Source organism: Sorex fumeus, unplaced genomic scaffold (genome assembly GCF_029834395.1).
Source record: "Sorex fumeus unplaced genomic scaffold, SorFum_2.1 ptg000157l, whole genome shotgun sequence".
Classification (NCBI taxonomy): Eukaryota; Metazoa; Chordata; class Mammalia; order Eulipotyphla; family Soricidae; genus Sorex; species Sorex fumeus.
Window position 1 is genome coordinate 2,249,273 of NW_026606214.1, and position 142,659 is coordinate 2,391,931.

Consider the following 142,659-nt stretch of genomic DNA (forward strand, 5'->3'; position numbering starts at 1 on the left):
GAAACTCCAAACCCATAATCTTGGCTATTGACTTAGTTTCAGAGTCACCTGACTTTTGCACTGGATCTTAATCTCCAGAAAAAAAGAGGCCGAGGTTATCTATCCACTCACTAAGTACTTAATAAACATCAGTTGGTTTGTGAATAAATGATTCAGTGAGTGAATGAATAGGCAACGATTAATCTCTCTAGATTAATCTCTCATCTCCCAATAATGTATTTGTAGGTCACGGTTTCTTATCTAAATTTCAGGCACGATAAAATAATGTCATAAAAATGTGAGTGACTTGTGCATGCAGGAATGTAGAAGACTGTGTTCAGGGCCTCTGCCAAGCACCACAGAGTACTGTTGAGTGATTTGGCCTTTGGGCCACTTCCTCCACGCCTCTATGCCCCATTCCTGCTCTGGACCATGCCTAGGTTTTCTAGCATCACCCACAGCGATGCTTGACCATGCCTGGCATCCTCCTTTGATCTTGTCCCTAGAACTAGCCTTAGATGCAGAACAGATTTCACAGTGCCTGAGGAGGCAGGCGGGTGGAGCTACATCCCCCCAGCCCAATTGTGAGTCCTGAAGCATCCGAGGCCCAAATGAATCTTTTCTCTCTGTAACCCTGATTTCTTCATTGATTTCATAGCCAGAAGTTAATTGTCACCACCCCCTCAAGATGAGGAAGGACCTCTGGGTTGGGTGTGTGAGCCTACAAGTCCAGCTTTCCAGCACTATATGCTCTGGTGGGATCGGAACAGGGGGCACAGAGCACGGGAATGATAAGCATCACCACAATCAACACTTGCCTTCCAGGACTCACCATTCATTTCCTCATTAGTCAACACATTTTGTTCCAGCTTAATGCTGACCTATTGTATCTAATGTCTCATGCCAGCAGAAAGTTACTGCTGTGTTTCCTGGGGGAAGCCAGCCAGCTCCTGTCTTTGCTGCTGCAGCAAAGGTTTAAAGGACTTCTTGGTATCAGGGAATTTGTATTCAGGGGCTTTGGGTTTGATTGTTTTTGTTTGTGGCATACCTGGCGGTGCTCAAGACTGACTCCTGGCTCTGGGCTCAGCCAGCGTTCCTGGTGGTGCACCAGGAACCATATGAAGATTTCAGGGACGGAGCCAGGATAAGCTGCATGCAAGGCAAGCATCCCACCCCTGCAACACTATCTCACGCTCATGCACTTCATTCATTCACAGATCGCCCCCTGCCCCCACCGCCGCTTCCCTCTTTCCATCTATGTCCAAAACAACCTGAATTACTTTAAGTAGTTCTATAACTCCATATCTAGGCTATGCTCCTGTCTGACTCTCCCCATTTCAGTTGCCCACCCAGTACACACACACACACACACACACACACACACACACACCAACATGAAGTACTGCGTGACCTTAGCCAAGTCTATCCTTTATCATATGCTGGGGAAATTGAAGCAGAACTTTCTTTTCTGACGTTACACAATTCTAAGGATCTCACATCTCAAATTAAAGTTACAATTTTCTGAGACAGAAGATGTGTCTAGAACAAGTGTGCGAGTAAGCCCTGTATTTCTATCACTTTCTCGTCATTTGTCACAAATGGAATCCTGAAGGAAAATTCAAACAGCCTAATATAATTCCTTCTGGGTGTCCTTGTCTGTCCAATGACCCTAACCTTCTGCTTAACAAGTACTAAAAGTTGCTTCAGTCATGTTCACACCGAAGAAGACTTCTTTCTCGCCCTACCCAGCACGGAATAGAAATCCAATTCTCTCACAAGAGGCACTGATACCAGTTCACACAAAAGTTGAACATCAACCATCATTAACTTCCAAGAACTTCCTTTGAGTAAAATGTCTTCATTGCAGTTCTATTTTCACTCTAGTCATGAGTCCGTCTCATGCTCCAGAGTACCCCATTTCCTGTATCTTCATTTTGGCCTTCGCCAAAGGAAGCTGGAATGAGAGAGAAGAACCCACACTCTGACTCCCACGCATCAGCACAAAATGCTCCACCAAAAGTGTTTGCAAACCCACAGAATTTTTCCTGACGCTTCCCCACATCACAGTCCTAGGAATCTCTGGTCTTGCTCTGTGGGAATGCTGTCATCTTTTCTAGAGGTATGAGTGCCCTGTGGGAAAAAAACCAGCATCTCCTGAATATTTGGGGTGCTTTTAAGCTGGTATCATTAGGATTCGCACACCTGTGAGGAGGAGGTATAAACAGGAGGCTTGGAGGGAGGACAAGAAAGATAACCGCAGGGTAAGCACTGTCTTCCACGACCTAGGTTGGTGGAGGAGAAAAAGATTTCCACTTCTTTGAACACAGTCTGGCTTCCAATTCCGGTTCTTTCACGCTGCAGTAACATGAACTAGGACAAGAGACTTTGCCTCTGAAGTTTCATCTTGTCCAACAGCAATAATGACACATCCCTCCATGTTTCTAAAGGTGCCTTAAGTGGCAGGAGCTGCAGGGCCAGCCAGACCTGTAGATAAACACTCACCGACACTCTCCCATCTTTAGCTTTTAACTTGGCAGCATTCACGACCATGTACAAATCTGCCCTGTTTTATTTGCTTGTTTGAGTGTTTGTTTTGCCTTCCAAATCCTGAGGTTCATCTGCTATGTTAAATGAGACACCAGGAGAACTGTGAATTTTCATCATTTAGGGCTCTATTTTTCTGTGAAGTCTTTTTTATGTAAAGTCATGCATGGAGCTGAAAGGAAGGACCCAAAAAAAGGGGGTACAGAGAGAAAAGCTATTACACCTGTAAATTACCTGCTCCTTCTGGAGTCATCATTAACAGTCAGCTGAAAGTTCCAGGTCCTCCAGAATATTTGAGGGGATGAGAGAAAGCAATGACATGACTCTAGAAAATGTGGTACATTTTGCGAGCAGATTTGAATTCAAGAACTGTTTGTTGGTTTTGCTTAGGAAGTTGAAGAGGAGAGCACAGAGAAAAACAGAGAAATACTGTCCTCTACTGTCTGACTGGTAAATGGCAGCACAGATGTGGAAAATTTCCACAAGTCAGTGAAAATACTCACAACCCTAAATGTTTTGGGGCTTTGTTTTGTTGTTTTGTTTTGCTTAGCTTTTTATTGCCATACTTTTTTTAATTGAATCACCATAAGCTACAATTACAAAACTTTCATGTTTGAGTTTCAGTCATACAATGATCGAACATCCATCTCTCCACCACCAATTTTCCACCATTTTCCACCACCAATGTCCCCAATATCCCTTCCTGACCCCGTCACACTCCTCTCCCTGCCTCTATGGCAGACAATTTTTCCCATACTCTCTCTCTGCTTGTGGGTATTATGGTTTGCAATGCAGATTGCAGGTACTGAGAGGCTATCACGTTTGGTCCTTTATCTACGTTCAGCACACATCTCCCATCCCAAGCAATTCCTCCAACCATCATTGACTTAGTGATCACTTCTCTATCCCAGCTGCCTTCTCCCCAAGCTCAAGAGGCAGACTTCCAACTGTCACACCCTAAATATTTGCAAAGATTTCCGCTATGTGCATGCATGTCACTGCTTTAAATTTGTTGATATTCATTTTCTTCTCTGAAACTATCTTCCCAGGTGGCAAAACTAATCCTTAGGTGAGGCTTTGCTCTCCATTGGGAGTTTCGTTTTTATTTCATTGGAATTAAAACTATATGAACATGATTTTAAAGTGAAAATGATATAAAAGTCACCATGGAAAAAATTCCACTCCTTGTTTATTTCCTCCATGCCCCAAGCAATACTTTTATTTGGTTTTTATGAAAATATAAGCACACATGACTACATGATCTTTATTATCTTTTTTTCTGATGCAATAGTTAGCCGTCCTCCATGAGGTGATCCACATTACTTTTTCACTTAATATTATATAGCTAAGCATTTGTCGTCTCACTTCACTAAGCATTTTAAATGTGAAAGAACATGGCACCAGTTGGGAAAGTAAATTGGTAAAAGCATTGCAAAATGAGAATGCTACAAAAATTTTAATATATAAACGGTCTTTATTTTCCCCGGTCACCCATGGACAAGCTCTCCCTGACCTTTTGTAATGCCCTGGTCTCCCACTGGCATTTTTGCCGCAGGGCTCTGACGGATACACGTTGATCCCCTCCACATTCCGAGGCAGAACAGAGCTTTGTCATCACTGAACTTTGGAAGCTGGTGTTCAGAATTAAAAGGGCTTGATGCGACCAGATTTCTATTTAAAAACTCAGGGTTGAAGGAAAAAGCCTTTGGCCTCCACAGAAAATGTTCTTGTAAAGGGCACACAGAAACTACAAACACAGCTGCCTTTCTGCTAGTTGGACACCATGGCCACACTCAGTTTCAGGCCCATGCGGAGACCACCCTGCTCACTGGAAGTCAGAGGAGGCTGTTTGAAGAAGAGATTTGATTCTTTGGTTGGGGTTTTTTGAGGTCGTTGTTTGTTTGTTTGTTTTTCCTTTTTTTGGTTGAATGGTTTTGTTTTGGGTTTTATTTTGGGGGGTTTCGGACCCACCCAGCAATACTCAGGGATGACTCCTGTCCATTCTTGGGAGACCATAAGGGATGCGTCAGAGATCGAACCCAGGTCAGCCACATGCAATGCAAATGTCCTACCCGCTGTAACTACTGCTCTGCCCAAGAAAGAGGTTTGTGTTTTGTTTTGTTAATTTTAAATTGCGTCTTCCAGGGCAAATAAGTCAGTAAGATTCTCAAGGTCAAAGAAAAATCCAATTACCCATGGCTAACCCTCACCATACAATTACCTTATACCAATCAGGGAAACATTTGATCCTCAGCAATTGTTTCTTCTAGAAAATTTGCCCTCAAATCAGTCTGGGCCTTTCAGCGACACCGAGCTGGCCAATTTCCTTCTGTTGCACAGCACCACACTGCATGTCCATAGCAGAAACTTCTGTGGCCCTGGCCCCTGCCTCCCACCTTGGCCCTCTCTAGAGCAGCTCTTGCCTTGGGAATTTCGATGCACACAAATATGGCATCTCCATGTCCCTATTTCTCCCTCCACAAGCCTTTACTGCAAATTAAGAATGACCGGGACCGTCCTGGCAGGCAGGGGAAGCCAGAGGAGCTGACAATTACCAGTGCCCAAAGCATCCCTCGATCTGTGACTGTGGGAGTAGGTAAATGCCCAGAGCCCTTCCCTGTTGCTAACACACTATACCTCAGACCCCACCGCCAGAACCTTAGAGGGACCCCAGTATGTTGACAATAGCATCTCACATGTCCCTTCTTCCACTTGCCCACTCTCTCACCTACTTCCTGGGATGGCCTCCTGTGCTCCCCTGGGTCCAGTCAGGAGACAGATCCCACACAGGGGTGTAAACAGAGGAGGTGTACAGGGCTAGAGATATAACACAGTGGGCAGGAATTTGCCTTGCATACAGCCTACCTGGGTTCGATCCCTGGAACAACATATGGTTCCTCAGCTAGCCAGGTGGGATCAGAGCCAGGAGTAAGCCCTGAGTACCACCAGCTGTGGCCCCCAAAAACAACAGCAAAAGACAGAGGATTCTTGTAATACCAAGAATCAAGAGCTACAGTAAAGGATAACTGTAAGATACAGAGCTTAGAGAAGTACCCAAGAGAAGCAAATCTGGAGGGATCCAGTCATCTTTGGAGAACTGATGTCTAGCTGACGAGTGAGCAGAGGAGTCTCGTATTTGGGCATGGCTGAAGTGGTTCTAGGGTTCTCCAAATAAGGGGGAGGGTATCTCCCGGTGGCAGTCAACACCTAATTGAGGAATGTGGAGTCTGGGACCAGATGAGGGTGGGCATTCTTTAAAGCACATGGGCAATGCTTGGGCTCTGGTGTCCAGACTGAGAAGGTTTCACCACTCAGAATTACAGAGGTTTTTAACCCCTCAGAGGCAGTTAAGTTTAGAAAAAGCTCATTTAGGATGGTGGCTAGAGCAGGAGGCACAGAATGTCCTCGTCCCCTATTAAGCTGCATTGGGCACAGGAATAGCAAAACTCCCCCGTGACCTCTTTTAAGAAAGCTTAGCATCCTCCTCAGCTTAACAGTGAAAATCCCTGAGCTGTCACATGCTCAGGAGGCACCCAAGCCAGGCTTGATCCCTAGAACCACATGTCTGCTGAGAATACGGCCAGGAATAGCCTTGCCTGCCCCCAACCCACACCCCACTCAATACTGCTTGGGAGGAGCAAAATTAGTACTTAAAAAATAAAGGAGAAAATGCCTTTGATAGGCCAACTATGGAGCTGAGAGACAATAAATTGATAGCAAACACATCTCCCCGCAAAACTATTTTGTTCTGCTTCTGAAAGAGTCCAGATGGTGAGAAATCAGACCTGATTCCAATCTTGGCTCTGTGTGACCTCAAAGATCTGGAAAATGGAGGTAAACGTACCCCACTCAAAGGGAATTGAGAGAACGGGTGAAAATGCCCCTCGCCATGCATTGTTTAGGGACAAAGTAAAAGCTTTTAAGAAATGTCTTTGTTTCTCATCCTCCGTTTCAAAGCAAATTGCAGCCTCCCTGATCCCCTCACAGAGACAGCGTGCTAGAGATGCTCAACTCCAGCAGTCCTGTCCTTGAAAATGGTCCAGGACAGCTTTGATGAGGAGGGGTTAGGTGGACAGTCTGCCCTGGAAAGGGAGCTTTTGAAGCTCTGGAAACAAAGGATAAAAATGAATTGCTTCTTTGCAGAGAAAAGCTCAAAGGGAGAATTTCTCCTGGAACAAGATACATCCATCTCTATTACCACATAAACAATAAGCTTGAAAGGCCTGAAATAATAGCTACTGTTTATTGAGATAGCACAGTGTGCCAGGAATTTATAGGCCTGATATCAAATAATCCCCATGACAATTCCTTCAAGCAAATGCTGATTTTATCTCAGTTTTGCAAGTGACAAAACAGGCTCAAAAAGGTCTGGCTTTGAACCCAAGTCAGGATTCGGTTCCCAGCTCCCACTATGATGGTTGAGAAATTCCCACTTTGAGGTGGAGAAGTCAGGAAAAGAGGTGTCTCTGCCTTAGCTCTAAATTCTTATGCAGTCTTGGTGGAAGTGCTTCTTTTTAACCAAAGGAATGACTTCGTCAACGTAAAACAAGGGAATTGAGTCAGAATCACAGTTTGCATAAGGGATAGCATGAAGGATATATGAAAATGTATGGGGACAATTAGCACTGTCAGAGGAAACTCACTGACATTTCATAGCAAAGGACCAAGAGAACTAGATCCCCAACATAATGCTTCAGTGATTCTGGCCAATGAAGAATATTCTTTAAGCCACAGATGACCCACAAACACTCATAGTTCAAAGACTTATCTGAACCTACATCAACAATCTCACAATCCTGCTTTACCAAATAAAATTTCTTAAATACTTTTAACAGAATTTTTTTTATCTTTTTGGGTCACACCCAGAGATGCTCAGGGGTTACTCCTGGCTCTGCACTCAGGAATTACTCCTGGCAGTGCTTGGGGGACCATGTGAGATGTCGGGAATTGAACCCGGATCGGCCACATGCAAGGGAAACGCCCTACCCACTGTACTATTGCTCCAACTCCAACATAGAATTAATTTTTAGTCAACTGAGGGAAGATTTTCTTTTGTGATAAATTTTCTTCTGAGTTGCTCACCATTTGGGAAAACCGATCATCAGCAATGGCACAATTCACAATGAGTGGTGGTCTGTCACTCCTGGGCTCCTACTGTATTGACCCAAAGTACATTTGTAAGTGTCTGTGCATTTCATGGTGCCTTCAGATGCAGTGGTCCCTAGATATTTGTATATTAAAAGCACCCATCGTCTTACTACAAATTATTTTCTTCTTATTTTTTCTTCATGTAGTACAACACCATACTGATATTTTTTAAATATATGTGTATGTAATACTGGAGCCATAGCATAGCAGATAGGGTGTTTGGCCTTGCATACATAAACCTGGGTTCAATTCCCAAGACCCCATATGATACCCCGTGTTCCCCAGGAGTGATCCCTGAGAACAGAACCAAGAGTAACTCAAGAGCATTGGGTGTGGTCCCAAAACCGAACATATATGAGCATGTGTGTGTGTGTGTGTGTGTGTGGTGTGTATATGTGTGTGTGTAGACAGGGTGAGTCATATGTGACTCTTTTACCAAGATATTTAAGTCATATTATAAAATGTTTCATAAGGGGGCTTGGGGCAGAGGGAGAGAGGTCTGACTTCTCATTCATTGACACACACTACATATTCATTCACCCAAAAATAAATCAAATTCTTACCTAAACTATTTCTCAGTGATTCCACTACTAATTTAAAGGGTTATTACAGGAACACCAGCTGATAAAAATTAGTAATTGAAAGAACAAATAAATATATATTATTGGAATAATAAATATATACTCAAAGAAATTAATATATAAAGTATCCATAGATATTATAAGTCTATGTAATTTATGTAACAAATATTGCAGTAGTTATATTGATAGTAATAAAAAACTGCAAACCAAATATTCTCCAAGAGGAGAATGAACAAACAAATCACATTATATTCACATAATGGAGTACTATACAATGGTATCACGGTATCACAGTCCTCCCGTTGTTCATCAATTTGCTCAAGAGGGCCCAGTAACGTCTCCATCATGAGACTTGTTGTTACTGTGTTTGGCATATCGAATACGTCACGGGGAGCTTGCCAGGCTCTGCCGTGAGGGCGGGATACTCTCAGTAGCTTGCCGGGCTCTCCGAGAGGGGCGGAGGAATCGAACTGGGGTCGGCCATGTTGGCTGCGTGCAAGGCAAACGCCCTACCGCTTGAGATGTTTTTATACGGAATCTTTAATCATACTATTTATAAGACTAATGAATAAATACAACAGTATTTATTTACTATATAACTATACAACAGTAAAAACTAAATTAAATTAAAAGATAATAAAATAGTAACATAGATAAAACTTTGTGTTGAACAAAGAAGCCATACACAAAAGTGAAATTATTATATAATACCAGTGATGTGTAGTCATCAAAATTAACCAGTGGTAGTATGTTGGAGTTCTTCCTGGTGCAATTCCCTGACTGTCTTGGCTGCTGGGCTCTTGCTGGGAAACCGCCTCCCCCCCTCCCCCCCACCAGTCCCCACCTAGAGGATTGTGAGCTGTTGCCAAGGGAACCCGCCTGCATTACCGGGAGGTTAGCATGACTCAGCGGCCTTGCAGCTGCCTGTGTCTGGGGTTTGAGATTAGGGAGAACTAACACCTGTAGTCTCTGTAAAGCTTTTTGTTCCACCTCTGCCCTATCTCATGGATATCCCGTGACACTTCTCGACACTCTGTCCCATCTAGCCTATGAATTATAGAATTCACCTTCCTCTTCCTCATGATCCACGCATAATGCATCCCTTTCTGCCCAGATATGTAATCGTGATCCTCCCCAATGAACTTTGTCCTATGACCACGCGTCTATGGTCCATGTGGGTGACTTTCTCTGGATAATGTTACATGAGCGACCTCTGAGCACTCATGGCCCTAGGTACCCGGAAACCATCTCACCATCCCGGGTTCAGTAGCCCTCGGCTGGCTACAGTATTACATAGCAAAATAGTGGTTATCTCTTGGGGAAGAAGTTATTGACTGGTAAAGCATACAAGAGAACCTTCTAGAAAGAGGAGAACTTTTTGTGGCTGGGTTTAACTGAGAGTATACAAGTGAGTTTAAGTTTCCCAAATGCACTTAAAAGTTCATCAAACTGAAAACTTTTACTTTGAAAAATCTCCACATACAAAATTTACCTTAAAAAACAAAACAAAAACATATACAAAATTTACCTTAAAAAAACAAAACAAGGGGGCTGGAGCAATAGCACAGCGGGTAGGGCATTTACCTTGCACGCAGATGACCCGGGTTCGATTCCCAGCATCCCATATGGTTCCCTGAGCACCTCCAGGGGTGATCCCTGAATGCAGAGCCAGGAGTAGCCCCTGTGCATCGCCAGTGTGACCCAAAAAAACAAACAAAAAACATAAAATGGGAATGTTCAGGGAACCAAGCCATGCCAGGGATCAAACTTGGGACTCCCATAGGCAAAGCATGTGTTCCAGTCCTCTGGGCCAACTCCCTGGCCCCATCTTATTTTTTATTTTATTTTAAAGGGCTATTACAGTAATACCAGCTAATAAAAGTCATTGAAAAAAAAAATCCGGAATCAAAAAGATTCAAGTTCAAGTCCCAGTTCCACTATTTCCTACTTTGTCAATCTGTATAAAATTTCCTTATCCTGGGGCTGGAGCAATAGTACAGTAGATAGGGTGTTTGCTTTTCATTCAGCTGACCTGGGAACCATTCCCAGCATCCCATATGTTCCCCGGAGCACTGCCAGAGGTCATACCTGAGTGAAGAGCCAGGAGTAAACCCTGAACATCAACAGGTGTGACTCAAAAAGCAAATAATTAAATAATTTTCTTAAGTTTTCCATGGCCTCAGGAGCTGGAGCAATAACACAGCGGGTAGGGCATTTGCCTTGCATGAGGCTGACCTAGGTTCTATTCCTAGCATCCCATATGCCACCCCCACCCCCACCCCAAGCACCGTCAGTAGTAATTCCTGAGTGCATGAGCCAGGAGTAACCCCTGTGCATCCCCGGGTGTCACCCAAAAAGCAAAAAAAAAAAGAAGTTTTCCTAGCCTCTCTGAGTCTGCATCTCCATTTCATCACTGATACTGTAGCACTGTAGCACTGTCCTGCCATTGTTCATCAATTTGCTCTAGGGCCCAGTAACAACTCAATTGTGAGACTTGTTACTGTCTGTGGCATATCCGACACATCACAGGTACAATGAGAATAATAATTCCATTGGCTGAGAGACTTGAGTCCCACCTGACATAAATGGACTCACTGGTGTCCACAGGCCCAGTGATCACTGACTTCCTCTTTAGACATTTTATTCACCACTAATTTCAATTTCCCCAAAGCAGGACTTGCGTCAGTGTAGTAGGTGTGGGGTGTCCACGTCCGCTCCTGAGCCTGGGGACCTGGTTACTCCACTAGGACACAGATCCTGAGGGCGTCTCACAATCCAGTTCCATACAGTTGTCCCTAACGCTGCACTCACTGAGAGATGGCATTGGCAACCCTGACCTGTATCATATTCATCTTCACCTTGTCTGTGTCATCTTGTACAGAGATTGGTCAAGCGTGTAAAAATAATAACAAAGAACCACAATGTACTGACCACTTAAAACTCAATGTTCTTCGGCCTGACCACTTAAAACTCAATGTTCTTCGGCCAGGCATTTTTTTGATGAGAAACATATTTCTCACTGAGTAATCAAAGGAGTGAAATGCAAGGCTGTTTACTTCAGGAAAGCCAGTGGCTATGCCAGGTGCAAATCCAGGTCTATCTTTTCCAATGCTTTAGGTCTGATGTAGATAGGGAAAGGCCCTGGACAATGACATTCCAAGGCTGATCCACTTTGTGGATATGGATAAGATCTTGAGCAGCAGACCCTGAGGAGATTGGACCACTCCCCATGAAGGAGATTTCTCGAATCCCCTCAGACCTCTCCCTCAATCTGATTAACTTTAGTGATTCAGCCTAAAGAAGACCATCACCACTCCCAATCTCCCTGGTAACCTCCTTAGCAATGGACTTTTACCTTGGAAGAAGCCCCACATGGGGGCTGGTTGGAGAAACCTTATAAAGGCCACCTTGAACAAAGGAAGGGCGCGCATATGCTGCCCGAGCCCATGTGCTGCTTGTGCCCACGTGGTCAAGCACATGTGGTGCCCGAGCACATGTATTGCCCGCATCTCCCCTCTTGAGATGTGTACTTTCATGCTTTCGCCTCTAATGCTAGGATGTGTGTAAGGGCTCTCTCTGCACTTGGAGTAGCCTGCGTTCTCTCTTGAGCATGTAACTCTCACTCCTTCACTCTCTCTCCCTCCACACCTTAAACCCTCCAAATAAAATCTGTTTGCTTCACTGCTTGTCTACCCCCTGAAATTCCTTTCTGTGAGGCGAGACAAGACCCCAGTAACCCTGGGTCCCGGGTGGCAGAGGCAGTTGGGGAGAAAGTGACTGTCTTTTTCCTCCCCGCTTCACATTAGTCATTCATGGGGCCAATCAACATCAGGTCTGCCCATATGTGCTAGACTTCACCATCAACGAACATCCCGTGTATTAGAAGATAACCCAGTGTGAACAAATCATCCAGAACAACAAAGCTAAACATGCATTATCCCATTAGGAGTGAGTTAAAAAGAGAAGCTAGATGATTTCATGCCAAGACATAAATAAAAAATAAGTGGGGTCAGATGGTTTAAAAGGAGGAGGAATCAAACATCTGCAAGATGAACAGTTTGTTGGCTCTAATTCTGCCTATGTTTGTTCCAGTGTAAACTCAAAGGTATTCAGCTAATGGAGCAGAGAGCACTTTGGTTAATTCCAAGCGAGGCTCGTCTGGGTTCTTTCGGCAGATCCCAGTTTTCTTGCTCTTATTCTCTCTGCATCCCTACTGGTTGCATCTACCTCGCAAGAGACTAGAGGTGGGAAACAGCTGTTTTGAACCAAACAGAGTGCTCTGTTTGGGATGGGGTTAGGGGCCTGCTAGTTCGGAGGACACAGGGAGCAGAGACCCCATGAATCTTTGATTGAAATTCGAAATTCTGCATTGTCATAGCCTCTCTTGAGGGAGAAACAGGAAAGAGGATGGAGAGGAATTAGAATCCCAGAGCCTTTAGAGAAACACATACACATTTCTGAGAGCGTCAGTGGTCACAAAATTCCCAAGCCTTTCTACAGGAAAATCATAGGTTTGGGAGAGCTGATGACAAGCCATGAGCTTTCCAGTTGCTTTTATGTTTTGTTTTTTGTTCTGTTTTGTTTTGTTTTAAGACCACACCAAGCTGTGCTTGGGGGTTACTCCTGGCTCTGTACTCAGAAATTATTCCTGCAGTGCTCAGGAGACCATATGCAATCAAACCTGGGTCTGTTGCGTGCCAGGTAAATATCCTACCTGCTATACTATCACTCACCCTGCCTTCCAGATTCTTATGGAATAGACGGCAGCTCCAAGTAATCCAATGATATTATTTCTAAAGAGCCAGGCCAGACCCAGTCCTTCCCCCCAATCTGGCTCAAGCCAGATTTTACTTCAATTTTCTTAGTCCACTGAGGACCTTTGGGTATATCTCTGGAACAACTCAAAGATACCCTGACCAAATATTGCTCTCTGAAGTATTGTGATACTTGCAGCTATAAGAGACAACAAATCACATTGGGCTTACTACCCTGCATTTCAGCAGAGACCAACTCTCTAGAGTTCCTGTGACTTGTGGGTGACAGGAAAGAACTTGAGATCATTGGGTTATATTGCTTAGGGGTCATGGTCAGTACAGGAGCTCCTGACAGGAGCACAGGAAGAGAAGCAAAGAGATGGGGAGGTGGCCTGGGGTATGCAGAGCCTGGAGACAACTCGGATTTGATGTTAACTTGCATGACTAGCGCAGTGAGGAAAAGGAGACACTGATATTGAAGTTGCTATTAAGTCGCAACTATGATTTTCAACGACTTTATGATGTTGCTATTCATATCAATTCCATATGCACGAAATAGGCTGTCCAGAGGACTGGGAACCATAAAAGTGGGCAAAACTAAGAAAACGTCCATCTTGAGTGTTTTTTGTAGTTTTCCTGCAGCTGGTGAGGATTTACCTTTAGGGAAATTTGCCCTGTTGTCTTAGTGCAGCAAAGCGTCCTTAAGCAAAAAGGTAGCCTGAGGGAAGAGCCCTCCTGCGCTTTGAGGAACCACTCAAAATGGGAGCAGGCATTTCTCTTGACCAAGAAGATGAACCAGCTTCAGCAGAGGAAACCTGCAATAAATTTTCTCTTCTGCAGAAAAATGAAGGTTCTGGGGCATCTTCCAGAAGGTTTTGAAGACAAGGAGAGGGTCACAGCTTGCTAATCAGAGCACTCGAGGACTTCCGTGCTCTGATTAGTACAAAGGATATTTGTTTGGGTATTTGGTGAGCTGTTGGATTCCCAAGCTTTTCAGTAATGGGCTTTGTGGACCAATTGGGCACAGAACAGCTTCATGAGAGAAATCCAGCATTTCTTAACTCTCATTGCAAAGAGAATTACCCTCAGGAGGTTCTAAAACAGACTGATGCTTGGGGTAAAATCCAGTGCAACCAACAGCCTTTTGAAATGGAACCAAGGAACTATTTTTTAAAAAACATACCTACATGAATCTGATGTGTGAAAAGAAATAAAAAAGAAAGGAAGAAAGAAAGGAAGGAAGAAAACAGTCAATCGAATGGTAAACAGATGCTCCCAATCTGTGGTTTAGGAAACTGAGAGTTACAAATTCAAATGAGCAGCCCAAAGTTATTCAGCCTAAGTAGCAGAATCATATCTAATATATGTCAGAATGCTGATGCTGTATTGATTTTACTCTATCAGGAGTCTTGAGGACTCTGGGGAACGAAAAAGAAAGCGAGACAGATTTTTTTTTTAGAAGAAAAGAAGAGAAAACCAAAAGACTTCGGTTTCCTACCTGGAGAACCCTCCCATGTAGCAAATAAAAGGAGCATTTTACGGAGACACAAAACAGTCCATCTGCATGTCAATGACAAAGCATCCAAATCGAAGTGTTTCGACAGGTTTTGAAAGCTCACTTCCGCCCTTCACCCCTAGGCTTTCTTTCTGGGTGCACTTGGAGCGACCCGGGGTGGTCCGCCATTGAATGAGAGGGCAGAAATGCGCAGCCAAGGGGGTCTCAGAGCATCTGGGAATCCCACCCCCCTGCACAGCCACGTGGAGCACAGCAGAGGGAGAGTGCCACCTACTGGGCGAAACGGGGTGAGACAGGCTAGTTCCCGGTTTCTCGCTCCCAAAGCGAGGAGGCCCCTAGAACAAGAGAGCTCTGAGTCTGTGAACCCCCGGCTAACAACACTGTAGTCCATCAGCGATAATTCATCGAAAGTTCACAACGCACCCAATTCTAAACAAAGCCTTTCGTGGGCGCCCCCACCGCCTCCTCTCGAGACGCACACACGCAAACACACGGAGACTCCGGGTTTCATCGTATTTTCATTCCTAGGATGAGCCCCAGAGATACGTGTAACCGACCCGCTGCAGAGGGAGTAATGAAAAGAAGCAGAGTGTCTGCCCTGGGGGTAGGAAAGACAGAGAAGCAAATTTGCTTCCTGGAAGGTGTGGTCTGTTTGAGCACCCGCTCTTAGCAGGTAAGGGGTTGCTGGCAGATCACTGAGTGCTGGAGAGAAACCGATTGGGGAAGCTCTGTCACGCTCTGCAGCCTGGTTCTGGCACTAGGCCGAAAAAACAGTGAACGCCTGAGCAAGGGAGGGGAGACTGCAGTGATACACGGGGTTGAGAATGGTTGAGGGCTGGGGCATTGCTGAGGGCAGTTGGCAGCTTCTGTGACACTAATGTTCCCACTACAGTCAATGGCACCTACCAGCCTGGCATCAACAAGAGAACTGATGCTAGCACGCTTATGTGGGAGCCAGAGTCAGCACCCCCGTGGACCCAAGTGGATGGACTCTGAGGAAAGAAGGCAGTTGTTCACATCCCCACCCACCACCATCAACACAAATGCATGCACGTTTGCAGGCCCACAAGTATGCACACACGTGCGACTGATGTAGGCAGGTAGATAGGGAAAGGCTCTCTGCAATGAAACAAAGTCTCATAGAAGAATTCTAGGACCAACCCACCCTGTGGAAACAGAGAATAAGGACTTGATAAGACCATCCCCAGACCTGAAGATATGGGCCTCCTCCCCATGAAATTCCTCCTTTCTGAGAACCCCCCTTTCAATCCGGTTGACTCCAGCGACCCAGCCCCAAGGAGATTCCAGGACATTCCAAGTCAGATGATTCTCGAACCCCTTTTCAATCCGGTTAACTCCAGCAACCCAGCCCCAAGGATATTCCAGGACATTCCAAGTCAGATGATTCTCGAACCCCCTCTCAATCCGGTTGACTCCAGCGACCAAGCCCCAAGGAGATTCCAGAACCTTCTGAGTCAGAAGGATCTATAAGAACCAGCTCGAGAGCCCACTTGGCGCTCTCTCCACCCTCGGAGAAGCCCGCGTTCCCTCTGGACGCGTTACTCTCTCTCTTTTACTCTCCATTCCCCCGCTTATCTGCTCATCCCTTCCTCTCCCTCTCCAAAAGCCTCCAAATAAAACCTGTTACTTCACTGCTCGTCTACTCCTGAAATTCTTTTCTGCGAGCGAGACAAGAACCCCAGAAACCTCGGGTAAGGCTTGGGACTGGTCTCTCCTTTCCTGCAAAGAGCAAATTCTCGCCCCAGCTTGAGTCCGTGGCTCCCCGAGCAATCGGGTGGCGGGGATTAACTCCCGTGCTGAGAAGATCAAGCGGACTTCAGGTGTGGCTTGACGGCCACCTCGTGGGGCTGGCGGGGCTCAGGCCCGTGCCGAGCAGGTGCTCACTGCAGACTTTACCGGTCCTAGCCTACCCAGGGTTCCGGGTGGCAGAGGCGGGTGAGGAGAAAGTGGCTGTCTTTTTCCTCCCCACTTCACATAAGTCACCCGTGGGGCCCACCGACATCACGACCAAAAGCAGAACCCTTTCAATTGGATAGACGCAATCTGACTGGGGGGGTTGGCATGTCACACACATGAGTTGAAGCTCTGGGCTTGGGGGACTGAAGACAGTGACATCCTTGACAGAAAAATTGAGTTCATGGAACCCAGGGGTCTGGAGAAAAGGCTCATCCCACTGCAATGGAGTTCAATTAGTGAAAGAACAGAACATCAGAAGCAGGGTAACTTGGATATGAGGACACCAGTAAATGCATGGGGAGAAAAGAGGGTCACAGATACTCAAAAAACCTCAGTCTTTAAAACCATTATTAAGTAAGATAGAGAAAAGACCACTATGACAATAAGAGCTGGGAATGATCACGCTGGACAAGATCTGAGGGTTAAAAGTAGATAAGGGATATTCTTGATAACCTTTCAGTACCAATATTGCAAACCACAATGCCCAAAGGGACAGGGAGAGAGAGAGAGAGAGAGAGAGAGAGAGAGAGAGAGAGAGAGAGAGAGAGAAGAAATCACCTGCCAAAGAGGCAGGCAACAGGTGGAGGGAGGGGGGTGATTGGAGGGAATCTGGGGACACTGGTGCTTGGAAACGTACACTGGTAGAGGAATAGGTGTTGGAATACTGTATGACTGAAATCCAATTGATGTCGGTGGGCCCCACGGGTGACTTATGTGAAGCGGGGAGGAGAAAGACAGTCACTTTCTCCCCACCTGCCTCTGCCACTCGGGACCCAGGGTTGCTGGGTTCTTGTCTCACCTCGCAGAAAGGAATTTCAGGAGTAGACAAGCAGTGAAGTAAATAGATTTTATTTGGAGGATTTTTAGGTATGGAGGGAGGGAGAGAGAGTGAGAGAGTAAAGTTAGACACGAAAGCATGAAAGTACACATCTCAAGAGGGGAGATGCAGGCGACACATGTGCTCGGGCACCACATGTGCTCAGCCATGTGGGCGCAAGCAGCACATGGGCTCAGGCAGCATATGCGCGCCCTTCCTTTGTTCCAGGTGGCCTTTATAGGGTTTCTCCAACCTGCCCCCACGTGGGGCTTCTTTCCAGGTAAAAGTTCGTTGCTAAGGAGGTTACCAGGGAGGTCCAAAAAGAGGAATTTCATGGGGAGGCCTATATCCTGAGGGTCTGCGGATGGTCTTATCAGGCCATTTTCTGTATCCACAAGTTGGGTCATTCCTAGAATTCTTCTTCCATTGCAAAGGGTCTTTCCCTATCTACCTGCCTACATCACAATCATGAGCAGATTTGTCGTGCTTTAAAAAAATAAATAAAATTTTAAAATAAATAAGTAAAACCATCATTAAGTAAGGTGAATCAGAGCAAAATCCAGTCAAAGAGACACGAGTGGTAACTGGTGACCCTCCCTACCCTGTAGGATAACACTGTTCTGTCCTTCCTGCATAACCTCAGGAATAGTTGATAGTTTATTGGACTGAGGAAAAGAGAAAAACACCTTAAGAGGTATCTTGCCCTTGAGCAGTCAGGAAGGGCTTTCTTATATTGATTTGGCTACCTGACTGGATGGAGTGGGACTCAGACTAGAAGAGAGCTAGAGAATGAAAGAGCAGGGCTGAAAGATGGACTACGGAGAGACTAGCAAGGAGAACTTGTGCTTGAGAGAACCTAGGCCCTCCATAACATAAATTTCTTCTATGGGATAGAAGAAATTTCTTCTATGGGATAAACTTCCTTGTAATAAACTGCTACAAAGATCAACCGGTCTGGCCCTCATCTCTTCCTTCATTTGCCCTTGGCCAACAGCCGTCCCGATGCAGGCCACACACAGCGGCTCTAGGGCACCGAACACGGGTGGTGAGATAGAGCCATCCAGAGAGCCCGCGAACACACAACTTTCAGCGTGCATAGTTTCCTACAGCTGGCGTCCCTTGGGCGGGCTCGAGCTACCAACTAAAGGTAAGAATTGCGTTCGGTGCACCCCCACTGTAGAAAGTGAATGGGAGAATAGGATTTTTTAGTTAGCTGGGAGTTAGAATCCTAACAGCAATCCCCCACTAAGATGGGACAGATTCTGGGCCTTCCCAAGATCTTTCATAGTGTCTCGAGCCAGACTGAACAGGCCAAGACATTTATGGATTTGATTCAGCTTCTCTCCCGCAAGATAGGGAACCCAGAATTCTACATTTCCAGAGACCAGCTCCGGTCCTGCTTTAAGGTAGTTTATGAAGTTAACCCATGGTTCCCAGATGAAGGGACTCTAGAAACCAAGATTTGGGAAAAAGTTAAGAAAAATGTCTATAAGGCATCTAAGGAAAGGACTAAGATTCCCCTAGAATTCTGGAATACCTGGGAGATTGTTGATTCTATTCTCTTGTTTTGGAAAAGCACAGTTGAGGAGGAGGAGAATATTAGCAATAATACGGCCTCAGCTCCTCCCCTACCTAAGTCTCGAAAGGATTTTCATAGTGAAAATATTTCTCAGGCTGATGAATATAGCTCCACTTCCAATGCATCAGATGAAAGTGATGTGGATTATGAGTTGGCTAGCACTTACTCGGATAATGAGTCCGAGAGTAGCTCAGCAAAGCAGCCTCCTAACCGCTCAGGACATGCTCCCAATAGCCCAGTCCAGGCTGAGAAGAAGCAGCCTTCATCTTATCGCAGGGTAAGAATGGATTCTCTTGGTCGTTTCAAAAAGGCCTGTGCTTCGTACGGGCCTACATCTCCGTACTGTAGGGAGCAATTTACAGACTGGAGTAAGGCGTACTGGGTACCTCAAGATTTTCACATGGCTGCTAAAACATGCTTAAGCCCTTCTCAGTACTTTTGATGTCCGTGGGCCCCACGGGTGACTTATGTGAAGCGGGGAGGAGAAAGACTGTCACTTTCTCCCCACTCGCCTCTGCCACTCGGGACCCAGGGTTGCTGGGTTCTTGTCTCGCCTCGCAGAAAGGAATTTCAGGAGTAGACAAGCAGTGAAGTAAATAGATTTTATTTGGAGGATTTTTAGGTATGGAGGGAGGGAGAGAGAGTGAGAGAGTAAAGTTAGACACGAAAGCATGAAAGTACACATCTCAAGAGGGGCGATGTGGGCGACACATGTGCTCGGGCACCACATGTGCTCAGCCACGTGGGCGCAAGCAGCACATGGGCTCAGGCAGCATATGCGCGCCCTTCCTTTGTTCCAGGTGGCCTTTATAGGGTTCCTCCAACCTGCCCCCACGTGGGGCTTCTTCCCAGGTAAATGTCCCGTTGCTAAGGAGGTTGCCAGGGAGGATGGGTGTGGTGATGGTCTTCTTTGAAATTCCTTTCCTGGCCTTTTGTTCCTAGAGGAGCTTCTTTGGGTCTGTTGCTGGAGCCAGGTGAGGGTCATCAAGCCTTAGTTCCTGTTTTCCTATTTTCTGCAGGGCTGGCTTTTGTCGTTGCCTCGGGAGGGGGCCCTCCCTGTCTACCTGCCTACATCACTTTCAGTGGAGGATGTGGTTCAGTGATGAGGCAAAGGCAAAGCTTCAGAGCCTAGGCCATGCTGGATGAAGATTTTCAGGGATTAAATTGATTTATGAGATGTTAATAGGTGAAGGGAAATGGCGCGACCGAAAAAGGAAAGTCACCTTGCCTCGTGCTGTTTTTGCTCATATCCGTGACATAGCCCTGCGTGCATGGGAGAAGATTGATGCAGATGCAGAATTTAAGGGAAGTTTTACTAAGATTGTCCAGAGGGCCTCAGAACCCTATGCAGATTTCATAGGGAGTCAGGAAGGGCTTTTTTATGTTGATTTGGCTACCTGACTGGATGGAGTGGGAGCCCAGACTAGAAGAGAGCTAGAGAATGAAAGAGCAGGGCTGAAAGATGGACTACACGTAAGGGACAGGACCAAAATGGACTACCACCAGAATTAATTTAGCTTAGCTTAATAGGAACCTGCATTGCAAAATCACTTGTTTTTCAAGGAACAGGTCTAGATAAGGTTTTTCAGATCCGCTTTATAGGAGCCTGCACTGCAAAATAACTGGTTTTTCTGCCCCTGAGCAACGAATTCAGATACAGGTACTCGAAGGGTGGGGATCAGACCAGATAACCAGATGTCTCTCACAAGACCCATGTTGCAAGACCCAGGACTGCCTTAAAAACCTGTTAGTTCCTAAGCACCGTCGCAAAATGCCGATCTTTAAACTATAGGCTAAGAAGTGGTGTACCCTTAATTGGATTGGTTAAGAAAGCATATGTTGTTACAAATCTATTGGCTATGAAATGTGCGGGCTTTGCTGTAACGGCCAGTGAAGGTCTATATAAGATCCCCTTTGAAGAAGTTCGGGGTCTTGCCTCACCTAACTGACCTGCGTGTCTGTGTAGGCGGCTTGACCCTGGCTAGCCAGTCTTACAACAAACCTTGCTTGCTGTTTGCAGTCTCTGGAGTCTCTTTGTCGTTAAAGGGAGATCACGATCCGCGCCCCAGCGAGATCTCCCGACGACAAACGGGCCCAGAGAGCGGGTTTTGAAAAGGCCTTAAAAAAAAATTTCTGGGGAATATTCCATCTGTTCTGTGGGGGGACATTGTCCCCTTCTGGACCGCGGCAGGGAAGTAGCTAACCCTGACTGGGAGGACTTGGGGGGACATAGGGTTTCCTTGGGTCCTCGTCTGTTCTGGAGGCCTCGTCTGTTCTGGACCATGGCAGGGAAGTGGCCAACCCTGACTGGGAGGACTTGGGGGGACATAGGGTTTCCTCTAGCCCTCATCTGTTCTGGAGGCCTCATCTGTTCTGGAAAATCCGGCGCCGGGAGAAGACCTGGAAGAACTAAACCCTCCGGAGGTGAAAATCACATGCACGCCCTTTGGGCATATTCAGGAGTCCCAGGGTGACTGGTGAGTGTGGTGCGCACCCGTGTGAGAGAGTGGACCGGTCCGAGCGAGTGCAGGAGTGTGATCTGTGCGTGTGTCCTTAGTGTGTGTATTTGTCTTATTATCCTTCTCTTAGTTCTGTTTATTAAGATTGTTTAATATGGGTCAGAATCAATCGACCCCCAAAACTTTAATTCTTGATCACTTCTCTGAGATCCACAGGAAAGCTCAGAATCTGGGCTTGATGATCAAGAAAGGTAAGTTTGACAATTATTGTTCATCAGAATGGCCTTCCTTTGGTGTGGATTGGCCCCCAGGAGGTTCCTTCTCTCCAAACCTTGTGGCTCGGATAAAGGAGGCAATCTGTGGAAGATCTGCTGTGAAGGTATGCTCCCTTGGAAATCTCTAGGCAGTCTGGGGGAGGAATGTGATAACCTCTGTGTGAATGTGCATGTGTATGAGCACCCTGATAGGTCCTCCTGTCGGGCGTGATTTTGTAGCTCCACGACCTGGCACTCTTAAAGTCCCTCTAAAGTCACGGAGCTCGAGTGGGCTGCCTGAGACTCCACGGAGAACATACGGTCAATGGTGGCACTGGTATAGCTGCCGGTCGCAAGTCACAACGCTGAACCACTAAGGCTAAGTTCTCCACCAGCCAGGCAAGCATCTGAATGGTCTCTGCAAAGAGGCACCCCTCCTTTGTCTGTCTCACGTCACCATCCACTATGGGAGGAATGGGAAGAGAGCCCACTAGTGAGAAGATCCTGGGAAACTAAGGCAGATCAATTTCTAGGTAGAAATTCCTTTCCCCAAGCATTCTAACCAGCAGAATCAGCTAGAGGTCAATTCAAATGCTAATGGAGGCAGTCAGCAGGTTTAGCCCTAGGCAAAGTGAAGCAAAAAAAAAAAAAAGAGGTAAAAAGACAGACAAGAAGTTTGTGGAAGAAAGCATCAGCAGGGAGCATTGGAATATGTGGCAAGCTAAGAAAGGCAGAACTTTTCTCTTCTCCCCTTAATAGGCTTCTTGGAAACCCATGGCACTCTAGGTATGGCTCCACATGTGCAAGCCATGGTTGTGTGGACGCTCAGGAGGCAGGACCCAGGGGCGCCTGGGGTGACTCAGAAATCTCTAAAGGAGAGGTCCTTTAAAGAGAGATTTGTCTGATGGGCCGGCATGCAGTTGTGGTCATGTCCGTGCTCTCTCTAGAACCACAATACCATGGGCCGGGATGCAGTTGTGGCCGTGTCCGCGCTCTATCTAGAACCACAACACCACGGTCCGGCATGCAGTTGTGGTCATGTCCGTGCTCTCTCTAGAACCACAACACTAGAAACTATTAGGAGGAGAGCTTGCTAAGGAATTATCCTACCCTAGATTTTTCTTTTCCCTCCCTTTCATAGGTGATTGCTGACACTTAGGAGGTATGGGAAATTCTACATCAGTACCTAAATATTCTCCTTTGGGTTGCTCGTTAAAACACCGGAAGAGCTTCCAAGTAGGTGGTTTAGATAAGGAATATCTTGTTGACCTCTGTAATACCACGTGGCCTGAGTATAAGTTAGAATATTGGGAAGGATATACAGTGAATGGCAGTTTGCATTACCAGATCATTCTGCAGTCAGATCTTTGCAGGTAACAAAAGAAATAGGATTATCAAAGCAGAGGAGAAAGGAAAATGCAAGATCATGATTCTAGCTCCCTGCCTCAGAACTAGCCTTGACTAAAATATGGTAACATCTTTGTTGTAGTTTATTTTGCCGGCTGAAATCAACAAAAGCGCTTTCTTGGCCCATTTTTAACAAGCGGGAGACTGGCTGGTCAGGCTGGGAAATGGAGAGTAGAGTTCCCAATCAGCGATAAGGTTTCTTCGCCCTGGGGACAGTCCCTTCCTTTCTCAGTCCATCAGTTTCTCCCTGCCATTTTTTGAAGGGTCAGATTGATCGATCAACTACAGATATGTGCACATGTATGTGTGGTGCTTTAGTCAGTTCATTGTCTTGTTTGTCTGTCTGTCTGTGTCTGTCTATCTGTCTCTCTATGTGAAACACTAGAGTGTTGGGACCAGGCTGAAATCAGAAGTAGAAATTCTAGAGAAGTCAGTGATATGCAACTCAGTGATTTAAGGAAGCAGTTGTTTTTGGAACTTGCTAGACAAGGTTTAAAGGAAGATTTCTTATCAGAAGGTTGAGCCTACAGAGAAAGCAGAATTCTCAATCTAGATTTCTTATTAGAAGAACGTTAATGATTAGTAACAGGTGAAATCCTTTTGAACTTAAGAATCTTGTACTATCTAAGCCTGAAACTAAAATGAAATAAGACTTCAGAGAAAGCAAGACCTTATCTTACAAGCCTCAGCTAACTTTAATGAAAAATTAGGCCGCTTTTACAAACTACAGAGGTACAGAAGCCATTAAAATGAAGTTTCCTTATTTTCCTAAACGGTGGCAATTTATAGGATAACAATTGGATTTGTCCATTCTCCCTTGACACAAGGAGCTAAGGTTTATCGTGTTACATCCATCACAGTGCTCCTGAGTCACTTCCATTCCTTTGTTTTTCTGTAACCACTTCTCTATGCTCTCCTCCCCAGACAGTTAATCAGCTTTCTCCCTAGTCAGAATCTGTTAATTTGTGAGATCAGATCCTTCCAGGACACTGAACTTGTATTGTAAATTGTGAGTTGATCTGCTAAGTGAGAATCTGTCCTAGAAGAGTGTCCTGACTAGTTTGGATGAGATTAAACAATTTTCCCTTTCAAACTGCCTTCAGTAAATAATTTCAGTATACTGCAAGAGGCAGCTTCCCTTATCTCACAGAGCAGATCTCAGGTGCTTGTCTGGCCTGATCTTTGGGACATAGATTCCCAGCTCAAGCCAGACTAGTCTTTGGGATGCAAAGCTCAGATACTTGTCTTTGGGAAAGGTTTCAGTTTGGTTTTATATCTTCTTTTCGGAGGCCAAAATTACTGGCCTGCAGATGTATGTTTTGCTGCCTCAATGTTCTTTCTCCTTTTGATGACATCACTGTATTGCCCCTTTAGAAGTACCATGAGACTTTGGGGCTCTCTACTAGGGGGTCTGAGAGAACAGGGGAAAACTTGCTTGAGAGAACCTGAGTTTCTTTTATGGAATATAATGAGACTGTAAGAATGGGCGGCTAGGAGAGGCAGGAGAGATATGAGAGTGAATGGAGAGAGGATTGGAATAAACTGCAACTAAGATCAAGCAGCCTGGCCATAAGGTTTCCTTCCTTTTCCTGCCCATCTCCATCTACCTCCCTGGAGTGGGGGAAACTACCGAACGCAGCCGGTGGGAAAGATAGATTGTTGCCATCCTTTTTGTGCTCACACAGCAATTCAAATATTTTCTTATGCTGATATCAAAATTTAGTAAAAAAAATAAAAATAAAAAATAAATCCAAAGGGCTTTTTCTGTGTCTGAAAGCATGTTTGTATTTTTGTGGAATTGTTAAAAATGTCTGGTATAGAAAGTTCATGATTTTAAATAATTAAGGTACAAGAACTATTGAAATTAAGCCAAAGGAGGTTTTATCATGTTTTATAAAAATTGATTGTTTATAGGTCTTATGCTGTTATGTTAATGCACATATTTGTATCTGCATTGGATTAGAATATTTGACCTAGAAGGAGTTAAAATAACTATGACACATGAAAACAGGTTCAAAAAGTAATGGTTTAGTTTAAACTTGAGTTTCTAGAGTTATAAAATTGATTGCAAAGTTTGTCCTACCAGTGCTCTATATGATCTCTGAGACTCTTGGTTAACTAAAATTTCTAGAACTACTAAGAGTTATAAAATGGGTTCACCTCAGATGTCAGCCTTCTGTAATAGTTTCTGAGAATGGAGAATTGCATGGTAAATGTGGGAAATTTTACTAACTATGTTGTTAATCAGCCTGTCTATTGCTTAAAAGTGCATGCTATTATTTTGATAATTTTATTTCATGTCAAGCTTTGTCTCCAGGTATCAACCTAGTCCTGACCTTCACAGAACTTTGTACCTAAGTGTGAAATGGTTTCTGTTTCATGGTCATCTATGAGTGTTTTAATCTTTTTGTATTTGTGTTTTCCTAGAAATCAGAATTCTAAGATGTCTCTTGGTTAATTTCTAATGTGAAGTGAACTTTTGCCCAGTGAATGTATGTTGTAAGAACTTTAGTTGTGAGCATCTCTAAAACCTTTTGCATGCCTATAGAACTGATATAATGCTTTTGAAATGGTACTTCAGAGTATTTTTGTCAATGTTAAATGAGATGATTGGTAACTAGTGTCTAAACTTGGGAGATCATGTTGTACTAAGTTCAGTAAAATAAGAGGTTAAACTTCTGGGATGACTATTAGGAATATAGATGTGTGTCTTAAGTCAGAAAGATAATTGATGGAGATATCAGTGGGAAAAAGAAAAGGAATCCAGTTATAGAATGTTTGTAAAAGAAATGTGTATATGAGGTTTGAGGTTGGTTTAAGAAAAGGAACTGATCAAATTGTTTTGTTATAAGAAACTTTAAATCACATGCAGAATTGTTCTAGTACCTTTTCAGTAAGATCTATGGAAAAGACGATAGGTGGATTATCCGGACTCCTGTTACAGTGCTCTTAGATAATTGAATTTTTCAAAAGTTGCAGGGAATCAAGGGTTTTGACATGGGATTGAAAACATGTTAAATGGTATGCTTTATCTCTACAGATTTTAGCTTCTTTTGACTAGGACTCACAGCAAACAGGTGTATTACATCTCTGTGAGTAAAGTGAAATGCTTGCTTTTCTCTTCTTTTGCACCTTCAGTATGTTTTTGATATTTCATGGCTCTATGTTGGTTTGCATAAATCCAGATAAGTCTTTCCTCTCTGTAATAGGGTCTACCCCTCATGCATACAGGAAAAACCAACTGTGGGACCCCAAAGCCCTCTTCCAGGGAACAGTCAGGGGATCTGTCTAAATGACAGGAGCAGGGACTTAACAGGTACTGTTTCAAGTACCCTACAAACCTCAGAGCGACCCTAGAGGCAGGCCAGCTCAAGAAAAGACTGGAAATTATCACTGCTATAGAGAATGAGGAATCTAGGACTCTGCAATGACTAACTCAGTTTGGGCCTACTCTCAGTGTCAAGGAAAAACCTGGAAACCTGGATATCTCCCACCCCTGAAGAAGGGATGGGATGGACTCCTTTCTGCCGGGGCATCTCTGTGGAAAATGAGGCCCAAAGCCATATCCAGCTCAACCTGAAGGCTCAAGGACATCCATCCAGTTCACCGCGGGACATCTTCTGGCCAGGCCTGGGTAGCTCTGACGTGCCAGATAAGATTAATGCCACTTTTGGTGTGTCTCCTGTCTTTAGCCGATCTCCAGGACTTCTCAGTAAATAATGGGGTATCCCAAATGGAGAGTTCTCTAATCTTACTGTGTTTATGCAAAAGAACAAGCCAGGTTTGTTAAACTATCTTGCAAAGTTTTAAAATGAAAGTGAAGAGAAAACCATGTTTCTGCAACTCGTTTTTTTGTAAGAACCAGCTTCTAATTCTACAGAGGTGATTGAATAAATGTATCCTAATCTTGATCTGAAAGATACCCCCTCTTTTGGGAAATTTAGATAAAACTTGGTTTGCTGACTGTAGGAAAACAGCCTAATCTATAAAGGAATTCAATGTTATACATGCTGTCACTTGTCTGATCAGAGCATTGGAAGCCAGAGTCTTACTAGGGTGAAGCTCATCTCAAAGTGCAGAATTGCTTTCCCCCAGTTTGTGAATTGGCCAAAGTGCCAAGAAAGGGCATCTAAACTGGTTAAACTAGAATGGATTAATATCTAGTTCTAAAATACTGTGAATTTTCTTTCTATACTTTCTGTATTGCATCTCATTTTCTGTGAACAGTCATTTGGAGAGAACAAGGATGTTAACAGCTCTTAATTTTTGTTGCATCATGGGATTAACACCAGAGAATGTTTCCTCTAAGCCAGAATGCTCTGCAGAAGAGGCACAATGGACATTGGAGGTTTCCAAAAGGAAGATGATGGATGATTTACCAACAAGGAAAGTTGCTAACTCCTGGACCAATGCAGTGGAATATTATTAAAGGGACTCAGTAGCAAGTAAGGTAGAAGTAACTCAGAACTGTGATTTCTGTGCCATTAATGAACCTAGGGGAAATCTTGATCCTCCTCTCCTAACACCTGTTCAGCATCAAGGAACTTAGAGGAGGATCGCAGCTTGACTTTATGCAAGTGATCAAATGCTCATATGTTCAAGGTATAAATATCTGTTGGTTCTTATTGATAGCTTCAGTGTACGGGCAGAAGCTTTTCCAATCTGCACTGAGAAAGCCAGAGAATGGCTTGGTGTTTCTGTGTCCAGTAGAAAAATCTGGACACAGGAAGTCATTTTTCTATCAGTCAAACCTGTGGGTAGAGAACTCTGTCCTTACTGGGTCAGAAAGGAACTTCTACTCCTCCCGGGTCTAACCATTTCAAAGTGATATCCCTCAGTCTAATCGAACTGATCTTTTCTTTCAGATAACTTCAGGAACCCAACCAATTCATTGCTGAGGGCCACTAAAAAGCTGAGGTAGCATGAGATTTCACCCCTTGTGTAGGCAGGGCCAGTGCCCCATTGTCAGCATGAAGCAGCTCCAGAAGATGGACCTTCTGCCATTCTCCCTTAAAGATTCAAGGTGGTGGAATCTCTGGGGAGGGGGGGGGGGGGCAATAGGATCTAGGCAGGTAGACAGGGAAGGCCCCCTCCCAAGGCAATGAAGAATGGGGATTTATGTGTGGTGTTGGGAGAAAAATGCTGCTTCTCTATACTGATCACACAGGGATGGTCTGAGACTCCATGGCCAAGCTCGGGGAGGGCCTTGAGCAGCACCAAAGAGAAAGGGAGGCCCAGGAAAGCTGGCACAAGTCCTGGTTTAACCAGCCTCCTTGGCTAGCTACCCTCCTGTCAGTGTCAGCTTCCACCTTGGAGAAGATGACCATCAGCTCCCGCTGCTCCAGCATGGCTCGGTGTCCTCCTCAAATTCGTCGGTGTCCATCCCCAGGAACACCTCCTGGTTGAGGTGCCCGTCCAGCTCGAGCTTCACCCCGGACAGGTGGTTGGGGGGCAGGGTCTCATGCTCATCTCTGCTGGCTCAGTCCTGAGCAGAAGAGTGGTTGGCAGGCTGTGCAAAGGTGTGCATCAATAGCCCGAGCTCCAGGAGCCAGAGATTTTACAGCCTGCTGAGGAAGATTCCTCAGTATGAAGTGGAGAAAGGGAGGAATGTAAGGGACAGGCCCAAAAATGGACTACCACCAGAATTAATTTTGCTTAGCTTAATAGGAACCTGCATTGCAAAATCACTTGTTTTTCAAGGAACAGGTCTAGATAAGGTTTTTCAGATCTGCTTTATAGGAGCCTGCACTGCAAAATAACTGGTTTTTCTGCCCCTGAGCAAGGAATTCAGATACAGGTACTCGAAGGGTGGGGGTCAGACCAGATAACCGGATGTCTCTCACAAGACCCATGTTGCAAGACCCAGGACTGCCTTAAAAACCTGTTAGTTCCTAAGCACCGTCGCAAAATGCCGATCTTTAAACTATAGGCTAAGAAGTGGTGTACCCTTAATTGGATTGGTTAAGAAAGCATATGTTGTTACAAATCTATTGGCTATGAAATGTGCGGGCTTTGCTGTAACGGCCAGTGAAGGTCTATATAAGATCCCCTTTGAAGAAGTTCGGGGTCTTGCCTCACCTAACTGACCTGCGTGTCTGTGTAGGCGGCTTGACCCTGGCTAGCCAGTCTTACAATAATAAACCTTGCTTGCTGTTTGCAGTCTCTGGAGTCTCTTTGTCGTTAAAGGGAGATCACGATCCGCACCCTAACATACAGAGAGACTAGCAAGGAGAACTTGTGCTTGAGAGAACCTAGGCCCTCCATAACATAAATTTCTTCTATGGGATAAACTTCCTTGTAATAAACTGCTACAAAGATCAACCGGTCTGGCCCTCATCTCTTCCTTCATCTGCCCTTAGCCAACAGCCGTCCCGATGCAGGCCACACACAGCGGCTCTAGGGCACCGAACGCGGGCGGTGAGATTGAGCCGTCCAGAGAGCCCGCGAACACACAACTTTCAGCGTGCATAGTTTTCTACACTACCCCTAGCACCCAATGTGCCGTACATGCCCAATTAAGTTGACTCTTCCTGAGGAGTGGAGTGGTGAGGTACACAGCCCTCAGGTGGAAATCTGGCCTCCATCTACTTATTCAACACTTCTAAGCCTCAGTTTACTTGGCTGTAGAGTGGTGACATTAATGATAGGCCAAAGACATTTCTCTGAATTGGGTGTGAAAATGTATTTCATTTTCATTTTAAGCTTTCTGGCTTAAAGAAAAAATCACCCAAAGAATGCAGCTAATATTGTCTTAAAAGAGGAGTGTCTTTTAAATATGAATGGGTTTCTGAATGCTGTGTTAAAGGCCGCTAACAGTGCCTAGATGATAAACTATCAGAATGAAGTCTGTCTCATTTCCCAGAATGACTCAAAAACATGAAATTCTGACCAAAAAATGCTCCATTGCTTTATTGGGAGCACTAGCTCCTTCTCCAAGGGGCAGGAAATCACATCAGCCCACAAAATTCTGCCCCCGATCAGGTTCCGAATGATTTCCTTACTGAGTTACCATGATGTAGGGCTAGCGAGCTGATGAATGAAACGCAGATAGCAGAGAACAGATAGCACGTGTTTATCCAGTACCTGCTGCAGTGAGGAGCGTTTTGCCTCTGTTAGGAAATTATGTCCTTCATCAGTGTCGAACTCTCTCAGGGCTGCTCCCTGTACTCAGAACAACACATGTTTCCTCTCCCTCTTGCCTGTATCCCACACACTTTCTTTTTTTTGCTTTTCGCTTTTGGGCTTGCACCTGGCGATGCACAGGGGTTACTCCTGGCTCTGCACTCAGGAAACTCAGGAATTACCCCTGGTGGTGCTTGGGGGACCATATGGGATGCTGGGAATCAAACCCGGGTCACCTGCGTGTAAGGCAAACGCCCTCTCCGCGGTGCTATTGCTCCAGCCCCATCCCACACACGCCTCTTAATCCAGGGACTCCTTCCCTCATCTTTGTCCAAAAACCTCTCAATCTTGTTACTGCTCCTAAAAACAACTGAGCTGATTTCTGCCCCAGGACCTTAGCACAAGCTGTTCTCCCTGCCAGACAAGCTCATCTGTATTTTCTCAAGGCTAGATTCACCAGGATCTTAAATTGGAGACAGACCTTCTTCCTGCATGGGCCGCTTGCTCCCGTGGACCCATCACATCATTTCACTTAATCTCCTGCACTGTCCTCCTCTACCTGATCTTGGATCCATGTCTTTGTGTTTGGTCTCTTTTTTGCCTTGGATTTTTTGGTTCACACACAGCAATAGTAGAGCAGTGCTCAGGACTTACTCCTGGACCTGGACTCAGGGGAGCATATGTGCCAGGAATCAAAACTGGGTCAGTTGTGAGCTAGGGAAGGGCCTTGCCTGCTCTACTGCCTTTCCTCTTTGGGCAGCTCATTCCCCTGGAACCAGATTCTTGGTCTCACTCACCTGCTTTCTCCCTTATCCGAGAATAGCTCCTAGTCAAAACATAGCTGTGGAATGATCCCAACCTCCCCCTCTGCCAACCCTGTGGGAGGCCTTACCGGAATTCTGTTTCATGAAAAAGAAAGAAAAAATTAAGCAATTGGCTCAAAGTCATAAAGCAAGAACACAGCAAAGCTGACATGCAAATTCAGGTGTGGCTTCAAAGCTCCCCCTCCCCCATCCCCCAACTCTTCATCCATGGTCTTCTTCCTGAAAAAATAAGACTGCCCACTCATCCTTTCTCTCTCGTTTGTGATCCAGTTGGTCTAGGGAACAGAAACAAGCCTACCTCAGCTTTAGGGTTCCTTGTCTGTGACTGAACTTGAAAATCTAACTAATTACAATGTGCTCCTAACTAATTACAATGTGCCTCGCACTCCCCCCTTACACGGGTGTCCACCATTTCTCTCACAACCAGGTTCAAGGCCCCCTTTCTTTATTTTTTTTAATTGAATCACCCTGAGATACAGTTACAAAGATTTCATGATTGAGTTTAAGTCATGCAGTGATCGAGCCCCCATCCCTCCATCAGTGTACATTTTCCACTACTGATGTTCCCAGTGTCCCCCTGCTTCCCAGCCTTCCCCCTGACTCTATGGCAGACAATTTCCCCCATACTCTCTCTCTATTTGGGGACATTATGGTTTGTGATACAGATACTGAGAGGCTATCATGTTTGGTCCTTTATCTACTTTCAGCACACACCTCCCATCTTGAATGTTCTCTCACCATTTACTTAGTGATCCCTTCTCTATCCCAGCTGCCTTCTCCCCCAACTCATGAGGCAGGCTGTCAAACATAGAGCAATCTTCCTGGCCCTGTCTTTACTGTCCTTGGGTGTCAGCCTCATATTAATTATTTTATATTCCATAAATTAATGCAGTCCTTCCATGTCTGTCCCTCTCTTTCTAATTTCACTCAGCATGACACTCTCTATTACCATCACATATAAGCAAATTTCATGAATTCATCTTTCCTAACAGCTGCAATAGTGCTCCATTGTGTAGACGTACCAGTTACTTTAACCAGTCATCTGTTCTCAGGCATTCAGGTTGTTTCCAGATATTGGCTACTGTGAACAGTTCTGCAATGAACAACAGGTTCAGACATCACTTCTACTGTGCTTTTTTGCACCCTTGGGATATATTCCCAGAAGAGGTATTGCGGTAGGCCCCCTTTCTGTGGAACTGATTCATTCCACCCCAGCTAATCCTTCATTTCTCTCATATCCATCTATACTGTCCTTGTATCTTTAATATCCAAGCACAGTGATTTGATTAATGCATCTCATAACAAGCCTGCTTTGTGCTTCTTTGTCCTTCTAATTAGGTTCCGGGTCCTTGAAATGAAGGGGCCGTGTTTGCTGGTCCTCTAATCCCAGACAAAGCCGCAGAGGAGTCATCAAATGATATGAAATGCTGTCTCTTCTCTCACCACCCAAAGTGTAAATGCACTCAGTCAAAAAATGAAACTGCAGTTTCTTCTTTCTTCCTTGTCATAAATTCTAAATCTGGGCACAGCACAAATGCTTGCTTTGTTGCAAAATTCACTGTTTGATACTCTTGTAACTTGTTCGAAATATTTACCACATACAAGTATATATTAGTAATAATCTAAAGAAAATGACAAACGCCCACAAATAGCTAAAGCAATTCTTGGGGAAAAGACATGGGGAGGAATTACCCTCCCCAACCCCAAACTCTACTACAAAGCCATGATCATTAAAAAAGCATGGTACTGGAACAAAGGCAGGGCTGCAAACCAATGGAACAGGGTGGACTATCTGTACAAACAACCCCAAATGTATGAACATTTAATCTTTGATAAGGGAGCAAGAAATTTGAAGTGGAACAAGGAAAGCCTTTTCAACAAATGGTGCTGGCATAACTGGAAAACCACACGCAAAAAAATGGGCTTAGACCTCGACCTAACACCATGCACAAAAGTTAGATCAAAATGGATTAAAGATCTCAATATAAGGCCAAAATCCATAAGATACATTGAAGACAAGGTCGGCAAAACCCTGCACGATATTGAGGCTAATGGTATCTTCAAAGACGACACTCCATTGACCAACCAAGTGGAAACAGAGATAAACAAATGGGACTATCTTAAATTAAGAAGCTTCTGCACCTCAAAACATACAGTGACCAGAATACAAAGACAATCTACTGAATGGGAAAGGATATTTACCCAATACCCATATGATAAGAGGTTGATATCAAGGATATATACTAAGCACTGTTTGAACTCTACAAGAAGAAAACATCCAACACCATCAAAAATGGGGTGACAAAATGAACAGAAACTTTCCCAAAGAAGAAATCCAAATGGCTAAAAGGCACATGAGAAAATGCTCAACATCACTAATCATCAGGGAGATGCAGATCAAAACAACAATGAGATATCCTCTCACACCACAGAGACTGGCCAACATCCAAAAGAACAAAAGCAACTGGTGTTGGGGAACGGGAATTGAGGCACACCATGTGAAAGCAAACCTGAAACGTTTTGGGCACCGTCTCCTCATTCATCCAGGTACCCGCACGGTGGCAGGGCCCCTTCCCAGGGCTGTGCGTCTATCTAGACCCCCTAAGATTGGCCAGTTTACATCTTTGGTCTGTGGGGGACAGTAATTGAGGCACACTGCCCGCACCCAAAGCTGAACCATTCCGGGTACCCTCTGCTCACTCATCCAGGTACACACCTGCCAGTGGGGACCTTTCCCGGAGCCACGGCCGCATGCTGTGAGTTATTCTCTCCCTACATATCCCATAGGAACCATAAGTTACCCTCTTAGGTGGAACTTTCACTAGGTTAGCTTAACCACCAGAAACACATTAGCAAATAATTCATTAAGCCCATCTCAATTCATTCTGTATCTCAAGCACAATAGTAAAAGTGAGTGTGAAGGTCTAAACCACACATGTCACAATGGTAAAGCAACGCAGCAGCCCACCAAGCTTACTTATTGAAGAGGCTATCCTAGAAGACACCAACAGTAATAAGTGCTAGACAACGTCTCTGACAAGGAATTTAGAAGGGAGCTACTGAGGATGCTTTGGGCGCTAAAGGAAACAATGGAAAGCAATGACAATAAAAGACAAGAAGATTTGAGGGTATAAATAAGAAAAATGCAAACAAAATTAGAAACGGAAATATCAGACCTGGAAAACCTGATAGGCGAATTGAAAAACTAAGTGGAAGGTCTCAGTATCAGAGTAACAGCTGCTGAGGACAGAACCAGTGAGCTCGAAGAGGAAGTCCAGAGACTCTCCAGAAAAGAGCATAAAATGGAAAAGAGACTCACAATTTGGAAACAGATGGCAAGAGAAAATCGTGATAAAGCCAAGAGGAGTAACATAAGAATTATTGGAATCCCAGAGGAACAGGAAGAAAACCCTGATGAAGAAGAAACTGTCTAAGACATCATTGCTACGACGTTTCCAGAGCTGAAGAAAACATGAGACCACATTCAGGAGGCCCGAAGGGTACCAGCTAGAAGAAATTCGAATAAAAATACCCCAAGACACATCCTGATCAAAATGACCAAAACTTTAGGTAGAGACAAAATTCTGAAAGCAGCAAGATCAAAGAAAGAAATTGCCTATAAGGAGCATCCTTAAGATTCACATTAAGATTCTGTTGAAACCCTCATGGCCCAAAAACAGTGGTGGAATATAGAGGGGGAAAAAATGAAGTAAATGCCTCACCAAAAATACTTTACCCAGCGAGACTCTCAATCAGAACAGAAGGAACAACACACAGTTTCACAGACAAACAACAGCTCAGGAAACTCATAGTCTCAAAACTATGGTTACAAGAACATTATATGGGCTACATTAAGACAAGACAGGCACCTCAAATACACCAAATTTCAACAGAAAAATGGGACAAAACCCCATAACAATAATCTCTCTCAATGTCAATGGGCTAAACACACCAATTAAAAGACATAGAGTGGGAGGATGGATTAGAAAATTGAACCCAACATTCTGCTGTCTGCAAGAGACACATCTCAATAATCAAAGCAAACGCAAGCTCAGAGTCAAAGTCTGGAAAACAATCCTACAGGCAAACAACTCCCATAAAAAAGCTGGAGTAGTCATCCTAGTATAAGAACACATTGATTTCAGACTGAAGAAGGTCACAAGAGACAGTGAAGGCCATTTCTTTTTTTTTTACTTAAATTTTAATTTATTTTTAAATACACCATAATGCTGGAGCGATAGCACAGCAGTAGGGCGTTTGCCTTACAAGTGACCAACATGGCTGACCCGAGTTCGATTCCTCTGCCCTTCTCGGAGAGCCCGGCAAGCTACTGAGAGTATCTCGCCCACACGGCAGAGCCTGGCAAGCTCCCCGTGATGTATTCGATATGACAAACACAGTAACAACAAGTCTCATGATGGAGACGTTACTGGGCCCACTCGAGCAAATCGATGAGCAACGGGAGGACAGTGCTACAGTGACAATGCTAATATTAAATCTGAATTAAAAATATAGTTGAAGGCCATTTCTTATTGATCAAGGGATCTGTACAACAGGAAGAACTTACAATACCAAATGTATATGCCCCTAACGAGGGACCAGCAAAGTACTTAAAGCGAGTACTCATAGACTTGGAGAAAGACATTGATAGGAACACAATACTAGTGGGAGACTTCAACACTGCTTTATCACCACTTGATAGATCAACCAGACTCAAGATTAGCAAGGACATACTTCATCTTAGAGAAACAATGGAAGAAAGGGACTTAGTAGATATATATAGGACACTTCATCCTCAAAAAGCTGAATACACATTCTTCTCAAGTGTGCATGGAACATTCTCCAAGATAGACCACATGCTGAGCCACAAAACATACCTCCATAAAATTAAGAGGATAGAGATTGTATCAACAATCTTCTCGGACCATAATGCGCTGAAATTAGAAGTAAATTGCACACGCGCGCACACACACACACACACACACACACAGAAAACGAAAATCAAACACCTGGAAATTAAACAGTACACTTTTGGACAACGAATAGCTTAGAAATAAAATCAAAGAGGAAATCAAAAGATTCCAGGAAATGAAAGAAAATGAGGACACGAGTTATCAAAACTTACGGGACACAGCAAAAGCTGTGGTAAGAGGAAAGTTTATAGCTCTACAAGCATTGCTCAGGAAGGAGGAGTGAGTCCACATAAGTAACATAACCTCACAGCTTAAGAGCTTGGGGAATGACCAACAAAAGGAGCCCAATCCGAACAGGAAGAAGGAAATCATAAAACTCAGAGCAGAGATTAACGAGATGAAAACCCAAAAAACAATCTGAAAGATCAATGAAACCAAGAGCTGTTTCTTCAAGAAAATAAACAAGATCGATAAACCTCTAGCAAAACTCACAAAGAAAGGGAGAGACAAAACCCTAATAAACCGAATCAGAAATGAAACGGGGGTCATTACAACAGAAACTATAGAAATACAAAAGATTTTCAGGGAGTACTTTGAGAAGCTTTATTCCACGGAACACTAAAACCTCGAGGAAATGGGTAAATTCCTAGATTCCTATAGCCTGCCAAGGCTGAACCAAGAAGACCTGGAATACCTGAACAGACCTATCACCATCAAGGAAATTGAAACGGTAATAAAAAGTCTCCTCAAGCACAAAAGTCCTGACCCAGATGGATTCACTAGTGAATTCTTCCAAATCTTTAATGAGGACTTATTTCTAATCATCTTTAAGCTTTTCCACGAAATTGAAATATCAAAAACACTTCCAAACAGTTTCTATGAAGCAAATATCACCCTGATACCAAAAGCAGACAGAGATACCACAAAGAAAGAGAATTACAAGCTGATATCCCTGATGAACACAGACACAAAGATTCTCAACTATTAGGAAATAGAATCCAACAACTCATCAAAAAGATCATACACCAAGTGGGACTTATCCCAGGGATGCAAGGATGGTTTAACATTTGGAAATCAATCAACATAATCCATAATATCAACAAAAGAAAAGATAAAAATCAAATTATCATATCAATAGATGCAGAGAAAGCATTTGAAAAGATCTAGCACTCGTTTATGATGAAAACCCTTGTCAAAATGGGTATAGAGGGGACGTTCCTCAATATAGTTAATGCCATGTACCACAAGCCTACAGCAAGTATCATACTCAATGGGGAAAAACTGAGAGCCTTCCCTCTAAGATCAGGGACGAAACAAGGATGCCCACTCTCTCCACTGATGTTCAATATAGTACTGGAAGTACTTGCAATAGCGATTAGGCAAGAAAAAGATAGTAATTAAGGGCACTCAGGTAGGAAAGGAAGAAATCAAGCTCTCACTATTCACAAATGATATGATATTATACTTAGAGAACCCTATAATCTCTATCAAGAAACTCCTAGAAACAATAGACTTGTATAGCAAAGTTGCAGGCTATAAAATCAATATCCAAAAGTCCATGGCTTTCCTATACGCAAATAATGATAGAGAAGAAAATGACATGTAAAAACAATCCCGTTCACAATTGTGCCCCAGAGAATCAATTACCTAGGAATCAGCTTAACTAAGAAAGTAAAGGACCTGTACAAAGAAAACTACAAAACGCTATTTTAGGAAATAAGAGAGGACATGAGAAAATGGAAAGATATCCCCTGATCATGGATAGGGAGAATTAACATTGTCAAAATGGCAATACTTCCCAAAGCATTGTACAAATTCAATATGATCCCTATAACAATACCCATGACATTTTTCAAAGAAATGGAGCAAACACTCCTGAAATTCATATGAAACAATAAGCCCCCATGAATAGCTAAAGCAATTGTTGGGAAAAAGAAAATGGGAGGAATCAACCTCCCTAACTTCAAACTCTACTATAAAACAGTAGTAATTAAAATAGCATAGTTGGGGCTGGAGCAATAGCACAGTGGGTAGGGAATTTGTCTTGCACGTGGCCAACCCGGGTTTGATTCCCAGCATCCCATATGCTCCCCTGAGCATCACCAGGGGTAATTCCTGAGTGCAGAGCCAGGAGTAATCCCTTTGCATCGCCAGGTGTGACCCAAAAAAATCAAAAAAAAAAATAAAAAAAACCCAGCATGGTACTAGAACAAAGGCAGAGCTGCAGACCGAATGGAACAGGATTGAATATACTGACATCTCCCCACAAACATAGGATCATCTAATCTTTGACAAGGGAGCAATAAATGTGAAGTGGAGCAAAGAAAGCCTCTTTAACAAATTGTGCTGGCAAAACTGGACGGCTCCATGCAAAAAAAATGGGCTCAGATCTCTCCCTAACGCCACGTACAAAAATAAGATCAAAATGGATTAAAGACCTCAATATCAGACCAGAATCCATAAGATACATTGAAGACAAGGTCGGCAAAGCCCTCCATGACATTGAAGCTAATGATATCTTCAAAGATGTCACACCACTGGTCAAGCGAGTGAATACAGAGATAGACAAATGGGACTATCTCAAGCTAAGAAGTTTCTGCACCTCGAAAGAAACAGTGACCAAAATACAAAGACAGTCTACAGAATGGGAAAGGATATTCGCCCAATATCCATCTGACAGTGGATTGATATCAAGGATATACAAAGTACAAGTTGAACTCCACAAGAAGAAAACATCCAACCCCATAAAACAATGGGGCGACGAAATGAACAGAAACTTTCTCAAAGAAGAAATCCTAATGGCAAAAAGGCACATGAGAAAATGCTCTACATCACTAATTGTCAGGGAGATGCAGATCAAAACAACAATGAGATATCATCTCACACAACAGAGACTGGCCCACATCCAAAAGAACAAAAGCAACCGGTGTTGGCGTGGATGTGAAGAGAAAAAGACTCTCCTCCACTGCTGGTGGGAATGTCAACTGGTTCAGCCCTTTTGGAAAACAGTATGAATGATTCTCCAAAAATTAGAAATTGAGCTCCCATTTGACCCAGCAATACCAATCCTGGGAATATATCCCAGAGAGGCAAAAAAGTATAATCGAAGTGATATCTGCACTTGTTTGTTCATTGCAGCACTCTTTACAATAGCCAGAATCTGGAAAATACCTGAGTACCCAAGAACAGATGACTGGTTAAAGAAACTTTGGTACATCTACACAATGTAGTACTATTTAGCTGTTAGAAAAGATGAAGTAATAATATTTACAAACAATAAGAGAAAGAACACATGGAGGGTGTGGGATCCCGGAGGAAAAAAAAAAAGAAAAAACAGGTTCCAAAAAGAGCCGAGTTCACCCGCAAGTTCCAGATGGAGTAGGTGCCGCATCCCGCCTCCCCCAGATGGAACCCCGGTGACCAGAAGCCTCTACAAACACAGCTCGAGTATGCGGGAACGAGGACTTTTTCTCAAATCTGCCGGACTACACCTCCCAGGTAACCTCTGATTCCGGAAGTCACGCCCACAGCCCACCCCCCAGCGCCATCTTTGAAGCCTTAAGCATAAGAGAAAGAACACATGGAGGGTGCGGGATCCCGGAGGAAAAAAAAAAAAAAAACAGGTTCCAAAAAGAGCCGAGTTCACCCGCAAGTTCCAGATGGAGTAGGTGCCGCATCCCGCCTCCCCCAGATGGAACCCCGGTGACCAGAAGCCTCTACAAACACAGCTCGAGTATGCGGGAACGAGGACCTTTTCTCAAAACCGCGTGGCCGCTTACTCGGCCGCGCGACATCTCTCTATATACAAAGTGATCAATGAGAAGTAAACCACCCAATCTTTCTCCCTGAAAGTCAGAGTTAAGTTTGGAGCACGGCCACAGCCCCAGAAACACAAGGACTTAATGCAGAACCCAGCAGCTTAGAGCAGAAAAGTGAAAGGACTATGCGTTAATCCAGGCCATCAAGTCTGCCAGAGGGGAAAGGGTGTTGCCCCATTCGCCCTCTCTTCTCTGGAAAGAAGGATGGCGGCGGCATGGGAGCCTTGTGGACAGCAGGTATGAGCCGGGGGTGTGGGGGCGACTAAAACCTCATGGGAAGGGGGGCATTCCGGTCCGTCCTTCACGCCCTACCGAGGTCACCAGTTGCCCCCCACGAGCGGCTCTCCAGCACGGCCACAGCCCCAGAAGCACAAGGACTTAATGCAGAACCCAGCAGCTTGGAGCAGAAAAGTGAAAGGACTATGCGTTAATCCAGGCCATCATGTCTGCCCGGAGGGGAAAGGGTGTTGCTCCCTTCCGCCCTCCTCCCTCTGGAAAGAAAGATGGCGGCCACATGGGAGCCTTGCGGACAGCAGGTATGAGCCGGGGGTGTGGGGGCGACTAAAACCTCATGGGAAGGGGGGCGTTCCGGTCCGTCCTTCATGCCCTACCGAGGTCACCAGTCGCCCCCCGCGAGCGGCTCTCCAGCACGGCCATGGCCCCAGAAGCACAAGGGCTTAATGCAGAACCCAGCAGCTTGGAGCAGAAAAGTGAAAGGACTATGCGTTAATCCAGGCAATCATTTCTGCCCAGAGGGGAAAGGGTGTTGCTCCCTTCCGCCCTCCTCCCTCTGGAAAGAAAGATGGCGGCCACATGGGAGCCTTGTGGACAGCAGGTATGAGCCGGGGGAGTGGGGGCGACTAAAACCTCATGGGTCGGGGGGCGTTCCGGTCCGTCCTTCACGCCCTACCGAGGTCACCAGTCGCCCCCCGCGAGCGGCTCTCCAGCACGGCCATGGCCCCAGAAGCACAAGGACTTAATGCAGAACCCAGCAGCTTGGAGCAGAAAAGTGAATGGACTATGCGTTGATCCAGCCCATCAAGTCTGCCGGAGGGGAAAGGGTGTTGCCCCATTCGCCCTCTCCTCTCTGGAAAGAAAGATGGCGGCCACATGGGAGCCTTGTGGACAGCAGGTATGAGCCGGGAGTGTGGGGGCGACTAAAACCTCATGGGAAGGGGGGCGTTTCGCTCCGCCCTTCACGCCCTACCAAGGCCACCAGTTGCCCCCCACGAGCGGCTCTCCAGCACGGCCACGACTCCAGAACACAGAAACCAATTTCTTAACTATCTGACTTTCAGTAGAAATACTTCCAGGGTCAATAGGTAAAATAGCAGAAATCCAAAACCAACATTTAATTCTTGAACCCAGCTGTAGAAAGCAAATCACTTCACAATGCTTTTTCAGCATGTCTGATTTGGGGGGGGGGGGTAAACTCTAAATAATAGTGGTGAATCTTTTATTGAAACAATCTAATCAAAGCGGATAGAGTGTTAACTAGAATTCATCTGCCTCACAGGGACGGGGAGGGGTGGGGGGTGGGGTTTTATTGGGGTTCTTCATGGGAAAAAATAAGTATTGGTAAAGGGAAATGTGTTTGATATTTGCATGACTGAGACATAAACCTGAAAGCTTTGTAACCTTTCCCACAGTGATTCAATAAATAAATAAAAAAAATAAAATAAAATAATATTTACAAACAAGTGGTACTACATGGAAATTATCATGCTAAGTGAAATGAGTCAGAAAGAGAGGGACAGACATAGAAGATTGCATTCATCTGGGGAACATAAATAACAAAATAGGAGACTAACACCCAAGAATAGCCAAGATAAGTACCAGGAGGTTCACTCCGTGGCTTGGAGGCCAGCCGCACATGCTAGGGGTAAAGGCAGCTCAGATAGAGAAGGGAGCACCAAATAAAGGGTGTTGGGAGGATCCTCCCAGGATGGGAGATGCATGCTGAAAGTGGACTATAAACCGAACATAATTGCCACTCAGTGCAAACCACAGCACCCAAAAGGAGAGAGAGAACAAAAGGGAATTCCCTGTCACAGAGACAGGGTGGAATGGGGGGAAGGGATACTGGGATCAGTGGTGGTGGATAATGGGCACTAGTGGAGGGATGGGTACTCGATCGATCATTGTATAACTGAAACCCAAGCACAAAAATTTGTAAGTCTACAACTGTACCTCATGGTGTCTCACTAATAAAAATTTTTTAAAAAATCTACAGAAAATAGAATCTTGCAGTAGAGGCAGAGAAATAGGACAGTGGGTCGGGTGCTTGTCTTGCACACAGCTGACCTGGGTTCAATCCTTCATAACATATAGGGCCCTGAGCCCTGCCTGGAGCGATTCCTGAATGCAGAGTCAGGAGTAAGCTCTGAGTAGCACTGTGTGGTGGCATCTCCCTCCCACAAAACAGCAACAACAAAAACACCTCGGTCATTTCTTAGCCTTTCATTGCTTTTGCAATCCCTTCTCCCCCTTCCCTTCACTGCTGTCATTTGCTGCAGTGCTTGGAGACTTGCTCCCATGCCTGCCCACGGTGTTTGCAGATTTTTAGCTGTGGTGCTGGTTGGGTATGTCACAGACTCAGACGCAGTGCTCACCAAGCTTGGCACTCTTTTAGTTGCCGAGCTTGCACACAGGCTCCAGGGGCCTGGAGAGGCACACAAGTTCTGATGGTGGTTCTCCCTGGGATCCCTGTGATGCTCACTCTTGTGCTTGGGGGGGGGAGGGGTTGGAACTTCCCGGAGCTTGGTCCCTTATGGTGTTGGCTGGGAATCTTACCCCTTTTCTTGGTACTTCCACTCCTGGCTGTGGATCACTTGCAGAGTTGGAGAGCACAGACAGGGGAGCTGCCAGGATCAAACTGAGCTGCCAGGATCCTGCTTGGCACCTGGGGTACACCAGGGATTTAAGCTTTGACTTATTCCTGGCCCTATTACTTCTGACAGCTTACCTGAATGTCACTGTTTAATCATGGCAAGAAATATATCACAGAAAAAAGGAGTGGCAGGAAGCTTTGAAAGGCAAGCATCTTGATTAAACCCAGAAGAGTACAATGGTCAATTTGCGATTCATTGCCTTCAATCACCACCAAAGGGCATTTTGGTCCATTTTTCTTCCCAGAGTTGAGTCCAGCACATTTTCTCCCAACGATACTGGTATCTTCTCAAACACCTGGTTTGGCTCTGTGAGAATCCATCATCCTTCAATCGTATCTTTCTAGCAAGCGGGTAACACGTTGTTCCCAGCAAGTTCAGGACATCCCTGGAGGTTCAGAGGGGCCCTGTGCTGAGAACAGCAGCTTTGCTGACACTGCAGTTCACAAAACATACTGTTTGTGGGAAGTGCCAAGCGGAGCTCCGGCTAGCTCCTCTCTGCTAAAACCTGAGCCTCCTAGTAAATGCTGGGTGCCTGTCGGCTGTGCTTTCCGGAGAAAGCATCCGCCCCACCCCCCCACCCCCGTCCTGAAGTGAGTAATAATAATCACGGATCCTTAGCATGCAGTGCTCGTTTCCATCCTGCAAACATCCGGCCACTTCCCATAATCATTCCTGTCCACATTAGTAGTTGCCCATCACCCTCAGCTAACAAGGGACCCGCAATCAGCAGTAGGATTTGGGGGGGGGTTTGGGGTTGTAGCCCGAGGCCTCCCAGCTGGTGCACTAACCGCTGCAATGCCCCGCCCCTGAGGTTCCCAGCACCACACCCCCACGTGTGAGCATCTTATAAGAATGTGGGTCCCTGGGACGCCACAACAGTAAGTGGAAGGGAATGTGTGTGCATGTGGAGAGAGTGGAAGAGAAGCTGATTGCGATATTTATTTGAATGTTTTTCAATATATGGGGCCTGAGAGCTAGTACAGAGGGGAGGGCGCTTGCCATGCATGCAGCAGGTGGGGCTCCGTCCTCCACACCATTTCGAGCCTGCCAGGAGTGATCCCTCTGCACAGAGTCAGAAGTAATCCCCAAGCACAGCCAGCTGTGCACCGCCCCCCTCCCCCCCAAAAGAAAACATTTCCCAGGGACAGAGAGATAATTAGTGCTAGAGGTAAGAAAATTTCGCCCTGTGGCCCATCACCCTGATTCTTTTATTTTATTTTTTTTTAATTTTAATGAATCACTGTGAGATACAGTTACAGACTTACAAACTTTCATGATTAAGTTTCAGTCATACAACGATTGAGCACACATCCCTCCACCAGTGCCCATCCTCCACCACCAATGTTCCCAGTATCCCTTCTGCCACCCCCACCCTTATCCACGCCCTGCCTCTGTGGCAGACACATTCCCTCTTTCTCTCTCCTTTTGGGTATCATGGTTTGCAATATAGGTACTAAGCAGCCATCATGTTTGGTTCATAGTCTACTTTCAGCATATATCTGTCATCCCAAGCGATCCCTCCAGCCATCATTTACTTAGTGGTCTCTTCTCCATCCCGCCTGCCTTTTCCTCCAGCACATGAGATTGGCTTCCAAGCCATGGAACGATCCTCCTGGCCCTTATCTCTACTATCCTTAGGGCATCGCCCTGATTCTAATGCCACTGGCACCCATTTGGTTTCCCTGAGTGCCAGCAGCCTTCCCCCCCACACTCCCAGCAGAGAGGCAGGAACTGCTCAAGAGCCCAGCAGGGCATAACCGAAATCCCACCTACGAATTGTTTTCCATCATCAAGTGATGAGGAAGGTGGGTGTAAGTGGGTGTGAGGAATAGGTGGCCACACAGACTTCTGCTAACCATCTCTTATCGGTGCTTCACTCTGGGAGCTGGACAATGCCTTTTCCTATGCAGACTAGCTCAGCCCAGGCGGCAGAGAAATTGGCAGGGAACCACTCCAGACACCTGCGTACAGCACATGGCCACCAGAAAGAAACCGCTGCGACCTTCGAAAATCCACGGATGGTTGAAAACAACACAGCTTGAATCAGAGTCTTATCTCCACTTGCTGTTCACAAACAGCTGGATTTTCCTAATTTCCTACAAGCTACCAGGATCCCGAGCCAAGAGCGTACTTATTGTCATTTGAATCTGAAACATGTCCAATAAAAGTGCACGTTATCTGAGAGAGACCAGCTGGTGCCCCAGACCTGTCCCCCACGGCTATACTTCAACTTGGCCACCATGGTTTGGGGCCAAGTGATTCAACCTTACAAGGTCAGACGGTCAGACAAAGAATGGATCTGAGTCCCAGGTGGTTTCATAATTAACTGAGCTTTTAGAGACATGCATAAAATTTATTCCCAGGGAGAGGCATAATCACCGAGAGCAGAGCATTCCGTGTTTGCCAAATAGCATTTTTCCTTGCTATAAGCAAATCCAAATATGAAACCAGATATGACTCCAAGGTTGCTAAGTGACCCCAGGATCAGAAGAGGAATGAAGTGGATGGCCCAATGCAGTGACCAGCGCCTCGTGTTTTCTACAGAGCCGAGGCCGATTCTAGATCATCAGATGTTCCCTTTCACCCAGGACATGAATGTCATCTCCCTTCCAGAAAGATACTTTGTTTTAGGTTTTGGGCCACCCATAGTGGGGTTAGGGAGGCAACTCCCAAAGAGATTCTTAAGGCCTGCTCAGTGTTGAGGATCAAAATTAGGCCTCCCAAAGGCAAAGCATGAATTCCAGTCCACTGAGGACATGCCCCCCCCCCAAACTTAGAAGATTCTTTATTCAGAGATAAAATATTCTCATTACCTTGGTAAATAATTTCTGGGTTCTCACCTCTATTTTTTTATTCTTCTTAGAATTTCTACCAAGATGATCTGGATTTGGTTTAGGGCACTAGAGACATTTCATGTCTACTTTTCCTAAATCCATGACTTGTGGTGTCACTTTTAATTTTTATGGTCTCTATATGCCATCTAGACTACACCTGATAAAAGTATTGTGAATAAAAACTATCTTCTTGAGGACAAACTTACTAACAATCAACCCTCTTTCAATCCATAAAACACACAGAGTAACAGTTATTTCTATCTGTATATCTGCCATTTTTTCAAATCTGTTATCTTGTTACTACCATCATCAAAATAGCTAGAAATTTCATGACATGAATAAACTCTGGTTATTTAACTTCCTAATAAATGTTTGTAACTCTGATGACTATTGCTAATAAGAGTTTAAATTTACAATTTAAATTTTACTTTAAAAAAGTAATATTATCTGCATAAGATTTATCATTGAAAACTGTCTAAACTAGAAAGGTAGACTAGAAGTATGGCAAAAGGTAGTACTGAAGGGACATATAAATAGTCATCAGGATTACCAAACCATTGACAAGAATATTCACATTTTAGACTCCTTTCTCAACATATCCATTGTCTCCCTCAAACTCTGAAGCAATTTTTCCTCAACACAGCAAATCTTCATGTGTGCTTGTGGGCAGTTTAATATTGAATGATGGGTTACATTATATTCACGATGGAAATGAAACTAGTATGACACTACACAGACATTTATTGCAAGCTGTGTACTAACAGAATTGGCCTACAGACTTGATCTTAGTCTTCATTATAATCTCACTCACTGCCTGACTACATACTATCAGAAGGGCAAACTCTGGCCCTATGCTCTTAATCCTCTTTTCTAAACATACAAGTCTTCTCTTCTCTTTATCCAAGCTCCATATGGTCTTTTTCATTTTTTGGGGGGCGGGCATTGGGTTGGGCCACACCCAGGGGTGCTCAGGGTTTACTCCTGGCTCTGCACTCAGGGCTCACACCTAGTAGTGCTCTAGGAACCATATGGGATGCTATAAATAGAACCCAGGTTGCAAGGCAAGTGCCTGCTGTACTATTACTTTGGCCCCTCCCTTGTGCTCTTTTTTTTTTTAAAGTGGGGGAGATGGGGCTGGAGAGATAGCACAGCGGGTAGGGTGTTCGCCTTACAAGTGGCCAACATGGCCGACCCGAGTTCGATTCCTCCGCCCCTCTCAGAGAGCCCGGCAAGCTACCGAGAGTATTCGACATGCCAGACACAGTAAAAACAAAGTCTCCAATGGAGACGTTACTGGGCCCGCTCGAGCAAATCGACGATCAACAGGAGGGCCTTTACCTTTACCTTTACCTGCACTCAGGGCTCACACCTAGTAGTGCTCTAGGAACCGTATGGGATGCTATAAATAGAACCCAGGTTGCAAGGCAAGTGCCTGCTGTACTATTACTTTGGCCCCTCCCTTGTGCTCTTTTTTTTTAAAAAAAAAAGTGGAGGAGATGGGGCTGGAGAGATAGCACAGCGGGTAGGCCTTGCACGCGGCCGACCTGGGTTCGATTCCCAGCATCCCATATGGTCCCCTGAGCACCGCCAGGAGTAACTCCTGAGTGCATGAGCCAGGAATAACCCCTGTGCATCGCCAGGTGTGACCCCAAAAAAGCAAAATAAATAAATAAATAAATAAAAGAATAAAAAAAAGTGGGGGAGAATTAATATGGGGTAGAGGTGCAACAAGAAACTATTCCTGACTCTGTGCTCATGTGTGACCCCTGGGGGGGCTCAGGGAACCACACGTGATACCAGGATTCACAAGAGTTTGGTGAGATGCAGGACCAGTGCCTTAACCCTGCACAATCTCTCCAGCTCAACTCCATCCATTTTTAAATACTTATCATCTAGGCAGAATTTCACAAATCTTTGTCGTTTATATGATCTGACTTGGTCCTTACAGCAACCTTAAAAGTCAAGAACTTGCTTGGCACGGAGCATCTTCTTACCTAGTGAAAGGAGGTCCTGGGGCAGGTTTTCCGACTCCAAAGTCTCCCCCCCCTTTTTTTCTTAGACTGATAGAATAAATTTATCTGGTTTTGAACTTTCTTAATTCAATTTTCCTATGAACTTACACAGCTGTGTAGTTCTTTTGTAAACAGGGAAGGCTAGGCACTCTTGCACAGATTTTTTTAGCATATGAAACATATTGACATGAATATAACATGTGACAAAGCAATATTATTCAGCTAACATTTCAATAAAATGCAACATAAAATTTTAAATTACATATTTCTGCATGGGTTTGATTTTTTTTTAATTTTTATTAATGAAACAACATGAGGCACAGCTGTAGACTTACAAATTTTTGTGCTTGGGTTTCAGTGGGAATATACCCCGGAGAGGCAAAAAAAAGCATAGTCGAAGTGACATTTGCACTTGTTTGTTCATTGCAGCACTCTTTACAATAGCTAGAATCTGGAAAAAACCTGAGTGCCTGAGAACAGATGACTGGTTGAAGAAACTTTGGTACATCTACACAATGGAGTACTATGTAACTGTTAGAAAGGATGAAATCATAAAATTTACATACAAGTGGTACTACATGAAAAGTATCATGCTAAGTGAAATGAGTCAGAAAGAGAGGGACATATATAGAAAGACTGCATTCATCTGGGGAACATAAAGTAACAAAATAGGAGACTAACACCCAAGAATAGCCGAGATAAGTACCAGGAGGTTCACTCCATGGCTTGGAGGCCAGCCGCACACTCTAGGCACCTCAGATAGAGAAGGGAGCACCAAATAAAGGGTGTTGGGAAGATCTGCCCAGGATGGGAGATGCATGCTGAAAGTAGACTATAGACCAACTCCAAAGTCTCTTAATCAGGTAGGGCATTTCTCTTGCACACCTCCGACCCGGGTTCAATCCCCAGCATCCCATATGGTCCCCCAAGCACCACCAGGAGTAATTTTCTGAGTGCAGAGCTAGAAGTAACCCCTGTGCTTCACTGGGTATGACTCAAAAAGCAAAAATTAAAAAAAAAATTCTTAATCATACCTTCCCAGCCTCAGTGCAAGTCTAGTAAGTAACAAGTTTGTTTGTTTTTTAAACAAAGTATCAGATGGTTCTGTGTGCTACACACTATCTCAACCCAGGTCTTTAACGGAGCTCAACAGAAACAAAGTAAACCCCACAGATGGTAGCCAGTTCCAATAAAACTTTGTTTCCAGAAAACGGGGCCACAGGTACCAGGTCAGTTTATCTAGTTGTGTTTCCTCCAGAAGTCTCTCACCAGTATTTGTGAAATATGCCAAGTCTCAGGAACTGCTTCAGACCTACCAAGCCAGAGACTGATAGGACTGGAATGACACCGTGTTTAAAAAGCCTTCTAGGAGATTCTGATGGGGATTGCGTTTTGAGAACTGTCTTTTCAAATATCGATCCAAATAAGAATAAAGACTACATTAGCTTTATTTAATGAATCAGGCAGCACTCCTCTAGTGAGTAGGAAAACTCCCTGTGGAGTTGTAGAAATGGAAGGGTCTTCTAGAACATGAGGAGAAAAGACTTACTTTAGTCACCGATTTTGCCCCAGATCAGGACAGCCAACTTTGAAGACAGGAAAGTTTCTAGCATTCAGAAGCCTGTCGGCTATGGTTGACTTGGACTCTTGAAGGTAGCTTTCCTAGGACTTAAGCTGCAGTTGCTTAGATATCCAATCATATTTCGATGTAGTTTGGCACAAGTGACTCCATTCTTGGGTAAGGTACCACTTTTTTAAAATTTTATTTTAATAGAACCATTGGTAATGTTCCTGATTATTTGCCAGGGACTCTCCTAGCACGTAAATTTATGGATTTTTGGAATTTTCTATCTGCTGGCCATGACTATATTTTAGTCATAGAAGCCATTCATTTAGCAGCAAATACCACCTCACCGCTGCTGCATTACATTTTAGAGATTTGATCATTCTGCCTAAATAAGTCTGTGAAATCTTACTTAACGCATTACTCTGTTGCTGCAATTTGTGCCAGTTAAATTACATGCAAGTGTGAGCCACCTATGGTATGTGTGGAAGTCCTCATCTTTGTTTTGTTTAGAGGGGCCACACCTGTTGGTGCTGGATACGCCCCTGCAGACAGCGCCAGAGGGGAGCTTGCTGCCTAGCTTGGGGTTCCGCGGTGGAGGAGCACCCCATAGTTCAGGGGCTCCCTGCCACATGCAAAGCATGGTCTCTAGTCCTTGAGCCATCTCCCCAGTCTTTAGTGAATTTTTGTTTTGTTTGGGGGTTAGCCCTGACCTAGGTCCTCCAGGGTTCCTCCTGGAATTTCTTAGGTGTCTTTGAGGTACCAGGGATTGAACTGGGCCTTTAGCACGTGCTCAGCCCTCTGAGCTATGATTCCAAATTTGGTTGAATAGTTTTACAGAGGGCTGGAGTGATAGCACAGCGGGTAGGGCGTTTGCCTTGCACACAGCCAGCCCGGCCGACCCAAGTTCGATTCCTCTGCCCCTCTCGGAGAGCCCGGCAAGCTACCCAGAGTATCTCGCCCGCACTGCAAGCCTGGCAAGCTCCCCGTGACATATTCGATATGCCAAAACAGTAACAAGTCTCACGATGGAGATGGGCCCAGTAAGGGCCCGCTTGAGCAAATTGAACAACGGGAGGACAGTGACAGTGACAGTTTTACAAATGATTCATATGTTTTTGTTAGTTGGTTGGTTTGGTTGTCAGGTCACTCCTGGTGGTACTTGGGGCTTATTTCTGGCTCTACACAAAGAGATCGCTCCTGGAGAGCTTCCAGGGGTGCAGGGGAATCCATGTTGGTCCCGTGCAAGACAAGCACCTTACTCACTATACTCTCTCTCCAGTACCTCGTATGTTTGATTTTTACCCAAGGATAATTAAATTAGGTATGATCAGATAGAGAAATACCATGACTTTGATCACAGACATATTTAATAAATAATACACAATAACAACACACTGCATTGAATGCTGATAAACAATCAGGAAAAGGAAACAATCATCTTCTAAAGTGTTTTCATGACTAATTTTGAAAATGTATTGCTTTTAAGTAATGAATCTTTTAAAATCCATTCCATGGCTGAGGCTATCAGTAGTCTTCATTATACTCCTCAAAATGCATGACACCTTATTTGAATGAAAACAATGCAGTCAAACTGCCTCTGACAGGAAGCAAATCTGATTGGGCTAGACTGCTGATGAAAACAGATTCTATTAATTAGGTTACACAGCAAACATCTATACTTGACAAACCATTTCTATCTGAGTCCACTGCATTATTAGCTGTGAAATTCTGACCACAAAAAAACTGAGGTCCTCAAACATGATTGCCATTCAATGCCTCTTTTGCAAACCGCAACACCCAAAAGGAGAGAGAGAGAGAACAAAAGGGAATGCCCTGCCACAGAGGCAGGGTGGGGTGGGGGGAATGGGGGGTGGGAGGGATACTGGGACCCGTGGTGGTGGAAAATGGGCACTGGTGGAGGGATGGGTACTTGATCATTGTATAACTGAAACCCAAGCACAAAAATTTGTAAGTCTACAACTGTACCTCATGGTGTTTCACTAATAAAAAAAATTGCGGTCCAGAGAGATGGTACAGGGCTTTCTGATCACCACATCCCACATGGTCCCCAAAGCAACCATAAAGCTGAGCACCGCCATTATGGCCCAAATGTACTCCAACTGTAGCACTGTCCTCCAGTTGTTGATTGATTTTGAGTGGGCGCCAGTAACGTCTTGTTGTTACTTTTTTGGCGTATCGAATATGCCACGGGGAGCTTGCCAGGCTCTGCCATGCAGAATGTACTCCCATCCAAGAAAAAAAAAAACTGAACCCTTTGAAAAGCACTTTATCCAAAACTATAAAATGAATGTTCTCTCACAGTGATTCAGTAAAATAAAAAATTAATCTTAAAACATAAAAGTACATTTAAAATAATAACAATACCAAAAAAAGTGTACTGTTTCCCTGTGTATGAGAACATCAGATTAAACAAGGTATAATTTTTTTTTAAGTTGAGCTCACAATCATTTGATGTCTTAATAAAACCTAATTTAGTATATTCCCCAGAAAGTGAAAACGTGAAATTTCAGACTTGTAAACACTTGACTTGGCAAGTCAGTGGTTTTCAACTCTTGCCTTCAAAACAATTGAAGGAAGCCTTAATCGCAGTCACAGATCGCCAATCTGCAAGATCCGGCTCAGAGATCATAGCATCTCACTTCTTGAAATCTAGAATCAAGTGATACCCAAAGTGTTCCTAGATACAGCACTCATTTATAGGTACACTGGCTTCTCGGGGCATTCAGCTCTGAAACCTGAAAACAGGACTAAAACTAACGTCCATTCCATTTCGTCCTATCCACAAATCACTCACGCCCAGAGACATTTCGAGCAACGACAATACTCATTTCACCGAACGACACATTTCCAGGACCGTTCCGCATTTCCAATCCTGTTCTATTCCACGATGAGAACGTGTGGCTACGTATTTTGACTTTGTTCCGTCCTGTTCGGTTCTCAACACTGAGTCGGAAATGGTGCTGTCTTGTCATGACCTTGGGCAACGAGCCAATCATCGCAAACCGTTGTGAGCAGCGCGGCCCGTGAGAAATTCCAAGAACGGACCGAGAGCGAGCGTTAAACGCTAGGAAAAGGCTGGCACGCCGAGCCGGGGCCGGCGTGCATGCCCTAAGGCCCTCCCTGCACCCACCGGGACCGCGGTCCCCGGAGCAAAGCATTAACCCTGTGAATGCCGGTGGGTCGCTCTTCTGGGGCGCTTCGTGCGATCGGAGTCGCACGGAGCGGGACAGGGACGCCCAGGAAGGATGCAACGAGGGCTTGGGCGTTCGAAAAGTGGGTGCGCCGACACGGGGCGTTTCCCTGCACAGACGTGGCCAGGGGCCAGCGGTCAGAGGCCCAGAGCCCCAGGCTGCCGCAGAGGGAAGTCGCAGAGCCCCTCTCCCCGGCCGTCGCGCCAGCTCCTCTCCGCCCGGCGGCCGGGCCCGGCGGGGGCGCGCGCGCGCGGCGGCGGCGAGAACTGGCCCCTGGCAGCCACCGTCGCCGCCCCGCCCCGCCCCTCCCCGCGGCCGCCGCGGTCACGCCTTCTCCTTCCGCCCCCGATTCCCTTTCACTTCCGGGACGGCGCCGGCCGCGCAGGTTCCGTCACAACATCCCGCGGGCTCGGCCGCCGCCGCCGCCGCCGCCGCCGCCTCCCGCGCCGTCCGCTCCCCGGGGCCGGCCGCCGCCATGGCCAGCAACCCGCAGGCGCAGCCGCCGCCGCCCGCGCCGCCCCCGCCGCCGCCGCAGCCGCCGCCGCCGCCGCCGGGCCCCGGGGTGGGCCCTGGCGCCAGCGGGCCCGGCGGCGCGGGCGCGGGCGCGGGGGACCCGCAGCTCGTGGCCATGATCGTCAACCACCTCAAGAGCCAGGGCCTCTTCGACCAGTTCCGCAGGGACTGCCTGGCCGACGTGGACACCAAGGTGCGGGGCGCGCGGCGGGGTGTCCCCGGGGCGCCCCGCGGCCGCTTGGCCGCTGCTGCTGCCGCCGCTGCTCTTGCCGCGGTCGCAGCGGTTGTAGCGGCTGCAACTGTTGCAGCGGCTGCAACTGTTGCAGCTGCAGCCGGGCCCGGGCGCGGCGCGTTCATTCATTCGCAGGCTCCCCGCGCTGCGGCCCGCGGTTCCGGCCCGACTCCGGCCGCTGCCGGCCGCTGCGAGCTGGCGGTAGGGGGGCGGGGTGGCCTGTGAGCACGCTTGGGCAAGTTGTGCAGGCTTTCGGAGCCTTCCCGCCCCGCCCCCCGACTCACTTTTGAGGGATGGGGGGGAGGGGGCGGTGCGGGGGACGGGGGAGTGCGGTAAGGGGCCAAGCGTGCATCGTGGCCTCTGTGCTTTGGAGCAAGGGCTAACGGGCCCGTCCGAGGCCGCTTTTGCCCCATGCGCCGTGCTGGACAGTGTGCGGTGGGCGTGTGTGGGTCGGGAGAGGCCCAAGTCAGGAGGCCGCGCTGGGCTGATGAAAGGGGGTGGAGGTGGGAGGAGGGCGGGCCTGGCTTTGCACCGGGCGCCTCCGGGACCAAGGTTGCGGACCCCCGAGTCATGTCCGCGGGAGTGTTGTTCCGCGGGACGGGGAGGTGGAAAACAGGGCCCAGCACGGGTCAGCGAGGGGAAGACAGGGGGTACCCTGCGTGAGGGTGCAGTGAGCTTGAGCAGGAACAACCTGGTCCAGCTGGTTGAGCAAAAACCCAGCGCTTGGTTTCCCCCAGCAAAGACCGTTCATCGTGGTGGGTTTTGGGGTTGTACCGCCCAGGGCTCATGGGGCCTGGAGGGGGGCGTTTGTCTGGTTTACATGCGTGTGGTTTCATCAGATTGGAGTGTTGACGGGTGGGGCAATTTCTGGGAGGTCCCTGGGATCTTCTGGGCCTAGAATCTCCTTTTTGTGATAAAAGAGATGTTGGCAGCGACTGTGAATTCCTCCCCAGAACTCACTGTTGACCGGGCTTGGGACAGTCAGTTCTGCGCTCTTCTCTGGGAACTTCCAGATAAACCCGTAATCTGCTTTGTTTGCAAGTACCTACAGTGTAGAAAGTGTCTGGTTGCGGGTGGGAGGTGTCGGGCAGAGAATTCCCTGTGTTTGGAATGTACCCTTGTGGGAATCACGTTGGTTTCTGTTGGAAGGGGGTTGTGCCCAGCCACTTAGCCATGCAGGGCCTTCTGCCCTTCTTGCTACTTGCAGATTTTGGACCAGCCCAGGTAAATGCTGCCAGATAAAGCTGGTATTTGTGGACAGAAAGTAGGTATTTCACCTGCTTTCTTCCACCCCTCCCACCAACATCCCTCCCCGCCCCCCCCCCCACAGAAAACTCTGTAAAAGCAACAGTTGTCATCCTGTGTGCAAGTCCACGTTTGAAAATACAGTAATGGGGACGGCCACTGGTTCCCAAGGCTGAGCCTGTTCTTCCTCATCTTCCTCACCTGCCCTGAGTTGCTGTTCGTACCTGTTGTCCCTCTCACATCTCAGACTGGACTGTTCCAGCCTTTGGGGGCCCCAGGGCCAGTAGCACTTTTGCTTTCGGGAGCCCAGTGAATCCTGGGCCCTTAAGCCGAGAGGAAAGCAGACGCACACCATTGCCTGCCAGTGCCTTCCTGAAGGGTTGCTGGAGGGAGCTCTGCTGCTCAGCCCCGGGCATGGCTTCTGGAGTAAGTCCCCACACCCGTGCTGGAGAGATCCCTTCCTCCAGGCAGACACTAGTGCTTCTCTCCACCTCCTGCCCTTCCTCTCCCTCCTCCCCTCGCCCCCTCATACCCACTCTCCCTTCCATATCCCTCTCTCCTGTCTTCCCCCCTCGGTTCCCCACTTTCCCCCTTTTCTCTCCTCTGGGTCCCCCTTTCCCTCCAGCCACTCCTGCCCCCTTGCTCCATCCCTCCATCCCTCCCCTTCCATTCCCCCTCCCCCTTCCCTCCTGCCCTGCCCCTTTCTCCCCTCTCCTCTTTCTTCCCCTCTTGCTGGTCTCCCTCTTCTCTTCTTCCTTGCCCTCACCTCCTTCATCCCTTCCTTTCCTCCGTCTCGCCGCCCCTTCACCCCAACCCTGGGCCTTTCCCTCTCCTTTGGTTCTGTGCCCGCCGCTTGTGTTTTTTTCACTTGTTATTTTGGTTGGTGGCCTCTGGGCAACGCTCAGGGCACTTGTGGAGCTGGGGTTCCAGCTGGGCTCAGCGGCATGCCCCGCAGCGCCTTGACCCCCGAACTAGGTCCTGGCTCTTTCTGATGTCTTACTGTTCTCCTTGACTGGGCTCCTTCTGCTTTTTGTCTTTTCCTTAATCAGCAGTTCTGAAGACTTTTTTTTTTAAAAAAAATAAAAAAAAGTTGTTCTTCTTGAGCAATATCTTATACTCCTTGATCTTTTGAATAAGGGTAAGTTTTAAAAGCTGGTTTTCTTGGAACCTTCCTATCAGATGATGTGCTCGAGCTGCTTGGGCCCGCGCCTGCCGGCTTCCCAGGGTCGGACGGAATTGACTGGGGCATGTGGGTGATGGGGGGTACATGACAGAGTTGACCAGGACATGAGCGGGGACAGGGTCTGACGGAGTTGACTGCGGTGGGGGGAGGCGCCAGGGGGAGGGTCTGACAGAGTTGGCCGTCTTTATTGGTGGCAACCACTTTCCCGAAGCTGAGCTGTTGTGCACAATTACTTGGTAGCCCCCCCCCAACTCTGTGTGTGTGTGTGTCTGGCGGGAGGTGGGGGAGGTAGACTGCAGGGAGGCCAGTGATGTGCCCCTGAGCAGAGGGTGGGGTTGCTGGGCCCCAGGTACGGGTGGAGGCGCCATCCCAACAGGGTTGAGGCCTTCGGCGGCAGAATCTGCTGTGGATTGCACGCGGGGTAAAAGCAAAGGAAGAAGAGCTCCAGGTTTTTCCCTTTTTCTTTTTAATGAAGAGGGAACAGGAAAATGTGTTTTCTTTAGACCCTTAGGAGACTTTTTTGAGATTCTGAGTTGAGCGAACTTTTCCTGTTTCCTGACAATCGTAAGTGCAATACGAAGACCATTTACGGGGAGATGTAAGGAACGTTGGCTTGAAGCAAACGGAGTGGTGGAAGGTAGCTTTGTGTGGTTCTGGTATTGGCTCCGGATTCCTACTCAGAAGTTGGATAGAGTGGCCCAGACCATGACCCAAGACTTTTTTTGGTGTGGTTTTTTTTTTTTTTTTTTCAGGAATTGAGTTACCATGATTCACAGAATTGTTCATAATAATAGATAATAGAGTCATTTCGGGCTGGAGCGATAGCACAGTGGATGTTTGCCTTGTGCGCAGCCAGCCTGTATGAGCCAGGTTCAATTCCTCCACCCCTTTCGGAGAGCCCGGCAAGCTACTGAGAGTATCCCGCCTGCATGGCAAAGCCTGGCAAGCTTCCCGTGATGTATGCCAAACACAGTAACAACAAATCTCAAAATGGAGATGTTACTGGGCCCGCTCGAGCGAATCGATGAACAACAGGAGGACAGAGTCGTTTCAGGCATACAGTGTTCCAATACTAATCCCACCACCAGTGTCCCCAAGTTCCCTCCTACCCCGCAGCCAGGCATATAACACTTGTTTCATGCACCTTGGTCCAGTAAAGCTTAAAGGATTGGTAACTAGAATTACCAGAAAATAAGTCAGTAAAAATCACCTTGTGGTGATTAATTGCACTGTTTTTAACCTTAATCTAGTAGAGGACAACCATATGCTCCAGTCGTGCTTGCCATCCTCAGTGCCACATGATGGAGTTTCTCTGTCCTCTGAAGGAGCTCTTCCCCAAGGTGTTTGAACAGAGCAGTGGTTTTCAGCCTCTCTGCCTCTGAGGACAGGGCCTGTCTGAATATGGGCCAGGGCACTCTACCATGGCAGTTACTAGCCATGGTGCTGGACCAGATTTTGCTGGCCACTGTGGGTGAGCACTGGCAGAGGACACCAGGCAGGGAGGAAGCCTCTGGGTGCTGGTGTGTGTGTTTTCCCCAAAGAGAAACACATTTCTTTCAAGGCTTTTTGTTTGGAAACATAAAAATTACCCGTGGAGTTTGTTCTGCAGAGATTGCAAGATACATTGTAACGGGACTGTTACCGTGATAGTTTATACCTAAAACAGGCACTGCCTGGGAGGAGGACTCCCAGCCTCCCTCTGCCTCAGCGGGGCCTCCCCCAGGGCCTCCCCCAGAAGCTCGGAAGCTTCAGAACCTTGCCAGGTGCCAAATTGGCGGAGGGGGGGGGTAGTATTTTTTATTGGGGGGGGGGCTTTTGGGGGGTCACACCCAGCGATGCTCAGGGGTTACTACTGGCTGCACTCTTTGCAGTGCACCAGGGACCATATGGGATGCTGGGGATCAAACCTGGGTCAGCCGTGTGCAAGGCAAACACCCTCCACGGTGTACTATTGCTCCGGCCCCGAGGGGATAGTATTTTCTGAAGATGAGAGAGGCAGGGTTCTTTGCTGGAGGATGAGGTCTAAAAAGTTAGGGAAGTCCAAAGCCTGCCGTTTTGCTCAGACACACACTCAAACTCACTGCATTTGAAGTTCACGCTGAACGTGCAGAGAACCCAAGTATTGGTAACAGTGCGGTTCTGATGGTGCGCTCTGGCCATCCTCTGGGCCAGCTCCTCTCAAGGAGAAATGACATCATATTTCTCCTGTCCGCTGTGCTTCCCATGGTGGTCGAGGCTGGTGCCCAACGAAATTCCCAACCACTACCCACTTCATGACGGGAGCTTTTGCCCCTTAGAGGCAGCTTCCCGAAGCACCCCGGTTCCTTCTGATGTCCGCAGGGCAGGGGGCTGTGCATCCCAGGGCACAACCTTCCAGACTTTCCTGGGACTGTACTCTGTGCCTTTTCTGACTCCTCTGCGCAGACCTCTGTTATCCGACCTACTGCATGCTTCTGAGTTTCCTCTCTATGTGTTGGCGCCAGTGCTGGGGGACATTGTGAACACTCTGCCGTCACGTGTCCATGTTCCTCTGGGCCAGCACAGGTTCCCGTTCGCCCCCTGGTGCAGATCCCCAGCGGCTGTTGGCTTTGGCCCCAGCTGTGTTCGTCCTCGTTTTGTCTTCTCGCCAGCAGCAGGGGGCTCCTAGTTCCCGATGCACTGAACTCTTCTCTCGTAATAGTAGTTGTCCCCTTAGGGACCCACCATTTCTATGCCCCTGGCGCTGTGACACCTTAGACAGATGCACCTCAGACGCCACGTGCCCAGAAGCCTGGATGCCCGTGCTCTGCCCACTTGCTTTGTTCCAGGACAGCTCACATTAATGGGGGTTTTACTTTCTGGTGCCTTATCAGCAAACACAAGGTATGTCCTTGGTCTTCTTATTCTTCCCATCATGGTCTATCTTCTTAAAACAAGCAGCATTGGGGTGGCTCCTTTGTCCCGAGGCAGGACCCTCAGCAACTCAAGCTGCATGGCACACAGACAGGGTAATAATCTAAGAACCCGAGTTTCCTTAGGGGCTGGTTCTGTTTGGAGACTTTTCCCCTAATGTTTGTGTATTGTTGTCTTTTTCTCTCCAGCCTGCTTATCAGAATTTGAGACAGCGTGTTGACAACTTTGTGGCAAACCACTTAGCAACTCATACCTGGAGTCCTCACCTAAATAAGAACCAGCTGAGGAACAATATTCGCCAACAGGTGCTCAAGTAAGTCTGGGTGATGGCGTTTCTCAGTGGCTTGACTGTATGCAACCCACCTTGCATGAAAGCAGGGACTCTGCACAGAAGCTTGTTTGTGTAATGAAAACGCTTGTCAGATTGGGTGTGACTGCTTCATGGTATGATGCAGTGTAGTTTTAAAGGAACTCTTGTTGCTTCATATTTTCCCTGTAAACTTTAATTTCTCTTATAGATCTTGGAAAATACTTAAAGGGTGAAGATAAGATAAAGAGAATGAAAAGAGCTGAATGTGGGGTTTTTTGTTGTTGTTATTTTGTTTTTTGGCTTTTTGGGTCACACCCAGTGATGCTTAGGGATTGCTCCTGGCTCTGCACTAAGGAATCACTCCTGGTGGTGCTCGGCGGGACCATATGGGATGCTGAATGCTTAGAAGGATTTTTTAAAAATGATTTATTCCCCCAAGCAGATTTGTAGTATCTTGTCTTTAAATATGAATATTTGCCAAGACAAAATTCAGATATTCTAATCTGTGTGTCGTTCCCACCCCCCACCACACACACAAGAGGGCAAATAATTAAGTTATTTAAAGAGAGTTCAGTCATCCTGCCTTGACAAATATTTATATTTGTTCGTCTTTTAGAAATAATTGTGGCTTCGTAGTAGCTAAGTGTGTTTTCTACCTATTGATGCTCTGTTCCATTGGTAGTTCACATCCGCAGGAAAGCCCACATTGAAGCTTCACACTGACTCAGAGGCCGTTAGCCCTGGTAATACTAGAAACCTGCAGCGGGGGGCTCGGGTCTCTCTCCCGGGAATCAAAGAAGAGGGAAGTCCAGTAACAGCTTTGTTGCCCACCATTGAAAGGACAGTTGAGGAACCTGTAAAAGATGTCAGGTGAGCTCCCAGGGGAAGAGTGAAGGCGTCTCCTGAAGAGGAAAAGGAGGAGGGCGTCTGTGGCCGGCGGTCCGGGAGGGGTTCCCAGTTCCAGGCCCGCTGAGGCAGAATGGCGACATGTGAGGCTCACGTCTGTCTACGTCCCTTGGCTGCCTTCGCAGCTCCTGTAGCCGCTTCCCTTTGTGCAGATGATAACCTGGCTCACTGCTGCTTAGCACGGTGAGAGCCAGGGAACCCCAGCTGGCAAGCGACCTAATTCAGTGTTTTTCTGGGAGTGGGTCTTACTCTGCTTCATTTCACTTGCAAGTTTCTAAGAACCCGGGGAACACGTTTGTTGCATTGGGGAAGGTTCTGCTTTCTCGTTCTTCCGACATGCACTCTTAACTGGGAAGGTAGTTTCCTGGAACCCAAATGGTCCTTAGCATACACATTCTATCATGTAAGGAGCTGTCCATTCTCTCCCTGACCAGAAACACAGCTAAGCCTCACAGCACCATGTGAAATCAAACATTCGTACCCAGATGGAAGACTTTGCTCGCAGGGTGAGGGGTTCTTGCTACATCAGGAGTCAGTGCTGTGGGTCTCCCCAGGGGGTGATAAGGACTCTCCTTCTCTAAGGACATTTTAGAAGACACCGTTGTCTCCTTGCTTTAGGCATCACTGCTCTTGGACATCTGAAAATTGTCTTCTCTCAATTCTTTGTTTTTGTTCTTTTAGGACATTTGGGTTCGATTGGGTTTGGGGGTCATACCCACCTCTGCTTAGGGGTCACTCCTGGCAGGACTGACTGGATTTGGTGCCCGGACGGAGCCCAGGTCAGCTGCGGTTCAAGCAAGCACCTGAACTGCTGTGTGTCTCTCTGACCCTGCTTTATTTATTCTTTTGTTCTTCCTTACTGAAGTGTTCTCTTATTTGAATGCCATTCATAAAATAGGCATTCCAATAATAATATTTTCTCATTTTTATTATTTGGGGGAGGGCATTGGGCCCACACCTGGTGTTGTTTGAAAGTCCCTTCCCCTGTGTGTGGGGGACATTACAGTATGAGGATCAAACAGAGGTGGGCCTGGCCATATGCATAGCAAGCACTTTAGTCCTTGTACTCTCTCTCTGGCCTGATGAATGCACTTGAAAGCTTCCTTACAGAAAGGGAAAGTTGTATCAGTGTCGTGACTCCCGCTCTGCAACCACTCTTTCCTATTTAGAGTTTGAGTAATGATAGTTGGTTGCCATTTTTGTAGAACAAGAAATAGGCAAATGCCAGTGCTTTTTAGTAATGTGCTAATTTAGTAGTGAAAAGAAATGTTGTTCTGTTCATGCGTTCACTTGTGCACGTGCTGGCTGACTCTGATGCAGAATCTCAGAGAAGCGGATAGCAGCCTTCCACCAGGACAATGTCTGTACTCGGTCCTGGCCTCACCCTTTGCTGAGGCCACAGTCAACTTCAAAAGAAAAAAAAATAGCGCCGTGAATGGAGGAATGGGAATAACACCTCCTTTTTTGGAGTTGAAGTGACTGTGTGGAGCAAGGTCCTGACCCAGAGAGAATACTCAGTAGCTGTTCTTCTGTGGGCCCCTCCCGCTCACACTCATCCCCGCCTTGGAACCTTCCAGTTGACCCAGAGGGGTCAGTGTGCAGGAGGAGAGTGTTGACTTGAACCATCAGGCTCTGATGTTCCCTGGGGCCGTTCACCAGAGCATGGCTGAACAGGAAGAGGCATGTTCTGACCCCACCTCCTGGAAGGACCCAGCCAGAGGGCTGGAGCTGGTTCCAGTGGGTGGGGGTTTGCCCTGGTCTCTGCAGCCAGCAGCTGGTCCCGTGTCTTCACGTCGCTGGAGTTTGGATGGCCTGGGTGTGTCAGGAACCTCACAGCCCCAAAGCGGGAGGTTTTGATTTCCCTGTGATGGACACTAAACGCCTTTTGGTGTTTCCAAATTTGTTCACCCAAGCCTCACTGGGAGAAGCCCTCCAAGGGCTCTCTCTAGCACTGGCCGACATCGTTTATTAGGAATAGAGCTGACCTTGGGTTGAGGAGGAGCTGGAGTAAACAGGGATCTGCTGTATCAGTAAATGGATTGAAACTGGAATATGGGTGTGGGTGGGGCTTTTGTTTTGTTTTATTTCGTTTTTTATGTTCCTCCTTTGTACTGACACCTTTAATAGTTTCCTAAGGTCACTTGTCCTTGTTCCTTTTCTACCTACCGCATTTTAGAGATACCTCTAAAATGTCAGAATGTTCGTGGGGTTTGCTTTTTTTTAAAATCTTAGAACTTTGAGAAAGCAGGTTACCTACTTTGTGCCACCTTAGCTTACTTTTCTCTGTGGCCCACATAAGTGGAATTACAGTATCACACAGTTGAGGATGCCTGTGGCCATGAAACAGAATCCATCCATCATCCTAGATACAGCTGAAAATAGCATGGGAGAGTGTAAGAAAAGTGCAAGGCAGAGGCCTCATTGTCCAGAGAGCCTGAGGCCCCCAACTCAGAATGACCAGCACTTCCAGCTTCCTAAATTCCTGGGCAACTCAGGCCCCACGGGGTATCTTTTAGAAGAAGAATGGTTAAAGGGCTTTCTTAAGGACAAACCGTGTTCTCTCATTTTCCTCCGATTCCTCTACTGTCCTTTAAGTCCTTCCTGCTGCTTTCACCCTTCAAGTGTCATCTGCCGATGAGTCGCACGTGTCCTTGGACGTATCTAATTGAATTCTGCTCTCTTTTTCCTACAGGACAGAGTATGTGTGTACCTGTCCACTGGGATTTTCCTAGTGTGTCTGTCCCCCCCACCAGAGCAGGGCCGGGGTGTGATTGTAGCTGCCGCTGACCACCTGGTGCCGGTTCTCTAGAAGAGACTCTTAGCATAGTTTCTGAATCAGTAACTCGTCCAAGGTTTATAGCAGGAAGATAATAAAGCCAGAAGTCAAGGTTTCTTTTTGTTCTCCTGAAGTTTCCTCTCTTTGTAAGTTTGATCAAATTTTTCACTTGGTATGTGATCCTTTTGCCCAAAATTCAGCAGCCTGAGCCATCATCTGTTCCGGGCCCCGCTGGCGAGATGTCTCTGTGCTGGGACTAGTCTCAACTCTTCTGCTTTTTGTCTATTTGGCTGCTTTTGTGTTGCTACTGGCGACCGCGGTGGTTATAGAAATTTGCAGACATTTTTGCAGCATTGTATGTCTGAGTGCCACTCAAATGAAACTGATTTTCCATTGCCTGTTCTTCCTGTAAATCCCAATGAATAGCTTGTGGCAATTTGAAGTGGAATAATAGGTAGTAATTGCTCTTTCTCATAAACATTGTCTTCGTAAGATTCAGCTGTAGTCCTACCTTTCCACACTCACGGTCAAAGTCGGCCAGCATTTGTGCCGCTTGGCTGATGTTTGGTGTTATTAAAACAATGTCATCAGCAAAGCGGAGGTGGTGTAGTTGCCGACCATCTATCTTCACTCCCATTCCTTCCCATTCCAGTCGTCGCATGATGTTCTCGAGGGTGGCACTGAAGAGTTTTGGTGAAATGGTATCACCCTGCCGCACCCCTCTCTTGACATCAACGATCACTTCTTTGTAGAATGGTGAGATCCTGGTAGTGAATCCGCAATACAGCTCACGGAGGATCCTGATGTATTGGGCTTGAATGCCCTGATTGGCTAGGGCTTCAATGACCGCTTCCGTCTCAACAGAATCAAAGGCCTTCTTTAAATCAATGAACGTTAAGCAGAGCGGCATCTTGAACTCCCGAGAAACCTCAATGAGTTTGGTTATCGTGTGGATATGGTCGATGGTGCTGAATCCTTTGCGGAACCCTGCTTGCTCACATGGTTGTCCTTCATCTAGTGTTCTGCCAATCCTATTCAGGATGACTCGAGTGAACAACTTGTAGATGACAGACAATAGGCAGATCGGGCGATAGTTGCCAATGTCATGGATGTCTCCCTTCTTGAACAGTAGTACGGTCCTGCTGGTTTTCCATTGAGATGGAACCTTGCATTCAGACAGGTAGCGAGTGAAGAGCCGAGCCAGTGTATTGATGAGTACTGACGGCAGGTTCTTCAGGTGTTCAGGTCTGACCTTGTCTGGGCCGGGTGCTGTTTGCTTCTTTACTGACGAAATGGCGTGTCGGATTTCGGAAGGGAGAACGTTGGGAACGACATACCCATCCTGTGGAATTTGGTATGTCGGCAAGTGGACATGGCTATCGAAGAGATTTGAGTAGAAGTCATGGATAATCTTCTCCATTGCCGTTCTGGAGGATGTGATGGATCCATCAGGACGTCGGAGGGCAGTCATCTTGGTCTTATAGTTGGCGAAGGACAGGCGGGCGTTACGAATACTTTTCCCGGCTTCTGCCGCATCTACCAGTACTTCTGCTCTTCTCTCTTTGAGGTCTTCCTTGATCGCATCTCTGCACTGCTTTGCAAGCTCGGACGTTAGCTTGCGGTTGCCTGAGGCATGCGCCAAACCACGCTGGCGAATTAGCTCAAGAGTTTTCGAAGATAGGCGACTTTTTGTGGCTATCTCTCTCTTGGCGTTCCTCGCACATTCATGGAGGTGCTGAACCAGTCGATCGTATTCCTCGTCAATGTTGTCAACAATGGCATCTTCCCATGTTGCCGCAATAGTACCAAAGAGTTCCCAGTTGGTGGTCGTTCTGGGAGTTCTCTTTTTGAACTTTGCAGCCCTTTCTCCCCGCTCTGTGAAGTAGAATTTTGCACGAAGGAGACGGTGGTCCGATCCCGTTCGAAATTTTGGGACAACAGCGACATCAGTCAGGCAAAACCGTCGATTGAATATGATATGGTCTATTTCGTTGTGGAATCGTCCACCGGGAGACTCCCATGTCCATCGTTTAGATTCTGCCTTCTGGAACTGTGAGTTACCATGAATGGTCTTGGTCGACATGATGAACTCAGACAGTCTCTCACCCTGTTCGTTCCATTCTAGGCCATGGGTTCCGATGTGAAGTTCTTCAGCTGATCTTCTCGGTCCTATCTTGGCATTAAAATCACCCACAATGATCTTGTAGAAGGTGTGGTCTTCTTTATAGAACTTCTCTAGCTCCATGTAGAACTTCTCGATTTCTCTTTCATCATAATGAGATGTTGGTGCGTAGACAACGAAGATAGAAACTGCAGGCAGTGAGCCACATCTATTCAAATGTAAACGTCCGATTCGGGTTGTTAGGCATTCAAATGAATCAATGCTCTTGGCCAAGTTTGTGTTGACAAGGACACCGACGCCTCCAACACCTCTTTTATCGCATGTTCCGAGGAACAATTCTTCTCCAGTGTCGAAAACGGCATGGTGAGATTCGTGTCTTCTTGTCTCGGTCAGACCAATGATGTCGTACTTGATCATTCGCGCTTGTACCATCAGGTCCTCGATGGATGCATCTGATGCTAGCGTACGTGCATTGAAAGTACAGACGATCATTTTTGTCTTCCTTCGTTGTGGCAGCCTAGGTCGGCCTTGAGATTTTGTCGGCCTCTCCTTTCTCATCCTTCTCAGTGCTGCCATGTCGGTGAAGCCTTCAGGGTCAGGTGAATGAGACCAGTTGTAGTTACTGGTTTTGGCATATCGAATACACAGCGGATAGCTTGCCAGGCTCTTCCGTGCGGGCGGAATACTCTCGGTAGCTTGCCAGTCTTTCCGAGAGGTATAGAGGCTTTTGGGGCGACCTCTAATCACCCTTGTAGGTGTTACCATATTTGAACCCTATCAAATATGGTACGACAATTCCAGAAGACAGGTATTTAGTGTCTTATGATGTGTCGCGCGGCCGCTTGCGGCCGCGCGAGTCCGGAAAGCGTCCTGGAGTGTGGCGACGGCTGGGTAGTGGAAGTAGTGTCGAGAGTGGAAGTCTGCCAGTGGGGTATTTTATCTGGGTAGGGTGGGTCTCCTGTGCACAATTCGATCCCTGGGTGGTTGATGGAAGCAGACAGGGCAGGGTAGGGTGGGGCTCCTGATTAGAATCCCTTTGTCACCTGTGGTGGTGGGAGCAAGCAGAGAAGCTCTGTCCCTGGGTCCGCCGGGCCTGGAGTCCAAGGTCTCAGAGAGTTCCGCTTACCTTGTTCTGTGGGTCTTCAGTTGTGCGTGGGTCTCGGCCGGAGCTGCCGCGCGAGTCCGGAAAGCGTCCTGGAGTGTGGCGACGGCTGGGTAGTGGAAGTAGTGTCGAGAGTGGAAGTCTGCCAGTGGGGTATTTATCTGGGTAGGGTGGGTCTCCTGTGCACAATTCGATCCCTGGGTGGTTGATGGAAGCAGACAGGGCAGGGTAGGGTGGGGCTCCTGATTAGAATCCCTTTGTCACCTGTGGTGGTGGGAGCAAGCAGAGAAGCTCTGTCCCTGGGTCCGCCGAGCCTGGAGTCCAAGGTATCAGAGAGTTCCGCTTACCTTGTTCTGTGGGTCTTCAGTTGTGCGTGGGTCTCGGCCGGAGCTGCCGCACGAGTCCGGAAAGCGTCCTGGAGTGTGGCGACGGCTGGGTAGTGGAAGACAATGTTTATGAGAAACAGCCTTGTTCCTGACGCCCCATTCGCTCTCAATGGAACGACCATCTCCGAATGCAACAGCTATGTGTACCTAGGTCGAGAGGTCAACATGACAAATGACCTGGCACCCGAGCTGCGCAGGAGGAAGAGAGCGGCTTGGAACGCCTTCAAGAACGTCGAAGAAATAGCTAAGAGGACGAAGAACCTCCGGCTCCGGGCACATCTCTTTGATTCCACTGTTCTTCCTGCATTAACATATGCCTCAGAGACCTGGGCCCTACGCAAACAAGATGAGAACGCCATTCAGGTCTCCCAAAGAAGAATAGAAAGAGCTATGCTTGGAATATCACGTTTCACTCAAATGAGAGAACGAATCCGGAGTTCTGACATCCGTCGACGATCAAGGATCAGGGACGCTGTCTCATTTGCCAAGGTGTCTAAAATCAGATGGGCTGGTCACGTAATGAGATTTAAAGACGACCGTTGGACTAGAGCTGTTACTGATTGGATTCCACGGGATGTCAAGAGACCACGTGGCCGCCCACCTACCAGATGGTCAGACTTCTTTGTCAAGGTCATGAACGATCGGTTTGAGGCCCTCCATGTTCCTGGAGCGAAAAGATGCCATTGGGCTACACTAGCACGCGACAGGGACAAATGGAGACGTTACTGGCGCCCGCTCGAGCAAATCGACGACTAACGGGAAGTTAAGTGATTAAGTGAATTGCTCTTTATGTAACTAAGGCTGATAATCTTTTTTTTTTTTTTTCACTTTATGGCAATTATTGTGTGTTTCAGATCAGGAATGTTGGAGTCTGGCATTGACCGAATTATCTCTCAGGTGGTGGACCCAAAGATCAACCACACCTTCCGGCCTCAGGTGGAGAAGGCCGTGCACGAGTTCTTGGCCACACTGAATCACAAGGAGGAAGCCAGCGGCAGCGCTGCTCCCGAGGAGGAGAAGGCCGAGAGCGTGGTCGTTCCCCAAGGTGCTTTGCTGGGACTCCCTCTCTCAGGCCGGGTGCTCTCCTTTTTTTTTTTCTTTTTTGGCTTTTTTTTTTTTTTTTTTTGGCTTTTTGGGTCACACCCAGCAATGCTCGAGGGTTACTCCTGGCTCTATACTCAGGAATTACTCCTGGTGGTGCTTGGGGGACTGTATGGGATGCTGGGAATTGAACCCGGGTTGGCCGTGTGCAAGGCAAACACCCTCCCCGCTGTGCTATCTCTCCAGTCCCCTTTGTCCCCTTCTTGAACTGAACGTCAGAACTGTCAAGGGTACATGCTTCCCTAGGGAGTACAGTTAGAATATGTTCTGGCTAGAACAGACGAGTCTCAGGAGTGTGTGGTGCCATTTCAGAGATCCTGTGTTAGAGAAGTAGAAACTGGAATGGCCTAGGGTGGAAGTCTTGAGAACCATGAATGAGCTGCCCGGCGTGTGCGCCTGATGAGGTTGAGAGCCTTTTGACTTTGATTTGACTGAGGAATTTGCCTTCTGTGTAAATTCATTCTCAAATTTTCCCTGGCAGGTGTTCCCACCCCAGGGCCCAGTGCGACTGTGGCCAGTGATGCTATGTCCATCCTGGAGACCATCACTTCTCTGAACCAGGAGGCCAGCGCGGCCAGGGCCTCCACAGAGGCCTCTAATGTCAAGAGTAGCGAGAGAGTCTCCAAAAAGCTCCCGTCTCAGCCAAGCATGGAGAGCAATACAGATCGAGAAAGAACCGCAGACGACGTGGCTGACAGAGAAAAGTCTACACCCGACTCTGTCGGGGAAGGCCACGAAGCAGCCCCGAAGATGGAAGAGCTGAATGATCTCCCCACTGAGGAAACGAAAAATCACATGAAAGAGAGTAATTTGTCAGTGCCGCTGAATAAGGATGTCCCACAGGAAAGCAGTGACCAAAAAAGTAAGTCAGCAGACAAGGGTGACAAGAAACTAGACAGTGGTGAAAAAGAAAGAAAGAAAGAAAAGAAGGAAAAGACAGAGAAGAAATTTGAGCACTCAAAAAGAAGTGAAGATGTCCAAAAAGTAAAAGATGAGAAACAAGCAAAGGAGAAGGAAGTAGAGTTGTCACGACTTCCTTCGGAAAAGAACAGCAATAAATCGAAAACGGCTGAAGGGAGTAAAGAAGGTATGTTAAAAATATATTCATTGGAAGTAAGAAGGAGAGGCATTCAAATTTGCCTTCGAATTGTAATAAACTTGAAACGTGTATCAAAAGTCTGGAAACTCCTTCTCCCATTGCTGAGCAATGAGGAGTAAGGATTTTGTATTTTTCTATACTTAGGTACAGAAACGTAGAAGATAGAGGAGTTACAGACCTTTAATATTGATTTGTTCACATGCTTGATAATGAGTAATTTGATAATATAGTTCTGTGTCCTGATATATTTGTGAGATTTTCAATTACTTACAATTTGCTTTGGTTTATTTTATGTATATCATAATAGCATAAGGATTTTTGCAGGATGCTAGGTTACCATTGTGTTTTCTGGAAACAGCTTACCTTACATATGATTCTGGTTGCTAACGATGAGGAATCTGCTAATGTTGATATTCTTTGACGTGTTTCAAGCAGAGACTCTTAAACATGGTTTAGGAGTTGAGAGCTGAGCATTGCTCATAACAAAGTGACCCGTTTGTGTGTTTGCATCATCCAGATTGTTCTCTGATAGACTCTGATGTGGATGGACTTACAGACATCACTGTTAGCTCAGTGCATACCAGCGACCTTTCGTCTTTCGAAGAAGATTCTGAGGAGGAAGTAGTACTATCTGATAGTATGGAAGAAGGCGAAATCACGTCCGATGGTAAAGTGTTTTTTTCAGTCATGCTTCTGTGAAGCTTCCTGTCGTGCATTCATTGTATTCAGTGGCTCCATCGAGAAAGTGTGATAGAATGTGGTGGCAGGAAGTGGGACTTTGCGATTAGGAGGTTTTTTTACCCAGCCCTAGTTCCCAGGCTGTCTGTCTGAACAGGCCCAGTAAGTTATAAATTTTAACTCAGCCCCTAAGATTATGAACTTTAGCTCAGAGGGCACATGTGAAGATACTGAGGAAAGGAGGGGGTGTTGGTTGTATGAGGTGACATTTGTGGGCGTACAGTCCACCAGAATGCCCCATTTTTGACACCAGTGGCAGGTAAAAGGTAAAAGGTAAAGGCCCTCCCGTTGATCGTCAATTTGCTTGAGCGGGCCCAGTAACGTCTCCATTGGCGACTTTGTTGTTACTGTGTCTGGCATATCGAATACTCTCGGTAGCTTGCCGGGCTCTCCGAGAGGGGCGGAGGTAAGGACTCTTAATATCACACTCTGGTTTGACAGTTCGCTAGAACTCATGGAACTTACCGAATGCTGTTTTATAAACCCACGGTTGCAATCTACTTTCAGGAAAGGACAACTGCAAATCAGCCAGGGGAGAGGCACATAGTGAGGCGTCCAGGAGAGTTCCAGACAGAAGAGCCACTTGTCCTTTTCCTGGAGAGTGGAGGGATTTACTTTACATTATTTCCTGCCATTTATGTCTGTCTCCAAACGGATTGACCTTAATGTTCAAAGTTTCCAGGGGTGCTCCTTTTCGCAAACCTGGTTTTCACAAAGCCCACATGCTCCTTCTCAATTTCCAGTCCCTCTGAAAGTCAGCTTGATGCCCCGTGACCTCAAGCCCTGTCCCCTCTCTACATTGTTAGAAGACTTGACATGACCTCGATGCCCCAAGCAAGCCAAAACTACTCTCATAGGTGTCATATAGGTGTGACATTCTGATGACTTAAGGGTTACATTTCAGAACTCGCCTCTTTTAATTATCAAATTTTTCTCTTAGCCTTGGCTAAGCACTTTTTGTGAGTTTCAAATGTTGGATCAAGTAAGACAGTCTATTCTGTGTCTTAATTCCTATAATCTGCACAACTGCCCTGGTGAAGGAAGAAAGGGGAAATGTCCAGTTTCACGCAGCTACTGAGCACTAGTGCTGTCCTGCGTCTGGGCTGAAGCCAGTCTCTTGTTTTGCCTTGTACCACGTGATTCAGTTTTACTAAGACCTATCACTATCACCCCGTTGTTCATCGATTTGCTTGAGTGGGCACCAGTAGCATCTCCATTTGTCCCTGTCACGTGCTACTGTAGCCTGATGGCATATTGGGGGCTCTGTCAGGGTCAGAGAATGAGGACCCTCATTGTTACTGTTTTTGGCATATCGAGTATGCCACGGGTAGCTTGCCAGGCTCTTGTCATGCGAGCGGGATACTCTCAGTAGCTTGCCGGGCTCTCCGAGAGGGATGGAGGCTTTTGGGGCAGCCTCTAATCACCTTTATAGGTGTTCCCAGTCAGACCATTACTAAGACCATTTTTTAAAAATCTAAAAGCTTTAAATTATTTGCAGTTACAGTGGATAGCATCTTGTAAATTTGCTGCTGACTTTCTATCCAGAGAGAAAATCACAGAAAAGAAAATAGCAAAAGCCCCAGCTATATTCCTCCGTGTCTCCCATTTTCCAAGCTTACTGTCTATGAAAGAATTTTTTACATTTTTTTTTACAATTTATGAAAATTATCTACTCCGAAGAGTATCAGCAGCAGCCTCTTTCTTCTTCATGCCCATTTTTGTGAGATCAACTCTTTGTCCTGTTCACACTCTCCCTCTTCAACCCCATGAAAATGTTGGTCCAGCTGCCTTTGAAGGGGTTGAAAGAAAGACCTGTAGGTCTTCCTGCACAGATCTAGATTTCCTGTTTGTGGAATCCTTTTGGAAGACCTATAAGAGCACATGAGTGTGGGTAGCCAGAAGGGTCTGAGAAGGCCAGTAGAAGCTTGCTTTGCAAGATTTTCTTCATGATTTTTATAGGGCAAGAAAAAATATACTTTCCTTCAGAGCGTGTTTCTTGTCAGTTATTGATTCCTGCCTTTCTTCCAGATGAGTTTTGGGGCTTTAGCTCAGTGGTAAATGTTTTACCTGGCATTGCATGAGGTTGAATGAGGCCCCAAGTTCTTTCCTGGCACTGCCAAAAAAAATTTTTTTTAATTCTCAAATGGACTTGAAAATACAGCTTCAAATGAATTTGCTCAGTTTGACATTGGCAACTGCAAAGAAAGAAAGTGTGAAGAAAATTAGGAAGATACAGATTATAGCCTTTAAAACTGTTAGTCTCTGGGTTTTCATGAACTAGTGTTTTCTCTGCTGGACCTAGAAGTACACTTGAGCTGCGCTGTGCCACTTGGCTCCTTGCTGTTGCCTTGAGTTTACTCCTGCTGTGACTGTTGATTCGCTGAAACGCTTCTTTTTTATGGCTTCCTTTCAGATGAAGAGAAGAGCAAGCAGAGTAAGGCCAAAACGCAGACCAGCGACCCTGGGGAGGGGAAGGCGAAAAGTGTGCGGCAGGCCTATGTTCACAAACCCTACCTGTACTCCAAGTACTACAGCGACTCTGACGACGAGCTCACCGTGGAACAGCGGCGGCAGTCGATCGTGAGTCACGCGCCACTTGTTTCTGTTTTAACCTGTTGAGTCAGGTAGAGAAATGGATGAGTCTTCCGGGTCCTGGTGAGCATACGAAATGGCTACACAAGAGGGTGCCTTAGGGACTGTCATATCGGCAGAATACACATGAACATGTGATGGGCACATGTTTGGCCATGTGTTGGAGAGATGAAAAGCTGGTCAAGGGGCTGGAAAGATAGTCCAATGGGGAAGCTGTTTGCCTTGCACGTGGCTGACCCAGGTTCGATCCCCGGCATCCCATAGGGTGTCCCGACACTGCCAGGAGTAACACCCCTGAGCATTACCAGAAAACAATAAAATAAAAAGAAAAGCTGGTCAAAAGGGTAAGCTGGGTGTGTGTTTGATTTTCACTTTAACTCCTGGCTCTGTGCTCAGGGTTTACTCTCCCAGCGGAGTTAAGAGGGCCATTTTTGGTGCCAGGGATCAAACCCAGATCAACCACATGTGAGGTGGGTGCCCTATCGGGACTATCGCTTTGGCCCACAGATTAAGGATAGAAACGTTCGATCAAATGTGGATCGAGCCCTGCAAATGCTGTGCACAGCCAGTAGCGTGCTACGAAGAAACTGAACAGTGGGCAGAGCCCCAGAAGGTGGTCTCAAGGGCTGAAGCTCATGCTGAGCATGCTTGAGCCCCAGACTCAGTCCCTGATGCTTCAGGATTCCCTGAGCACTACACAGTGTGACAGAAGAACGGGCCTCAGGGAAAAGGCTCAAAGAGTTGGAGCGTGTGTCCTGCGATCGTTGACCCTGGGTTCAGTTCCGACCACTGTGTGTCACACCTGCTCTGACAGTTAGGCCCTGGTGGTCCCTGAAGAGCTGCCCTGAGCAGTACCACATTGCCAGGCCCACCAGGACTCACCACAAGCCCCTGAGCATGACCTCAGAGAGCGCCCCCCCACATCCCGTGGAAAAGACACAGAGATTATGGACACCTGCTTGCGTACACTTGATGCACATGTAGTTTGACGGTTCTCCCCTTGAAGTAACTGCTTCCTTAAGCCACCGTTTTCCGAAATGATACCTTTCTCATTCTTTAAATTAATGTGCTCTGGCTGAAAGAGTAATGGAAAATTTTCACACCTGCTGCTTTTTGTTCTCCTAGTGTCCCGTAATTTGCATTTTGCAGAGTTCATTAATTTGTAAGGACAGTTGAAGGGCAGTTTTTGTTCCTTGTTAATTTTGCCTGATACTGTTGCAGGATAATTATGAATATCTTATGGGTTTAGGCTAAAGAAAAAGAAGAGAGACTTTTAAGGAGGCAAATTAACAGAGAGAAACTTGAAGAAAAACGAAAACAGAAAGCAGAAAAAACAAAGTCTTCAAAAGCTAAGAGCCAAGGTATAGTGATAGTAATTTTTTAAGATTTTAGACTGTTATACAGAACATTATTTCTTAGATGTCTGATTATTTATGAGGTGTAATTATAAAATTGTGTCCCAGATTATATCTTATAATGCTTTGATTTTTTTGTTATTTATCTTCAGTATAGATTAAATTTTTAATCTGTTTAACCACTTTAAAATTTTTTTATTATATTCTGTCTAAATCAAACTTTATATCAGGTCTGCCAGCTTATGCACAGGACACCTGGTGGCGACTTATTTTCCAGTGACTGAATGAGTGATCAGTCTGGACAGTGAATTGTTAGCCATTGAGTAATCAAGCCCTACTAGTTAGCGATATTAATGAAATTAATTTATAGTTTGTTAAATTAAATGTCAAGCATTTATCTCTAATATTTTGTTGAATAAAACTGAACTTTCTTTAGAGACTAATCTTATATAATTAAAAAATACAGAAACATGAGCATTTGAAATATAAAAAGTTAGACATCTTCATCTAAACTATTGTTTAGGGGCTGGAGAAAGAGCCAAATAAACAGGTTCAGTCTCAGGCCGTGCATCGCTACTGAGCTTGACCAGGAGCAACCATCTAAGCACTGAGCTGGGAGTATCCCCTCAGCACTAACAGGTTTGTCCCCAGACCTGCACACGTACTTTTATTTTTAATTCCAGCATAGCATAGAAAGTATTATTTGCATTATACAGGTAGTAAAAAATCCTAATGAAAACTGTCATACTTTATAAAACTTTTCTTTTAAAATACAATTTAAGTTACAGTTTTTTGATGACTTATTTTTACAGGCAAAAGTAATGTAGACTTAGAAGAATCATCCAAGAATTTGGAACCTAAAGCCCCTGGAATAAAAGAAGTTCTTAAAGAGCGGAAAGTTTTGGAAAAAAAGGTAGCCTTGAGCAAGAAAAGGAAAAAAGATTCAAGGTATAAGTAGTATCTGTCCGTGTGTCCTCATTCCCCTCATTCACACTGTAGCATTCTCCAGCTCACTTTTAGAAGCTGGCTTTGAAATTGGCAGTAAAGAGTTCTACCACGAGTGCGTATCTTACTGAATATTTGTCACTGAGCTTAGATGTTGTTTCACGGCATTAAAATATAAAATTTATAATATTTTTTTAAGGAGTGAATTTTTTTTTTAGGCTTTTTGATATGATACAAGTTTTGAACTTTTTAGGAAAATTCTTTTGCGTAGGTACTATCTAGTCTCTTGAGTTTCAGAATTTATGGGTTTCTGGAAATATTCAGAAAGTATTGTCTGGTTTGAGTAGCCATTAACTGCTTATATACCTTCCTATACTCACTCAAGTCAACTCTGTGAAAATCAGAAAGTTGGTAAGACTCAGAATGGCTGTGAAGGGGCTGGAGCAATAGTATGGTGGGGAGGACGTTTGCCTAGCACACAGCCCACCTGGCTTCGATCCCTGGCATCCCATATGGTCTGTCCATCCGTCCATTGTCCTCGTTCTCCCACCCTCCATCCCCTCCACACACCCCGAACACTGCCAGGAGTAATACCTGAGCATCAGCGGGTGTGACCCAAACAAACAAACAAACAAACAAAAGAATGGCTATGAAGTTACAGGAGCCATGGCAGTGTTTTACCGTTACCTCAGGACACAGTCAAATAAATTTACAGTGTTTAAGGTAACTGGATCAATAGTTTACAGAACTCAGTGGGGACAGTCAGCTCAATTTCCTTTGACCTTATTCTATTTAATCGGAATAATTATTACCTGGAGTGATAGCACAGCGGGTAAGGCGTTTGCCTTGCAAGCGGCCAACATGGCCGACCCTAGTTCGATTCCTCCGCCCCTCTCGGAGAGCCCGGCAAGCTACCGAGAGTATCTCGCCCGCACGGCAGAGCCTGGAAAGCTCCCCGTGACATATTTGATATGCCAAACACAGTAACAACTAAGTCTCAAAAAGTGGAGACGTTACTGGGCCCGCTCGAGAAAATCGATGAACAATGGGAGGACAGTGACAGTGACCTGCTTACTCAAAGATGGTTAAAAAAAAATCAGAATATAGTTGAAGCCCATAAAATACTCATCTTGGAACAGCAAATTAGGATTACTATTTCCTTTGGCCCCAAGAATAGCATGTTAAATTTTGTATTGTGTTCTCTGTTGACCACAGAGATTTCTGCTAAAATGTCATGATTGTCCATTTATGGATCAAGTGTCCATAGAAGCAAAAAGCTAAACTATTATGTTAACTTTAATGAAAAAAACCTAAAATCTAATTCAGAGTTCATGTTTGCCTTTTTCCTCCACTTAGGAATGTTGAAGAGAATTCGAAAAAGAAACAGCAATCTGAAGAGGACTCCAAAGAAACACTCAAAACCACTGAGGTGTGTCTTAATAACATCCCCACACTTCCCCCTTTGGGCAGGCGGATTGAAAAGCTTCATACTCAGTGGCTGCTCCCAGTTCTGTGCTCAGGAATCACTCCTGCTTAGGAGACCAGGTGGTACCAGGAATTGAACCCAGGACTGTCTCGTGCATACGTTCTACTTCTGTGGTGTCTCCGTGGCCCAATAAAAACCCATTTTAACTGTTCTTTTGTGGAGTAAAACAACATTTTCAAATGAGCAATTAAAGCTGATGTTATTAATTTTATTTTGCACGTTGCTTTCATTTTACTGAATCACCATGAATTAGAAAGTCATTCATGATTGCGTTTCAGGCATGTAGTGTTCCAGGACTGATCCTTTGACCAGTGTCCACTTCCCTCTACCTATGTCTGCAGTTTTCTCTCCCGCCCTCCTCTTGCCTCTACACCGTGGTCATTTATCTTTTTCCTTTACTTTTTAAATTTCCTTCTAGGCACTGTGGTTTATAATATGGTTACCAGTAGGGCATTAGGCATATCACCTTACCTTCTTTCTATACCCAGTCCTCATCCAGAGTGACTTTTCCCCCCATCACTTTTAAAGTGGTCCCTTCCCTGACCTGTCCCCTCTTCAGAGCATCCCCAGCCCGCCACCACTTACGGCAAGGTCTTACAAAGGAACAGTTCTACTTTTTATTGCTGTTGCCTTTGAACAACAGTTACTCACCCATGTTTCTTTATATTCCTACATCTGAGTGAGACCATTCTGTGTCTGTCCCTTTCCCTCTTGGCTTCCTTTACTGAGCATGACCGCTCTCCAGATCTGTCCATGTAAGCATGTCTCATCTTTTTTTACAACTGACTAGTATTCCATTGTATACCATAGCTTCTTTATCCAGCCATCTGTTCTTGGGTTGTTTCCAGATTTGGGCTATTAATGAGCAGTGTTACAATGAAGACAGGAGTGCAGAGGTCTTTTTAGCGTTTTCTTTTGCCGAGGGGGTGGGACTGGGGGGTGGCTTGGGGTGTATCCTGCCCAGAAGTGGAATTGCTTGGTCATATGGAAGCTCAATTTCTAGTTTTAGTAGCAGTGTCCATATTATTTTTCCGAAAGGGCTGACCATTCAACATTCCCAGCAGCATTGAGTGAGGATCTCTTGATTTCTTTATCCAGATTGGAGGCATAGCTATAATAGATCCTGGTATTTTAATTCATATTTTTTAAATATCTGGCTTTATTTTTATGATAAATGTGAGAAAATAATCTCGTAAAATTGTTATGTTCATTGGTTCAAGTTTACTGTAAAACTCAGTGAAATCCCTGTTCTTTGAGGACTTTTAACTTAAAAGTATTGTTGGAAGATACTGCTATGCTATCATATCTATATTGGAGAAGTACCTTCCTCTGTAACATTGTAAGGAGTGCAGCAGTTAGCCAGTTTGGGCACAGTCTTTTTCAGCCCAGTATGTTTCTTTAGTATTTGCTCAGTCACTGCTATTTTGTGGTAGAGGGAGGCAGGTGGAGATACTTTGAATATTAGAATTTTCACTTGGCCACATAGACATGTACATACACTTTATCGAATCATTATTGTCAGTTTTATTGACCTTAAAACTGTCTGAGATTTGGGGACTGGAGTGATAGCACAGCGGGTAGGGCATTTGCCTTGCATGCTGCTGACCTGGGTTTGATTCCCAGCATCCCATATGGTCCCCTGAGCACTGCCAGGTGTAATTCCTGAGAACCAGGCATAACCCCTGTGCGTCGCCAGGTGTGACCCAAAAAGCCAAAAAGAAAAAAAACTGTCTGAGATTTAAATGTGTGAGATTTACATAAATAAGTATCTTCTTGGACTGTCATTCATACAGCTTTAATTTGTTAATAACAGTGGGCAGTAGAAGACTTGAGTGAGTTAAAGAAGGCATCCTGAATGCCTGGGCACAGCTCACAAGTAATTATCCCTCGATATAAAAATGCCTTAATTTGGAGATAGGGAGAGTACCGGGTTTAAAATGAGCTCAACCTAAACCTTGGCATTGGGTTATTGAATATAGAAATAATTTGATCAAACTGAGCTTCAGTTTCCTGAGGTTTAAAATACAGTTAGTACTTCTGATTGGCTGCCTTCAAGGATTAAAAAAGTTTGACATATAAGAGCATAAATTGTAAACAAAATAGGTACATCAAAATGTTAAATTTGAATATGAAAATTAATGTGTTTCTCTTATTTTCAGCATTGTGAAAAGGAAAAGATGTCTTCAAAGGAATTGAAGCATGTCTATGCAAAAACTGAGCCAAGTAAACCTGCCCGGAGACTTTCAGAGTCTTTACATTCAGCTGATGAAAACAAAAATGAAAGAGAACATAAGAGACGAACATCTACCCCAGTCCTGGTAGAAGCAGCACAAGAAGAGACTGACCCTAGAGATGGGAAAAAGCAAGTGGAATGCTCAGAAATTAGCCAGGAAGAAACCCAGAAACAGAGAAGCACTTTTAAAAATGAAAAGCATCTGAAGAAAGATGATTCTGAAACACCACATTTGAAGAGCCTACCTAGAAAAGAGGCAAAATCCTCTTCTAAGGAAAAGTCTGAAAAGGAGAAAAGTGTGTCAGAGGACAAACCACCTGTGAAGCATAAATACAAAGGGGATAGTGTGAACAAAACAGGGGATGAGACTGAGCCTCATGCCTCTGAGAAAGGCCTCAAAGTGGACGAGAGTGTTCAGAAGCAAAGTCAGCCAACAAAGCTTTCTTCAGACGATAAAGCTGAACGAAAAAGTAAACACAGGAATGAAAGGAAATTGTCAGTTTTAGGCAAAGATGGAAAGCCCGTTTCTGAGTATCTCATAAAGACAGACGAGAATGTTCGTAAAGAAAACAAAAAAGAGAGGCACATGTCAACCGAAAAAACTAAGACAGAACATAAATCAAGAAGACTGAGTGATTCTAAAATTCAGAAGGACTCACTGAGTTCCAGACAACATGGTGTCCCATTACAGAGAAGAAGTGAGAGTTATTCAGAGGATAAGTGTGAAACTGACTTGACTAGTTTAGGTAGTAATGTGAAACCAGAGGAGGCCATTCACAAGGAGAAACGAAGAACAAAGAGCTTGGTCGAAGAGAAACTCACGTTCAAGTCCAAATCCAAAAGTCAAGGCAAATTGTTAAAAGTAGTTGAAACAGAATTACAAGAAAGTGTCTCCAGACAGGCAACCACCTCAAAACTAGACAAGGAGAAGAGCACAGAGGAAAGTGACCCAGACAGACAGTGGAAGTCTAAAGTGGAGGATAAACCTGAGGAGACTGGTACTGAACCCATGTTAGAGAGTTCTGCCTCTTCAGCTCATGGTACCCAAAAGGATACTAGTCATCGTGCCAAGCTACCATTGGCAAAGGAGAAGTACAAGGGAGAGAAGGACTCCAGCTCTTCCCGCCCGGAGAGAAGGTTATCTGATGGACACAAAAGCAGAAGCCTAAAACATAGTAGCAAAGATGTGAGAAAGAAGGAAGAAAATAAGTTAGATGACCGGGATGGTAAAGAGGTTGATGGTAATCATGAGAAGGCGAGAGGGAATAGTTCAGTCGCGGAAAAGAAATCAAGTAGAAGGTTATGTGAAAATCGAAGAGGAAGTTTATCCCAGGAAATTGCCAAAGGAGAAGAGAAACTATCAGTGAACACACTGAACACGTCCTCTCTTCATAGACCGAAGAAAAGTGGTGAGACCACATTGATCCCTGAGCAAGAGCCAATGGAAACTGATACTGAGCTGGCCACTGAAAATTTATGTGAAGTGTCTAAAACTCAAGACAACAGCAGTAATGCTTCTCAGCAAGACATCGACTCTGAAAATGTCACAAAACAAAAAGCAGCTGCCACAGTTCCAAAGGAAGAACTAAGAACTTCCTCAGGTGATACAAAAACAGTCACTCCAGCCAGTAAATCCAGACATGGAGCAGGACTTGTTAGTAATTCTGAGAAGCACACTGACCATAAAAGCTCCCAGACCAGGAAAGTCCACACCCAGAGTGCTGTGTCAAAACCGAACCCTGTGGAGAAGGAAGCCTCTCAGTCTGGAACTCATGACACACATGCAGACCTGCAGCCTAGTCCTCGAGTGCTCCCTCGTGTTCCTTCAGGGAATGGGAGGACACAGAAGAGTGTGAAAAACACAGTCAGACCCACGGAAGAGCGTGTCACTCCACGAGAACCTGCTCTCGAACATTCCACAAGTATAGATTGCTCACCACAGCTGAATTCAGGGACCCTTGCAGCTCAGACACAGTCTCCCGATGCAGATGTTACTCCTTTAACCGACAAACAATCTGCTGTAGAAGGTGGCAGAGCCACTGCCTCCCCTATGAACTCTGAAATTCATAACCAGAGTTTGACTCTTGGGGAATCAGAAGTCCCCAGGACACAGGATAGCAAAGTCGGTGGTGCCATTTCCACCAGAGAGACATCGGCAAAAACAGGTTTGGACAGCAAAAGACACAGTCCAGAAGGTTGCCAGGCAGCTTCACCGCTTAGTAAGCAAGGAAAAGTGAGCACGTCTCTTGGTAGTGAGTTAACAGGCTCCATTGAGGAAGATGGGAATGCTGACAAAGATGGCAGCTCTGTGGACAGGGCAGAGAAAAAATGTGACCTCAGCACAGAGCCCCATTCTAAGCAGACAGTTGGAGCCACAGTCGAGAATGGAAGGAAGGATGGTGTAGCCGCTGATTGTGTGGTAGGCAGGAGCACAGAAAGAGGTGTTGGAACTGTTGAACGTAAGGAGAATCGAGACCCAAGTGAAGTAGGCAACACATCAGCTGAAGCTGAAAGAAGGAACGGAAGTAGTGAAGTGGATACCAGTGCCGGAAATGACATGGCACCCCCTGTCTCACACCAGACAAATGGAGAAGCCAAGCATGTGCCGGCCAGGTGTGTGGGAGCAGAAAAGACTCCTGTTGCCACGAGCACTGAGGGGAAAATGAAGGATGTCACCTCAAACCTAGCAAAGGCTGGAGATGCCTCAACCACTTCTTCAGAAACAGGAGAGGGGAAGGGGCCTGTCCCCTGCACAAGCATCGAAGCTGATGAAGGCGTCGTAGCCGATGCGGGTCCCGTCCCTCCTGTAGGGGCAGAGGCCAGCAGAGGAACTGTGTTTGCTGCAGCTGAGGAAGGTGGGGCGTTTGTGACAGAAGGCCTTGCTGAAAGCGAGACTTTCCTCACAAGCACCAAGGAAGGAGAAAGCGGGGAGTGTTCTGCAGCTGAGTCTGGAGGGAGAGTAGAAGAGCCAGCACCTGCTCATACTGTCACAGCTGAAGACAACATCAGTGCAGTGACTGAGGAGAAAGATGATGCTGTGACGAGTGCAGGCTCTGAGGAGAAATGTGATGGCTCTTCAAGTCAAGACTCAGAAGTCGCTGAAGGAGCTGTTGCCTTCATTAGTGAGGTTGAGAGTGACGGGGCAGTAACAAGTGCTGGGACAGAGATAAGAACAGGCTCTGTCAGCAGTGAGGTCGATGGGTCCCAGAGAGACGTGGCAAGAATGGGCCCCAAGAAAGAAACTGACGGGGCAGTGACTTGTACCAGAGCAGAGAGGAGAGGTGGGAATTTTGTGATGTGCTCAGTGATGGGTGCAGAGCCCCCAGAGGAGCTCATGGTTACAGGGGCAGCTGCGGTCCTGGTGGACAACAACGAGCCTCTGGGAGCAGGTGCCCCACAGGGACAAGACGGCCCTGCCACTGATGGCACTGAAGGCGAAAGTGCCGTCACCAGTACAGGGATCACAGAAGACAGCGAGGGGCCTGCAAGCTGCACAGGCTTGGAAGAGAATAATGAAGGTTTTCCTCGGAGTTCTGAGTCCGAGGGAAACGGCGAGAGTGCTATGGACAGCACAGCTGCTGAAGAAGTCACTGATGCCCCATTGGTTGCTACTGGTCTGTGTGACGATGAAGGTGTTGTGACCAGCACGGGTGCCAAAGAGGAAGACGACGAGGGTGAGGGTGTGGTGACGAGCACTGGCAGAGGAAATGAAGTTGGGCATGCTTCCACCTGCACAGGGGTAGAAGAGGGTGACGGGGGCATGATTTGTGAAAGTGCAGAAGAAGGGGTTGGCCAGGCTGGGACTGCAGCAGGGCACGTGGAGGCAGAGGCCGGGGCGGCCGTCACAAACGTGAACGAGAGTAACATTGATAGCCTGAGCGGTGCAGAGAAGGAAGAGAAAGATCCAGAGATCTGTTCGAGCGCGAAGGGGGTGGTCGAGAGCAGCGTGACCAGTGCAGCCCCAGGGAAGGGGGAAGCAGTGGGTGTGGCTGGAGCGTCTGAGGGTCCCATGACTAGCGCTGCTTCCGATGAAAGGGACAGTCAGCTCTCTGGAACAGGAAGACTTGAGGAGGCAGCCATTTCCACAGGCCTTGTGGGGGGTAGCTACAAGGTCCTTGTGTCCGGTGCTGGCCCAGTCTGTGAGGTTGGTGACACATTGCCCAGAGAGAAAGAAGATGAAGGGGCCATCACCTCTGCGGACAATGAAGACTGTGATGGCCTTGTGGCTACTATAACCCGTGACACTGTGGCCAACCAAACTCATGCAGCTGGGGGCCAAACGCAGGGCAAAGGCTTGGTTATTTCTACCAGTACAATGCATGATTACACCACTCAGTTGGGCCAGATTATTAATGTGGAGGAAAGTCATCCGTGTGTTCTGAGCACTGAGCCAAAGGGGGAAGGCACCCGTGGGCGTGTGGAAGAATTTGAGGCTCCCATGCCCAGTGCAGTTTCGGGAGCCGAGAACCAAAGCACCGTGCTGAGAAACGAGGAGAAAGATGAATGTGCCATGATCTCCACCAGTATAAGAGAAGAATTTGACATGCCCATATCCAGCGCCATGACTGTCAAGTGTGCTGAAAGGCAGCAGCTGGAAGCTGCCGTTGAAGAAAGGGTTGAAGGTCTGGCCCTGGTCAGCACGGACGACTTTGAGGTGCCTATGCCCAGCGCACCCACGGAACCCAAAAGTCCGCTCGCCTCCACCAGCAAGGAGGAGAAAGACGAGTGTGCCCTCATCTCCACCAGCATTGCAGAGGGGTGTGAGGCCTCTGTCTCAGGTGTTGCCATCCAGAGCAAAAACGCGTGCTTGGTGGGCATCCTGGAAGAAAAGGATGGCAGTGCTGTCATCTCCACAAGCTCAGGAGAAGACTCTGAGGGTCCCGTGTCCAGTGCTGCCCTCCAGGAAGAAGGCCACCCATCAGTCATGCCGACCGAAGAGACCAGTGATGCCACCCTGATCTCCACGAGCACGTCCGAAGGCTGTGAAGCTGTCATGAGCGGGGCTGCCTCGCAGGACGGGACTCAGCCCACCGCTCAGAGAGCGGAGGACTCAGGTGATTCCGCCATCATCTCCACCAGCACGGCCGAATGTGTGCTGGCCGCTGCTGGTGTGGACAGGCACACAGACAGGTATAGTCCTGCTGCAGGTGAACAAGAAGGCGACCCATCCACTGTAAGAGCTGGCAGGTGTGAGGTCCCCATGCCCAGCCACGTGGCTGAGAACAGCCGTCGGCATCCTGGGCCCATCACAGGAGAAGTGGGCAGTGCGGGAGCTGTGGACCACAAGGAGGGGCGGAATGGGGCAGTGGTCAGTGAGCTCCCCGCAGGGGGAGACCAGCTAAGCCCTGAGACGGAGAGGTGCTCCAGAGAGCCCCAGGATGAGAATAAGTCCCTCAGCACAGCAGAGAAGACCCCCCTGAGTTCTGTTGAAAGGGAAAAGGTGTCAGAGGCAGAGACTCTGTGGGACAGTGCGTTGGCAGTCCTGGGGAGCAGCGCCAACTCCTCCATGGGGCCAAGAAGGACGGAGCAGACTCCCCGGCTGGTCACTGAGGATCCTGATCTGGGTCCTCGCCAAGTGACAGCAGTAAATACTGGTGCTACGAACGCTGGTGATGCACCACACGTCAGCCAGGCTGCCTTAGAGGGGTCCTTACTTCCCCTAGCCCAGCAGGAGCCTGGGGGCCAGGTGAGAACCCCCACTGAATCTAGTAATGGCCAAGAATCAGCCATGACCACAATTCCCAAAGTCGCCAACAGTGAAGCTCCGTCAGCCGCGAACTATGAGGCAAGTTTAATGCCAAAGCATGGACCGAGAGATGCTGTGACCAAATTAGTCCAGGAGGAACTAGACCTCCAACGCACCGTCTCTTTTGAAGGAAGTTTGAGTGAAGCAGGTGAGACATGTCTTCGCATACGATAGCATTGGGCTGAGGTGACCCTGTGTGGAGTACCTGCAGAACAGTCTGGAAAGATAGCTTTTGGTGCCAGCATGTCACCAGATACCTCTTAGATGTTTGAAGGTTGAGTTCTGGGAAGAAACTTTTAAAGCCTTCAAACTTCACTCATTCCTCATGTCTAAGTAACAGGCAAGGCAGGAGGCAGAGGGACAGAGTCCGTGATGTCATCTGTGTGAAGGGCTGCAAGTCAAGGACAACCTTGCCCTTCGGGGGTTTGTTGCTCATCTAAGTGAAGAACAACTTGTTTAATCACCCGCATTCTACGAATGATAAAATAGATTCAATAACTTATGTGGTACTTAGGTACCTCCTAGGAAAACAGTTACTTCTAAGCCTCTGCTTTTTATGGGGGGAAATAGGAAACACATTCTCCCAACCTTGAGTCAGCTTAGGAGAGATTTACAGCCCTGTGTCGGCTCAGTGAAGATAGTGACTTACAATCAAGTAGTTTTGTTTTTTCCCAGCTGACAGATTGCAGAGACGGCTGGTCTTGTCAGAAAGGTGACTAGACAAGTCGTAGACTTTGAGCTGCCCACATTTCATTTCATTCTTCTTGCCTTCCACTCTCAGTCCTTTCACTGGGTCCCACAGGAGGGGGGATTTGCCTAATGCAGCCTCAGGCAAGTGGCTGAAGCTCCTTTCACAAGGACATTACTCTAGAATCTGTTCCTTTGAAGTTTATATCTGTTGCTATAGCCTTGTTCTGCATTTTCTTTGGAAGGCACAAATAGGCTTTTGGCAAGGAAAAGCCTGCCACGTGTTGGAAAAGGGATGGGTATTCTTTGGAGACCCATAGCAGGGGACATAGGACATAGGTGACAATTGGCAGAGTTACGGGGAAGAAAGGATAGAAGTCCACTAGAATTGAGAATGTTTCCACTAGAGAGAATTCTAATTTCTGTTGGTCTAGGTGGTTTTGTTTGGATAGGTGGGGGTTAGAGTTTTAGTTTCTTTTTTATTTGTGGCCCACAGAGGGGCATATGTGATGCCATTTATCAAAGCCCAGATCAGCTGCAATGCTAAGCAAGTACCATGCCCACTGTGATCACCTTGTCTCCAGCCTCTAGTTGGATTTTTAACTGAATATTCAATTTTACTGTGTCATTGTGAAGCAAGTATAGTGAGTCTGTTGATGAATTTATCGGACTTGAATGAAATTATGGGTTACCTTGAGTAACCCAGAGCACCTCCCCCACCCCTTTGTTTTTGGGCTACACCCAGGTGTACTCAGGGATCACTCCTAGAAGGGCTCAGGGGACCATATGTGGTGCTGGGAATCAAACCCAGGTTGACTGTGTAACACAAGCACCTTGCCCACTATATTATTGCTCTGCTCCCCACCCAAGTATTTCTTATAGGGACAAATAATATAGATCACTGTAGAAAAAAGACAACTTGTAAATAAGATACATCCACAACTTACTTTTGATCATTCTTCCTGGTGTGGTAGCTGAACCAGAAATATTCTTTACGTATACCTCAAAAATATGCATACATGTCCTGTGCCTTTTCTTTGAGATTTTTCATAGAACCGTTAAAGAAGAAAGAGGGTTTGACAAGTTTGATAAAGCAACTTTTTGGTTACCTTTTTGGGGTGTTCTGGCTCAGTGGGGATATTTCCTGATCCCGAGGGGACCATATTGGGTGTCAGGGAACAAAGGTGGGCCACATGCAAGGAAAGCACTTTACCCAGCCCCCATTACCTTTTGATTGGGGATATATGTTGTATACTGTTTTGTTTGGGTTTGGGCTTCTTCCAGAACTGCTCGGAGCTTCCTCCTGTCTGTGCCCAGGAATCACTCCTGGTAGGCTAAAGGGACCAATGTGGTGCTGGGGATCAAACCCAAGTCAACCATGTGCAAGGCCAGTGCCCGACTTGCTGTACTAACTCTCTGGCCCATATATGCAAACTAATTCTTAAATTGGCTTAATGGTTTGAATTTCACTAGGCAATGAAGAGGCACAATTGACTGTTTTGGGAAGCTCGAAACAGAAAACAGCATTGAAACCTGAGGTATGGCTGATGCATTATTTCTGCTGAGCTCTCTGGAAGGGTGTGGGGTATATGTGTGATTCTGCTGGAGGGGGGGGGGCCGAGAGGTAAGGCCATCTCAGTGAAGACACACCTTCAGCCCCATGGACACAAACCCGGAATCCAAGAGTCCTTCATTTCCTCCCTCCCACCCACATTGACTCCATTTCCAATGAGAGTTTCCGTTTCCAAATGGAGCCTAGATCCATCTGTTTACGTGTGTTTACACAGCACCACCCGATTTAAATCACTGCTGCTGGTTTTCTGTGTGGGTGTCTTCCCCTTGGGTCATTCAGCCCTTAGAGTTCTTTGTGTCAAGAGCAGGTTTGAGCCACGCTGGGTGTGTGAGGACCCCTCCTAGCTTTATGCTTAGGCCTCTCTTAGCTCTGTGCTCAGGAAACCATGTGGCCAGGGCAAGGCCCTTGGGGATGGATGGGCCAGTGATTGAACTTAGGGTTCTTATTAAAAATATACATTAAGGGGCCAGAGTGATAGTACAGAGGGCAGGGCATTTGCGTTGCATGCGGCCAACCGAGTTTGATCCCTGGCATCACACATGGTCCCCTTACCACTGCCAGGAGTCATTCCTGAGTGCAGAGCCAGGAGTAACCCCTGAGCATCATGTGGTATGACCCAAAAAGTTCAAAAACATGCATACGTTAAACCGAGTCATATTTTGCTTAAATTTTTCAAGAGACTTCTTAAATGTAGCTTTTGTTTTGTCACAGTCTGTGTGCTTATCACAGTTTAGTCTTCACGTCCCCTTTTCAGCATGACCTTGTCATCCTGGTACATGTGCCAACAAAGCAGTAAATTAATGTGGGGGTTCCACACAGTGCAGAGAAAGCCCAACTTTCCCCACAGGAGGAATGGGCAGGTATATCTGAGCAATGCCAAAGCCAACTTTGAATGGGATATTGAGAGTGGAAGTTTCTAAAGAAGAAGGCACCTACCAGGCAAAGCAGAAGGTTCTGGACAGGAAGAGGCAGGCCGATGGTGACCTTCATGTTAAGCGGTAGTTCCCACTCTGGCCCATGTGGCCTGTTTCGGATTCAGTGCCTGGATCCAGAATTCTGGGCCTCCTTTGTCTCACTTCAAGAGAAAGCCCACTGATGGTTAGATACATGGAATTGTATTTTCCTCTAAAGTTTGCATACTGCAAAGTTCGTTTTGACATTGTTACAGGATGCTAGGTAGATACTGAAGTTCACTCGTGCCTTTGTGTTTCACAACCTCAGTTAACTTCTTTATGGTTCTGTTGACATTAGATATGTGTCCCATCAAAGAACGAGAGAAATAATGACACTCTAGCACCGGGCGGAAGAACGTCACATGGGACCGGTAAGCACTTCTTGTTTCACCCTGGTGGAGAGTTGTGCAGTCATTGCCACTCAGAATCTGCAGTGGGCTGAGAGGAAAAACTGACAGATGCTGTGCATTTGCCTGTCACCATGAGATACACTTACAAAGCTTTCATGACTGGGTTTCAGTCATACTATGATCGAACACCCATCCCTCCACCAGTGCACATTTTCCACCACCAATGTCCCCAGTATCCCTCCTGCCACCCCCACCCCATCCCACTCCACCCCGTCTCTATGGCAGGCACTTTCCTCCTTACTCTCTCTCTACTTTGGGGCATTAAGGTTTGCAGTACAGATACTAAGAGGCCCTCATGTTTGGTCCTTAGTCTACTTTCAGTACACCTCCCATCCCGAGCGATCCCTCCAACCATTGACTTACTGGTCCCTTCTCTATCCCAGCCGCCTTCTCTTCCAGCACATGAGGCAGGCTTCCACCTATTGTGTCTACTACTATCCTTGGATGTTAGTCTCCCATTCTGTTACTTTATATTCCACAAATGAGTGCAGTCCTTCTATGTCTGTCCCTCTCTTTCTGACTCTTTTCACTTAACATGATACTCTACATGTCCATCTATGTGTAAGCAAATTTCATGAGTTCGTCTTTTCTAACAGCTGCATAGTATTCCTTTGTGTAGATGTACGCCTATCACTTTTTTGAACAAGATGTAGAAAGAATGCTTTTTCATGTCTAGCATAAATTTTTTTCTCCTGTAGTAATATTTTAGATACTGTACTTAAATGGGCTGGAGCGATAGCACAGCGGGTAGGGCGTTTGCCTTGCACGCAGCCAACATGGCCGACCCGAGTTCGATTCCTCCGCCCCTCTCGGAGAGCCAGGCAAGCTACCCGTGCTGTATTTGATATGCCAAGCACAGTAACAACAAGTCTCACGATGGAGATGTTACTGGGCCCGCTCGAGCAAACCGATGAATAACGGGAGGACCGTGATACCGTGATACCATACTTAAATCTCCTAACTCCAGATAAAGTTATTTTGGGGGATACTCTGTGCTCCTCAAGCATCTCTGGTCCTTCCCTGCTTTTCCAGGTGGCATCCAGCTCATTTCCAAATGACCTTTAAGCCATCCCTGCCCTGCGTCCCCCAGGGCCCTGGGTATGGCCTGTTCCCAGCTTGCCTTGCCCCTCTCAGCTGCTGCTGTTTGCTTACTGTATACTCAGCTCTTGGGCATGGCCTCCCTCCCAAAACGGGTAGGTTAGCAGCTCCTGTCCCCGGGCCACTGGAACTGCTCAAAGTTGTTGCGGGCCTCAGGGAACTTTTCTTACCTAGATTATATTCCTACTGATATTTACAGGATGCAGAACTAAAAGGAGAAAGTTGTAAAATAGGTACTTCAGAATCAGATGGCTAACTTGGAGTATGATCACTGGAATCAGTCATACACTTTTTGTGAAAAATAGCTCAATTTTTGTACACAGACTTTGTCAGGGTGATTTTGATCGCACACACCAGAAGACCCTACACATTCCTGCGTAAAGGAAACGTGGTAGCCCGGTGTAGGCCTTCATTTCCGTAAATCAAGTGACGTAAACTTAACAAATACTTCTCAGGCTCAGGGAAACTGGAGTCAGTTTCGGGACGTCGTGGTCGCAGGCTTTTGCAGTTCTCATCCCAGTTGTGTCATCAGATGGCCTCGCTTGGGGCCTGCGTGCAGACCTGTCACACTTTTGTTTTCCTTTGGGTACGTGGAAGGGGGCTGAGCTGTGGGAAAGCGCCCTGTGCAGTGTGTGTTAAAGCAGAGAGGGACAGCGTTCTTCTTGTGAGGGTTCTAGCTGCATCCTGGACTGCATCCACTTGACCTCATCCAGCTCTGTCTCCCAGCGGTGGCCCTCCAGATGCTGTCACTTTAGAAACGAAGGTTTTAATATTTGTGAATTGGAAGGGGGCATCAGGCACAAACGTGGCACTCACGAGATTGACCTTAAGGGCAGGAGTTTGATGATACCGCCCCTGAGACACAAATGCAGCTCCTGAAGTTCAGTGGCTCAGCTGCCTTCATTGTCAGCAGAAGAAATGACCTTTTCCTTGAGGCCTGAAATAACCTCTGCTGTATAACCGCTCCAGCTCCTTTGTCCTGGGGCCGGAGCAGTAATACAGCAGACAGGGCACTTGCCTTGCACATGGCCCACCCGGCAGCCCATAGGGTCCCCCAAGCGCTGCCAGCAGTGATTCCTGAATGTAGAGCCAGAAGTAACCCCTGAGCTTTGCTGGGTGTGACCCCAAACAAAACAGACAACACAGGGACAGGTCCCTTTGTGCTCTTGTTCCTGGCTAAAACCCTCAGAGTTAGATGGCTGTCTTTATCCATCGCAAACTAAGGACTTTCCAGAGAAAATGTGACTTGCTTGTTGACATAAATTGAATGTTCTGTTCACGACGCAGGAGTCGAATGGGCAGGGCCAGGGAGAGCCTGGCAGTGCTTTGCCTGCAGAGAGCCTGGGTCTGTTTGCAGCTTTCTTTTGTCCCCCAAACATCGTCAGGTGTCCCCAGCAAAGTAAATGTGCGCCTAGAGAGATAACATGGTCTTTCTCATTCTTGTCCCTGAACAGCTGAAATGCAGAGCAAATCTCCGCCGGCGAGTGAGTCCCTCAGTGTAAGTTACCCTCACGGTCGAGCGCGTTTTCTTAGGAGCTGGGAGGCATTTGGAGCTCGCTCTCGTTTCCATTCATTCACTATATTTACTAGGCTCACGAAAAGTGGTTCTTTCCCTCAGAATAAAAGAGTCACTCCCAATGTAGCAGCACCGCACTCCTGTGGCAGACCCAGATAACCCAGAGAAAAAAAAACACACTGGAGCGGCCGAGCCATAGTCCAGTGGGGAAGGCATTGGCCTTGCCTGTGGCCAACATGGGTTCGATCCCCGGAATCCCACATGGTGCCCTGAGCACCGCCAGGGTAATTCCTGAGTGCCTTGCCAGGAGTGACCTCTGAGCATCGCCAGATGTGACCCAAAAACAAAACCAAAGAAAGAAACTGACCTGATTCAGTTACTAAGAACCTCCCAGAGCTCTGAGCTTGATGGTGTCTGTTACTGCCGTGGGATGAGAACAGGAGTGTAGTGAGTTAACTCATCCGGGTGCTGGCTACCAAACGACTTTTATTTGGAGAATTAAAATTCGCATCATTCTGGAAATGCTTTCCAGAGGAGCCTAAGATGAAACTGCTGTATTTCCCATTTGTGCCTTTTACAATTCCTTGAGTGCTTACAAGACAAGATTTGTTCCATCGCGCATATGCCACGAGGATGTGTAGAGGCGCGGCCCACTGGCAGCCCCCATAGAGCTCTGCTCACTCCAGGCCAGCTCCAGCCCCAGAGGCCTCCCTCCTCCCCCGTGGAGACAGCCAGCTGCTGCAGACGGCCACTGCGTGAGGAGAGAAATCTCCTCGGCGCAGATTCACCCTCCAAAAGCTGACAGATCTCCATGTGGCTGCAACTTCCAGAGTGGAACTTGGAGGGTGTAGTCAGAAGTCCCGGACCCCCGCTGTGCCCCAGCGTCCTACCTTAAACCCCTGAACCCTCTAGTAGCTGCCTTCATCAAAGTGGAGCCACCTTTTTCCCCAGCATGCATAAAATTTTGTAGCTAGGCTTTTGAATGTTGCTTGATGTTCTGAGATTTGCCCCTTTGGAAAAAGAACACATTAAAAACGTTTTTTAAAAAGACTAAAAAAAAAAAAGACTTGACAAGAGTAGCCAGACATCTCAGGAGCAGATCCTTTAAACATTGTCCCTTTCTCACCTGTTTTGTTGCAATTGTAAAAGAGGGCTCGCGCATGCGTGCTCTCAACGCCTGGGGGTGGTGCCCACGCCCCCTGGCCCCGCTGTAGCACCAGGCTCCTGACAGCAGCTTGCCCCCTGCACCAGTGGAGTGCTGGGCTCAGACCCCTGACTTCACACACTCAGCCTCAGTCCCCCCCCACCGCCCAGGCCCCACTGAAGTCACAAGATGATAAGCAGTCTTTGGATGGCAAAGGAACTTGTTCAGTTGCTAAAACTCACTCTTTTACTACCGTCCTTTAAAGGAAAAGGGAAATAAACCCCACAGGATGATGATTTATTAGATGGAAACGTCTTCGCAAGGCAGGTTTGCTCTGGACCTCCTGGGTGGGGTGCAGTGCCCAGGCAGTTTGCCAGCCCCTTTCAGCATCCCCACAGCTAGCCTGTGCAGATTGCCTTCCATATTTTCCTGCTGCCTTTATGGCTTTTGTGAGATTATTCATGAATGACTTTCTTTTTTTGTGTTCAGGTTGAGAATTCAGGTTCACAGACAACTGAAGAAGTTCAGAATGACTCTTGTGACAAAGGAGGTGAGTTAATGCATTCACCAGAGTGTTGTCAGGATTAGTGGATTAGTGGTGGTCACCATGGAGCATGCATCACCCGATGTGTCCTGTGGCTGTTATTTCACAGATTTCCATTCATTTAATCCCTGCCGTCCTGAAGGCTGACAGACTCACAGCTGTAGTTGAGGAGACTGAGGCTTGGAGGGGACCCATAGCTTGTGTAAGACCGGGAAGCTGGGGCCGGAACTGGGGTGAGACACTTGCCTGGCACACAGGTGACCAGGTTCAGGCCCCGGCCCCGGCCCCACAGATGGTTATCTGAACACCACCAAGAGTGGTCCCCGAGGGCAGAGTCAACTGGGTGTGGCCCCAAAACAAGTGATGGCAGCTGGTATATTGCCAGCAGCTCACTGCGGACTTAAACCTGTATGAATAGAAAATGTTCCGCGTAACCTGGCAGGCTCTGGCAGTGGTGCCCAGTGATCACGCCAGTTTCTGTGCTGTCGCAGGAGAATGCCAGCGTCAGAGAGAGTTCTCTTCCCACATACCTACCGTATGGTTTAGTCATTGCTCAAAACTTGGTGTGCTTCTTTCCTGTTCTTTTTCAAATGCCAGCCCAGGCTGGGGAGATGGTACAGAGGTCAAGGCACGTGCCTGGTGTCAGCTAGTCCTGGTTTGGTCCCCAGCACCCGGTGGTCCCCACAGAGCCAGGAGTAGCCATCCACCCACACACTTGTCAGGGCTGACCCTAAGATCCAAAAATGTGAATACAGACTAAAATGTGAGAGAGGAAGGCGCACCATGCCTGCCCCCATCCCAGCTGCTTTCCCCTTTTCCCAGTGCAGTGTCGGGACAGTTCTACTCTCACTGTGTTTCCTGGGCAGCTCAGCGGGCTGGTGATGCTCTGGGGGAGGGGATCGCCCTATAGGAACCTTCAGCTCTGTGCTTGTTCTGGGCTATTTCGAGATGCCATCATGTGTTTGTGTCTAACATTAGTCACATCAGCTAGGCGTTCCTGACTATTTCATACATGAATATACCAGAATACATTTGCTGCTCTGGTCAGGAGATGGTCTGAAGCTTCCTGCATCACCAAGGGCGCCGCCCGCCGTGGCATGTTCTGGGGTCCCTGCTTGTACGGAGCCTAAACGTGCAGCCATGCAGTTGCTGGGTCGATAGGCAGCTCTTAGCAAAACTGCTCATGCCTCGTTATCCCTGTGAGGGGCCCCACGCTGTCCCTTCCTTCTCTTAGCAGCCTCTCCTGGTTGATGGCGTCACATGAGTGCATGGTCGCTGAGGTGATGGCCGAAACCAATCTTGTTTATCCCCCATGCACACACTCCGTCCGTGCTGTCCACCAGCCTGGTAGGGACTGTGGAATGTGTTGTGGTCTAGTATGAGACCCACGTCCCCTTTGTAACCCATGAATCGACTCGGATGGGAATTGCGCTCACCTCGCTGCCGTCCGCGGCGATATCTGCCTCCACTGGTCTTGCCCCTGCTGCATACTTCTGAAGTCTCAGAGGGATTTAATATTGAAGGTGTTTTTCTCTTTCTGTTTTTATTTCCAGAGATACCCAGTGGCAGCAAAGAGAACCCAGAAGCCCACAGAGAGTGTACTGCCGAGGCACATTCAAAACAGGTGCACTTTCAGAAGATACCTTTGGATGGCTGCTTTTACATGTGGTATTGGGGGGGGGGGGGGGGGTGCAGCTCACCAAGAAGGACTTTGTTGGGTGTCCCAGGTTTCCTCGGATATACACCTGTTGCATGTCAAGAATGATTCCACATGCGGGTGTTTCTGGCTTGGCTTGAAAGGTGTGTGATCACCTAGTTGACTTTGATGATACTTTGATTTTACTTTGTTTGGGGGCAGGGTGCTAGGTGATGCTTCTGGTGGTTCTCGGGGAATGGAACTGGGTCAGCACATACAAAGCGAGTGCATCAACCCCTGTGCTACCTCTGTAGCTACTTCTGTGCATGGGGAGGGGAGGGAGGGTGTTGGATCACTCCCAGCCATGCTTAGGGCTTACTCCTGGCTCTGTGCTGGGGAATCACTCCTGGATGTGCTCAGGGGACCCTGTGTGGTGCCCAGGATTGAACCCAGGTAAACCACTTGCAAGACAAACACCCTGCCCGCTAGTACTGTTGCTCCAGCTCACTGGTGATTTTTTTTCCCAGTGATTCTAAAGGAATTGGGAGAGAGCTCTAGTCGGAGAATGCTTTGATCCTGGCCCTACCTGGCGCTTTTGCATAGCCAGATGTGACCCCTGTGTCACTCAGCACTGTTGGGGTAACCTCTATAAAAAAAATTACTAGGGCTGCAGAGATAGTATTGGAGGTAAGGCACTTGCTTTGCATACAGCTCTTGTGGCCGCAGTTGACCACATAGGGTCCCCTGAGTGTCCAGCCAGGAGTATCTTCTGAGTACTGCCTGAGGTGGCCCAGAAACCCAAAGAAAAAGAAATCAATAACAAGGTGGAGGCGAGTGGAGCCTGTGTGGGTTTGTATATGGACAACCCCAGATTTCTCACTGGCTCCCAATAAATGGAAGCTATAAGATTGTTTTCTCATATTTTGCTTCTTATGATTCCTTTAATGGGGGGCCCCGGGGAAGACAGAAACATTGCCATTTATTTTGTTGCTTATTACCAATTTTAATACATAGATTGACTTTGGAAATGTTCAAATGAGAAATAGTCACAGAACATTTCATGACAAGCGTTGAAATGTAATGGAATAGTTATCACTAGAAATGTTTAGTTACTTTGCATGGATTTATATTCAGAAACCCCAAATGTGGGTCCCAAGAGTGCCTTCCAAATCTAGATGCGTACAGTTTTATTCTTAAACATTTATACCAGATTTTTATCCCAAAGGCTAGTGTTATTTGCCCCATTTTCAGCAAATTCTGTTGGCCTTCACCCTGGTCATTCTTACTTCCAGGTTGAAGAGGAAGAAAAACTTACACTTAAAAGAAAAAGAAAGAAGCTCTGCCTCTCTTCAGAAGATGAACTGGGTATTTGAATATATTCCTGCCTCATACCTCTTTGAAAATCACAGCCTCCTCACATCTGAGATGTGAACCAGTGACAGAAAATTCCCGAAGATAGTACTTGTTTATTTCCCGGCTCCTGAGCCTGGTTAGCTCGCCCGGTGTTTTCTGGGTTTGACCTCTGCTCTGCACTCCCGGGACTCACACAATCCCGGGACTCACTCTGTACCTGGGGCCACGCTCCAGCCGGACGTGCCGGAGGAGCACGCGTCCTCAGCTGGGAGGCACTGTCCTTGGAGCCCTGCCTCTGTCTGGCCTCAGCTGTATGTGCCCGGACTGTCTCAGGAGATGCTCCCAGCCACACGTGAGGCCGAGCACTTCCGCATGAGCTTGGGCACAGAGGACTGTTTGTGGTGATTATTGACTTCATGAATAGGAACCATCCCTGAGCTCATGCACAGTCACGGTGACGGAAATAAAGGACCGGAGAGAGTGACCGTCTCCAGAGAAACCTGACCCGGGCCTTGATTTTCATCTTGTAATCTCTTGAGTCTCCACTCCCCTCGGGCGTGGCCTTATTCCTGGAGCTGAGAGTGCTCCAGGAGCCCCTGCTGCTTTGCTGCTTCCACTGGAGCAACCGTGGGGGCATCTGTTGGGGCTTCTTGTTGGTTTTTGCTCTGCCGGAGCCCAGGCCAGGGTTCAGTGCTCTAATGCCATATTGCAAAGACATTTAGAGTCACTTTTGTCTTCATGGTATCACAAGCCTACGGAAAAAGAGACTCAAATTGTCTTAAAATAGAACCATGCCTTTCATTTTTTTATTGCGCTTTTATTCCATTGTAATTGTGTCCAAACTAATTTGCAGATGATGCTCCAGATATCCTGGCTTCCGGAAGAGAAACAGTACAGAAACAGTGTTCCGAGATGGACCCACAAGATACAAGGGTACTTTATTGACACACTGACTTTGGGGGAAACCTGATTGTCAGACTATGAATGCATCTTACTATTCTTTTTCATTCTTGTATCATTCTTTATTTATTTATTTATTTGTTTTTTTTGCTTTTTGGGTCACACCTGGCGATGCCCAGGGGTTACTCCTGGCTCATGCACTCAGGAATTGCTCCTGGCCGTGCTCGGGGGACCATATGGGATGCTGGGAATCGAACTTGGGTCGGCCATGTTCACTGCGTGCAAGGCAAACGCCCTACCCACTGTGCTATCGCTCTAGCCCCTCTTGTATCACTCTTTATGTAACTAATAATCATCCCTTTATTGTAAGAAGTACTTTTTAGATTCCCCCCAAAACAGATTTTCTATTTTATAATTTTAAACTAAATGATTCTATTAATAATCGCAAAGTTTAAATGTATAGCTTGGTTTTTGTTCAGTCATATTTTTGTTTGGGGGCCACACCCAGTGGTGCTCAGGGCTCAGTCCTGGCTCTGCGCTCAGGGGTCACTCACCCTGTGTGATGCTGGGCATCAAACCCAAATGCAGGTGCCTTCCCCACTGTCCTATCTCTCTAGCCACTTCGTCAGTGTATTGGGTGTGATCCAATTGGATTTTGATCCAGAAATCTTTTTAAGATTCTTGCAAAGTACTACGTTGTTTTACTGATACACTTGTGTGAAGACATTGAAAATTAATAATAGAGATTACTTTATATTTTTAATATTCTTCCTTCTCTCTACTTCTTGTCTCTAAAGTAGTAGGTAAGGATTTACCTCACACATTGTTATTTTTTTCCTTATGATCTTCTTTCCTCTTTAGATTGGGGTGTAGCTTACCCATCAGCATTTCTGTTTCCTGGCAGAGATCTCTTAATTGGGTGTTTTTGTCTTTCTGAATATTGAGTTCTCATTTTCTAATCCTAAATAGTGCGATCACCACGATCATGACCATCCTGTTGTTCGTCGATTGCCTCAAGCAGGCACCAGTAATGTCTCCTTCATCCTAGCCCCAAGAATTTTTTAAAAAGTGCCATATTCAAGGCTCTTTCAGAGTTAGGAGAATGAGACCCATCATTGTTACTGGTATTTGGCATATTGGGTACGCCACGGGGAGTTTGCCAGACTCTGCCGTGTGGGCAGGTTACATTCGGTAGCCTGCCATTTTGTCCAAAGTAAGAATGAGTTAATAAGATAAAACCCGGGAGCTGGGTTTTATAGTCTCTGAGTCTTGGCCGTTGAGGGGATGACACGGCGCTAGGGGGCCAGTTGGTGGGTGTGACCCGTGCCTACTGGAATTTGGAGGATCTGGGTGGAGGATGCTCAGCCCCAATCTGAGCAGGCTTGGAGATCTCAGCCCCGGGACCCGCATGCCTTTGTTCCTCTGCCGGTACCTTCATGCGTGTGGAGAGTGGTCTCAGCATGGTGGTGGCTGGTTCTGGAGGTCTTCGGCTGCCAGAGCCCTGGTCGGGGCGGGGAGGGAAACTCAACCCGCTCCCCTCCAAGGGGCCCTGGCGAGGACAGCCAGGCGTGGGGGCACAAAACCTCTCCTTACAACAACCCATGACAGATTTCTCCCCCAGTATTATAGTCTATTACAAGGTGAACTCAACCTGCTCCCCTCCAAGGGGCTCCGGCGAGGACAGCCAGGCGCGGGGGGGCGGGAGACTGGAAGAGAACAGAGCAAATAGTACTATATCCTAATATTTGCTTTTACCCTAAGTTATTTTTTTCCACCTATTCCAAAAGTATCTAAGCATATAAAAGCAGGCAGATCACTTTTTCCCCACTATAACTGACTTTAAAGTCTATTTTTACCCCAAGAGTGATGATAACTGCATGAATAAAATGCAATTAGATGTCACAGCTATTTATCAGGGAACTGCCCCATTGAAACCCCTCGGCCCCACTGCAGGTCCAGATGTGGAGGAGGATGTTTTCATGCACGTCCTTTCCCTCTGGGTCCCCCAGTCCACGTGGATTTGACCACGAATAGCTTTATTTGTTCCCAGGAGTGACTGAGGATTTCACCAGAGAAATAACCAGGATTGCAACCGACTGATGATAAGTGGCAGGGAAACTCTAGAACCCGTTCTAGACTTGAAGTAATAGCAGCAAGAAAGTACCTGTTTTATAATCCTCAAACTTGATTCTTTACATTAACATACTGTATTTTTTAGTGAACGTCAGTAAGAGGCCTGAATAGTAGTACAGGGGGGAGGGTGTTTGCCTTGCACACAGCCAACCAGAGCACTGTGGGAAAAGGCTCAAAAAACAAAACAAAAATTTAAAAAAAAATGGTAATCAATTATAAATTCCTGTCAGTTTTCCCTTTGGAGTCTCTTCTGTGGAACAAAGTCCAAGTTGTGGAGCAATAGTCCAGCGGGTAGGGCACTTGCTGTGCGCTTCCTGTGTTCACTTTCTGCCATCCCAGATGGTCCCCCAAGCCCACCAAGAGCAATTCCTAAGTGCAGAGCTACAAGTGAGCCCTGAGCGCTGGGTGTGTCCCCAAAACAGAAATAAAAACCAGGTGCAGATGGGGGAAAAAGAATGATTTTCAGGGTGCAGGAGAAAACAAAAATGAACTTGTAGCTGCATGTAATAGAACCTAAATATCATGTTTACCTTCTTCAGAGTTTGTGTCTTTTTCGGCGTCTCAGTGACAGCAAAAGTAATTACTTTTGGGGGGCCAGAGAGGTAGTACAGTGAGTAGGGCATTTGCCTTGCATGCGGCTGACCTCCGTTTGATCCCGGGCGTCCCATATGGTCCCCCAAGCACCACTAGGAGTGATTCCTGAGTGCAGAACCAGGAGCATCTCTGGGTGTGACCCAAAAAGCCAAAAAAAAACACCTTTTTTCAAAATCTCCCAACAAACTATTCTAACAGATTATTATTTGAATCTTTGAAGTAGAAAGAAAGATTTAGGGAGAATCAGTGGCAGCAGAAATTTCTCATCTTGTGCAACTTCTTTATAGGATGAGAATTCTGGAGATCTGGATGAATTATCTAAAATAAGTTCCAAAGCAAGCAGCACTGCTTCAGGAACCCTGGAAGAAAAGGGTGAGTAGTTCTGCTGCGCACAGAGATGATTGGGTGGGAAACTGACTCTGTGCAGCCGTGGGCTCTGTCCCCCACCAGGCTTCCCCACGGGGACCTGCGGCCTGCTTACCTGCCCTACACTGGCACTGGGCAGTCACTTTCCGCCGGAATCTTGTTACGCCCAAAGGGCTTCTCGCTTGGACAGACTCCACCCTGGTAATTTTGGTGGAGTAGACCCGAGTGTGAGCGTGTGTGTGTGTGTGTGTGTGTGAGAGAGAGAGAGAGAGAGAGAGAGAGAGAGAGCAGGTCATCTTGGCAGTTGTCTAGTCGTCTCGGTGTGAGGCAGACACAGGTCCTCAGCACTGTACTGTGCTCTGCCGTTTCTGCAGATGAATACAGCAGCAGTGATGCCGCTGGCGAGAAGACCGAGCCAAATGACGACGATAACATAAAATCTCAGGAGGTAAGGGGTGACTTTTGTGATACGTTGGTTTCAATTTCTTTGTTGTTGTTTTCATTTTTTATTGTATTAAATCACTGTGAGATAGATCCTTCTAAAGCTGTTCATGATTGGGTTTCAGTCAGACACTCTTCCAACACCCGTCCCTCCACCAGTGTACATTTCCCAGCACCAGTGTCCCCAGGTTCCCTCCCACTCCCCCAAACTGCCCTCCGTGCCTCCCTGCCTCTATGGCAGGTCTGTCCCCCTCCCCTTGACCCCCTTTCCGGCCCTTCCCCCACCCCCTCTCTCATAATGCCTAATTGTAGGCATTCTGGTTTGCAAGACAGAAGCTGAAAGGTTATCATGTATATCCCTTTACCTACTTCCAACACTCAGTTCTTGTCCAGTGTGATCATTTTCAACTAAGGTTGTCGTAATGGACCCTCCTCCTCTATCTTAACTACCTTCCACCCCCCAAACCCTCGTGGTAATTTCCAACCATTGACCAGTCCTCCTGGCCCATCCCTGGCCTTGGATATTAGTTTCATACTGTTTTCCTTTTTTTTTTAATATCCCATCACTCCAGCCTAGGGCTGGAGTGATAGCACAGCGGTAGGGCATTTGCCTTGCACGCAGCCAGCCCAGCCAAGCCAGGTTTGATTCCTCCACCCCTCTCGGAGAGCCCGGCAAGCTACCGATAGTATTCAATATGCCAAACACAGTAACAGGAAGTCTCACAATGGAGATGTTACTGGGCCCCCTCGAGCAAATCGATGAACAGCGGGAGGACAGTGTTTGTTTGTTTTTAATATCCCATAAACGAAGGCAGTCATTCTGTACCTGTCCCTCTCCTTCTGACTCATTTCACTTAGCATGATACTCTCCAAGTCCATCCACGTATAGGCAAATTTCATGACCTCATTCGTCCTAACAGTTGTGTGGTATTCCGTTGTGTAGGGTGTAGGGTTCCTGTTTCTTTAAAGCAAATAAAAGGATATCAGATGCTGTGAGTGTTTTTCTCAAGAGCCCTGGAAGAAGGTCTTTGTGGCGGTGCTGTTCCTTGTGAGTGCTGTGGACCCCATTTGCCTCTGGAGTGTTCTATCAGTGTCACTTGATGAATCATGTTCTTCGCTTCATTTCACCAAAACATTCATTTCCACGGATCCTACTTATGTCACGGCCAGACAGGCTGAGCCCAGTGCTGTACCTCGGGGACATGTCAGACTCCCGAGCAGGTTGGCACCACCACACCTGGTGCTAGAGGAGGCCAGGGTGGGGGAAGCAGTGACAGGGCATGTGGAGGCCGGGATCCAGTGTCATGGAGCCCGGGGAGGCTGACTCCCAGCCCCGGCCATTCGGCTGGTTCATACTCAGAGAGGGAAGGGCCTGTGATGCTCTTCGTGACGCATCTTTCTAGCACTTCCTCAGACATCTGGGTGAGAATTGTAGCCTTCCCCCTTTAGGTGTTATCTATTATATATAATGTAGCCTATTGTGCAGTGTGTATCATATATTCATATAGAGAACATTGGGTTTGCATTCAGACCAGTGCCAACGGGAATGCTTACGCACGTGCTTCTGTATCCTCATGGCCCTCTGGACACTGAGCTCCATTTCGTTTATGAGCGCCCATCTGAACTGCTTGTTTTTTAAATGACGGAGATCTGAGACCTTTTTTTTTTTCTTTTTTTTTTTATTAGTGAATCACCATGAGGTACAGTTACAGACTTACAAACTTCCGTGCTTGCATTTCAGTCATACAATGGTCGAGTCTCCATCCCTCCACCAGTGCGCATTTTCCACCACCAGTCGTCCCAGTATCCCTCCCACCACCCCCACACTGTCCCCTATGCCACCCCACCTCTGGCAGGGCATTCCCTTTTACTCTCTCTCCTTTTGGCTGCTGTGGTTTGTAGTAGAGGTATTAAGTGGCCATCATGTTCAGTGTGCGTCTCCCATCTCGAGCGGATCCTCCTAGCACCCTTTACTCAGTGGTCCCTTCTCTATCTGAGACAGCTTCTCCCTCAGCATGTGCAGCTGGCCTCCAAGCCATGGAGTGAACCTCCTGGTACTTATCTCGGCTATTCTTGGGTGTTAGTCTCCTATTTTGTTACTTTATGTTCCCCAGACGAATGCAGTCTTTCTATGTCTGTCCTTCTCTTTCTCTTTTAGTCATCTGTTTTCGGGCACTCAGGTTTTTTTCCAGATTCTGGCTATTGTAAACAGTGCTGCACATACAAAAGCAGATGTCACTCCTACTATACATTTTTGCATTTCCAGGATATATTCCCAGAAGTGGTATTGCTGGGTCAAATGAGAGCTCAATTTCTAATTTTTTGAGAATCATTCAGATTGTTTTTCAAAAGGGCTGAACTAGTTGGCATTCCCACCAGCAGTGACTCTTCCTTTTCTCCCCACATCCACACCAACACTGGTTGCTTTTGTTCTTTTGGATGTGGGCCAGCTGAGACCTTTTTTTAGAGGGAATGCTGAACCTCATTTTGAGAAAACACAGTATTTGTAGGGGGTATTGCTATTTCTTTTATTAACTTCGTGTGCACGTTTTCCTTTGCTCTTAGGAAGATCAACCAATAATTATTAAAAGGAAGAGGGGGAGGCCTCGCAAATACCCTGTAGACGCAGCATTAAAATCAAGTAGGTATTGGGTGTGTTTGCAGTTCCCGTGTTTGAAATTTGCAAACTGACTTTCTGAATGAGATTTATTTTTGCATTTTTCAGAAGAAGACTGCAAAGCAGATTCTGGCATTGTCACTGTAAGTAATGGCAAAAGACGTAAACTCTTCAAGTAGTTTCTCTTGACCTGAACAGGGTCCCCTGAAATATCTGGTATTTTGATCTACCTTATTTTTTTTTTAAGTATGTGAAAAGCATTTTGAAACTCTACTTAAATAAAACATTCACTAACCATCTGAAAATATTTCAGTGACCATGTAAACAGAATCAGAATTAGTTTTTCAGTTCCATGATATCCTCATCTGTGAGTGCTTAGATTAAAACATATTCATGCCCTTTTCTTCTTGTGGCCATCCTTGATTGAAGTATAAAAATTTGCAGGGTGAGCATATTTTCAGATAATGACTACTTCACGGGAGCCTCCTGTAAGTCTCACCATTTGAGGATTCTGGATTTAAAAAAAAATCGTTTTGAAGAGAAAATCCTCAGTGAGACTTGGTCTCTGTAGTATTAGTGTTGGTCTGGAACAGTATGGCCTGTGAAATCCCATCGGCAGGACAGTCTGTGTCCATGGCCCCGCCGGTGGATGGCCACTGTGATGCAGCCTCAGCCCAGCCCCTTCCTCCTGAGGCACTGCCCCACTTCTGCCCCAGCCCCTGAGGACCTCCACACTTCATCGCCTCAGTGTGAAGGGGAAGGACAGCGCCTCCCCATAGAGTGGGAAACTCTGGGACCAGAGAGATGGTCCGAGGAATCGAACACGTTTTGCATGTGGGAGCCCCAGGTTTGAGGTTAGAGCAGCACAGCACCACATTAGACGCACCACAGACAAGGCGTGACAACTGAAAAGGCCACGCAGCTTGCAGGCTGCTGTGGTAGCACAGGTGGGTGTGTCTCTGACCCCTCCAGGGAGCGGCCCGCCAGCCTGCAGAATGCCTCTAGACTGTCACGTGCGGCCACCCCAGTTCTCCTGGGGACAGGCCGTGTGTTCAGACCACAGGGTCCAGCCTTGACGGGCTCAGCCAGCCAGGGGTTGCTTCCTAGGGCTTCTCTGTATGCATAATAAATAGCAATCCCAAAGCCTGTACATGTCTGGTCGACTTCCCGCTGGGTGACCCGCTGCCAACTTGGCCATTGTGTGTGTGTTTGAATTTAGGCTGAACAATCTCCAGCCGGCAGCAAACCCAAAGCCGTGCAGACAGGTATGTGTGTCCAGCCCCGCCTGCGCGGGCAGGGGAAGGGGAAGGGCAGGGAGCTTGTGGGGTGTCCTCTTCCTCCGGAGTAGAAACGGTTGTCCATGTAATCTCAGGAAGCTCCACTGATTGACCTCCCCCGAGCCATTCTGGGTTTGGGACGTATAGGGACCTTCCGAGAGGCGGGAGAGTGACAGGACGCAGAGCGGGGCAGTGTCTGAGATGCCCTGGCTGTCTCCAGCGGGCGGTGTGGGAAGGCGACTCAGCTCACCCGCAGGAAGGCACTGGCGGCCTTGCTTGCAGCTGGCCCGGGTCTGGTCTGCAGCACCACACACGACCCCCAAACCCTGCCCGGGGATCCCTGAGCACGTCCGGGAGAGACCCAACATGGGGTTGGTGGGAACTTGGCTGGAGAAGGATACAGAAGTTCTTTTTTTAATGTGGAATGGTTTGTTTTTTGCCTCATTTAAAGGAGAAATTATTTTAATTACCCATGTTTTCATATAAATATGACTAGTTTTCTTTAGTCCTGCATCGCCATACTTTTTAGTGATATGACTGATCGAAGCATTTAAGTCAAGTTACTTGAGTCTCATTTTCTGTAGCTCTAAAATGGGACAGTGACATCTGCCAAGCTGCGTTTCTGTGCCCATGACCATGCTCTCTGCATGGGAGCACCCTCCTCCCTCTCTGGGAGGAGAGCATGAGTGCTGACAGCACCCTCAAGGTGCCCTGTCTTGAGTCCTTATCTAACAGATGAAAACCAGGCGTGGGTCATTTACCCCAACTACACCGGTTATTATAGTGACAGGTTTGGACTTTCATTCTGCTATCCTGATCCCCACCGAGTATTCCATCTCACAGTTTGATAGAAAATAATAGTGTAATTGTCATTTTATATATATGTCACTGTCCTCCCATTCATCAATTTTGCTCGAGCGGGCCCAGTAACGTCTCCATTTTGAGACTTGTTACTGTGTTTGGCATATTGAATACATCATGGGTAGCTTGCCAGACTTTACCGTGTGGGCAAGGTACTCTCGGTAGCTTGCCGGGCTCTCTGAGAGGGGCGGAAGAATTGAACCTGGCTCAGCCGGGCCATCTGTGCACAAGGCAAACGCCCTACCACTGTGCTATCGCTAAACTACTACTACTATTTATATATATATATACATATATATATATGATGATGATGATGATGATGATATGTGGTGCTGCGGGGAAGGCACTTGCCTTCTCTGGATTCTATCCCTGGCCCCACATCTGGTCCCTTGAGCCCCAGCAGGAGTGAGAAATAAGCCCTGAACATCACCAGGTGAGGCCCCAAAACAAACAAAGGGGGGAAAAGCAGATTGTTGAAACCTAATTATACTTAAGTAAAATATTCATGCAGAGATTTACCTTTCTTAAAGATGAGTCCAATAAAGAAGCGGCCAGCCTACAAGAAAGAAGTGTCAGCAATGTAAGTGCCCACTGTTGCCCGGGTGCGGCCAGTAGATGACAGCTGAGGAGGCGCCTGTCTGACTGCCCTTCCCACCCTGGTCTCGTTGCTTCCAGGATGACGATGAGAAGACCATCGCAAGCGTGCGTCGGAGAGGCCGCAAGCCCAAGCGCCCGCCCACCCTCTCAGACGACGCTGGTATGTTTGTTTCGCCTCAGAAACGCCTGTTCACGGGTCATTCCTGGGCAGAGGCACAGCCCCGTGAGGTCCAGCAAGCGTTAGTGTTCCAGATACCCGCGTGCACGGGCTCTTAATCCCGTGTCAGCGCTGCTACATCCCAGATGCTCCTCTGAGTGCCTGAGGACTGTTCCCGAGGGCTAGCAGGAGCTGCCTAAGTAAACTTTCCCCGGCGTGTTTGAGAGTAAGCTAAACAGTGCTGCGTTTCAAGGGCCGGAGGGGAAGGGGGCAGCACGGCGGCCTCCAGCGCGCCTCTACCGGGCCACCCCCCGGGAGGGACCCTCGGGAACTCTGCAGTCCAGGTGTGCCCCTTCTGCTTGAACAGAATCCTCAGAGCCAGAGAGGAAACGCCAGAAATCAGCTTCTGAGAGCACGGAGGATAAGAAAGACCAGGATTCAGAAGAAGATGAGGAGGAGGAGGAGGACGAGGAGCCCTCAGGAGCCACCACCCGCTCCACCACCAGATCGGAGGCCCAGAGGTAACCAGGGGCAGCCGCGTGCATTGGGGACCTCCCTGCCCTGGTCACTGCTGCTCTGCCGAAGGCTTCTTCCTGTCGCTCTGTCTGCAACAGAGAATGCGGCCTGCAGGGCGGGCCATTCGCTTCTTGGAGATCCCGTTTTCCATTCTCCAGCTGTTTTGAGGATCCCTGCAGAGTCTTGGCCAGGTTTTGGGTGTCCACTGGGTGGAGCTTAGGGTTCCTCTGCAGATACTTCCTGAGTGGTCATAGTTGTCTCCGACGGAGCGGGGCACTGTGGCCACGGGCACGTGGGCGTCCAGCAGCCCAGGCGGTCAGCCCTGCCTGGGAGGAAGGCGGTCAGGTGCCCAAGCTCGAGCTCCAGGAATTGTCCGCTTGCCACTGTCTTTTACTAAAGTAACTCCTAATTTGTTCCTCTTGTATTCCCAGCCTTAGCCACTGGAAACAAAACTATAAGGTCCAAAAAGTGTTTAGAATACCAGTAAGCTCTGGTCCCCCTTACCGTGATTATAAAAGTACCTGGGATTTGATTGGTCTCAAAGGAGCTGTGCAAACCGGTCCCCGTGTCCAGGCCACATTGTTTTTCCCCCCAAAGTCCCACTTCCCTGTCCTGCCCCTGGCCCTGCTCCCTGCAGCATGCTTTTCGAACAGCTGCATTGATCGGTGGTGAATACTTTCAAGGGTATTCGCACGCTGGCTGTGACTCACAGACTGTTAGTGGTGGTACCAGGCCTTATGCTTCCATCACCGAGATTTACCAGGACTCCTGGCATCAGCCACCTGCCGTGCTGTCTCCTATCCACGTAGAAATGCACTGTTGGTAGAGCTGCCCCCTCCAGACTTGAGCATTGGTAGCCTTTTGTGCTGGGATCTGATTTTACACAGAATCGGGTTTTAGGACTAGAGCAGTAACAGCGAGTAAAGCCTTTGCCTTGCACACAGCTAGCCTGGATTCAATCCTGGCCCCAGAGGATCTGTCACCGTCTCCATGTCCCCGCACAGCCAGGACCCCTTCCTTTCCACGTCCCCTCCTCGGAGACACATCTGGGCTTTGTCACGACGACACCAGGGCGGGCAGAGCTCTCCATCTGGCTCAGGCTGTCCACACAGGCTCATTTCTCTTCGGGTCCCTTGGCTCTGGGACGTGGGCACCGGGCCTCTGGGGTCCCTGCCAGTCTGTAGCTACCCAAGGTCGGTGGGTGGGCTCGCAGTGTGAGAGCACGGCTGACCCCACTGCGTGAGCTCTGCGGTGACCTCTGGTTTGTACACGGCTCCGTGACGGGGGACACCCCTTCCTTCTCAGCACCCGCCCCCCCCCCCCACCCCCCCCCCCCCCCCCCGGTGTCCTCTGAAGCTTCTTTCTCCTCCTGGTTTTAGTTTCCACCCTTGGGACCTTCTCTCCACCTTCCTCTTAACCATCCGCATGCAGCTTCTGGATTTCCTCGCTCTCTTTTCCTCATGGTTCTTCTGCATGTATCTTCCTCTGGACCAGGAGGGTGTTCTGCACTCGTGAAGAGGATCCGTCTTCTGCTGTGCCAGTGCTGCAGCCTGCCCTGGTCTCCTGCTTCCCCCCATCTCTCCCGCTCACCAGCTCACAGACCCTATTTCTTGGCCTTTTGGCCGACACGTGTCGTGGCTCCTGGCGCCCAGTGTCAGGGCCTCCGCCTCTCGCCTGGGGCCTGGGGGCTTCACAGGTCTTGGCCCTTCCTCTGCTCTCGCCCTTGGGAGCTCTGTCAGGACTGTGTGTTGGCGCCTCTTTATTCTCCATCTGTCAAGGACTCACCTATCTCTTAAGTCTCGTCAAACCAGGAAAGAGAATAACGCAGAGTCAGACGCATCCTTTTGGTTGGCCTCCTGCTTGCTGGTGGCAGTGCAGACATCTGCCCATCATCCTGCTCCAGGCACCCCATCTTGGCCTTGCCCCGAGGCGCCGCCTCATCATCCCCCAAGCCCCTGGGGCCGCATGTCCCGTGCTACCATTGCCCCGTGTTTCTAAATCTGTTTCAGAAAGCATCATAGCCAGCCACCTGCGCGTGCAGCCTCCAAACTTGGCAGCCCAGGCACAGTCTCTCCTAGAAATCGCCAAAAATTAGCAAAAGAGAAGTTATCCACCACCGAGAAAGTTAGTAAATCTCCCCCATTAGGAAGGTAAGTCCCGCCCGGCCCCCGCTTGCCCCGCCAGTGCTCTTCTAGCCAGGACTGGCTCCGGCTCAGTGGTGCTTTCTTCCCACGTGGCCTTCCAAGTGGAAGCCTGTTCGCGCGGGTGCTGACCTCATGGGCGCCTCCCGTGCCACCGCCCATCCCCAGGACAGCTTTGGCCCCCGTGGTCAGCTTCAGGTCCTGGGTTCTGCCCGCGTAGCACGGACTCAGCATTGCTGTAGCCCGTGAGCAGCCAGGGTGTCGGGGATCGGGCGCCAGGGCCAAGGAGGTGACGCCTCCGAGGCACGGCTGCTTGGCAGTTTCACCATCCGCCACGGCCCCTCCCTGCCGAGGCTGCTCCTCGCCCGTGTGCGTGCTAGTTCTTCCCGGAGGTGCCTGGCCAGCCACCTGCCATCCTTCTCCTCCTCCTCCTTCAGTCACTTCTCCTACCACCTCAGCCCTCCCTCGGCTCCCGTCCTGCTGCACTTCCGGGCAGAGGCAGCCCCTGCTCGGCTGCCTGGACCTGCCTCCTCCTCGCCGTCAGGGCCTTGTACCGGTCAGGCCCATTCCCTCCAGGCCGTCCCCTTTCGCTTCCCCAAGGTGCCCTCTGCCAACCTCAGCAGCCTGCTCACATGGTGTGGGGCTGGGCCCTTCACACAGAGACAGGAAATGAGCCAGCTAAAAGCTGCTCTGAGCGGTGAGCCCTCCAGCGGTGACGCGCGCGCGTGCGTGTGTGTGTGTGTGTGTGTGTGTGTGTGTGAGTGATACAGGCACTCCTACAGGCACTCCTACCCCTGGCTGAGTCAGCCTTCCTAGTTGCAGCTGTGGTGTTTTTCTTGGGTTCCATCAGTATATCTTACTGTGTGTTTGTGTGCGTGTGAGTGTGTGTGTGTATCGTGGTGTGTAGGGGGCATGGGGTGTTTGCTGTATGTATGCTGCGTATGTGTATAGGTGCTGTGTGTGTCCATGCATGCTTTGTGTATGTGTCGTGGTGTGTGTATGTGTATGCATGCTGTGGGGGGGGGGGGGGGGTGTATGTGTGTATTCGTGTGTGTGTGTGTGCGTGCGCGTGTGGGGGTCTGGTGAGACACTGCAGGGGTGCTTGCTTGCCTTGTGTGCCACTGCTCTGGCCCGATGCCTGGCACTGTATAGGGCCCCCTGCACACGGCTGAGTGCAGCCCACAAACAAGAGAAACCCTGGAGTGTGAAAGCCCAAGGCTGAGCCGCCTTCTGCACTGTGGCTCCCAGCATGCAGCTGGGAATGGGAAGGATGGGAAGGAGCGCCATTCCGGGAGGGGTCAGAGGACACTGGTGTGTGTTGTCATGCGTCATGTTCTGGATGACTTCTTTTTCCCCTGAGAATATCCGGGCCAGGAGGAGTGTCTAAGGTTTGTGCTCGCGGTGTCAGCAACTCACATATGTCGAGTAGAAGTGGCCAGGGATTGATGAGGCCATTCCGGACAGCGTGGTCCTGGTGCCCATCTGAAACCCCTTTTCTAGCCCTGCTGGGACACGCCCCTGCCCCCTGCTGTGTTCCTGCGGGTTGTACGGGTGGGGGTCCTGCTGAAGTGGAGGAGGAACGAGGACCCCAAGAGGAGAGCTGCTTTGACTCAGGTCCTCTCCGGTGGACAGAGCTAGGAGCAGAATGCGGCCTCCGTGCCCCTGGGGAGGGACACACCATGCAGGAAGAGAGGATTGCAGCCCCAGAGTGCGTATGCTGCACCTCTGCTCTCCCAGTGCTCATAGAGGTGCCACTGCGCCTGCGGGGCTGTGGTGTGTAGGTGTGCCGTGGCTCTGCCGAGGCGGGCTGGACACCGTGAATAACACCCCACAGGAGCAGGGGAGGCAATGCTGGGGGAAATGAGGGAAAACTAATAGACGTTTGATTCCAAGGTGTCCCAGCCTTTGATCCACTAAAAATGAACCCTAATAATAATAACAACAACAACAGCCTCTTGGCTTTCTGCAGAGCACGGTCAGGCTGGCTATGCCCAGTCTTCTGGTGTCCCCACGCCCCTGGCTGCCGGCAGTCGCGCCTTCTAACTCTCCCCACCACCTGATGTTTCACTACAGATCCAAGGCACAGCTCTCCCCATCCACCAAGCGCCGGCGAGAGGCCAGCCCTCCCGGGGCTCGCACCCGTGGCCAGCAGAGAGTGGAGGAGGCCCCCGCGAAGAAGGCCAAGCGGTAACCCCGAGCACAGAGAGCCGGGGGCCCAGGCGTGTGCTCTCTGCCTCCCAAGCCCTGGTCTCCAGGGTAGAGACACGCGTTCAGGCGGAGGAGAGTAAGCCTGCCGTGTCTCTGGCTCAACAGAGGAGTTGCCAGTTTAACATTCAGGGTCGGGGCTCCCCACGTGACACGTCTGATGTGAACTCCTCAGCCCCCAGCCGCCACCTCCCGGCGGAATCCTGTGTACAGTATAGAAACCTGTAAAAATAGGCTGTATTTTACTCCATGTACTATGCTAATCAATGGACACTATTTATTTTACAGAGAAAACATATCTGTGATCTTTACTATATATCTGTTTATTTTATTTTTCTTTTTTAAATAAAAAGGTTTTAAATGCGCCGCAGTCATATTCATAGGACTGTTGTAGGACTCAGCCTGCCCCTGACCACGACCCTCCCAGTGTGACCCCGCAGGACACACAGAACCTTCTCGCATGTATGCCAGTGCAGTAGTCTAGCTGAATAAAGCGGCTCCGTGCCCTGCTGCTCCTGGGTGGCTCCCCAGTTGTAAGCCTGCCGCTTGCCCTTAGAGTTTATTCGCATCTCTGACTCTCCCCACCAGCCCCGCTGTCCGTGCGGCCTGGTTCTGGCTCTGGCCATGTTGCAGCACAGCACCTGAGCAGAAACCCCTCTCTGTTCATTGCCCCCAGCCCCCAACCCTGCGCCCCTCCCCGGCTTCTTCCCATTTTGTCCTTCCGTGAAGAGCAGCACGTAGGAGACAGGCACTGCTGTCTGTGGGGCTCCGGGATATATTGTTTTATACACAGTTATTTCAGCAGAGGAGCTTGCCTCGTGCCAGATTCTTTTTTAAATATGTTTTAACTCCCATGTGAGCAGACTGTCCAAGTTAAGTTTTTTCATAAGATTAAACTTTTCTCAAGATCAAATTCGTCTCTAGCAATGATGTGATGAGTTGCCAAATAATTGAGATTATTTTCAAATGTTTTGTTCACATTATTGTTTTATAATGAAAATTAACATTCAATATGTGTGAATTTGTTTTTGTTGGGGGGTTGGTTTTTTGGGGGTTTTTTTGGATTTTTTTTTTGGCTCTTAATGTAAGGTGGATATTTCTGTCATTTTACATGGTTTCTTACTGAAATTTTATATATAAATTATAAAATGTTTCCCAAATTTTGAGTGGTTATTTTTTTTCTCATATTTTAATGTTTCTCCCTGTGAAGTCATTTCTTCACATCATTGGTCTTGACTCATCGCATTGCTCTAGTTTCACTTTCAGTGATGAATGAGTGATAATCTCTCTCTCTCTCTCTCTCTCTCTCTCTCTTTCTCACACACACACACACACACACACACACACACACACACACTGGAGAGCAGATCTGGTTTTGGCCTTAGTGACAAAGAACGTGAGAGTTCCTTGCATTCCTTTATTTGGATGAGCTTCACCAGAGCTCAAAACTTTAGTGATTTGCCTTAACATCAGTTAAGAGCAGAATCCAGATTCCACGACTGGTAACTTTGGCACTGTTGCTTTCAGATTGGCTTCCCAGAAGCGTGCGAGTCCCATGAAACCAATGTCATGTGGGTTGGAGAGATGGCGCAGGCTGTGAGGTCACATTGTGTCTCCGTGGGGCAGAGTTCAGCCCAGGCGTTTCCTGGTCAGCTAGACACTTTGACTTCTGTGCGTCGAGACCCCCATGTAGGGCCCCAGAAATACTCTGGAGCTGGGCCTCTCTGCTTCTACTAGCACTTAGGGAAGGAAGGAATGCTAAAAATGCCATGTGCCCAGGACAGTGCCCAACCCACTCTCAGGCTCGGAATGCAGGTTGCCACTGAGCCAGCCCTCCAAGACGTGACATGAGCCATCTCCAAACTGCTGTTGCCCTGGTCCCTGCTGGCTCACTACTTCCAGCAACACTGAAAAACACTGAATTTCACCTGTGCGGCCGTGAAATTCCACTGACGCAGCTCAGGATGGCCAGCTGCGACACCGAAGGGGCAGAAGGTCCCCTGGCTGAAGGAAACGGTCCCTCTTCACTGGAGCTCGTGATCCACAAGACACCTGTCAGCGCCCTCCTTGGAAGTACATCAATGAGCCCATCCCTGGGCTTCTGAGATACAAGAACATTCTAACATCCCTGCCATGACCTCCCAATGGAGTGACCATGAACTGCACTTCTTTCAACAAGATCCCGTGAGTGACTCTTGAGGCCAGGAAGAGAGACATTAAATGTCCTGTAGCCTTAGGGTTCTAAAGCTGTGAGGTTCTTCTCCCAAACATCTTTGCATCTGAGAAACTAGAGATCAGAGAGAGATAATTCAAAGAAAAGGCCGAAAGCACTTGCCTTTTTCTTTTGTGTGGTGCTCAGGGCCTCACAAGGCAATGCAAGACAAGTATTTCACGCCTGCAGCCCAACCGCTCTGCCCCAGTCTGATATTCCTACTGTTGTCCTGTTTGCAAGAGCACTGTTTTCTGAAATTCCTACTGAGCCCTCTTTAGGAATAAATCAGGCAGTACAGTTTTTCAAGGCACTGTCCAACGCTTCCCAGGGAAGGAAAATTGTTTCACAAACACCATGTCCTACCGAGAGTGCCAGCCTGGGGAAATACAGTTTGCTTGCCACCAGGAATGCAAGCATTGGGCCCAGGTCTCAAGGTTGGTGTGAGTCGCAGGTCACTGTGGGTGAAGAAAATGACTTTCCTGAGAGAAGCCAGACAAAGCGTCGCCTGTCAGCCCAGGGCACCGAGGCTTTGTTTGGTCTCTTCAAATATGAAACACATTACAGCTTTAAGAAAGGTTGGAAACTCGGGGAAAGTAGGTCTGGGAAACGGGAGGAAGGAATGCGAGCAGTGATGAATGAGATCATTTTTACCACCAAATCAACCTTCCAGAAACTTCTAGGAGAATAGAGCTTTGCATCATGCAAAATCAGTAATTCACAGAAGTCCGGCTACCATCAACCGCTAGTTCCCAGAGGCTCTTCCTCACCCTGTAGACTGGGGGGGGGGGGGGGGGCAGAGAAGGGGGGTGCACAGGGCACATTAACATGGCAACATGTCCAAGGAATTCGGAAGAGATACCTCGCTGGCGCATCCCTGAGGCACTGATGACCTGGGAGCAAGGAACCGATTTCCAAAGCTGTCTTCACTTAAATCACTTCCCGTTAGTTGTCGATTTGCTCGAGCGGGTGCCAGTAATGTCTCCATTTGTCCCTGTCGCATGCTAGTGTAGCCCAATGGCATCTGTTCGCTCCGGGAACATGAAGGGCTTCAAACCGATCGTTCATGATCTTGACGAAGAAGTCTGACCATCTGGTAGGTGGGCGGCCACGCGGTCCTTTGACATCCTGTGGAATCCAGTCGGTAACAGCTCTAGTCCAGCAGTCGTCTTTAAATCTCATTATGTGACCAGCCCATCTGATTTTCGACACCTTGGCAAACGAGACAGCGTCCCTGATTCTTGATCGTCGACGGATGTCAGAACTCCGGATTCTTTCTCTCATTTGAGTGAAACGTGATATTCCAAGCATAGCTCTTTCTATTCTTCTTTGGGAGACCTGAATAGCGTTCTCATCCTGTTTGCGTAGGGCCCAGGTCTCTGAGGCATGTTAATGCAGGAAGAACAGTGGAATCAAAGAGATGTGCCCGGAGCCGGAGGTTCTTCGTCCTCTTAGCTATTTCTTTGATGTTCTTGAAGGCGTTCCAAGCCGCTCTCTTCCTCCTGCGCAGCTCGGGTGCAAGGTCATTTGTCATGTTGACCTCTCGACCTAGGTACACATAGCTGTTGCATTCGGAGATGGTCGTTCCATTGAGAGTGAATGGGGCATCAGGAACGAGGCTGTTTCTCATAAACATTGTCTTCGTAAGATTCAGCTGTAGTCCTACCTTTCCACATTCACGGTCAAAGTCGGCCAGCATTTGTGCCGCTTGGCTGATGTTTGGTGTTATTAAAACAATGTCATCAGCAAAGCGGAGGTGGTGTAGTTGCCGACCATCTATCTTCACTCCCATTCCTTCCCATTCCAGTTGTCGCATGATGTTCTCGAGGGTGGCACTGAAGAGTTTCGGTGAAATGATATCACCCTGCCGCACCCCTCTCTTGACATCAACGATCACTTCTTTGTAGAATGGTGAGATCCTGGTAGTGAATCTGCAATACAGCTCACGGAGGATCCTGATGTATTGGGCTTGAATGCCCTGATTGGCTAGGGCTTCAATGACTGCTTCTGTCTCAACAGAATCAAAGGCCTTCTTTAAATCAATGAACATTAAAAAAAGTGGCATCTTGAACTCCCGAGAAACCTCAATGAGCTTGGTTATCATGTGGATATGGTCGATGATGCTGAATCCTTTGCGGAACCCGGCTTGCTTGCATGGTTTTCCTTCATCTAGTGTTCTGCCAATCCTATTTAGGATGATTCGAGTGAACAACTTGTAGATGACAGACAATAGGCAGATCGGGCGATAGTTGCCAATGGCATGGATGTCTCCCTTCTTGAACAGTAGTATGGTCCTGCTGGTTTTCCATTGGGATGGAACCTTGCATTCAGACAGGTAGCGAGTGAAGAGCCGAGCCAGTGTATTGATGAGTACTGACGGCAGGTTCTTCAGGTGTTCAGGTCTGACCTTGTCTGGGCCGGGTGCTGTTTGTTTCTTTACCGACGAAATAGCGTGTCGGATTTCAGAAGGGAGAACGTTGGGAACGACATATCCATCCTGTGGAATTTGGTATGTGGGCAAGTGGACATGGCTATCGAAGAGATTTGAGTAGAAGTCATGGATAATCTTCTCCATTGCCATTCTGGAGGATGTGATGGATCCATCAGGACGTCGGAGGGCAGTCATCTTGGTCTTGTAGTTGGCGAAGGACAGGCGGGCCTTACGAATACTTTTCCCGGCTTCTGCTGCATCTACCAGTACTTCCGCTCTTCTCTCTTTGAGGTCTTCCTTGATCGCATCTCTGCACTGCTTTGCGAGCTCGGACGTTAGCTTGCGGTTGCCTGAGGCATGCCCCAAACCACGCTGGCGAATTAGCTCAAGAGTTTTCGAAGATAGGCGATTTTTTGTGGCTATATCTCTCTTGGCGTTCCTTGCACCTTCATGGAGGTGCTGAACCAGTCGATCGTATTCCTCGTCAATGTTGTAAACAATGACATCTTCCCATGTTGCCGCAATACTACCAAAGAGTTCCCAGTTGGTGGTCATTCTGGGAGTTCTCTTTTTTAACTTTGCAGCCCTTTCTCCCCGCTCTGTGAAGTAGAATTTTGCACGAAGGAGACGGTGGTCCGATCCCATTCGAAATTTTGGGACAACAGCAACATCAGTCAGGCAAAACCGACACTACTTCCGAAGCTGTCTATCAGTTGATAATCAGGAGACGAAGATTGCTGACTCCTGCTCAGAGACAAGCTTATTCGGGCAAACAGTGATTATATAAAGCAAGGCCGAAGGGGGGGCGGGGTTGGTGGTTGCATGGTTTCGTGCAGCTTCCAGGGGCACAAACTCAGATCCTCTCAAGTTAGTCTAAACAGGAGCAAAACTTAGTCTCCTTAAAGGTTTCTAAAGGCAGCCCGCTTGTCCAAGCCCAGCAGCTGGAAAATCATCTCATCCATCTGTACTATTCTCTGAGGACCATTAGGCCCCTAGGCAACGTCCTTTGTGTTTGTCTAGATGCAGGATCTGAAACTGTTGCCCCTTACAAACCCTGGAGCTTTTTCACAGGTTCCTCAGTCTCGCTCACCCGGGAGCTGCGCCAGGGAGAACACCCAATACTTGGCATCTTCGTGAAGCATACAGTTGCCCAAAGAGACTGAACCCTTAGCATCCCTGTTCCCCGCCTCCCCTGCCCCCCCCCCCCACACACAAACTCAACAATTTTATTTCTCCGGACATAGATGTTCCAGGACACTAAAAACCCTTCCTCAGCATGAGGCCCTCTCACCCCTGTTTGCTGCGTGGGGCCACGGTAGCACAGAGCAGGGACTGACCAGGCACCCGTGAGTGTTGCCAGGGGTTTTTCCCTAGGCTCATAGGTTCGTGCTTACCGTTGGTCTGCAGGGCCCACATGTCATTCACCCTTTTCTCCCATGATCTCTACCAATGTGCTTGACCATTCTGAAAGTGGCTGTTAGGGATTCTTTCTTTTTGCTTTACCCTGTTAAGTGATGTCCTCTCCTTTGTGTGTTTTGTCATTTGTTCTTGGGCCACACCAGGTAAGGCTCAGGGCTTACTCCAGACTCTATGCTCAGGATTACTCCTGGCAGGGTTCAGGGGATCCCAGGGGGTGCCAAGGATCATCCCCCCAGTCCACAGGGTGCAAATCAAAATTCTTATCTGCTACACTCTCCGGCTCCACAGAAGCAAGTCAGTAAGCTAAAGCAAAAATCGCTTGTCATGCCACAAACTGAATGTTTCATCACTTGAGTGTGGAATAACTCTAGATTCTTTTTATGTACATATATCCATATGGTACATTTCCCAGCACACTTCCTCAAATCTAAGATGCCCCCAAACATGGGGAAGTTCTCAGCCATGACCTCTCCCACCACTTGGGTCTTCCTTGCAGTCACTTTCCTCTCTAATGATTCAGAGCTTGTTCCTCTGGCTGTTGTCCATTAAGTACCTAACATTTTCACCCATTCTTCTGCTTCCCTTTTGCCACTTCCTTATCAATGTTGGCTTGCATTTTGTCCTCAAGTTTGTCCATATAGTTCTCTCCATGCAATTCTGCTACTATGGCTAACTCTGGTTTTCTTTAGTTCCTTCAGTTCAATTTATATGGAACCTGTCTTCCTACAAATCTCACTGCTTTGAGTTAGTCAGATTTCTCATCCAAGATGACTTAATTTCACTAGCTAATGATTGCTTACTAATGATGTAGTGAGCGTTGATTTCAGGTCCTCATTGACCAGGCTTGAGGGTTTTTATGTACTTGAGAATTTGCTTTTGTTTCTGTCTCCATCTGACATAGCAGTTGGAAAGTTGTATGGAGATAGCTCAGTAAACTAAGAATTGAGCTTCCATAAGCATTTCCACTTCTGATCGTTCACCCCCAGTAACAAAAACATTCATTCAAAAAGACATATGCGAGAACTCACGGCTGCTTCTCCCGGAAGGGAACATAAAATGAGGTCCCCATAACCATGCCACCGGACTCCACGCCAGGCTGCTTTCACTCAAGGTGCCCCAGAGGGGGGGGGGCGGATGAGAGCCCTTCCCGTCCCAAGGAACCCAGCCCTGGCAGCCAGCATCCACTACCCAACTGCTGCCATACTCCAGCACTTTTCACATGCTCAGGACAAGCCTCATGCATGAGTAAAGTCCCACGGAATCCAGGTAATGCAAAACTTTGTGACTTTGGACTCTGGGCTCAATGGGACCCGGGACCAGAGATCCTCTGCCTGCTTCCCCCAGTCGCCAACAACCCAGGAGTCACAACCATAAACCACCTCTTGCCGGCACCAGATAATCTCTTTATCGGCCACCCTCCAGAATTCACGGCTGCTTCTCCTGGAAGGGAGCATAAAATGAGGCCCCCATAACCATACCACTGAACTCCACACCAGGCTGTTTTCACTTGGGGCGCCCCAGAGTGGGGCGGGTGAGAGCCCTTCCCCGCCCCACGGGACCCAGCCCTGACAGCCAATCTCCACTACCCAACTACCCATGCTCCAGGCCGTTTTCCACATGCTTGGGCCAAACCTCACACATGAGTGAACATATTCCTGGATCTCGAGGCCGCAAAAGCAGTCACACAACACATCATAAGACACTTCCTACCCATTTTACATAATTACCACACCATATTTGATGGGGTTCAGACAGTAGGCAACAAATAATAGAAAATATAGTGAGGCACATAGTATATATATGGATATATGGGCTGGAGCGATAGCACAGCAGTAGGGTGTTTGCCTTGCACGCAGCCAGCCAGGCCAAGCCAGGTTCAATTCCTCTGCCCTTCTCAGAGAGCCCGGCAAGCTACCTAGAGTGTCTCACCCCCACGGCAAAGCCTGGCAAGCTACCCAGGGCATATTCGATATGCCAAACACAGTAACAACAAGTCTCATAATGGAGACGTTACTGGGCCCGCTCGAGCATATGGATGAACAATGGGAGGACAGTGACAGTGAGAATATATATATATATATATATATATATATGCATACATATATTCTTTCCAAGTATTAGATAGATCCAGGTTTTATAACACCTATAATATCCCAGAAATGGATCCTCGTGTCAAATTAATCATATGGTCCTGGTCTAATCATTTGCCCAGAAAATGTATAAATCTGGTTTCCTGAACTACTCACAGAAGTGAGAAATGCAGAATTGTCTTTGGATTGATTGGACCTATCGAACCTACACCTGGAACTAGATCAGCTTTACCTGAATGACTAGAGCCAAAAAGAGACATAGGAAAAAGATTTTGATTAGTCTTAGGAAGAATAAAAGAATGCGTGGGAAGCAGATATCAAGAATTAATTGGGATGGTAACATAAATAATAAAGGAAGTTTCAGAATAAAGGAAAAATGAAGATAGAGAAAAATTGGACATGATTGATGCTTGACTGAATATGGGATATAAACAAAAAAATTAGATGATAAGCATTCTTTAGAAGGAAAAAAAACATGCAGTCCGTTATAATAGCTCAAGTTACACCCACCAACTGCCGTGTAACTCCAACAACGGCCAGGATCCAGAGATTATCACACTCAGCTCCTGGGAGAGAATAAGGCAGAGTCTCCTACCCTGTGCCTGACTGTCTCCACCAGGGCCCAACAGCTGAAGACCTCCGGGGCCCAGCCAAGGCCATGCTGGGACCACTCTCCACACACTTGGATGAGCCTCACGCATAAAAGAACTGGCAGAGGAACCCAGGTGTGTGGGACCCGGGACTGAGATCTCCAAGCCTGCACGGTTTGGGACTGGACCTGCCAGTAACTAGACAGTTACACCCACCAACTGCCGTGTAACTCCAACAATGGCCAGGATCCAGAGATTATCACACTCAGCTCCCGGAAGACATCTTATCATCTCATTCCTACTTTGGACAAACTGGCAGGCTACCAAATGTAACCTGCCCACACGGCAGAGTCTGGCAAACTCCCCGTGGTATACCCAAATATGCCAAATACCAGTAACAATGATGGGTCTCATTCTCCTAACCCTGAAAAAGCCTTGAATATGGCACTTTAAAAAAAAAATCCCAGGGCTAGGACGACGGAGACGTTACTGGCACCTGCTCAAGGCAATCGACAAACAACAGGGTGGTCGTGATCGTGGTCGTGATAATAGCTCAGATATGGAATCAGCTGAGGTGTCTCATGATAAATGGACAATGAAACTGGTATAGATACACAGTGGAATACTGCACAGCTCTAAGGAATGATGAAACCATGGATGGAACTGGAAGATGCCATGTTAAATGAAATACAACAGAAGGACAGAGTGATCTGACTTATATGTGGTTTATAGAATAACTAGATGACGGAATGAGGGTGCTTGGATCACTCTTGCTCCCAGGAGAGAGGGAGAAAGGTGGAAAGGGAAAGGATCTGACAGGAGAAGGGCATTTGGGAGGGAACCTGGGAACCGGTGCAGGGAAGGAAAGAAGATCTGGAAAGAAGAAAGAAGATCTGGTGGCCTTGCTGAGTTGGTCGCCAGCTGTGAGTGACATCATAAATCATGGGTCTTTGGTACATTTTTTAAAGTAAAGTGGGTAGTCAGAATCTTTCTCCAGTCATCTGCAGAAATCCGGGTCCTCCTTTCTCCATTGAGATCCCTGAAGGATCAGTCCCACTGCTCAGTTTCATTTTGTTGCTGCTGCTGGTGCTGGTACTTTGGGGGACTTTGCTTTTGTTTTCTTGGGGTGGCCACACCTGCTGTGCTCGGGGCTAACTCCTGGCAGGGCTCAGGGGACCTTATGCAGGGCAAGGGATTAAACCCAGATCAACCTCATGCAAGGCGGGCACCTCACAGACCCACTGTGTCTCCAGCACTTGCTGTTCATTTTCAATAAAGCTTTTCCTCTGAGCCCTCACAGAATCTGCTTGTATCAAAAGTGTCATCTTTCCAAACTGAGTCCAGCATTGAATGCACGGGACTGTTGCATTGGCAGAAACCAACTTGCCAGTCTGCAGCACGTCTTACTTGAAAGAGTCAAACTGACGTTTTTGGGAACTTCAACAAGAATTTATCTTTTCCTAGTCTGGGTCCTTGTTTACCAACCGCCCCCCCACCCCCAACATTGCTACTCATTCCATCTTTGTCACGTTTAGATCCTTGGGTCCTTCAGCAAGTTGCTTTCCTCCAGCAAGCATGCTGAGTTCACGTGGATTTCATATTCTGAAAGGGATAGAGTCAGTCTGCCCTTCGAGTGAAATCCGTGTCTCTGAGTGCATCTGTCTCTCCCCCTGGGTCCCCACTGCCAGCGTGCCCGGCATGAGTTGATTCTGGAGCGACATCGTGACCAGGCGGAGCAGCCTTCCCTTTGCCCCCGAAGCTTCCCTGCGGGCCTGGTGGTATTTCTCCAGAGCCCTCCCCACATCTGCCTTGGACGATCCCCAGCTCCACTCTCTTTCCTGACATCCATTCCAGCCGCTTGCTCCCACCATATCCTGTGTCGCCCTTCCTGTTCCCAGCCACGCTTCCTCGGACAGAATGACCGAGTTCCCTGTAATTCCCTGCCATAAATCTCTCGTTGAGCTTCCCCGCTCTCTTAAGCCCCTTTCTCTGAAAGCACACAGCCTTCTGGCCTTTTCTCTCTCAAAACCCTGTCCAAAATATCCCCTAATGGAAACATCCAGCTCCAAGTGAGCCGCAGGAGATGATTTAGCAACAACAAAAGACTCTGCTGTGTTATTTGCGCTCAAAGGCTCAGGGAACACCCCTGAAACGAGGCGTCTCTGGGCCGCAGCTGCTGAAATGAACATGCTAAGGGGGCAGGGTACTCAGAAGGGCCCTGAACACATCACTTGGCCTCACCAGGGCTTCTGCTACCTGGCCCACTAGCCTCGGCTTGTGTGGGGAGAGGAGGAGACCTCCGATCCCTCAGCATTTACTCCAAGGCTGGGCTTGTCGCCGAATCATTTGAACATGGTGTCTGGCTCATGCATCCATTTCTACAACTGGACCTCACTGAATCGATGAACTCTACATCTTTCTTTGGGGGTGGGTAATAAGTGCCATGGTTACATAGCACAAAAGTTTATAATTTTGATGCACAAAGTGACCACATCTTTACCACCACCAAAGGGTCCAAGACCCACCTCCAATGTCCTCAGGTCACTTGTAGCTCACTTCTCCTTCATCTGCCAGTAGCCCCTCCCCGCCCCAGCCCTTGGGCACCTCACTTCTATAGTCCAGGGACTTATTTCACTGTGGCCGTCCATCCCTTGCTTCGTTTCTTTGCCTTGTATGAGTGATATGACTGCATATTTCTCCTCCCACTGGCTTCTTTCACTTTGTTCGGCCCTTTCCCTTGTATTGTAAAAAAGGCAATATTTCATCTTTTCTTATAGCTCTAGAGTATGCCATTCGTGTGTGTACGCATATTACTTTCTCCTTTGTTTTTGTTTGGGGACTACACTCAGCAATGCTTGGGGCTACTCCGGACTCCTCAATAAGGAATTACTCCTCGTGGTGCCTGGAGGACCCAGGATGCCAGGGATTGAACCGAGTCGGCCTCATACAAGGCAGATGCCCTACCCACTCTACTATCGCTCATCTGTCATTGAATGTTTGTGTTGTTTTTATATCTTGGCTATTACACATATCACTGCAGTGAACATGGTGTACATAGATCTTTCGAGATATAAAGCCCTTCACAAACCACCAACCACTACAAAATCAACAACCCTGCCCAAAAGTGGGGAAAGGAGGTGAACAGACCCCTTTCAAAGAACGCATCCAGATGCCAGTAGGCATATGAAAATTTATGTGTTGTCCGGAGTGACAGTACAGTAGGTAGAGCTACTTGCAGGCAGCTGACCCGGGTTCAATCCCCAGCATTCCATATGGTCCCCTGAGCACTGCCAGGAGAGATCTGAGTGCAGAACCAGGAGTAAGAACTGAGGACTGCCAGGTGTGGCCCAAAAGCAAAAGAAGTATTCATTGTCATTTATTATCAGAAAACAAGTGATCGCTTATCACTTGTGTAAGTGAAAAGGACAAATAAGGTCATCTCTCACACCTGTAAGCTTGTATCAAAAAGACTGAGATAATACATGTTGGCAGGGAAATGATGAAAAAAGAACCCAATTTTGCCATCATTGGGATATAGGAATGTCTCCAAAACAGTAAGAAAGGACTTCCAGGTGGCCCGGCGTCCTCCTGTCGCTTCTATCCCAAGAACACAAAGCTATTAACTTGAGCCAATGCACTCTACTTCCTGAGTATTTGGGTGGTTTCTGGGTCCGGGAGAGCTGGAGAAGAAGGCCACAAACGGTTGACCTGTGTCTTTTTTGTTAGTTTGGTTTTCTTTTGTTTGGGGGCCACATCATGCAGTGCTCAAGGCTTACTGCTGCTGTGCACTCAAGGACCACACCTGGCTGGGAACGGGGGCCACATGCAGTGTCGGGGCTGCTGGGTGAGCTGCCTGCAGTTCAGATTCCCTGATGGATTATCCAGCTCCGGCCTGTTTCTTTTGGTGAATTTCTGTCCTTGTCTCTCTTTGGTCAACTCCCTTTAGGGGTTTCAGACTCTGTTGGGAAACTGCAACTTGGTTTATCTGGCTGTCCCAGATAAGTGAGCCTAGCTATTGTCAGTTCAGTTCTCATGAGAGTCGACTTCCAACCCAGAGCATTACTTTATCAACATCAAACTGTGTTCTCTTTAATATTCTATTTAGCAAGTGGTTACTGATACTTAATTTTTACATATATTTATATTATTTATACAAAAGTTCTTTGGAAAATAGTCTTCCCTCATATTGTGAAAGTGGTCAATTGGGCCATAGAGATAATGCAGCAGATTAAGCACTTGCCTTGCAGGTGGCTGACCCGGGTTTGATCCCTGGCATCCCATATAGTCCCCAGAGCACCGCCAGGAGCGATTCTGGAGCACAGAGTCAGGAGTAACCCATGATTACCACCAAGTATGGCCCATATAGAAAAAAAATTTTAAATTAAAAGTGTCCATTTAAATAAAGGTGCAAAGTAAATGAAAGATTACAGGTGACTCAACCTAGCTGGGAAAACACTCAAGAGGTGTGAGAATGACTCTAACAGGTAATTGGACCCCCAAACAGTCACACTTCCAGGTTACACATTTATTTCTCTTCATCATCATGGGATGGCCGCTGGCCAGATTCGTCTGTCTAGTTCAAGACAGAGTGCCCAGGCTGAGTGCACTGGCCATTAGTGTGAAGGCGACAGCAGATCTCATGCCCAGGAGGAAAAGGTCATGGCAGGTCGGGACAGGTGGACCAGAGTGTCCAAGCCTGGCAGGGGGAAAGGGTGTGCTTTGGGGTTCTAGGAAATTTAACTGCAGATCGTGAATATACCAGCAGATTAGGCACTACTGGTACCAAAATAAACTTTCCTTCATTCAGGTAGTAAGAGCATAAGGATTGGGGGCTGGAGCAATAGCACAGCGGGTAGGGCATTTGCATGCGGCCAACCCGGGTTCGATTCCCAGCATCCCATATGGTTTCCCAAGCACCGCCAGGAGTAATTCCTGAGTGCATGAGGCAGGTGTAAACCCTGTGCAACGTCAGGTGTGACCCAAAAAGGAAAAAAAAAGCATATGGATAAGGATTGGGGGCTGGAGAGATAGTCCAGCAAGTGAGGCACTCGCCTTACAAGTGGCAGACCTGGATCAATCCCCAGCATCCCAAATGTTCTTCCTGGGCCTGCCAGGAGTGACCCCTGAGCCAGGAGTAAGCCCTAATCACCACTAGATATGGTCCCAACACAGAAGAAGAAGAAGAAGAAGAAGAAGAAGAAGAAGAAGAAGAAGAAGAAGAAGAAGAAGAAGAAGAAGAAGAAGAAGAGAAGGAGGAGGAGGAAGAAGAGGAAGAGGAAGAGGAAGAAGAAGAAGAAGAAGAAGAAGAAGAAGAAGAAGAAGAAGAAGAAGAAGAAGAAGAAGAAGAGAAGGAGGAGGAGGAAGAAGAGGAAGAAGAGGAAGAGGAAGAGGAAGAAGAAGAAGAAGAAGAAGAAGAAGAAGAAGAAGAAGAAGAAGAAGAAGAAGAAGAAGAAGAAGAAGAAGAAGAAGAAGAAGAAGAAGAAGAAGATTCCAAGGTGTTGATGGAGGATGAATCATCAACCATTTGGTCCTGGGTCCTGCCTGGGTCCAGCTTCCTGATCAGAGGTACGAGCCATAAGTATGGATTCCCTACCTCCCTTCTTGCCAATAACAGGGACCATTTTCCTGATTCTGTGAGTCAGTGGGCTCTCCTGGGGGAGGAACAGGAGATGTGCCGGTGGATGGCATGTGACATGTGCAAAGGGCACTGAATGCAGGCAAGTGTGGAGACACTGTCGTAGACCACCATGCTTCCCACTCACATGTCCACGTTCTGTGGAGCACTGTTTACGGAGTGAAGACGCACACACAACCCAGTGGCCCACCGATGGTTGGAGAAGCAAATGTGCCTGTTCAACATGATGTTATCAGCCTTAGTTCTAGAGGTCAGAACAATAGTACATCCAGTAAGACATTTGCCTCGCCTGTGGCTGACAGGGATTCGACTCTCCCCCCCCCCCCCCCAGCATCCCATATGATCCCCTGAGCACCTCGAGGAGTAATTCCTAAGTGCAGTGCCAGAAGTAAGCCCTGAGCACCGCCGGATGTGGCTGAAAACCAAACAAACAAATGTTCTAGCACATGTGGAAGTGAGCCAGAGATGAAGGATGAATACCAGATTTATTTCCTTTTCTACCAGACACTAGAGTAGCCCGTACACAAGTGTGTACGGAGCCCCGCGGAGCCAGCAGGGAGAACTCTCTTAGAGTGTGTCAGCAGGCAGGTCTAGGGACACACCGTGCAGAGCAGAGGGTCCCCTTCCAAATGATCCCCACCAGTCCTGCCTGTCCGAGTTTCTCCTCCTGTCTCGCAGGGCGGTGCCTTCTGTACTGCGTCCGGGTGAGTTTTGTAAACGGAACACTTCCACGATTGGATCACTCACAACGAGACACTGTGAGAACAAACGAAAGAAAAAACAGCACAAAACATTGTGTTCTGTGAAAATTAGGTTTTCTTTTTGCCTTTTCCCACTTAACGTTCAAACACGACGTCCCCAGGCTTCCCGCTAGGTGGCGCCCGTCCTCCACTGTCGCCGCTGGGTCGCGCGCACCTGAGCGCGGCTCTCGGCGTCAGCCCGCCGGGCCGGGCCGAAATAGCAGAAAAACCCGAGCGGGCTCTGGAGGGAACGCGCAGCGCGGCGCCTGGAGCCTCCAGCAAGCCCCTGGCCCCCGTGCTTCGGAGCTGCACGAACTTCCACCGTCCGGCTGTCTCCCGCTACATGCGGTTTAGTGCAGTGAATCAAGGAACGTTTCTAGAGCGCAAGGTTTAGGTTCAAATCTGTAGATCTGAGTCTTTCTCTGCAAATGCAAAGAACAGGAAAAACGTGGCTAGATTCTCTTTTCACTTTATTTCCATGCAAGGGCCTCTTCTGGTGAAAGGGTGGCATTGACTGCTGCGGAGGGTCCGTTATGACAATATTAGTTGGAAATGATTGCTCTGGACAAGAGCTGAGTGTTGAAAGTAGGCAAAGGGATATACACGATAATCTTTCAGCATCTGTATCGCAAATCATAATGCCTAAAATGAGAGAGAGAGAAAGAGAGAGGGGGGAGGAAGGGAGGAGAGGTTCCTGCCACAGAGGAGGCTGGGTGGGGAGGTGACTTGAAGGGGTTGGGGGGGGGGGAATTGGGGACACCGGTGCTGGGAAATTACACTGGTGGAGGGATGGGTATTGGAACAATTGTATGACTGAAACACAATCATGAACAACTTTGTAATGCTCTATCTCAAGGTGATTCAAAAGCAAAATAGTGGCATTAACATTGTTAGGAAGAACAGGGGGCCCCACTGAACCAGAGAGAAGATGAAGATTTAGGAACACCATGCTCGGAGCAGAAATCCCAGTCCAGCTGGCAAAGTCAAAGATCTGGGTCAGCCATGACTGATGGTCACTTAAACTCTGCACATTTCAGCTTCCGAGGATCAGACTGTTTCCTACCCATCCACCCTCAGGGATGTGTAGAATAAACAAGAGGATAGGTTTTAACACCGCCAGGCACAAGGTTAGTTTTAAAGGCAACAGTAACAGTCTAGGTTTTGGAAGCAACAGTTTCAAAACTTCTCGGCCCACCAGCTAGCTTATCTCCGGTCTGGTGAAGATTATTTTGGCCCCTGAGCATAAATGCAGGTGGGATCTGAGATCCGAGGGCTTTAAGGGTGGTGTCTGCAGGTCAGAAGGTGAGCAGTGGCTTGGGGTGCTGGGGGCAGACGGTCAGTCTGGGTGGCCGCCACCTGGACAGGAATTCCGAGATTCCGCAACCCGCACCTGTCCCCCGCACGATGCAGCCATGGCCCCAGAGCCACCCGGTCAAGCCCTTGTTTTAAAAGGGCTGAAAACCGGGGGTCAAGGTCACTGGCATGATAGGGCGCAATTCTGACGCGCACTCTCTGGGTGCTCCGATACACACGCCGGGGAGGAGGTCACCGGGGAGGAGGTGGGGAGTATCCTAATAAGGCAGGGGGCAGGAGGGGACGACGGGTTCACGGTGGTCCCATCGGAGATGCCCCGAGGGTCCCTGGAGCTTGCACTGCAGATTGCACTGCATCTGTCCTGGTATGCGCGGGCAGCGGGCACACAAAGGCCCATGCTTCGGGGCCCTCACTCCGGCCTCACGTTCCTTCGCCAACTAGATGAAGCCTCAGGGCGCGTGGGCGCGTGGGGACTCGGTTGTTCCGGGAGCGCTCGGCGCTGCACGTAGGGGGCGCCCAGGAACCCGGCGAGGACGCGGGAGAGACGGCGGCAGGCACAGAAAGGACCAGCAGGGGAGAAGGAGTTGGACGGGGTGGGAGGAGCTGGAAAAAAAGAGGCGAGAGGCTTGGGGCACCAGGACCTCGAGGGGCGAATTTCCCGGAGCACGGGGCGGCGAATCCCCGGAGTTCGCGGCCACGGCCCGCGCTGATGCCCTAGACGATCTGGAAGCAGGGAGCCCACGCGTTCGCCCTCCGAGGGGCCCCCGCGGTGCGAGCAGGGCGTCTCCGTACCCCGCAGCTCCTCCACACTTGGTGGCCCTGAACCTCCCGTATCCACCAGCCTCCTCTGCGGAGCCGCTGCTCGAGGACGCCGCAGGCCGGGCGTCTTCTAGTCCGAGTGGGCACCGAGTGCTGACCCGGCCTGGAATCGCGCTCCCAGAACCGAGCGACGGGGCCGGCTGCCTCCCTGGCCCGGATCACACGCACCCGCCTGGACACAGACCCCGAGCGGCCAGCTCCACGCCGCAACCCCGCCTCTTCGAAAACCGTCCCAAACGGGGGGCGGGGGTCATCGTATCTTACTGTGACTTGGATTTAAAACTGAACAAGGCTCAGGGAAGAGCTTTGCACAGCCCTGACTTGGAGGCTTGCCCGTTCAGTGCCCCCCCCCCCCCCCAGGTCTCTGCCCGCCCAGTCTGCTACTCTGATGACCGTTTCTCCATACCAAATCCGCAGGAAACTTAAAGAGTTTTGAAACTCTTAACCCAGCTGCTGGGGAAGAGCGTCAGAGCTCTGACACCAAATTTAAACATCTTTCCCTCCAAATTGATGTTATCGTAAAGAACTACAAAGGGCAATGACCTTCTCCAGCGTTAACCCCCCCCCGCCCCCGCCAGCACCCCCAACACTAACGACTGTGTATGGAGATCTTGCGCTTCTAAGGCGGCAAAGCCAGAAGGTCTGAACGCTGCAAAGAATCCCCACAGGTCCGGAAGAATATGAATATTTTGGTGTATTTCCTCTCGCCTTGCTAAATAAAAGCAACCCCAAAGAAACCAAGGGCAGAAAATGATATTTATTCTAGTGACACCAAGAACACTAAATGCTAGCGAAGTACTACACCAAAATCACAGTTCTTTAAATTTGACCTTAATGCTTGTTCAGGTTAGGTGATGGATGTTGTTAAACCTCTGGCAAAATTTAGTGAAAGACAGCGAAGTATGTTACTGGAGCGATTTTTTCCCCATTTAAAACAAAGAAGAAACAAGAATCACTTGCTTGACGTTTCCTTAGGTTGTTTCCTTAAATTACACAAAAACTATTTTACATCTCCAAGAGCATTTAATGATTGACAATTTGAGATCACTATTATGGCAACTGGTAACTTCCAGATACTCCTTTAATGAAACTGTTTTATCCCACAAGTAACAGACTACGTAAAGAACAAACTGTAAGAACTGTTATTTTTTTCTTTCTGGATTGTAAAATATAACAAATTCCAATCAAATTCAGTATTGACTTCTGGAGAAAATGACCTCGCAATTTCCAGAAACTCTCCAAAACGCCTTCCAATTCCCTTCCTGACTTGACTCAAACTTTACCACCTTTTTTTAAAATCATTATCTCCGTTCAAATCGAATCAAATAAGGGGAGAAAATAAGCAACATTTCAGGGTGGTTTTAATTAACTGGAAAAGAATTTCATTACAGGAAAAGAATTAGCAGCGAGGAAGCTATGGGACTCGAAGAAGGGGGAAAACGATGCCCTTCGTTCTGCGTATCCGTGAGCTTTCCTCAAGAACAACACTACTCGCGTGGCATCCGTTTCCTGCGCGGGTTTTGGTTCTAAAGAGTGCTTTTCCCAAAAGCGCTGGCCTGAGTGACAGAGGCACAAGGACCGTGTTATCTCCGGCAGCGCGTCTGGGTGGCTGAGCCTCCCTCCCTCTGGCCGAGGATGCTGGCGCCCCACGCTGGGGGCGCGAAAGAGTTAAGCGAGCCGGGGACTTTGTGAGCTCCGCGAGTCCAGTTTTGTGGGTTTCAGCCGACGTCGCCCAGCTGGAGCTGACCAATGGGCGGCCGGGAAGGGCCAGCCAGCTCCGCGCGGGGGCGTGTCCCGCGGCTGTCACTCAGCGGTGAGGAATGACACCCGGGCGGGCGGGGAGGGGGGGCGCGCTGGAACGCCCGGGAGGGAAAGAGAAGAAACAGATAAAACGGAAGGGCCGGGGGAGGGAAAAGGGCGCCCCGCGCCTCTCGGAAGGCCGCGGCCGGCGCTCGGGGGCTCGGCCCTGGCACCAAGAAGGCCCGCGAAGAGGCTGGCGCGAAGGGCGAGTCCCTCGGGCTGTGCGCCCCGGAGACGCTCCGGAGAGCGCGGCGGCCACCCAGGGTCCCCGCCGGGCCGCGCCCTCCCCACGAAGTCCCGCGACCCGGGCAGACCCCGGCCCGCCTCCCAGGGCTCCGGGCGATGAGATAGTCCGGCCGGGCGGCGCTCCAGAGCCCAGGAGCTCGTCTGCAGCTGCAAGGGCGGGGAGGGGGTCTCCGGCGGCGCGGGCCTCGGAAGCGGGGGCGAGGGTCGGCGCCGGTCCCCGGGCCGCCCCCCGAGTGGGCTTGCAGGGCCCTCGCGCGCCTCGCCGGGGGCTCCCTCGCGCCGCGGCGGCCCGCGCTCTCCGCCCGTCCAGCCCGGAGCCGCCCCGCGCCCAGCAGCCCGCCCCGCGGCGCCCATGGCCGTGCGCGGCGCCAACACCTTGACGTCCTTCTCCATCCAGGCCATCCTCAACAAGAAGGACGAGCGCGCCGCGCCACCCGCGCCCGACGGCCGTCCGGCCCCCGCGGGCGCAGCTGTGGCGGTGGCCGCGGCCCCCGGCGTCTGCTGCTGGCGGCTCTTCGGGGAGACTGACGCGGGCGCGCTGGGGAGCGCCGAGGACTCGCCGCTGGCGTCTCCGGGGAGGACCCGGACGGCTGCGGGGCGCAGCGCGGAGAGCCCGGGAGGCTGGGACTCGGACTCGGCGCCGAGCGACGACAACGCGCCGAGGGCCAGCCGCGCCGCCGCCGGGGCCCTGGGCCCGCCGCCCTGCCCGCTGCCCGCCGCCAAGGACCTGGACGAGGAAAACGCGGGCCGCAGCGACAGCGAGATGTCGGCCAGCATCTCAGGTTCGCCGAGGCTTGGCGGGACAGGGGGGTAGCCGGGCGGGGAGGGCCACCCCGCGGCGTGCAGCAAGCCTGCCCCGCGCGCACCCGCGCCCCGGCCGGCCTGGCCAGCTCCCGGATCCCCCACGCGATGGTTCGAGCGGCTCCAGCAGTGTGAGCTTTGACCCGCACACCCTGAGCCCCTGGGCCTCCGTGGGCCGCTGGAGAGAACTCGGGGGTCCGCCTTAGCTGCTGGTCGCCAGCGCTCCGAGTCCTACGCACCACGGGCCTGGAGAGCCGGACTCCGCCGCTGACGTGAGGCAGCCCGGGAGGCCTCCGGGCGCGCCGCCGGCAAGGTCTACTGAGCCCTGCTTTGGGGGACTGGGGGATCCGTACTCGTAAAGCTCCCCCAAACCCAGGGTCGGAGGGCCTGCGCTGGCGTAACCCGCTCCGGGCAAAGGTGCTCTGGGTCAGGCGGAGGCCGACCTAGCGGAGAGGGGCGTCTCCTCTGCCGCGGGCTTGCCTGTCATTTGCTCAGCAAGACCCCCTTGCCTTCCCTGCTGGGGATGCAGTGGCGCTAGGCCTCGGGCTGGTGACCCCCCACCCCAGGCAAATGGTATCCCCAGGGAACAGAGTACAATCGGCTGGGGGGGTTCAGGGCATCGAACTGGATGCATGGATCCAGCCAGCCCCCCACACCTTCTTAATCCGCATCTTATTTCCATGCACCGCCCCCCCCCCCCCACCATCACCACCCAGCCTCATCTCAACAATCTCAGGTGGTGGGGACTGGGAGGTTCCAAACGTTTCTGCCTCCATCTGTCCCCCGAGTCCCCACCGCCCACACCGCCCCCCACCCAAAACACACACACCTTCCCTTGACCTGCAGCCGATGCGTTTGCTCTGAGAGCAGTCGAGATCGCGGGGTCCTAAACGCAGTGGAGAGGGGCTGGAGCAATAGCACAGCGGGTAGGGCGTTTGCCTTGCACGCGGCCAACCCGGGTTCGGGAGTAATTCCTGAGTGCATGAGCCAGGAGTAAGCCCTGTGCCATGCCGGGTGTGACCCAAAAAGAAAAAAGAAAAGTAAACGCAATGGAGAGCCCCAGGTTTCCTGGGAAGCTGAGATTTGGGGATATGCGCAAACCCCCGCTACTAACCTGAGTGTGGGGGACAGAGGGGAGCGGGGAGCAGGAGCGCAGCGGGCCTAGATGCGGGGAGTCTGTGGACCAGGTTAGGTGAAGGACCGTGTCCAGGACCCGCGGCCTCGTGACCCCCAAACACACACACACACACACACACACACACACACACACACACACACACACACCGCTGATCCCGAGAGGTCCGACTGTATTTCCGCGCCCCTCCAACTCTCCCCTACACACACACCCCAGCAAGGACCCGGACCCGCTTTCCCCGGGCGCTGACAGTGTCTTGTCTGTCTCCCCCCTGGGGTCTTGCAGGCGACCGCAGCCCGAGGGCGGAGGACGACGGTGTTGGCCCGGGAGGCGCCCGCGCTGCAGAGCTGGGCGGCGGCGGCGGCGGGCTGGCGGGCGGCGCGGAGGAGGAGGAAGAGCCCGCGCCGCCCAAGCCGCGCAAGAAGCGGTCCCGGGCCGCCTTCTCGCACGCGCAGGTCTTCGAGCTGGAGCGGCGCTTCAACCACCAGCGCTACTTGTCGGGGCCCGAGCGCGCCGACCTGGCCGCGTCGCTGAAGCTCACCGAGACGCAGGTGAAGATCTGGTTCCAGAACCGGCGCTACAAGACCAAGCGCCGGCAGATGGCCGCGGACCTGCTGGCCTCGGCGCCCGCCGCCAAGAAGGTGGCCGTGAAAGTGCTGGTCCGCGACGACCAGAGACAGTACCTGCCGGGCGAGGTGCTGCGGCCGCCGTCGCTGCTGCCCCTGCAGCCCTCCTACTACTACCCCTATTACTGCCTCCCGGGCTGGGCGCTGTCCCCGTGCGCCGCCGCCGCCGCCGCCGCCGCGGGCACCCAGTGAACCGCCGGCCACCCCCGCCCCTGCCCCGCGCGGCTGCCGACGGCTGCGGGGGGCCCCCGCGAAGGAGGAGACCCGGGACCTGCCACCTGGAAGCCGGGTGTCAGCCCGGAGGCGGTGCCTGGCTTTGTTTATCGATTCGGACTGAAGCGCACCGGGAGCCCAGCGCCCCCGGCTCCCCCTCCGCCCCGACGTCCCCCACCCGCCCGGAGGCCCCAGGACAGTGTTATTTATTGCCTCCCACACCGGTGTCGGAGCTGGACGGTGTCTGCGTGCGGATGGCGTTTCGGAGAGCGGAGAGGGCTCCTGGAAACCGCGGAACCTGAATCCCCAGCCGCGTCGGGCCCGCCGGGAGTTTCCTGCGCTAAGACCACACTAGTTCATGGTATCCATGCTACCAATCTATGTACCTACGTATCTATTCTTTTTGGAAATTGCTTTGTAAACAACGGGGTGAGGAGCCCTGGCAGTCCCCCCCCAAGGAACCCCAGGCCAGGGGCTTGATAATAAAGCTCGAAGGGTTCTGCGTCTGCGCTGGGGCGAGCCGCTGAATGTCCGAGCGTGGACCCGGACCCGGTACCTTCGCTCCACGAACTCGGTTCCACCTGGGAGCCCCCAAACCCGAAGAAAGCCAACCCAGAAACCTTTGGCAGAAACTTCCCTCGTTTCTTTTCTTTTAATCTTCTACTTTTTTCCTTTAAAGAGGTTTAAAACGTGTAGCACTTTGCAGTTGTTTGTATTCAAATGACGGTTATTTTTGTATTCAATGTGAATATCCCCTGCCCGCCTTTCGTGGGCCCTTGGCGCTCCCTGTTTCCACCGGCTCTGCCACCCGGGTCCTGCCCCCGAATTCTCCCCGGCCTGCCCCTGGCCCACCGCAGGTGTGCTGTCTACGCCGCTTTCACCTCCTCCACGGCACTGTGCACTCTCTGATCCTCGAGTATTATGTGTGTGATGTTTGGAAGCTCTAAGCGCTGTATTTCCCCCCTTTAATTTATAAACTTTTAGTTTATCGTTCAGACCTGTGCTGTGTTTTCTCTGTGTTTCCATCTGGCTTGGGGGGTACGCAGCTGGAGTCATGGGGCCTGGACCTTTTCCTCAACCCCTCTGCAGTGTGGGGCTGAGGACACCTGCGCCCCTACCCTCTAGACAGCTGTGCTACCTCCTGACTCCCTCCTCCCTACATCCCCAGCCACCTCCTCCCTACACCCCCGGCCCCCCACCTCCAGGAACCCCAGTTTCAGGGGCTTGACTGGAGGATCTGACACAGGCACTCTGGAGATGGTCTTTAGGGATGATGCCCCTGACTGGAGGCAGATACCTCTGACTCTCTTTCTCCCCTTCCCTTTTCCTAGTGGTCACTGACTGGCTCTGAGTCTAAGAAGCTTTCAGAGTTCCGTCTATTCGCACCGGAACCGGCCGGCCGAGCCCCTCCAGCTGCCTGCCTCGCTTTGCTTTTGATTGTTGTCCTTACTGATCTAATCCTTAGTTCAGTTGGGAAATTGGTGAGCTAAAATGCTAACTGAAATTCTGCAGTGACTGGAGGCGACCCGGTGCCTGTCTGTCGGGTTAGCCCTTCCCACTTGCTGTATAGAGCTTTCACTCCCACAACCCCAGGGCAGGGGGGCTCAGTCCCCTGGAAGCCGCCTGGTTACTGACGCTGGGCAGTTCCGGGTTATCAAAGACTCTGTATTAAGATGCCTGCTCGCCAGCGGTGTTCAGAATAGACGATACTCAGATGGCTGCTACTCTCGGTTCCCGGTTCCTGTGGTCCCTTCATTTAAAAATTATTATTATTATTATTATTATTATTGGCTGGAGTAATAGCACAGTGGGTAGGGCATTTGCCTTGCACCCTGCCGACCTGGCTGGCCCAGGTTTGATTCCTCCGCCCCTCTCGCCCATCTCGGAGAGCCCAGCAAGCCACGAGAGTATCTCGCTCACATGGCAAAGCCTGGCAAGCTACCCGTGACATATTCAGTATGCCAAACACAGTAACAATAAGTCTCACAATGGAGACGTTACTGGGCCCGTTTGAGCAAATTGATGAATAACGGGAGGACAGTGCAGTGTGCAGTTCTATCATTATTATTTTTATTTTGGCTTTTTGGGCCACACCCAGCGATGCTCAGGCTCTGCACTCAGGAATCACTCCTGGAGGTGTTGGAGATGCGGGACCGAACCCGGGTTGAGGCAAATGCCCTGCCACTGTACTATCTCTCTGCCCCTCCCTTCTGAAGGGTTAATATCTGGTACCTGCTCTCCGAAGTTCCAGCTGGGGAACACCAAAATTCAGGCCCAACTACTTTCAATTTCAAATGGAAGGATCTTAGCTAGACTTCCCCTCTTCCCCACTTGTCCCAGCCGGGGAGCTTCCAGACCTCTGAACCCCAAAGACCACAGTTTCGGCAACAACTTAGGCTGTCTGGACTTGCATTTAAAATAACGGTGAGGAAGCAATTCCCGGTATGGGGAATAGGGACATGCCATGTGGAAAACGGAAAGGCTTTCAGGATACACACACTCCTCGCCCGGGAATCCAACTCACTCACTTCCTGGATCATTTTCTTCGGGACATTCATCAAAATCCACTTTAATTTCATGATTAATCATGAATGTGTTTTCCTTATAGAAAAGGAGGGCTTCCCTAGAATCTCCTCTTCCATTCAGAGATCTCAAGCGTTAGTTTTTTTTCCCTCCCCCCAGGAGGTGGTGGGGTGTGGGGAAATCTCCTTTGAAAGTTTCAGTTGTTTGTGTTCTAAGAGAGTAGTTTATCTCCTCCATACTACTGGGTTTTGAGTTCAGAGATGGGGGAAGTTGCTTCTGGGTAGATGGGGAAGTACTTCTTCCCTTCTGGGCCCCCCTCCTGGGTTCTGGGGTTCCTGGATTCAGCCTACTGACTTGGCTGCACAGGCCCAGGAAAAAACGAGTCAAATGAATTCAGTTGGACCCAGATCGTTTACAGTTTGCTCTGTAGTGCTTCGAGGCTGGAGGCTGGCATGGATGCCCACACGCCCCGGAGAGCTTGAAGCGGCCTCTGAGTCCAGCCTCTGAGGGCTTCCCACTGTCTTCCCAAGCCCAAGTCGTTGCCCTCTGCACCCCACATCGCAGGTGGGGGCTCCTGGTGGAAATCTGCGCTATATGAATTTGCTCCCTTTCCTTTCCTTCTTCGCTCTTCTGGATCACACACATTCTCCTGCCTGCATGTTCAAAGGACGAGCCTCTCATGAGGGTTAGCTTCCTGTTGTCCCCTTCGCAGTCAGAGGAGACCTTTGTTCACCCACTTCCTACACCCCTGGACTGAATCTGGGTCTCCTGAAGGCCTTGTCACTTCTACCTGATCCAGCGGACTTTTGGGGCACACCCAGCAGTGTTCTAGGACTCCTGGGTCTGTATTCAGAGGATCGCTCCTGGGGTGCTCAGGGAACGTAAGTGGTGCTGGGGATCAAAGCAGGGCGGGCTGCCTGCAAAGAGAGCACCTTGACGTACTGTCTGCTCCAGCTTAACCCCTGAACTCCCTCTGCTCCTAGCTTAAGCCCTGTATTCTATTTGTCCAGTGGACGTTGGAGGCAACGAAGGTTTGGGACCACACCCAACACAGCTTCCTCCTGACTCTGGCTCAGGAATCACTCCTGGAGGGACTTGAGGGGACCATACAGGGTTCCGGTCTGCCACATGCAAGACCAGCGCCTGTACTATTGCCCTGGCCCGTGTGGACTTTTGACCTCTTCCTGTTTAGTTCCTTTGGGCTATTAGTGAAAAGCAGAGCAGGTCTCTCTGGGGAACTGTTGGGTGAGGACCCTACCCCCAACTCTCTCTCTCTCTCTCTCTCTCTCCCTCCCCCCCCCATGAGTAAACTACTATGATGTCAGTGAGAACGGAGAAATGGTAGGAAAACTTGCCCACCACACCAAATTCAGGCTCAGCACCAGGACCTTATTCTGGGTAGAAATTTGAGGACGGTAGCCTGTCAACTATCACTGGTGTATGAGTGTGTGTGTGTGTGTGTGTGTGTGTGTGTATGTGTGTGTGTGTGCGCGTGCGCGCAGGCGCATGTTTGCGTGCCTGCTGGCCAGGACAATGCCAATCATAGCTCCTCCTCAGACTCCACCAGGAAGAAGCTTCCTATAAAGTGAGTTCATTAGGGAAAGGCCAGATTCCACTTTTTCCTGGCAAACAGCAATGACGGGTGAGTAAAGTGTCAGCTGGGATCCACCACCCCAAGTCCTGAAGCTTAAGGTCCTCCTGTGGATGCCTGGCTGCTGAGAGGAGTCGCTAGGGTTCCATCACAATGCTTTCCTGCTCTGCACTCTCTGTGGACTGCTCCAGAGGTCCAACCTTGGACCTGGTTAGACATGGCTATCACAAAACTTCCCAGGCCCAGGAAGGTGTACGCGTGTGGGGGGGGGCACCCTAGAACATTCTGGAAAGCAGTTTTTGATCTCTTCCTATGCCCCTGGAAGAGGAGCAAGTGTGTACTGGAAGGGGAGGTCATGCGGCAGCTCAGGGGATTTATCTTGTGAAATTCAACCTACCCCCAAATGCCCCCTGCTTGGGGGCCCAGATATCCAGATACTCTGAGAAAGTTTTCCAGGATGCCTTTCAACCTAGTCACACAGGATGAAACCTCACAATTTACCCCAGGCTTTGCAACTGGCAGAGGAGCTCCTGGGCTGAGCTGTAGGGTGGGGAGGGAGGCCAGCGCCGGCCCCCAAATTCCTTTGTCCTAGCTTGGTGGGACTCCTGCTAGCACTGGGCTCCTGCAGACACAGACCCAAAGCAGCTTTGTCATTCCCAAGTTGCCTCAATGGCTGGGCCTCTGTGGAGGGCAGGGGGAGGGCTGCCCCCAAAACTCTGAAGGAAAGGAAAGGAGGGAAAGTCCAACACTCCCAGAGGCTCAGTCAAGCAATACAGACAGACAGACAGACACAACTGCTTCCTCCTGCCACCCTCCGCCGTAGCAGTAATTCAGTTTGTCTGGGGAGTTAATATGAAAACTCCATTCTGAATCCTACCCCACCTGGGTTAGTGGGACTTCCTATAGCTGCTGTGGACAAAGCCCCATCATTTCACAGAGGGGGAAACTGAGGCTGGAGGAGCTGATGTGAGTTGCCTGCACTCCACAGAGGGAGTCAGGGCCCAGTTTAGGTTTTGGAGGGGCAGGGCAGGATAAAATGTCTTTTAGAGCAGCTAATTCCCAGCTGCGCCCAGCGAATGATTCCAAGGCCAGTTTTCGGATTGCCTGATAGAAAAATATCTTTAAATGCCAAAGCAGGGTTGCAAAAAAAAATGCAGAAATAAACTACTCTGTTTCATTATTAATGGTCACTCCATGTAATGACTGGGGAGGGGGGCGTTGTGTATGATTACATAGAGGTTATTCACCATACATTGGGTCGTTCACGTTATCAAAGTCTTTGTCTATATAGATACTTATATATCGGTCCTCCCGCTGTTCATCGATTTGCTCAAGCGGGCCCAGTAACGTCTCTATCATGAGACTTGTTACTGTGTTTGGCATATCGAAAACGTCGCGGGTAGCTTGCTAGGCTCTGCCCTGCGGGCGAGATACTCTCGGTAGCTTGCTGGGCTCTCCGAGAGGGGCGGAGGAATCGAACTCGGATGGGCCATGTTGGCCGCTTGTAAGGCAAACGCCCTACCACTGTGCTATCGCTCTAGCCCAGATACTTATATATATTTATAGATAATATATATTCATATATATATATATACATATATAAAGACTGAAGGCCAGGGCTTCACACACAGGCGTGGTTGCGTATGGGGTCCAGATTGAAATGCACTATGAAGCTTTTTAATCCTGTAGGGCGACCGCCTCTCCTCTTACGAAAATGCAGCGTCCAAACTGGGGGCGAGGTGTGAGCGCTGGGTCGAAGGCGCTGGCCCGGCGCATCCCGCCCGGAGCTCCCGCCGCCTGGCAGCCGCTGGACTTGGAGGCGGGCAGGGCCGGGCTGCACCGGGCTGCAGTTCCCGACGAAGGTCACGTCCGAAGGGAGTGCGCAGCGTTCCCTGGATCCTCGAGGGAGGTAAGGCGCTCCTCCGACCCCAGGTCCCTCAGTGCTGTGCGCTTGCGTGTGCGTGACATGCTCCCCGGGCCGAAGCCCGTGCCCCCCCACCCCCTCTCCCACCGGCGCCCCCGTTTTCTCCTTCGGGGATCCGGAGTGCAGCCCGCAGTAGCCAACTGGGTGCGACCGGGAGCGCGCCGTCTCGTCACTTGCCGTCCGCGTTCCGCGGACGCGCCAGCCGCGTTTTCTTCCCGTTTGCGATTTGCAGCTTGCAGGTGCGATCTCTGCGGACTGGTCCCTCCAGTCCCGGACTTCGTCCGTGTCCCCACGCTCAGGTCGCCGCCTCTGCGATGTGGCGTGCTCGAGGTGAGAGCGGCTCCCTCCGGCGCGCACGCCCGAGGTGGGAGGTGGACAGTCCGGGCTCAGTGGCTCCATAGATCCAGGGACCGTCTCTGCCTTCGATCTGGAACCCGCAACCGCGAGGCACTCCGCCACGGGGCTTGATAAATCTAGGGACGATTCGCTTCTCTGAATCTCGATGAAAAGCTGAATGTTCCGGAAAGGTAGCGTGTGGAGTTCCACACTTACCTCTCTGGCTTGCCGCGCGCCCGAGGAAACGGACAAAGCGTTTCTATTTAAAAATCACGAACCACGGCCTTTCCCGAGCGGTTGGGGATGGAGGTTGTAGAATGAATGTGATTTTATTTTATTTTAAAAAATAATTTGGGTTCTCCCAGCTGCCGCCAGGAAGGCCTGGCCCAGGTCATTATCTCTGGGCCCCCTTCCCGGGCCTGGGTGGTCAGCTGTTTTGGAAAATTCAGCTTTTCCCCGCGGAAAGCTTCTCCCCACCTACCGCGCGCTGGAGGGACCGACCTGAGGCTATTTTTCTCTGCGGGCGCGTTGAGTCCCGGGAGTCCCCGGTCCCTGCATGAAAAATACTTTAAGAAAAAAATTGTTAATGCCACCAGCATTTTCTCTCCCGTGGTCTCCCCAGAAAGCAAGGGTGGGCGTTCGTTCAAACGAGAGCCGGGAAAGCCCGTTTATTTTAATAAGCGTATTAACGTTTTTGAATGGCTCCTCTTGTACACGCCAATGCCTCCCTCGGTGGCCGCGCTGGGCGCCCTGGGGCAGTGAGTTCGACTCTCCTACGCTTATCCAGGCCCCCCAGGAGGGCCGAGGGGAGCCACTCAGGGCCAACCCCAAGCCTCCCATCCCCCCTGCTGTTCCTCTGGCTGCAGGAACCTATGAACCTAAGTGGACTCTGACATCCCGGAGAGGCTCAAAGGACAGTCAGAATCCTCCTGCCCCGCAGTCTGGGAGGGGCCTGTGGATCTTGTTCCACCCTTTCCTCGCCTTGCTTGTGACCAAGAAGGGGATCCAGGGATTTGACACCCTAGGCTGAGGATCATACCCGAGTGGTCATTCCAGTGCTGTGCAGATGTCTGCTCTGGCCTTGGTCTGCCCACGTCCCCGCTGGGTGTAGAGGAGCTGTCACCAGAGGAGATTTCTGAGACTGCTAAGGACACTTTCCTCGTTCTCAGAAAGGGGGAGTGCTACTTGCTGAGCCCCAAGAGCTGGCAGAAGGAAGCTACAGCTCCAGACCTACAGGGCGAGACCAGTGGTAAAGAGGCATGCCGGACAGAAGGGACCCAAGAGGGGGCGGGGCAGCATTAGATCCAGACCGCTGGGTCCTTGAAGTCTGGACCCACTGGTCTCCCCACTACCTAGGTTCTCCTGGTCCTCATCATTCTCTCTGTTTGGCACAGCTCTTGTTACTGTGTTCTGTTGTGAGTCTGGCAGAGGATCTGGACTCTGAGTTTCTGAGAAGCTGAGGGTCCTGTGGCTCTTCGACATCAGCAAAGGATGCACTGTCCAGGATCCCTCACTCTGCTCTTGCTCATCTCCTCCACTCAGCCTCCAGCTAGTTCTCAAGTGCAAAGGGCTGGCAGGGCTCAGACCTCCATTGCCAATTTGGGGTGGGGGGTCGCTGGAAGGTCAAGGGCTGGGTGACTCTTGGTCAGGTTCCCTAGCCGTGAGATTCCTTCTGCACCCCACCACACCCCTGACCCTGGGTTTGGCTTTGAGCAAACTCTGCCTACCCCCACCCCCAAACTTACTCATTGGTTTCATTTGTAATCATATAAAAATACCCATAAACCTGACCAGCTAAGAGCCAAAACATAAAATAGCTCAGAATTAATGTTCAGTTGTAGGTTGACAATGGGAAATGGCCCCACACTTGAAACTGGGCCCATATTTGAAACAGAGCCAGGCAGTGGGGAGAGCCAGCTGGGTGCACAGACTGAGGGAAGGGGAAATCAGTTGTTTGGGTGATGGGACTGTGCTTTGGGGATTTCTAGTCCAGATCTTTGTGCTGAGCTGGGGTATGATGGTCCCAGAGTCGGTTGGGTGCTGGCTGGGAGGAGAGCAGAGGTGTGGATTGGATGACATAACTGCTTTGCAGTCACTGCAGGTTTGCAGAATGCTCAGCTCAGGGCCTCATGCACTCACTCCTAATTTTTAGGTATGAGTACTCCTGCAAAGCCTTTGATGTGCCAGGAACAAATTCTTTGGGCCACTTGTTACAAAGTCTCAGGGCCGGCGATTCTGGTCCCCCGAGAAGCCACAGATGGGAGATGCTGGTGATCTGAGCAGGAAGGTGGTTTTTGGAAAAGCTGAGCTTGGGTACCTAGACCCAACGTCCTCCTTATACCCTGGAGGGAGGGAAGATAGTGAGAGCTTACACACACACACACACACACACACACACACACACACACACACACACCCCAGAACACAGGACGGTTGTGGAACTGGGGCCTTCATGAAGCGGAAAATAAGGGTAAAGGACTGCAGACTGCAGCAAAGAAGGAAGAGTCCCGTGGGCTGGACTGGCTGGGGAATGTGGAGTGTTTGTAAACCCAAACCTGGATGTGAAGTCACTCTTCTCCTGGGAAGCCTCTGAGGGAACAGCTTCTGAGCATCTCTCTCTCTCTCTCTCTCTCTCTCTCTCTCTCTTTCTCTCTCTCTCTCTCTCATCACACCTGGTGATGTGCAGGGGTTACTCCTAACTCTGCACTCGGGGACCATATGGGATGCTGGGAATCGAACCCCTGGTGGGCCTGGTGCAAGGCAAATGCCCTCCCCGCTGTGCTATTCCAGCCCCGATTCTGAGCATCTCTTGCTGCTGACTTTGGGACCTGAAAATAGTCCAATATGTAGACCCTGTACATTAGGAGAGTTAGGAGGGAACTGTCTTTGCTTTCCAGTGGAACTCTTCTTCCTCACAACCCAGCTGGAGAGTGTCAGGCCCATCTATTGGTTGGGTTGACGGTGATATTTTTAGGTGCTGTCTGAGGCACTCCCCACCCCCACTAATTCTTGTTTGGATTTCTGGGGTGGTGGCTGTCTGCCCCCACTTTCTCTGTTCAGACTTGAGGGGAATGTGAGCCCCACACACACTAGAGAGAGCAGCCCAAAGATGGGAAAGCCAACATAGAATTTTTGTTTTGTTTTCTTTTGTTTTGTCCCCACCTCTCCCCCCCCCCGCCCCCCCCCTCCGGGTGGCCAGGCTGCTTTTGCATCCACTTATTTTTTTCAGCCACTTGTTCAAAATTTTCCTCCTGCGCTCTGGGCTAGCGCTTAGAAAATCCCCAGAGTGGGGGGGGATGGTGTGGGCACTGGAAAACAAGGCAAGGGGGGGCGGTACTATTGGGGGAGGCTGGTTGTAGGAAGGTCGCTGGACCACCACGCCGCTGTGTGCCCTGAGGGCTGGGGCTGCCTCTATGCTGCCCCTCCGCAGAGAAAGTCTCAAGCCTAGACAAGGTGTCTCCAGTTCAGCTCTCCTTTGAGCGGACTCTCTTGGGCAGGTTCCTGACAACTCTTCCCGGGGGTCTTTGGGAAGGGACGCGTTTCAGGCGTTTCTGGAGGACGTTAGGTGCCAGCGCTTGCCCTAGTCGAGAGTGGCCAATCATCCTGGGACCCGCACCACTGCCTCTGTTTCTTAAAGTGCTGGGCGTGAGTCCCTTCATTCCTTCTCTCTGTTGCCTGATTGTTAGTTCCCCACTTTGGGGTGGGGGAGAGGGGAATGGATCCCACGCGTGGGACGGCGGCGCTGGGGCTCACACTAGACTGTCTGACTCCAAACTACACAGCGCTGGCCGCATTTCCCTTCCGTTCCCCACCACAGAGGCGCCGGCTGCGAGGATCCCTTTTACGGAGGAGAAAAACGAGGCCGGTGGAAAGGGAGAGCGGCCATCGGGGCCGCTGCTGGGCCTGGCGCAGGCTGGGACGGGCAGGAGGGTGGCAGCCTGGTGGGAGGCTTTTGTGGAGAGGGGCCAGGTTTGGCTCCCAGGGCTGCTTTTGCCGGGCTTAGTGGCTTTTGTACGACTTCCCTCGTCTCCGGTCCAGTTCCCCCACCGGAACTGAGTCGACACTTAGGCTGCTGGGAGACAAAAGGAGAAAAGAATGGAACCCAGAGCCCAGCAGCTGGCACCTCATCGAGCCCCCTCTCCGGCGCTGCCTCTCCCTTCTTTTCAGTCCCGAGAAGGGGAAGGATCTTCCCATACTCTTACTGGGCCTTATGAAATTGCCTTCCTGTCTGTTTTGTTTTGTTTTGGAGGCCACACTCAGCCACGGTCCAGGCTTACTCCTGGCCCTGTACTCAGGGGTCACCCCCCCGGACCCCAAGGGATGCCAAGGATTGAACCAGATTGGCAGGACGCAAGGCAAGTGCCCTCCAGCCCCACTTTCCCACTTTCCCGTCTTAAGGGGTCGTTAAGTAGCTGCCTGCAAGAAAGGGCTCCACTGACCACTCACCTCTCATTGACCAGCTTGCTTCCGGTGACATTCTGCATCCTTGTGGATTGGGGGGAGGGGGCAGGCCGGCCCAGGGAGCCAGATGGGACACTTTGAAGCCCCTTTCCTACTAGGATGGGTATAGGAGTGTTCTGAGTGATCACCCCCACCCAGTCCTTCCAGTTCTTGCCCTTTCTCCGGATCTGGGTTACCAACACTTTCAGAATCCCCAATGCCCGGCCTGGAGCTCCAAAAAAGATAAAAGGGTCTCACAGGTTTGGAGACCATCCAGGACTCTATTTAATCTCGATAGTGCTAGTTCCTCCCGAGAACCTTGGGGAAGTGGGTGGGATTATCTGTCCTTTAGAGGGAAGGTCTCAAAGACCAGGAGGGTCAAGTGACTGGGGCAGGGTCACCGGGATTGCAAGTGGGGAGCTGAGAAACCCCGAGCCTCCACACCTGGGAGTCCCCAGACCAACAGCACCTTTGTACCCCCTGTACCACTTACCCATGGGTGGGGGCAGTTGGAGAGAGGAGGAGACCCCCCTGGGGGCAGGGAAGGGATATTCATTCCCTGGGCAGTTTCCCATTAAGCAAACACCCTGCTCCAGCTCCAGCTCCGGCCTCCTGCTCCTGGGGCTGGCCCTCGCCTCCTGCGGCTGAGGCCTGTATATTTGTAGTCTGATTCCTGCCGTCAAGGTTAATTTCTCCCTACAACTTAATGGACGCAGCTTGACGTGCGTAATGATTCCTAATCATGAACATTATTTTCGCTGGCCGGGAGACATGTTCCAGTTGTTGTGACAGATCGCGTTTCAGCTGTAATGACGGAAAATTACCATTTCTAATTCTCCGGTTTTTGACACCTAAATCCACAGACCATATGTGGCGGGAACGCTGGGC

General features: G+C 48.7%; 3 protein-coding genes across 3 annotated transcripts; 2 read left to right on the forward strand and 1 right to left on the reverse strand.

Moving 5' to 3' along the window:
• The first annotated feature begins 52,683 nt into the window (after positions 1–52,683).
• On the forward strand, positions 52,684–109,423 carry BOD1L1 (biorientation of chromosomes in cell division 1 like 1). The gene is made up of 26 exons (XM_056107308.1): positions 52,684–52,914; positions 58,462–58,586; positions 66,730–66,920; positions 67,458–68,063; positions 68,593–68,742; positions 71,227–71,393; positions 72,655–72,766; positions 73,573–73,708; positions 75,062–75,134; positions 77,351–83,318; positions 85,331–85,395; positions 86,682–86,754; positions 89,346–89,389; positions 91,041–91,101; positions 92,649–92,719; positions 94,024–94,096; positions 94,938–95,017; positions 97,999–98,083; positions 98,452–98,525; positions 101,084–101,159; positions 101,244–101,278; positions 102,355–102,400; positions 103,804–103,853; positions 103,949–104,030; positions 104,395–104,548; positions 108,758–109,423. The coding sequence occupies exons 1-26, from the start codon at positions 52,684–52,686 to the stop codon at positions 108,873–108,875; spliced, it is 8,946 nt and encodes a 2,981-aa protein (XP_055963283.1). The 3' UTR covers positions 108,876–109,423.
• A 16,303-nt stretch (positions 109,424–125,726) lies between these two features.
• Positions 125,727–128,536, reverse strand: LOC130016577 (proline-rich protein HaeIII subfamily 1-like). The gene is made up of 3 exons (XM_056107303.1): positions 128,065–128,536; positions 127,526–127,692; positions 125,727–126,206 (listed from the first exon to the last, which is right to left on the reverse strand). The coding sequence occupies exons 1-3, from the start codon at positions 128,534–128,536 to the stop codon at positions 125,727–125,729; spliced, it is 1,119 nt and encodes a 372-aa protein (XP_055963278.1).
• On the forward strand, positions 128,535–130,936 carry NKX3-2 (NK3 homeobox 2). Its single transcript, XM_056107307.1, has 2 exons — positions 128,535–128,964; positions 130,404–130,936. The coding sequence occupies exons 1-2, from the start codon at positions 128,535–128,537 to the stop codon at positions 130,934–130,936; spliced, it is 963 nt and encodes a 320-aa protein (XP_055963282.1).
• Positions 130,937–142,659: the final 11,723 nt, after the last annotated feature.

Excerpts from the sequence above, each read along its gene's own strand:
- BOD1L1 (XM_056107308.1), top strand. The coding sequence starts at position 52,684 with ATGGCCAGCAACCCGCAGGCGCAGCCGCCGCCGCCCGCGCCGCCCCCG. Across the intron at positions 83,319-85,330 it reads AGGAAGTTTGAGTGAAGCAG|GCAATGAAGAGGCACAATTG; the intron begins GTGAGACATGTC and ends GAATTTCACTAG. Across the intron at positions 95,018-97,998 it reads TGGACCCACAAGATACAAGG|GATGAGAATTCTGGAGATCT; the intron begins GTACTTTATTGA and ends ACTTCTTTATAG.
- NKX3-2 (XM_056107307.1), top strand. The coding sequence starts at position 128,535 with ATGGCCGTGCGCGGCGCCAACACCTTGACGTCCTTCTCCATCCAGGCC. Across the intron at positions 128,965-130,403 it reads GATGTCGGCCAGCATCTCAG|GCGACCGCAGCCCGAGGGCG; the intron begins GTTCGCCGAGGC and ends GGGGTCTTGCAG.
- LOC130016577 (XM_056107303.1), bottom strand. The coding sequence starts at position 128,536 with ATGGGCGCCGCGGGGCGGGCTGCTGGGCGCGGGGCGGCTCCGGGCTGG. Across the intron at positions 127,693-128,064 it reads CGGCCGCGGCCTTCCGAGAG|GCCAGCGCTTTTGGGAAAAG; the intron begins GCGCGGGGCGCC and ends TCTGTCACTCAG. Across the intron at positions 126,207-127,525 it reads TCGCTGCTAATTCTTTTCCT|AAGACGCCCGGCCTGCGGCG; the intron begins GTAATGAAATTC and ends CACTCGGACTAG.